The sequence below is a fragment of the Oncorhynchus nerka genome, linkage group LG15, assembly GCF_034236695.1.
Source record: "Oncorhynchus nerka isolate Pitt River linkage group LG15, Oner_Uvic_2.0, whole genome shotgun sequence".
NCBI lineage: Eukaryota > Metazoa > Chordata > Actinopteri > Salmoniformes > Salmonidae > Oncorhynchus > Oncorhynchus nerka.
This window is the reverse complement of record NC_088410.1, coordinates 43,538,351-43,667,449: the sequence shown is the minus strand read 5'-3', so window position 1 is coordinate 43,667,449 and position 129,099 is coordinate 43,538,351. Positions and strand designations below refer to the sequence as shown.

The 129,099-nt window shown below is 43.3% G+C and overlaps 4 protein-coding genes and 1 long non-coding RNA gene across 6 annotated transcripts; 4 read left to right on the top strand and 1 right to left on the bottom strand.

Moving 5' to 3' along the window:
- The first annotated feature begins 1,472 nt into the window (after window positions 1-1,472).
- Window positions 1,473-33,963, top strand: LOC115143598 (neuroendocrine convertase 1-like). Its single transcript, XM_029684099.2, has 14 exons — window positions 1,473-1,835; window positions 3,874-3,978; window positions 4,505-4,627; window positions 9,456-9,602; window positions 10,686-10,762; window positions 15,111-15,199; window positions 19,700-19,872; window positions 20,092-20,304; window positions 20,985-21,085; window positions 21,217-21,450; window positions 23,423-23,580; window positions 31,033-31,166; window positions 31,349-31,510; window positions 32,365-33,963. The coding sequence occupies exons 1-14, from the start codon at window positions 1,647-1,649 to the stop codon at window positions 32,788-32,790; spliced, it is 2,331 nt and encodes a 776-aa protein (XP_029539959.1). The 5' UTR covers window positions 1,473-1,646; the 3' UTR covers window positions 32,791-33,963.
- Window positions 33,964-44,607: 10,644 nt separating this feature from the next.
- LOC115143597 (globoside alpha-1,3-N-acetylgalactosaminyltransferase 1-like) lies at window positions 44,608-55,099 on the top strand. The gene is made up of 3 exons (XM_029684098.2): window positions 44,608-44,900; window positions 48,290-48,352; window positions 48,797-55,099. The coding sequence occupies exons 1-3, from the start codon at window positions 44,867-44,869 to the stop codon at window positions 49,756-49,758; spliced, it is 1,059 nt and encodes a 352-aa protein (XP_029539958.1). The 5' UTR covers window positions 44,608-44,866; the 3' UTR covers window positions 49,759-55,099.
- Window positions 55,100-65,435: 10,336 nt separating this feature from the next.
- Window positions 65,436-90,779, top strand: LOC115142754 (RNA polymerase II elongation factor ELL2-like). 2 transcript variants are annotated; one of them, XM_029682436.2, is made up of 12 exons: window positions 65,436-65,624; window positions 71,006-71,053; window positions 72,050-72,171; window positions 72,384-72,547; window positions 75,455-75,714; window positions 77,278-77,402; window positions 77,541-77,613; window positions 77,856-78,639; window positions 85,095-85,161; window positions 85,354-85,525; window positions 86,125-86,169; window positions 87,860-90,779. In XM_029682436.2, exons 1-12 carry the CDS (start codon window positions 65,451-65,453, stop codon window positions 87,974-87,976), a joined length of 2,151 nt encoding a protein of 716 aa, XP_029538296.1. In that variant the 5' UTR covers window positions 65,436-65,450; the 3' UTR covers window positions 87,977-90,779. The 2 variants fall into 2 exon arrangements, with proteins under 2 accessions (XP_029538296.1, XP_029538295.1); XM_029682435.2 differs by having other exon boundaries at window positions 77,853-78,639.
- An 8,246-nt stretch (window positions 90,780-99,025) lies between these two features.
- On the bottom strand, window positions 99,026-128,574 carry LOC115142752 (rho-related BTB domain-containing protein 3-like). The gene is given in 13 exon segments (XM_065001629.1): window positions 99,026-100,979; window positions 101,826-101,922; window positions 106,051-106,217; window positions 109,036-109,205; window positions 110,371-110,480; window positions 111,205-111,278; window positions 111,281-111,313; window positions 121,615-122,019; window positions 123,946-124,054; window positions 124,280-124,437; window positions 126,281-126,473; window positions 127,306-127,534; window positions 128,045-128,574. Coding segments are annotated over 13 exon segments (1,866 nt in total). The 5' UTR covers window positions 128,047-128,574; the 3' UTR covers window positions 99,026-100,860.
- LOC135560199 (uncharacterized) lies at window positions 103,271-111,370 on the top strand. The gene is made up of 2 exons (XR_010458773.1): window positions 103,271-106,122; window positions 109,024-111,370. It is a non-coding gene; the product is annotated as an uncharacterized LOC135560199 (long non-coding RNA).
- Window positions 128,575-129,099: the final 525 nt, after the last annotated feature.

Here is a 129,099-nt window from a genome sequence, read left to right as displayed (position 1 = left end):
ACTGGAAACACTTATCTCCCTCACTAGCTTTAAGCACCAACTGTCAGAGCATCTTACAGATTCCTGTACATAGCCCACCTATAATTTAGCCCAAACAACTACCTCTTTCCCAACTGTATTTAATTAATTTATTTATTTTGCTCCTTTGCACCCCATTATTTTTATTTCTACTTTGCACATTCTTCCATTGCAAAACTACCATTCCAGTGTTTTACCTGCTATATTGTATTTACTTTGCCACCATGGCCTTTTTTGCCTTTACCTCCCTTCTCTCCTCATTTGCTCACATTGTATATAGACTTGTTTATACTGTATTATTGACTGTATGTTTGTTTTACTCCATGTGTAACTCTGTGTCGTTGTATCTGTCGAACTGCTTTGCTTTATCTTGGCCAGGTCGCAATTGTAAATGAGAACTTGTTCTCAACTTGCCTACCTGGTTAAATAAAGGTGAAATAAAAAATAAAATAAATAAAAAATATGTTGTTATACAGGCTGTTATACACTGAGTATACACAATCCACAATCCATGTCTCAATTGTCTCAAGGCTTAAAAAATCCTTCTTTAACCTGTCTCCTCCCCTTCATCTACACTGATTGTAATGGATTTAACAAGTGACATCAGGCTCCTGATCAAAGCTTCCACCTGGATTCACCTGGTCAGTCTGTCATGAAAAAGCAGGTGTTCTTCAAGTGTTGTATACTGAGTGTATTAAGATGATAATATATGACCTAAATTCAAAGCACACACTAAATGATCTATTTCAATCATCCATGTTTTTCACCGACAATCATTTGCCCATCTGAAACCAATTGCTTGCTTTCACCTTGTCCTCACCCAAAGAGCTGTCCAATGCGGTGGTGCTGAAACAGCGTCTACACTACCGTGACGTGGGCTGCATAAATGCGTCACCACAGTGAGCTCTCCTGGGGGGGGGCGGCAAGTAACAGATACACTTGAAGACAATCGTCAATCTGAGGTTTTTGAAATTAAGTCGTGCCATTATCTTACACATCTCAAACACCCACACAGTATACTGCAATTCTAAAGGAAAATAGTGCATATTCTTGCTCTTGCATTTTCCTTGCACAATAACAACAACAAATCATAGAGATAACGCAATAATAACATAATTATTAAGTTTGGGCGTGCTTCAGGTGATGGTCTGAAGCTAACGTAGTCTATGGTTAGGCTCTGCACAGACATGTTGGGTGCACATACATTACTGTTATAGTAATCTAGTATTAATTCTTATACTCCTGCAAACTTGAATAAAAAAATAGAGGGATATTTTTAGATATAACTTTTCCCTCTGACGCTCTTTCTCCCCAACTGTCTCTCTCGGCACTCGAGCATAGCCCCTATCCCAGGTATAGACTCGTTGACGTCAGAGACCCTTCGTAATTTGACGTGTAAACATTCTCGTCCCCTTCCACGGTTTACTCTCCGCTTGCTTTCCTTGATGGTTCAATAAGGCAATAACGCCGTGACAGGTCCTCTCATTCCCACCCAGCACGTTGAAGGAAAAAAGACACGAACCAAGGGGAACAAACAGAAATTTATTTACTTAATATTACTTACATTTTCGTTTTGAATTGTCTTATATGCTTTCTAAGAGCATCAATCAAGTCGTATTTTCTCTGAGATGGAAATGAGATGTCGCCCAACAACGGTAATGTGCTGTGCTTTTGTGGTTCTGTTCTCCATCGCTCGTTCCGTGGATGCTTCATTCGGGGACAGACAGTACCTCAACGAATGGGCGGTGGAGATTCCGGGAGGACCGGACGCCGCAAGGTCCATCGCCAAAGAACTAGACTACCGACTGGTCCGCCAGGTATGTTAGCGCCACAGCAACGCCCCGAGACCACGTTTATCCTCGAGTAGTATTTGAACTGTGTACTTCTCTCTTTACACTATACAATTAATATGTTAAATTTGGCTCAGGGAATATCCTTGTCTTGGTCTCAGTAGCCTATTCAGCTTTGTTTGATAAATTATTCAGTTGGTTGTATTAATACATAGCTGTTGAAAGCTCATGGAGGGCGCCACGGCAGCCTCGTTGCTGATGTTGTAGCCCGTACAGCAGCATCCTTACTGAACTTCTGCTTCAGCCAAGATTAAAACACTACAACTATAGTGATTGGTGTATTCTGTCAATCATCTTCATTATTCTGGTCAGAGTGAGCAGGGAAATTCAATTGTGTAACCTATGAAATGTCCATGATTGTATTTTTTTACCATCAGTGTATTTCGGTATCACTGTTACTTTATATTAAGTAAATTGATATCATCAATCAAAAACAAATCATTCAGTCTATCAGTGTATTTGGGCAAAATATGGGGATCCAATCCATATTTGAAGACTTATTCTTTTGAACAAGTTCATTTTGTACTGTATACATTAGCCCCCTTCTGTAAATATGTCTATTCGCAATGTTGTAATTCACTGTCTACCTTGTCCAAAACATTAGGCCTGTACACCCACTGATGAGTTCTCTATAGTCCACTCAGAGGAACCTATCTCTCTGACTACACAGGTCAACAACCTATGTTTCCATTCGGCCAGGAGGATGGGTGCCATATCAGCATTATCAATATAATAGGCCTGAACTGTGGCTTAGAATCATTTATAGGTTAGGCCTAAATAATTTATGCAATTTTATTTTCATTTTATTTTCTCCCTTGACCAAAGCACCCTCTAGTGGCCTCATGGGTGGGTGTTTTAAATATTTTTAATAATTTCGTAATGAATAAACTTGTTTTTTTTTAACACAGAAAATCTGGTGTTTCTATGTCAAACGGTTTTGTTATATTTCAGTCTTCTGCGATGTATATAAAGTGTAATATTGGGATGTAAACTCAAAATGCAATACATTTCAACTATATCTGACATGGTACAGGTTTCTTCTTTTTTTTGTGTTAGGCATATGCTTTTGTTTCACACTAGATTTATTTAAGAATACCACGAAACACTCTGTGTGACCCTGATTTAAAAGGTAAACAGTAATATCTGTGATTGATTCATTATTTGCACATTTGCACAATTGGTGTGATATGGTGACAAACACCTGTAGATTCCGTGGGTTCAGCTGTGTTAACCTTTGCTTTCTGAGGAAATTGCTGAACAAAGCCTGCTGTAAATACAGTCAGGTCCGATATTATTTGCACCTTTTATAAAGATGAGCAAAAAAGACTGTATAAAATAAACAATACAAAATACTGAGCTATAAAAAAAAGTGAAAATTATATTATTGTAAATTAATACAATTGCTCAGAAAAATAGATTTTATCAAGTTATATAAAAAAAAATCTCCAAAATATAGGGGTCAGAATCATTGGGAACCTTTACTTTCAAACCTCCAGCCCCCCTTTAAAACATTTTTTTTATTCAACTAGGCAAGTCACTTACTAAATACCTTTTTGCCCCACTGTAGCTCAATATATCGATTATTTATTCTATGCAGTCTTTTTTGTTCATCTTATCAAGGGTGCTAATAATTTGGGACCTGACTGTATAAGTACCAAGGAAACTGGCACGGCTATTGTGGTATCTGCCTTCCAGTCACATAAATATAATAATATAATATCAACATCTACCGACGTTGGAGAACGATCTAAGGTAGCCTAATGATTTAACAAGCTGTTCAAGACATTCAAAGTGAGATGTGTGTAACATGACGCAAGGCGCTTGTATGGCGATGCCAAAGGAAAATGCCCATCCTGGGTGGACAATAAGATTCTATTCTATAATTAAAAAGGATTGCATTAACAATTACATGCAGTCCTCTGTTAGGGGATTGACAGGAAGAGGTTAATGGTGTTACACCACTGCTGTGAGATACTCAACAACCCACCACTCTCCTCGTCTGCAGATTGGGACGCTAGAAAACCATTACTTGTTCAAACACCAGACTCATCCTAGCAGGACGAAACGAAGTGCCGATCACATCACCAAACGCCTGTCTGAGGATGATCGGGTAAACAATCCTGTATCTGTAACATTGTCTGTGGCTGTGTCTGAACTGGTACCCTGTGTCCTATTTAGTGCTCTACTTTTGGCCAGAACACTTGTGCGTGTGCATTAGCAACGTAAACAAAAGGACAGTATGAACATAAGTCATTGACAGATTGTTTTGGCCTATGTGGTCCAGCGGTTATAGCTGCGGAACCCCGGCACGCAAGTATGCCAGAGTCGGCATACGTTTGAATCCAGCCCACTGCCCCTTTGACTTTAGCCTGGGTGCCAGTCTGTTTCTGCTATCATGCCAGCTACTTGTGAGATTGTCATGCCAACGACAATGCCTTGGCTTGACAACGACAATGGAGCAGGCGAAAGCACAAACAGATCTGAGACCGGGCGACTTTGAGTCCTCCTCCCCTCTATCTTCCCATTTCTCCAACTGTACTATCGCTTAAATAAAGCTCAATGAATATGAAATGAATGGGACTGCCCCACCCCTTATAAAAATGTTGATTGATTCTCTCATCTCGTTGGGTGTCTAGGTATCGTGGGCGGAGCAACAGTATGAGAAGCAGCGCAGTAAGCGGGCGTCGCTGGGATCATGCCGGAACTGTCCAGTGGACAAGCTGTTCGATGACCCCATGTGGAACCAGCAGTGGTACCTGGTATGTCCTGAAGAGCCACACATTCCTTTATCTTTCTCATAGGCTAAGTCATACCCAGTTGGTGACATATCAGTTTGGATATTAAGATTGGTCTATTAAGGTTGTTTTTTGGTTGTCTGGTGGTCCATGTGGTATTTTGGTTGTCATTGTGGCTAATAGCTGATGCCACAATGTTAGAATTCAAACCCTACATACACAGCAATCAAAAATGTGTTTTCTAACACTAGGTTGGGTGTTTATGTTATTTATGGTTATTTGGTTCTCATGGTGGCCAATAGCTGGTGCCAGAATTGAAGTCCTACATAAACTGCAGAAAATGTGTTTTCTGACCCGACCATCAGTTCAGATCCAGCTGGTGTCTTCTGCTGCCTTCTGTTTGGCCTGATTCACAAACACAATCCTAGCCTGGTCCCAGATCTGTTTGTGCTGTCTTGCCAATTCCTAATGGTCATAGTCACTAGGTATTGGCAAGACAGCACAAACAGATCTGGGACCAGGCTAACACAATCCCAGAGCCTTCTGAGATTCAGCGCTGGCAGGGATGGACAGCTCCCCAAATGCTGAGTGTGTCACAGTGCGGAGACTTTGCCTTCACAACCCTTTTGGATGTACAGCCATACATATTGTTTAGTGATGAGCTTGCAGGTCTCGTATTAGGGGTTTGAATATATGTTGTGGGATAGTTTATATCACAATTAGCACCTGTCAAAATGAAAGGAAAACTTTATATGTGCGAGGAATACTGTGTGTGTGTGTGTGTGTGTGTGTGTGTGTGTGTGTGTGTGTGTGTGTGTGTGTGTGTGTGTGTGTGTGTGTGTGTGTGTGTGTGTGTGTGTGTGTGTGTGTGTGTGTGTGTGTGTACATGCGTTTCACAGCGAGATAGGATGAGACAAATATCTTCAGCGATCACGCATGAATATGTATAGGAAACTTGAGAAATGTGAGACAATAGGTTTTTACTCTGTGATAAGCAAATGAATTAGTAATCATCCAAAATCCCAGGCAAAGGACCCATTTGTTGAATTGAACATGCTGGCCTGGTAGGCGATTGTAAGGGAAATCAACTTTCTCCCACCTTAATCCAGTGGAACGGAATAGGCCGTCACGCATTAAGGCCCAATTTAGCGGTTATTTTAGCCCATTGAAGCCAAGTGGATGATAGTGTCACAGCTGTGTATTCCCTACCGGATACATTACAGACAGCACATTCACTTTGTCTTGTGTTCAGGATTAACCTACGGTAGTCCAATTGGACTCCTATTCCATGTCATTAGTGATGGATTTCTTTCATCGGTTATGTTTCGATAGCTTCCAATAATAGCATTTTAGCAATTATTGTGAGAGTGGAGAGAGCAGTTTGTAATGGTTGATTCAAAGTACTCTGTCATTTATTAAAAGCATTGGCCGTGTCCAGATACCTTGCGTGTAACGCTCGTCTGAAGAAGAGGAGCGTGGTACGTGTTCATGATCATTTATTCAAACTGAACACTCGAACAAAATAACAAAGTGGAACAAAACAAAACAGTTCTGTCTGGTGCAGAAACACAAAACAGAAAACAACTACCCACAAACCCAGGTGGGAAAAAGGCTACCTAAGAATGATTCTCAATCAGAGACGATAGACAGCTGTCCCTGATTGAGAACCATACCCGGCCAAAACAAAGAAATACAAAAACATAGAAAAAATAACATAGAATGCCCACCCAAATCACACCCTGACCAACCCAAAATAGAGACATAAAAAGCTCTAAGGTCAGGGCGTGACATTGCGTCCTAAATAGTAAGCCATTTGGGTATGCTGAAATAGAACATTTTATAGTATGTAAAATGTCAAAGATTGTGTATGTTTATGTTTAGATGCCAGGATGTCGTACTCATTTCGGCTTTTTATCTAGTGCGAATTCGCTACGTGCTACCGAGGAAGATAATCGTCTTTTCAGACCCACCTGTGTTTGACAACAGGCCTAGCTAATAATCAGCTGATAATCAGACAAGGGGATTGAATACCGAAATGAACGAATGGTGGTAAACAAAGCAATTGCGCATAAGATGACACATTCTCAGTATGGGTGAGCCCACTATGTTGATATGTGTTACTTACTGAGTATATTTTTACTAAACAGTATGTTCTAAGTAGTATGATTAACACATAGTATGTCATTTCAGTAAGTAGTAGGCAAGACATATTTCAGACACAGCCATTAAGTCACTGTTTCAAATGTCTTCATCAGTTTTCCAGTCAACACCTGTTATTTCAAAGATAGGACGTGTGTTGTCTGTCTGTTTACATGCGTCAGTGTGTGTATTTTATCTGCTCTATCCATTTTCCCTGAACTTGATGTTATGAGTCACTCATTGCAGGAAATAAGAAAATAAATCGAGATGGCCCCTTTTTACTTATCTGGGCTGATGATCCTAATTGAATTGGTCATGAAGTGCTCTCATTTACTGTACGCCAGTAAACGGCCATGGCTGACAAACACCTACTCCCGCCCACTCACTTGTGACAGCACTCTGATTGGCCTGGGGTGGCCCTAGGGACTGTCAGTCAGGGACATCGAATAGGCAAGAAGCAACGAGACAATGTCAATGTTTATTTCTTACATTTCTTCTATGACGGCTTTATCTTTAGGAGGGCATCTACTCGACTATAGATCGGCAGATATATAGAAAGAAAGAAAGATAGAAAGAAAACAGTAGTAATAACCAAGAAAATAGAGATGTGAGGGAGTGGTGGGTGGGAGGAGATAGAGGAAGAGAGAGCAGCAATGAGACCGTAGTTATTGAGAGGATAGAGTGATCGTGAGAGGAAGGGAGGGGGAAATGAGTGCGTAGAGAGGTAAAGGGATGGAGGGAGGGATGGAAGAAGAGGACATGGACAAAGGTATGGCTGTACTGATGGACAGCAGAAACGAAGAGAGGTTGAGTTAGGAGCAGAAGGAAGTGAGCGAGAAAGACAAAATTGAGAGAGGGAGGGATGGAGAGAGAGATGTGGAGAGAGGAAAGATGGAGGGAGAGATAGTGACTGCGTGCAGGGAGAGTGTCTCTTTGTGTCCCAGGAGTGGGTGACTGCCTGATAAAGCAATCAAAGGAGTGACTCATAATAGATTGAGATTCCTAGCTCCGTCATGGGCTGTGTGTGTACGTGTCTGTGTGTGTGTGTGTGTGTGTGTGTGTGTGTGTGTGTGTGTGTGTGTGTGTGTGTGTGTGTGTGTGTGTGTGTGTGTGTGTGTGCGTATCATGCGTGCATGCATGCTGATCTCAGGTCTCAGTTTGTGCACGTAAGCGCATGTGAATGCCGATGTGTTTGTTTACCGCAAGTGTCCATTCTAAATGTATGCTTGTGCGTGCGAGCTGGGCTGTTTGGAGACAACAGGTTATGTGCCAGTCAATAGATGAGTCATCCAATAAGATACCAAGACAGAAGAGCTACAGAAGCCATCAATAGGACTGCACAGCTTGATTTCTGATATCTCCGATATGCTGCCACATTCATACATTTTATCATATATGTCATATATTTCACTGTTTTGTCAACCGTCCCTGTAGCATAAACGTATGGTGTGGCATCTGTGTGGATGGATGAATAGGATGGTTTTAAAGATCATTTTAAACAGAGACAGTCTCCCACAACCACCCTGATCCCTTCACTTCCTCCAGTAACCAGAGGGAAACAGAGAAAGGGGGAGCTAAAGAGGAGAGAGAGAGAGAGAGAGAGGGTAGATGGGCGAGAGAGAGAGAATCATTGGGGAGGAAATGGAGCAGGGGAGAGAGAGAGAGAAACAGAAAGACAGGGTCCAAAAGAGAGCGCAAGAGACGGGATTGAGAGGGAGCAAGAGGAGAAGAGAAAAAGAAGGCGAGAGAGAGAGAGAGAAAGGAGAAAAGGAGAAAGGAGAAAAAAGAGCGAGAGAGAGTGGCGTTCCGCAGTGTCTGTGCATAATGCGGAAGCAGAGCAGCTCCAAAATGTTCCTAGTCTTTTTTTTGTCCTGTCTCCTGCTCTGAATCATCCCATCTGCCCTCAGGGAGGACTGCTGCTAGCACGGCACTGCTGTACTCTTACTCCCCACTGATTAGCCAATTAACACTAGTTGGGCGCCCCACACATATACACACTCATTACATGCATTAAAGGGACCACTGATTATTAGATAGAGGATTGGTAGAGGTGACAGAGGCTTAGCCTTGCACTATGACACATAATCATGACATATTATCATTTTATTACACATCGCAAGATTCACAACCTTAGCACGGTCTTCATTGAACCACGTATATAAATAATTTAGTTCTGGGCTGAAATATTAGTCTGAACACTCTACATAACAAGGTTTTCTACCGTAAGCAGTCAAGAGAGCCAGGACAAAGCAACATATTAATAATGAATTGCTAAAGGTCCATGTGGGACATGACTGTCTCCATTAGCGAAGATGGAGATAGTGTAGCCCGACGGCCGTCTTAGGTTGACCTTTCTCCATTCTTTTCTTAATACTTGATTTTCACAGAGGCAATTTAGGTGAAGTACCTCATTCCTTAATTGTTAGAATGCCTTTTTTTCCAGTTTCAGTATAGGTGTGCTACTTCCTGTATGTAAATTCTGTGCCAATGTCATGCGTATGTCAATGAGCTTATAAACTCTATGAACACTGTATATATGCTTTAGGAATAGGGTTCAATAGTTCAACAATTGTCATGAAAACCTCTCTCTCTCCTTCTCTTCCAGCTTATATGACCTTAATGTATGCTTTAATGCTATATGTACTGTATACATGATTTAATTACAAATAACGTAAACTACTCTCTCCTCCTCCTCCTGTGTCGGCCATTCCAGCAAGACACTCGGGCGTCGTCCTCCCTGCCCAAGCTGGACCTCCACGTAATTCCCGTGTGGAGGAAAGGGATCACAGGGAAAGGAGTGGTCATCACCGTGCTGGATGACGGTCTGGAGTGGAACCACACCGACATCTACCCCAACTACGTAAGTCCACATTTCCATGGCAACAGAAATCACTAAGGGAGACCGTTCCCATAGCAACATCGGTGACACTTACACAGCCATCCATGAAGCACTAATAAGCAGTAATAAATTGCAATATGATAGGTGGTGATGACGGTTGTAAGCGTGCATAGATTATGGAATGGAATTATTATGGAATTATTATGGTCCTGGATTATTTTTTTGTGGTTGTGTTGACAGGAACTACAGTATAGGTGGCTTGGAGGCAAACAGTTCTTTCTCTATGAGACACAAGGGATTGTGAGACAGCCCTAGGGTCTTTCTAGAGAGGCAGAGAGAGAGAGAGAGAGAGAGAGAGAGAGAGAGAGAGAGAGAGAGAGAGAGAGAGAGAGAGGAAGTATGACAACAAGGCTGACTATAATTAGCGCGACTGTGATTAATCAAAGGGACTTAATCAAGCGAGACGCTTATCCATCTTCACTCAAAGTCTCAAAGCAGACCTGTTTCAGTGATTCTGATGCAGTGTAGGTATAAAGGTGCAGCCTGACCTCAGAGCCATACGAAACATACTATACACATTTTCCTGCATCGCCAAGACTTATGATATGTACTAATCGTGTAGTTACTTTAGACAGAAACAAAAGTAGGGTGGTAGGTCCGGGGAGGATGGGTGGGGGCGTATACCTCGAACCGACTAGCGATCCAAAGGTTGCATCGAGTCGCACAGGGGACAACTGTGGCATTTTAGGTAACCCGTTTCCTAAACCTTTTCGTGTTTCTTCGTTAATAAATAGAAGAATGTCTTCACATCACGCTGCGCCTTGGTCTCCTCCATTCAACGAACGTGACAGTAGCAATAAACCTTTCAGACGAAGACATATTGACAAATGTTTCGACATTCCCCTTTCTCAAAAATAATGGCTTTGTTTCAGCCCTAAATAATTTCCTACCTCGTCCTCTTGTCTGGTGTTCAACCATCCATGTAATTTACATGTCCCTCTCAGTGACAGGTCCCCGGTGCGGTCACCTAAGTGGGTTAAGTGGGTTGACAGATTGGGTTCTGGAGCGTATGGTGATTTTCCCTTCTCTCTCTTTCTTCTCCAGGACGCAGCAGCCAGCTACGATTTCAATGACAACGACCCTGACCCCTTCCCCAGATACGACTCCACCAATGAGAACAAGTAAAGTGTCTATTTATTTTAGGGATATGCCTGCTATCATGTTTTTGTTGTTGTGAGAAGCGTGTAGCATTTTTCACACACATTTGTCTCTTTTCAAATCCTCACTTGTATATTCATTATTTACATGCATTGGCATATTACTTATGTGGGCTATGTAGCATAGTAGCCAATAAAAATGATCTTGACATCCAGTATTAATGGAAAGTACATGTTCCTCATTGTTCGGGTCCCATGCAGTCTGGTGACCACTATAAAACCCATGTAATCCTGTTCCTAGTTACAGCATCCTCACTGTCGATTACACAACTAGATAAGAAGGGGAGCAGCCAGCTATCCTGCTAGACACACACAGGTCACACTCGCTGGAAATGGGCATATCTGGCACACACAGATGGAGCTGTTGATGTAACAACAGTTATATATATATATATATATATATATTTTTTTTTTTTCTCGCAGATTCCCAAGGAATTTATATATTTACCATTTTTCTACATTTAACGTAAAATACAGTATTTATTGTACTACATACAGTGAGTATAGAAAGTATAGAAAACACATAAAATCAGACGTTTTTCGGCTTTATTTACACACAGTAACCCACAATATCCAAAACATAAAAACTCTGAAAACGAATTACAATGAAGACAGTAAAATACCGTATTTGGATAAGTGAACACCCCCCTGAGTTAATACTTGGTGGAACCACCTTTTGCTTTAATTACAGCCATGGGTCTCTTTGAATATGTCTCTACTAACTTTGCCCACCTAGACTGTGCAACATTTGCCTACTCTTCCTTGCAGAATTCTTCAAGCTCGGTCAAATTGCATGGTCACCGCTCAAGGACTGCACTCTTCAAGTCATTCCACAGAGTCTCGATGGGATTTAGGTTGGGGCTCTGACTAAGCCACTCAAGGACATTCACCTTCTTGTCTTTCAGCCACTGTATGGTTGCTTTGGAGGTGTGTGCTTTGGGTCATTGTCATGTTGAAACGTGAACCATCTTCCCGTTGTCAACGTCCTGGCAGAGGGCTGCAGGCTCTCCTCAAGAATTTGTCTGAATTTTGCACTATCCATTTTCTCTTCTATCCTGACAAGTGCTCCAGTCCTTGCTGAAGAGGTCTTGGAATTTGTGATTTTTGGAAAAGCTCAAACAAGACTTGATGTGGCTTTTTTTGAGGAGTCTTTTTTTTCTTGCCACCCTCCCATAGAGGCCAGATGTGTGGAGCGCATGTGATATTGTGGTCACATGCACACATTGACCAGTCTTTGCCATTAAGGCCTGAAGCTCCTTCAAAGTCGCCATTGGCTTCTTGGTAGCCTCTCTGATCAGTCTCCTCCTTGCCCGGTCATCCAGTTTGGAGGGACAGTCTGATCTATGCAGGGTCTGGGTGGTGCCATACTCCCTTCTACTTCTTAATAATGGTATTAACTGTGCTCCGAGGGATAGACAAAGCCTTTGAAATCTTTTAATATCCATCCCCTGACTTGTGCCTTTCCACAACTTTATCTCATACATCTTTCCACCCAGAGTGGATTATTTGCTTTGAATTGCACTACTAAGCAGTAGAGTCCTCTGTGAACAACTGCTTTTAATCTGACCTAATACAAATCAGTACAATTGATCACAGATGGATGCCAATTAGCTTGATTTGTGATCTGGAAGGTGGTCGGTTATGCCTCAGAAAGTTTGCAATTGCAATTGTAAGGAGGGGTATTCACTTATCCAAATAGGTTATTTTACAGTTTTTTCAAATTTGATAAGTTTTCATTTCAGGCTGTAAGGCAACAAAAGGTGAACATTTTGAAAGGGGGTGGTGATTTTCTATACCCACTGGACATGCCCATAAGATTGTAGCCTGGGAGCCATATATGTTGTACTGTAGGTTAGTGTTTGAGTCAGTAAAATTAGTGCCAGAATGACATTCAGACTGGAAAGATTTAGTTGATAGCCCATCTCCCATTGTGCTTGTTAGCATTAGCTTGTGGTAGATCCCATAGATGTAGAATTACAGAATTACAGATAGTAGAATTATATTAGTTATATGCCTATGCGTACAGTGGCTTGCGAAAGTAATCATCCCCTTGGCATTTTTCCTATTTTGTTGCCTTACAACATGGAATTAAAATATATTTTGGGGGGTTTGTATGATTTGATTAACACAACATGCCTACCACTTTGAAGATGCAAAATGTTTTTTCTTGTGAAACAAACAAGAAATAAGACAAAAATATGGAGAGCTTGAGCATGCATAACTATTCACCCCTCCAAAGTTAATACTTTGTAGAGCCACCATTTGCAGACATTATAGCTGCAAGTCTCTTGGGGTATGTCTCTATAAGATTGGCACATCTAGCCACTGGAATATTTGCCCATTATTTAAGGCAAAACTGCTCCAGCTCCTTCAAGTTGGATGGGTTCCGCTGGTGTACAGCAATCTTTAAGTCATACCACAAATTCTCAATTGGATTGAGGTCTGGGCTTTGACTATGCCATTCCAAGACATTTAAATGTTTCCGCTTAAACCACTCAAGTGTTGCTTTAGTAGTATTCTTAGGGTCATTGTCCTGCTGGAAGGTGAACCTCTGTCCCAGTCTCAAATCTCTGGAAGACTGAAACAGGTTTCCCTCAAGAATTTCCCTGTATTTAGTGCCATCATTCCTTCAATTCTGACCAGTTTCCCAGTCCCTGCCGATGAAAAACATACCCACAGCATGATCCTGCCACCACCATGCTTCACTGTGGGGATGAAGTTCTCGGGGTGATGAGAGGTGTTGGGTTTGCAACAGACATAGCATTCTCCTTAATGGCCAAAAAGCCCAATTGTAGTTTCATCTGACCAGAGTTCCTTCTTCCATATGTTTGGGGAGTCTCCCACATGCCTTTTGGGGAACATCAAACGTGTTTGCTTATTTTCTTCTTTAAGCAATACATTTTTTTCTGGCCACTCTTCCGTAAAGCCCAGCTCTGTGGAGTGTATGGCTTAAAGTGGTCATATGGACAGATACTCCAATTTTCGCTTTGCAGCTCCTTCAGGGTTATCTTTGGTCTCTTTGTTGCCTCTTTGATTAATGCCCTCCTTGCCTAGTCTGTGAGTTTTGGTGGGCGGCCCTCTCTTGGCAGGTTTGTTGTGGTGCCATAGTCTTTCCATTTTTTATATAATGGATTTAATGGTGCTCCGTGGGATGTTCAAAGTTTCTGATATTTTCTTATAACCCAACCCTGATCTACTCCACAATTTTGTCATGGTGTCGCTTGCTTGGTGGTGCCCCTTGCTTAGTGGTGTTGCAGACTCTGAGGCCTTTCAGAACTGGTATATATATATATATCATATATATCAGATCATGTGACACTTAGATTGCACACAGGTGGACTTTATTTAATTAATTATGTGACTTCTGAAGGTAATTGGTTGCACCAGATCTTATTTAGGGGCTTCATAGCAAAGGGGGTGAATACATATGCACGCACCAGTTATTTTTTTCACTTCACTTCACCAATTTGGACTATTTTGTGTATGTCCATTTTATAAAATCCAAATAAAAATCCATTTAAATTACAGGTTGTAATGCAACAAAATAGGAAAAATGCCAAGGGGGATGAATACTTTTGCAAGGCACTGTATAAGCCAACCATAGCAACTCAAAGCAGTCCATTTGACCAAAATGCCACATCGTCGAAATCTCTCTTTCTCTCTTTCTCTCTCTCTTTCTCTCTCTCTCTCCTCTCTCTCTCTCTCTTTCTTTCTTTCTGGGCCTTTGTCTCACAGACAATACCTGTACATGATGACTCACTCTAAGCCAGCTGTGAGGGTTACACAAACACACACTCAGCCCCACTTCCCACCCCTGTTAGTGCACTCTTTTGTTGTCAATGTGCTCTGATCACACACTGTATAATTTAGACTCCAGCAGTAGGCTGTTTATTGTCTCCTATAGGCATGCCCGAATGACATGAAACCAAAGGGCCTTCCATTTTTGGTTGACAAGATTCTCCCTCAATATCAATATTTTCTATGGCAAGCACATCATTAAATGAAGAATCTTACATAACCACATTGAAACGAATTGAGGGACACTGGCTCTCTCTTTCAAGAGGTTTTATGATGGATCCAATCTGTTTTTGAGATGTTTACGTTTACTGTAAGCAATACTGACATATACTATAAACCAGTTTGTAAAGGTTCCAGATCAGACTTGTTTATTCTGAATTCACTGCTACATGTATATGAAATTAGAACTCAGAATATTAGAAATGAGAATTGTGTCAGTTAGTGGGCCAGTTTGTAAAGAAAAAAGCAGTTAAGTATAGTTGTAAGTGTGTGTTCTGTTTCTGTATGTACTCAGGCATGGAACCAGGTGTGCCGGTGAGATCGCCATGCAGGCAGATAACAATAAATGTGGAGTTGGGGTGGCGTACAACTCCAAGGTTGGAGGTAAGAGATGTAGCTAGCAACGTGCATGCCCTACCCACCTGATGATCTTTCTTTTTCTATTTCTGTGTTTGAGGGCTGCAAAATCCCCTTTTCACTTAAATATGCCTAGATGAATTGCTTGAATTTGACTCTGGAGACTCCTTCCCACTCTAGCTTGTGTCACTCGTTTGTTCATGTTAATGTCACTACCGTTGTAATGACGTGTCAAACACTCCAATAATGGCGGAAATGGGCTCAATGGAAAAACATTGGCTTTCCGTTGCACCTATAAGAATGTTAATGCTTCGTCAGGATTTAACACGCCGTCTCAACACTTACATCACAACAAAGAGAAGAAAGATAACTTTATTTTGATGTGTGATTTTTTTTGTACAATTGATAAAAATGCATGATTTAATGTAGTTGAAATGATTATAAATGAGATGTGCTGAAATGAAAGCAACTTAAGAAAAAGAACACTCAGATTATAGTGATATTATGTCTAATCTCACAAAAAAAGGTATAGTACAGTATGTACAGATAGGTGTTATCTAGAGCCAAGCGTTTTGATTTTAAATCGTGTGGCTATCCTTCTCTTATGCAAGAGAACATGACAACGACAGTAGTGAATTAATCATTAATGAGGAAGTCTAGACAGCACAGGTGAGCACAGGTAGGCCTAGACAGAGCCTGTTTTTGGTGGTTGCAGGCAACTTGCAGCCCTTTATATTAATTTATTAATGTATGCAAATACACCCAGTGTATATATGCAAATGAGGCAGATATAATTCTCTTTATTTTATCCCAAAGTATTACAAAGATACCTGATATACTAAGAAAGAAAATATATATGACTGCATAATAATATTTTTGTGGGACATTTTACAATAAATTGAATACCTGAACTCCCACCAAAATGCCTCAATTTATTTATTACAGAACAATCTTTTATGTACTATAATTCAGTCAATATCTGAGTGATTTGTGTGTGTGTGTGTGTGTGTGTGTGTGTGTGTGTGTGTGTGTGTGTGTGTGTGTGTGTGTGTGTGTGTGTGTGTGTGTGTGTGTGTGTGTGCCTGTGCCTGATTATCAAACGTGTCCCGGAGGTCGAGGGGCACCCAAATAGCATATGTGTAGAATTGCATGAAATATGCTTTAAAACTGCTACATTTTATCTCTGCCCCATGGCAAAAAGTGTAGAATTGCAGGAAATTTGTTTTAAAACTGCGACATTTTCTCTTAACCTCATGAAAAATGTGCAGAAAAGCATTGTGAAACTACACATTTTTCTTTCTGTATATATAAAAAAAATGGGGGGGTGGTGGGGCCCCTCAGAGGTTGGTGCTCCAGGGCTCCAAATGCTGTAGTCCGGCCCTGTGCGTGCTGGTTTGTGGGACCCAGACAACAGCTGGAAGATGTCCTGGTGGTGGCCTATTTTTTTGAGCGGATGATTACGCAATACCACTTAACCAAATGACTGAGCAACAATTGGGCATCTGTTCCTCAGGGGGCTAAAACATAGCCACAGAGGAGGCAGTTCATATATAATATTAAAAATAAATAAATAATAAATAATAAATTGCTCTCTCTTCGTCCGCCCACGTGTTCTCGCACACCCCGAGAGCTTCTGGTCAGCGGGGTGGTGGCACCGGGATCCTCATCTCTCCCAAGTGGTCATTCTCTCTTTCTCCCCTTACCCATCTGTCTATCGCCTCCTTTGAATTCCATGCTGTCACAGTTACCAGCCCTTTCAAGCTTAACATCCTTATCATTTATCGCCCTCCAGGTTCCCTCGGAGAGTTCATCAATGAGCTTGATGCCTTGATAAGCTCCTTTCCTGAGGACGGCTCACCTCTCACAGTTCTGGGCGACTTTAACCTCCCCACGTCTACCTTTGACTCATTCCTCTCTGCCTCCTTCTTTCCACTCCTCTCCTCTTTTGACCTCACCCACTCACCTTCCCCCTCTACTCACAAGGCAGGCAATACGCTCGACCTCATCTTTACTAGATGCTGTTCTTCCACTAACCTCACTGCAACTCCCCTCCAAGTCTCCGACCACTACCTTGTATCCTTTTCCCTCTTGCTCTCATCCAACACTTCCCACACTGCCCCTACTCGGATGGTATCGCGCCGTCCCAATCTTCGCTCTCTCTCCCCCGCTACTCTCTCCTCTTCCATCCTATCATCTCTTCCCTCTGCTCAAACCTTCTCCAACCTATCTCCTGATTCTGCCTCCTCAACCCTCCTCTCCTCCCTTTCTGCATCCCTTGATTCTCTATGTCCACTATCCTCCAGGCCGGCTCGGTCCTCCCCTCCTGCTCCGTGGCTCGACGAATCATTGCGAGCTCACAGAACAGGGCTCCGGGCAGCCGAGCGGAAATGGAGGAAAACTCGCCTCCCTGCGGACCTGGCATCCTTTCACTCCCTCCTCTCTACATTTTCCTCTTCTGTCTCTGCTGCTAAAGCCACTTTCTACCACTCTAAATTCCAAGCATCTGCCTCTAACCCTAGGAAGCTCTTTGCCACCTTCTCCTCCCTCCTGAATCCTCCTCCCCCTCCCCCCTCCTCCCTCTCTGCAGATGACTTCGTCAACCATTTTGAAAAGAAGGTCGACGACATCCGATCCTCGTTTGCTAAGTCAAACGACACCGCTGGTTCTGCTCACACTGCCCTACCCTGTGCTCTGACCTCTTTCTCCCCTCTCTCTCCAGATGAAATCTCGCGTCTTGTGACGGCCGGCCGCCCAACAACCTGCCCGCTTGACCCTATTCCCTCCTCTCTTCTCCAGACCATTTCCGGAGACCTTCTCCCTTACCTCACCTCGCTCATCAACTCATCCCTGACCGCTGGCTACGTCCCTTCTGTCTTCAAGAGAGCGAGAGTTGCACCCCTTCTGAAAAAACCTACACTCGATCCCTCCGATGTCAACAACTACAGACCAGTATCCCTTCTTTCTTTTCTCTCCAAAACTCTCGAACGTGCCGTCCTTGGCCAGCTCTCCCGCTATCTCTCTCAGAATGACCTTCTTGATCCAAATCAGTCAGGTTTCAAGACTAGTCATTCAACTGAGACTGCTCTTCTCTGTATCACGGAGGCCCTCCGCACTGCTAAAGCTAACTCTCTCTCCTCTGCTCTCATCCTTCTAGACCTATCGGCTGCCTTCGATACTGTGAACCATCAGATCCTCCTCTCCACCCTCTCCGAGTTGGGCATCTCCGCGCGGCCCACGCTTGGATTGCGTCCTACCTGACAGGTCGCTCCTACCAGGTGGCGTGGCGAGAATCTGTCTCCTCACCACGCGCTCTCACCACTGGCGTCCCCCAGGGCTCTGTTCTAGGCCCTCTCCTATTCTCGCTATACACCAAGTCACTTGGCTCTGTCATAACCTCACATGGTCTCTCCTATCATTGCTATGCAGACGACACACAATTAATCTTCTCCTTTCCCCCTTCTGATGACCAGGTGGCGAATCGCATCTCTGTCTGGCAGACATATCAGTGTGGATGACGGATCACCACCTCAAGCTGAATCTCGGCAAGACGGAGCTGCTCTTCCTCCCGGGGAAGGACTGCCCGTTCCATGATCTCGCCATCACGGTTGACAACTCCATTGTGTCCTCCTCCCAGAGCGCTAAGAACCTTGGCGTGATCCTGGACAACACCCTGTCGTTCTCAACTAACATCAAGGCGGTGGCCCGTTCTTGTAGGTTCATGCTCTACAACATCCGCAGAGTACGACCCTGCCTCACACAGGAAGCAGCGCAGGTCCTAATCCAGGCACTTGTCATCTCCCGTCTGGATTACTGCAACTCGCTGTTGGCTGGGCTCCCTGCCTGTGCCATTAAACCCTACAACTCATCCAGAACGCCGCAGCCCATCTGGTGTTCAACCTTCCCAAGTTCTCTCACGTCACCCCGCTCCTCCGCTCTCTCCACTGGCTTCCAGTTGAAGCTCGCATCCGCTACAAGACCATGGTGCTTGCCTACGGAGCTGTGAGGGGAACGGCACCTCAGTACCTCCAGGCTCTGATCAGGCCCTACACCCAAACAAGGGCACTGCGTTCATCCACCTCTGGCCTGCTCGCCTCCCTACCACTGAGGAAGTACAGTTCCCGCGCAGCCCAGTCAAAACTGTTCGCTGCTCTGGCCCCCCAATGGTGGAACAAACTCCCTCACGACGCCAGGACAGCGGAGTCAATCACCACCTTCCGGAGACACCTGAAACCCCACCTCTTTCAGGAATACCTAGGGTAGGATAAAGTAATCCTTCTCACCCCCCTTAAAAGATTTAGATGCACTATTGTAAAGTGGCTGTTCCACTGGATGTCTTAAGGTGAACGCTCCAATTTGTAAGTCGCTCTGGATAAGAGCGTCTGCTAAATGACTTAAATGTAAAATGTAAATGTAAAAAAGCTATTTGGGGGCACAAGACCACTCTACTTTCGAAGTATGACTTAAAACACTTCAACTACAATTAAAAACAACTAGTTGCTGACGATTTTCATCATGTTGACCCTGTAGGGATCCGCATGTTGGACGGTATCGTGACGGACGCCATCGAGGCCAGTTCTATTGGCTTCAACCCAGACCATGTGGACATCTACAGTGCCAGCTGGGGACCCAACGACGATGGCAAGACGGTGGAGGGCCCCGGTCGCCTGGCGTCAAAAGCCTTTGAGTACGGCATCCAGAAGGTAACATACCACAGTCCTCTCTTTTTTACCCCCTCAGAAAACATATTCATTGTAAAAATGTACTCAAATGATTATTTACCCACAAAGCAGTCAAAACAAACTGAAATCCAAACAAATGGCCCATCTAAATACATTGAAATTGGATTAAAAGTGAAGATAGAAAAGGGACCTAGGCTAAAGGCTACTAAAAACAAACTTAACACTAACTCCTCCCATCAGGGCCGCGGCGGGAAGGGCTCCATCTTTGTGTGGGCATCGGGGAACGGGGGCCGTCAGGGGGACAACTGTGACTGTGACGGCTACACGGACAGCATCTACACCATATCCATCAGCAGTGCCTCCCAGCAGGGCCTGTCTCCCTGGTACGCTGAGAAGTGCTCCTCCACCCTGGCCACCGCTTACAGCAGTGGAGACTACACCGACCAGAGAATAGTGAGTTAAAGTGAACACACCACACCACTGGATAGTGGAGACTACACCGACCAGAGAATAGTGAGTTAAAGTGAACACACCACACCACTGGATAGTGGAGACTACACCGACCAGAGAATAGTGAGTTAAAGTGAACACACCACACCACTGGATAGTGGAGACTACACCGACCAGAGAATAGTGAGTTAAAGTGAACACACCACACCACTGGATAGTGGAGACTACACCGACCAGAGAATAGTGAGTTAAAGTGAACACACCACACCACTGGATAGTGGAGACTACACCGACCAGAGAATAGTGAGTTAAAGTGAACACACCACACCACTGGATAGTGGAGACTACACCGACCAGAGAATAGTGAGTTAAAGTGAACACACCACACCACTGGATAGTGGAGACTACACCGACCAGAGAATAGTGAGTTAAAGTGAACACACCACACCACTGGATAGTGGAGACTACACCGACCAGAGAATAGTGAGTTAAAGTGAACACACCACACCACTGGATAGTGGAGACTACACCGACCAGAGAATAGTGAGTTAAAGTGAACACACCACACCACTGGATAGTGGAGATTGGTATTGTGCTACATTTTGTTATGGTACATTGCGTTTTTAACATGACTTTTCTTTACTGTACCTGTGGTTTCTTTGTTTACTTCTGTGTCCCTGCAGACCAGTGCTGATTTGCATAACGAATGCACCGAGACGCACACGGGAACCTCCGCCTCCGCCCCACTGGCTGCTGGGATATTTGCCCTGTCGCTGGAACAGAAGTGAGGCAACAATCTTGACTTAAAAAATGTCAATGGAATATGTGTTTAGGACTCCCTGTCATAATGAAATGTGTGTGCAAGACTTCCTATCTGATTTCTTATTTGTCCATCCCCACTAACCCCTCCCCCAGCCCTGAGCTAACATGGAGGGATCTGCAGCACTTGGTGGTGTGGACTTCTGAGTTCGACCCGCTAGCCAACAATCCCGGCTGGAAGAGGAACGGGGCGGGCCTGATGGTCAACAGTCGTTTTGGATTTGGCCTGCTCAACGCTAAGGCCCTGGTGGACCTGGCCGACCCGGCCACCTGGAAACACGTCCCCGAGAAGAAGCAGTGCATCGTCAGGGACGACTCCTTCCAGCCCAGGTACAAATACACTGCACTAGTCTAGTAGATCAGAAACATCTAATCCTCCTGACATAACATACATGTTGTATTGTTCACTTCAGACTAATTCTGGTGGGCAAGCAAACTTGTAGTGTACCAGTAATTCCTTTATGGACAGAGTCCCGTGTCCTAAGATGTCCCTGTGTTTTGGCTCTTCTATTGACGCAGATCAAGAGCTCTTTGATAAGACACTATCTCTACTTTTGACTAGTTTCCCATATGGAACAATATGTCAACAGTAAAATGAAAGCTAGAGGTTTGTGTTTGCTCAAGTGTGTTTTTGTGTATTTCATGTTTATGTGTATGTGCGTACGTGCACATGGTCCGTATTGGTAGGAAAGCTGGGATTCCGGCTTAGATTTCTGTAACGGAGGGCTCAAAAAATCTTTGGAGCAATCTTTCATTTGTTAAATCACTTTAGGTTTTTAGGCTTTAGGATAAGCTAAGGCTAGCTGCTAATATTGCTATGTCAACATTTATCTCCAGACTAAATCTGTTCCCGGAGGAAGGGATTTTTTTTTTATCTGAGCAGATGTTTTGTTTACCTTCCTTTTGGATTAACTGCCTCAGGACATGTAGTGCACTAACTACAATAGGTTAGCCACCAAGGCTAGGCTACATCATCTAAATTACCTTCATCTTAAAGGATAGGTTTGGTATTTTAGAGCTTACGGTTATACGGTTCCTTACCCTGGCATTAGTTTACAGGCCAGGAGAGATTGTATTTCATGGTTAGGATTTTCTTATGCAGCCACTACTAGCCTCTGCTAACCCCAAAAAATCTATGGGAGAGATGAGGACATCTGCACAATGTTAAACATTTAAACGCCAAATCAACTGAAATCACCTCAATGATTTGGTCACCTTTACATCACTTAAAGGTCCAATGCAGCCCTTTTTATCTCAATATCAAATCCTTTCTGGGTAACAATTAAGTACCTTACTGTGATTGTTTTCAATTAAAAAGTTCAAAAATAAACAAAAATAGCTTCTTAGCAAAGAGAAATTTATCAAGCAAGAATGTGGGGAGGGGGAAACTGCAAACTAGCTGTTATTGTCAAGGAGGTTTGGAACTCTCTTTCTTATTGGTCTATTAACTAATTTATCACCTGGTGATGTCACCAGGCAGGCCAAAACTCCATCCCACCAAAGGGCAATATCATAACTTTCACAATTTCACAGTATTATTCCAACCTCAGTGTGGAAATATATATAAAGCATAGGAAATCATATCTTTTAATGCACTGGGACTTTAAATGAATAATCTGTAACTATCTTTTGGTATTTGTTTCATTGGCCCACTGTTGATACAGTCCCGAAATGTTTTGCATGTCAGCAATCAAGTTATCAATAAATAGGACTTTCAAAAAATGGAATGTAACTTGCCATATCATCACGATGATGCGCTTTGCGTTTTAACATGTTAAAATATGTTTTTTGAAAGTACTATATAATCTACAAAAATGACATGAAACGGTTTCCCAATCTGGCCCATTGATTTGTGGTTAGTGAATAAAACGTTAGTAATGGCTGTTTAAAGAATTCCCTGGCCCGTAGACTACTGTCAGTATGAGGGACCATATAACTGTCAATTCTAAAATACCAAATGCATCCTTTAAGTTTGCTATCATCTCTAGCTAATGATGATGTCCCTATGCCAGGCAGCTTGGGTTAAGCGACTCAGTGGCATTGACACCCAGTTTCCCCTTTACCTAGGCCATCATGATCATGCCATCTCAGCATCTCAGGAGGATTTAAGACTCCACTTGTGTCATTGCTCACTGGTCTGCAGCCCCCTTCCTCCAGTCCTGTATGCCAGCTTGTTGTGTTTGACTGTATTTGTTAATATATAAATAATGACCATTATATGTTAAGCTAAAGGTTTGGTATGTTGTGCTGTGCTGTGCTGCAACCACAGTACTGATTTCTCCGTGCTGTGTCTTTCTGCCAGGGCATTGAAAGCAGCAGGGGAGATCACCATTGAGATCCCCACCAAGGCCTGTGCCGGCCAGAACAACGCTGTCCTCTCACTGGAGCATGTGCAAGTGGAGGCCAGCATCGAGTACACCAGGCGAGGAGACCTACACATCAAACTCACTTCCCCATCAGGTTCGTTAGACACACGTACATGCACGCGTGCACACACAAAATCTATATGTATACAGTACCTGTCAAAAGTTTGGACACACCTGTTCATTCAAGGGTTTTTCTTTATTTTTTAAACTTTTTTCTACATTGTAGAAAAATAATGAAGATATCAAAACTATGAAATAACACATTTGCAACCATGTAGTAACCAAAAAAGTGTTATTCAAATCAAAATATATTTTATATTTGAGTTTCTTCACAGTAGCCACCCTTTGCCTTGATGACAGCTTTGCACACTCTTGGCATTCTCTCAAACAGCTTCACCTGGAATTATTTTCTAACAGTCTTGTTAGAAAAGCATTCCAGGTGAAGGAGTTCCCACATATGCTGAGCACTTGTTGGCTGATTACAGCGTATCGTTGCAGAATTCTGTGGTAGCCATGCTGGTTAAGTGTGCCTTGAATTCTAAATAAATCACAGACAGTGTCACCAGCAAAGCACACCCACACCTCCTCCTCCGTGCTTCACGGTGGGAACCACACATAAGGAGATCACCTAATCTGCGTCTCACAAAGACACAGGAATTGGAACCAAAATATCTCCAATTTAGACTCATCAGACCAAAGGACATATTTCCACTGGTCTAATGTCCATTGATCGTGTTTCTTGGCCCAAGTAAGTCTCTTTGCAGCAATTCGACCATGAAGGCCTGATTCACCCAGTCTTATCTGAACAGTAGATGTTGTGGTGTGTCTTTTACTTGAACTCTGTGAAGCATTTATTTGGGCTGCAATTTCTGAGGCTGATAACTGTAATGAACTTATCCTCTGCTGCAGAGGTAACTCTGGGTCTTCCTTTCCTGTGGCAGTCCTCATGAGCCAGTTTCATCATAGCGCTTGAGGTTTTTTGTGACTGCACTTGGAGAAACTTTCAAAGTCTTAAAGTAATGATGGACTGTAATTTCTCTTTGCTTATTTGAGCTGTCCTTGCCATAATATGGACTAGGTCTTTTACCAAATAGGGCTATCTTCTGTATACGTTGTCAAAACACAACTGATTTGCTCAAACATTAATTAAGAAGGAAAAAAATTCCACAAATTTACTTTTAACAAGGCACAAGGCCTGTTAATTGAAATACATTCCAGGTGACGACCTCATGAAGTTGGTTGAGAAAAAGCTAAGAGTGTGCAAAGCTGTCATCAAGGCAAAGGGTGGCTACTTTGAAGAATCTCAAATATAAAACTTTTTATTTTATTTGTTTAACACTTTTTTGGTTACTACATGATCCCATATGTGTTATTTAATTGTTTTGATGTTTTCACTATTATTCTAAAATGTAGAAAATAGTAAAAAATAAAGAAAACCCCTGGAAAAAACCCTGGGTTGTCCAAACGTTTTACTGGTACTGTATATATATATATATATATATATATATATATATATAAAGCTCTGGAAAAAAATAAGAGACCACTCCAAAATAATCAGTTTCTCTGGTTTACTATTTATATGTACAGTTGAAGTCGGAAGTTTACATACACTTAGGTTGGAGTCATGAAAACTCGTTTTTCAACCACCTCCACAAATTTCTTGTTAACAAACGATAGTTTTGGGAAGTCGGTTAGGACATCTACTTTGTGCATGACACAAGTAATTTTTCCAACAATTGTTTACAGACAGATTATTTCACTTATAATTCACTGTATCACAATTCCAGTGGGTCAGAGGTTTGAATACATTAAGTTGACTGTGCCTTTAAACAGCTTGGAAAATTCCATAAAATTATGTCATGGCTTTAGAAGCTTCTGATTGGCTAATTGACATCATTTGAGTCAATTGGAGGTGTACCTGTGGATGTATTTCAAGGCCTACCTTCAAACTCAGTGCCTCTTTGCTTGAAATCATGGGAAAATCAAAAGAAATCAGCCAAGACCTCAGAAAAAAATGTGTAGACCTCCACGAGCCTGGTTCAGCCTTGGGATCAATTTCCAAACACCTGATGGTACCATGTTCATCTGTACAAACAATAGTACGCAAGTATAAACACCATGGGACCACACAGCTGTCCTACTGCTCAGAAAGGAGACACGTTCTGTCTCCTAGAGGTGAACGTACTTTGGTGCAAAAAGTGCAAATCAATCCCAGAACAACAGCAAAGGACCTTGTGAAAATGCTGGAGGAAACAGGTACAAAAGTATCTATATCCACAGTAAAACGAGTCCTATATTGACATAACCTGATAGGCCACTCAGCAAGGAAGAAGCCATAAAAAAGGCAGACTACGGTTTGCAACTGCACATGGGGACAAAGATCTTACTTTTTGGATAAATGTCCTCTGGTCTGATGAAATAAAAATAGAACTGTTTGGCCATAATGACCATCGTTATGTTTGGAGGAAAAAGGGGGAGGCTTGCAAGCCAAAGAACACCATCCCAACTGTGAAGAACTGGGGTGGCAGCATCATGTTGTGGGGGTGCTTTGATGCAGGAGGGACTGGTGCACTTCACAAAGACAAATCTGCCTGATACCAGCCTTGCTGAGCACCCCCAGATCATTACCGATCCTCCACCAAATTTCACGTGGGTGAAATTAATCCAAATCCTTATTAATCTGAAACACAATACCCCATAATGACAAAGCGAAAACAGGTTTATAGACATTTTTGCAAATGTATAAAAATATATATTTAAAAAATACTTCATTTTCATAAGTATTCATACCCTTTGCTATGAGACTCAAAATTGAGCTCAGGTGCATCCTGTTTCCATTGAACATCCTTGAGATGTTTCTACAACTTGATTTACCACCTGTGGTAAATTCAATTGATTGAACATGATTTTGAAAGGCACACACCTGTCTATATAAGGTTCCACACTTGACGGTGCATGTCAGACCAAAAACCAAGCCATGAGTTTGAAGAAATTGGTCCGAGACACCAAGACAGGATTATGTCTAGGCACAGATCTGGGAAGGGTACCAAAACAATTATGCAGCATTGAAGGTCCCCAAGAAAACAGTGACTGCATCCATTCTTAAATGGAACAAGTTTGGAACCACTAAGACTTTTACTAGAGCTGGCCGCCCGGCCAAACGGAGCAATCGGGGGAGAAGGGCCTTGGTCAGGGAGGTGACCAAGAACCCGATGGTCACTCTGACAGAGCCTCAGAGTTCCTCTGTGGAGATGGTTGTCCTTCTGGAAGGTTCTCCCATCTCTGCCTCAATCCACCAAACACGCCTTTATGGTAGAGTATCCAGATGGAAGCCACTCCTCAGTAAAAGACACATGACAGCCAGCTTGGAGTTTGCCAAAAGGCACCTAAAGGACTCCAGATTCTCTGGTCTGATGAAACCAAGATTGAACTCTCTGGCCTGAATGCTAAGCGTCACGTCTGGAGGAACCTTGGCACAATCCCTACGGTGAAGCATGGTGGTAACAGCATCATGTTGTGTGGATGTATTTCAGCGTTAGGGATTGAGAGACTAGTCAGGATTGAGAGAAAGATGAAGGGAGCAAAGTACAGAGAGATCCTTGAGGAAAACCTGCTCCAGAGCGCTCAGGACATGAGACTGGGGCGAAGGTTCACCTTGCAACAGGACAACAGGATTAACTTCCGGCACCGACAGAGATGGCCACCTCGCTTCGCATTCCTAGGAAACTATGCAGTATTTTGTTTTTTTACGTGTTATTTCTTACATTGGTACACAAGGTAATCTTAGGTTTTATTACATACAGTCGGGAGGAACTACTGGATATAAGAGCAACGTCAACGTACCATCATTACGACCAGGAATACGACTTTCCCGAAGCGGATCCTGTGTTTTGCCTTCCACCCAGGACAATGGATCGGATCCCAGCCGGCGAACCAAAACAACGATGCCGTAAAAGGGGCAGACGAAGCGGTCTTCTGGTCAGGCTCCGGAGACGGGCACATCGCACAACGCTCCCGAGCATACTACTCGCCAATGTCCAGTCTCTTGACAACAAGGTTGATGAAATCCGAACAAGGGTAGCATTCCAGAGAGACATAAGAGACTGTAACGTTCTTTGCTTCACGGAAACATGGCTCACTCAAGACACGCTATCGGAGTTGGTACAGCCAGCTGGTTTCTTCACTTATCGTGCCGACAGACACAAGCATCTTTCTGGTAAGAACAGGGGGGGGGTGTATGCCTTATGATTAACGAGTCGTGGTGTGATCATAACAACATACAGGAACTCAAGTCCTTCTGTTCACCTGACTTAGAATTCCTCACAATCAACTGTCGACCGCATTATCTACCAAGAGAATTCTCTTCGATTATAATCACAGCCGCATATATTCCCCCCAAGCAGACACATCGATGGCCCTGAACTGACTTCATTTGACTCTATGTAAACTGGAAACCACATATCCTGAGGCTGCATTCATTGTAGCTGGGGATTTTAACAAGGCTAATCTGAAAACAAGACTCCCTAAATTCTATCAGCATATCGATTGTGCTACCAGGGTTGGTAAAACCATGGATCATTGTTATTCTAACTTCCGCGACGCATATAAGGCCCTCCTGCGCCCTCCTTTCGGAAAGCTGACCACGACTCCATTTGGTTGCTTCCAGCCTATAGATAGAGACTAAAACAGGAAGCTCCCGCGCTCAGGTCTGTTCAACGCTGGCCCGACCAATCTGATTCCACGCTCAAGATTTCTTCGATCACGTGGACTGGGATATGTTCCGCATTGCGTCAAACAACAACATTGATGAATAAGCTGATTCGGTGAGCGAGTTTATTAGCAAATGCATCGGTGATGTCGTACCCACAGCAACTATTAAAACCTACCCAAACCAGACACCGTGGATTGATGGCAGCATTCGCACGAAACTGAAAGCGCGAACCACTGCTTTTAACCAGAGCAAGGTGACCGGAAACATGACCGAATACAAACAGTGTAGCTATTCCCTCCGTAGGGCAATCAAACAAACTAAGCGTCAGTATAGAGACAAAGTAGAGTCGCAATTCAACGGCTCAGACACACGAGATATGTGGCAGGGTCTACAGTCAATCACGGATTACAAAAAGAAAGCCAGCCCCGTCGCGGACCAGGATGTCTTGCTCCCAGACAGACTAAACAACTTCTTTGCTTGCTTTGAGAACAATACATTGCCACTGACACGGCCCGCTACCAAAACCTGCGGACTCTCCTTCACTGCAGCCGATGTGAGTAAAACATTTAAACGTGTTAACCCTGGCAAGGCTGCATGCCCAGACGGCATCCCCAGCCACGTCCTCAGAGCATGCGCAGACCAGCTGGCTGATGTGTTTACGGACATATTCAATCAATCCTTATCCCAGTCTGCTGTTCCCACATGCTTCAAGAGGGCCACCATTGTTCCTGTTCCCAAGAAAGCTAAGGTAACTGAGCTAAACGACTACCGCCCCGTAGCACTCACTTCCGTCATCATGAAGTTCTTTGAGAGACTAGTCAAGGACCACATCACCTCCTACCTGACACCATAGACCCACTCCAATTTGCCACAGACGACGCAATCGTAACCACACTGCACACTGCCCTAATCCATCTGGACAAGAGGAATACCTATGTGACAATGCTGTTCATCGACTACAGCTCAGTATTTAACACCATAGTACCCTCCAAACTCGTCATCAAGCTCGAGACCCTGGGTCTCAACCCCGCCCTGTGCAACTGGGTCCTGGACTTCCTGATGGTGAGGGTAGGTGGTGAGGGTAGGTAACAACATCTCCACCCCGCTGATCCTCAACACTGGGGCCCCACAAGGGTGCATTATGATCCCTCTCCTGTACTCCCTGTTCACCCACGACTGCATGGCCATGGACGCCTCCAACTCAATCATCAAGTTTGCAGACGACACTACAGTGGTAGGCTTGATTACCAACAACGACGAGACAGCCTACAGGGAGGTGAGGTCCCTCGGAGTGTGGTGTCAGGAAAATAACCTCACACTCAACATCAACAAAACAAAAGGAGATGATTGTGTACTTCAGGAAACAGCAGAGGGAGCACCCCCCTATCCACATCGACGGGACAGTAGTGGAGAGGGTAGTAAGTTTTAAGTTCCTCGGTGTACACATCACGGACAAACTGAATTGGTCCACACAGACAGCGTGGTGAAGAAACCTCAGGAGGCTGAAGAAATTTGGCTTGTCACCAAAAGCACTCACAAACTTTTACAGATGCACAATCAAGAGCATCCTGTCGGGCTGTATCACCGCCTGGTACGGCAACTGCTCCGCCCACAACCGTAAGGCTCTCCAGAGGGCCATGAGGTCTGCACAACGCATCACCGGGGGCAAGCTACCTGCCCTCCAGGACACCTACACCACCCGATGTCACAGGAAGGCCATAAAGATCATCAAGGACAACAACCACCCGAGCCACTGCCTGTTCACCCCGCTATCATCCAGAAGGCGAGGTCAGTACAGGTGCCGAGAAACTGAAAAACAGCTTCTACTAACATTGAGTGGCTGCTGCCAACATCCTGACTCAACTCCAGCTAGGAAAATTGATGTAAAAAATGTATCAGTAGCCACTTTAAACAATGCCACTTAATATAATGTTTACATACCCTACACTAGTCATCTCATATGTATATACTGTACTCTATACCATCTACTGCATCTTGCCATCTTTATGTAATACATGTATTACTAGCCATTTTAAACAATGCCACTTTTTTATGTTTACATACCCTGTATTACTCATCTCATACGTATATACTGTACTATACCATCTACTGCATCTTGCCAATGCCGTTCTGTACCATCACTCATTCATATATCTTTATGTACATATTCTTCATCCCTTTACACTTGTGTGTATAAGGTAGACTCGCATTAACATCTGCTAACCATGTGTATGTGACAAATAAAATGTGATTTGATTTGATTTGACAACGGCCCTAAGCAAACTGCTAAGACAACACAGGAGTGGCTTCGAGACAAGTCTCTGAATGTCCTTGAGTGGCCCAGCCAGAGCCTGGAGTTGAACCCAATCGAACATCTCTGGAGAGACCTGAAAATAGCGATGCTCCCCATCCAACCTGACAGAGGTTGAGAGGATCTGCAAAGAATAATGGGATAAACTCCCCAAAATATAGGCGTGACAGCTTGTAGCATCATACCCAAGAAGACTCGAGGCTGTAATTGTTGCCAAAATGTGCTTCAACAAAGTATTGAGTAAAGGGTCTGAATACTTATGTAAATGTGAGCAATTTTATTTGAATTTTTAATACATTTGCAAAAATAAAAAATAAAACATGTTTTTGCTTTGTCATTATGGGGAATTGTGTGTAGATTGATGAGGGGAAAAAACTATTTAATCCATTTTAGAAAAAGGCTGTATTGTAACAAAATGTGGAAAAATTCAAGGGGTCTGAATACTTTCCGAATGCCCTGTATATAGGTAAATCTGAAAACTGGAGTTAAACAACTCTATATTGTACATTATTTTCTCCCATTAGGCACCAGCACAGTCCTGCTGGCGGAGAGAGAGAGGGACACGTCATCTAACGGCTTTAGGAACTGGGACTTCATGTCAGTTCACACATGGGGAGAGGACCCCACTGGCACCTGGACCCTTAAGATCACTGACACAGTGAGTCCCAGGGCTGGAGAACACTTTGGCTGTTTCACAAGTTTCATATATTTTAAGGGATATTTCCAATCCAGTATTTTCCAACAAATTTCGAACCACATAGAAAATGTAGCTGGTAATTGCATCAACATGTTGTCTAAACAGGGTGATTTTTACACTCTTTTTCAATTTCCCTCTGTCAGTCGGGGCGAATGGAGAACGAAGGTCAGATCCTAAGCTGGAAGCTTATCCTCCACGGCACGTCAGAAAAGCCTGAGCACATGAAGAAACCCAGAGTGTACGTCCCCTACAACGCTGTCCAGAATGACCGTAGAGGAGTGGAGCACATGGATGACATGATAGAGGTGAGCTTGATAATTAAAGTGGCAATTCACTTCTTTTTAACCTCCTATTCATTATCTCCAGAAGCATACCAGTTTCTACATACAGCAGCATACCACCCTGCAGCCCACTGCTGGCTTGCTTCTGAAGCTAAGCAGGATTGGTCCTGGTCAGTCCCTGGATGGGAGACCAGGTGCTGCTGGAAGTGGTGTTGGAGGGCCAGTAGGGGGCACCCTTTTCTCTGGTCCCCAAAAATATCCAAATGCCCCAGGGCAGTGATTGAGGACATTACCCTGTGTATGTTGCCATCTTTCGGATGGGATGTTAAACAGGTGTCCTGACTGGTCACTAAAGATCCCATGCCACTTATTTGTAAGAGTAGGAGTGTTTACCCCAGCGTCCTGGCTACATTTCCAATCTGGTCTTCATACTGTACCATTATGGCCACCTAATCATCTCCAGCTTACAATTGGCTCATTCATCCCCTCCTTTCCCCTGTAACTATTTCCCAGGTTGTTGCTGTAAATGAGAATGTGTTCTCAATCAACTTACCTGGTAAAATAAGGGATAAATACAGTATGTATGTATGTATGTATGTATGTATGTATGTATGTATGTATGTATGTATGTATGTATGTATGTATGTATGTATGTATGTATGTATGTATGTATGTATGTATGTATGTATGCATGCATGCATGCATGCATGCATGCATGCATGCATTGTCTGTTGACTGACCAGAAATTGAATTCTGTGTGGCTTACTGACCTTATCCACTGAAAAAGTGCAGAACTGAGGAGTTAAATCAACTCCTAGGTAGAAGCTACCTCTAAACCATTTTCTGAAGTTCTGTTCGTCCTTCTCCCTGTCATATAGGAGCTGCCCACCCAGGCTGAGGTTCACCCACCACAGAAGACCCAGCCCCCTCCTCCTGCCACCCCTGAGAGGAAGGAGACAAGACCCTCCTCCTTTCCCCCCTCCCTGGCCCTTCTGCGTCTCCTCCAGACGGCCTTCAACAGACAGACCCCAGCCGCCCTGTCCCAGTCCCCAGCCAAGGCCTCTAGCTGGGGAGAGCAGCACACGGGCAGGGACCCCTCCCTTCCATGGAGAGCAGGCCCTCATGTCGCTCCACAGAAGCTGTACCAGGCCCTGGACAGGATCAACCAGTACCAGCAGGGTGGGCAGGACAACAGCCTGTATAGCGACTACAGCGACGGCTTTTATAGCACCAAGCCCTACAGACACAGAGATGACCGACTGCTCCAGGCGCTCTTTGACATGCTCTCTGACGACAGGCAGTGAGGAGGGAGGATATGGGAGGAGAGTGGGTAAGGCAAGGGCGGAACTCCAGTCCTGCAGTGTGTGTTGGCTTTTGTTCTAGCTTAACAGATCCGGCCCCCGAATCCCAACTTGAGTCGAGTTAGGATTCGGGGCCAAATGAACACACCCGATTTAACCAAACACGGTCTACATTGAAGACCTCCTTCGTTGACTACCGGTAGGTGAATCAGGTGTGTAAGTGCTGGGCTAGAGTCTGCACAGCCCTGCCATTCTCCTTGGTCAAGATTGGCCACCCATGGGGTAAGGGGTGAGAGAGAAAGTGTGAGGAGGTGGGAGCTGGGCATGGAAGGAGGGAGGGGGAGAGTGAACACCAGATAGAAACTCTTCCAGCCAACTGTGATGTTGTTTTTCCAAAACGCTACTTTTCTTTCCTTGCAGCATTCTAGCCTGTCTGTCTGTAGTTTTGTCTTTCATTCTGTACAGTTAGTTTTAAGTCGGTTGCATCTCAATACCCACAAGTGGCTTCCTTTCCTCCTCCTCCTTCCTTTCCTCCTCCTCCCCCCTCCTCCTGATGTATTGAAGTCTAGCTAACCCATAGACCATAGATCTCTGTCATATTGCTTCAGTCTTTTCAGATCAATATGCAGGAAGGAAAGGAGACAAGGAAAGGGAACCCCTGTAGCGTATTTAAATTAATCTGTGGTTGCATTCCACCCCTCCTCCAGCCATCTATCCAATAGTCTTCAAGTGACAGTTAACATCAAAGTCAACGTTCAGCCGATGTTTTCAGCCCTCAAAAGTGGTCTGATGTCAGGATGTGTCCAGGCCCCACGACATCTGTTTTGTAGACCCAGCTGTAATCCCTCAACTCCAAATTAATGAAAAACATAGCCACTGCGCTGCTAAATGCATATAGGGGAAATGCTGCTCTATTTGACACCTTTACCTGTCAGTCGTATTGAAAGTAAGGAGACAAGAGAAGGAGACAGAGATGAGGAAAGGATGTTTTTAAGACTTTTGGGACACAGCCCTATTCTCCCTTCACGGCACTACCTGCTTGAGCATGCTATGTACAATACCTTTAGAATTTCAAGTTCATAATTGTATTATGACTGACACTATTATCTATATATTATACAAAGACAATGAATGTAATGTTGTTTTTACACTGAACAAAAATATAAGCGCATCATGCAAAAAAATGATTCACTGAGTTACAGTTCATATAAGTAAATCAGTCAATTGAAATAAATTCCTTAGGCCCTAATCTATGGATTTCACATGACTGGAAATACAGATATGCATCGGTTGGTCATAGATACATTTAAAATAGGTAGGGGCGTGGATCAGAAATCCAGTCAGTATCTGGTGTGACCACCATTTACCTCATGCAGCGCGACACATCTCCTTCGTATAGAGTTGATCAGGCTGCTGATTGTGGCCTGTGGAATGTTGTCCCGATTCTCTTCAATGGCTGTGCTAAATTGCTGGATATTGGCGGGAACTGGAACACGCTGTCGTACACTTCGATACAGAGCATCCCAAACATGCTCATGGGTGACATGTCTGGTGAGTATGCAGGCCATGAAGGAACTGGGACATGTTCAGCTTCCATCTGTGTACAGATCCCTGCGACATGGGGCTATGCATTATCATGCTGAAATATGAAGTGTTGGCAGCTGATGAATGGCATGACATGACAGTGGGCCTCAGCATCTCGTCATGGTATCTCTGCATTCAAATTGCCAATCGATAAAATGCAATTGTGTTCGTCGTCCGTAGCGTATGCCTGCCCACACCGTAACCCCACTGCCACCACGAGGCACTCTGTTCACTAGGTTGACATCAGCAAACCGCTCACCCACACGGCACCATACATGCTGTCTGCCATCTGCTTTGCACAGTTAAAACCAGCATTAATCTGTGAAGAGCATACTTCTCCAGCGTGCCAGTGGCCATCGAAGGTGAGCATTTGCTCACTGAAGTCGGTTACAACGCCAAACTGCAGTCAGGTCAAGACACTAGTGAGGATGATGGGCACACAGATGAGCTTCCCTGAGACTGTTTCTGACAGTTTGTGCAGAAATGTCTTTGGTTGTGCAAACCCACAGTTTCATCAGCTGTCCGGGCGGCTGGTCTCAGACAATCTCGCAGGTGAAGATGTGGAGGTCCTGGTCTGGCGTGGTTAAATGTGGTCTGCGGTTGTGATGCTGGTTGGACGTACTGCCAAATTCGCTAAAACGACGTTGGAGCTTATGGTAAAGAAATTAACATTACATTCTCTGGAAACAGCTCTGGTGGACAATCCTGCAGTTAGCATGCCAATTGCATGCTCCCTCAAAACTTGAGAAATCTATGGCATTGTGTTGTGTGACAACTGCACATTTTAGAGGGGACTTTTATTGTCCCCAGCAGAAGGTGCACCTGTGTAATGATCATGCTGTTTAATCAGCTTCTTGATATGCCTCACCGGTGAGATGGATGGATTATCTTGGAAAAGGAGAAAGGCTCACTAACAGGGATGTAAAAAAAAATGTGTGCACAAAACTTGAGAGAAATAAGCTTTTTGTGCGTATGGAAAATGTCTGGGATCATATATTTCAGCTCATGAAACATGGGACCAACAATATATGTTGCGTTTGTGTTTTTGTTCAGTATAAATATACTTGACCTCTAAACTAACCACCTCTCTAAACTCCAAATATGAAATCTGTATTTAATATTTATATTTTGACATATTTATTTTGACATATATTTGTTTTTTTGCAAGAGTAGACGTACTCACTGTGCTACTGTATCTCAGCCCCAAATCCTGATTTGGGGAATGTACTTTTGAGGTATATTCACAATTTCAATTTAGGAGTCCGATACTTTATTATGCATAAAAAAATGCAGTCCCCTTACTGTTTTTCAAACTGAAAACTCTTTTATGCTGTTCTATTGAGAAAAAATGTGTAGTAAAGTTCACTTCTTTGCGATTTTCTTTTATAATAGAAAAAAAAGAAAGAACAAGAAATGGGGACAATAAATTACCAAGAACCAATTGGTTGAGTAATTCTTCTGGAGGTTATTCGACCCTCGAGATCTATAGATATAATGAATATGATTAAAGCTTTTGCAAATTGGTCATGTTGAAACCATTTGAATAATTATTTAAACTGACAATATAAAATAACTCTAAAAGGAAACATTTCAAATATATATCTATATATACAGTAGAACTATATACATATATATATACTACACATGTTGTGTAATTTGATTTATTTTAGATTCAAAGTACAACGCTGCATTAAATGAAATATTTTTCTAGAAATTGATCAGTTTATAAAAAATGATATACGTATATATAAATCCCTTAATTCATTCCGTTTATATTACAAGTGGTTTTAGTTGACATTTTCAGTTAAATTCTAGGTTTAAATTAAAACAAAATAAATGGAATTATGAATAGAAATGAACATTGCCAAACTGTTGTGCTGCCGAAGAAAAATAGCTTTTCTGTGTTTGGGTGATTGTAAAACAGGCTTGGATGTCGTTGCTTCATTTACAAACTCATGTTGACACAACTACCTAGTTACATGCAACGCATTGGATATCTTCATTTCTACATTTCTACTCTTTGGTATTAGTGGACCTATCATCATTCAATCCAAGTATACTTTAGTAAACTGTATACTGGTAATACTTTAATGTAGGCGCTTTACACTAAAAGACTATAACTAATTTATAAGCTATATATTATACCTTCATATGCCGGTGAGGCTCTCAACTGCAGGTCGGTAGATGTCACTGCATATCTTATGTCAACTTGCGGTTGTTAGTCTTAGCTGACATTTACACGTATAAATGCTTATGTAGTGCTTATGACAGTGTAATGAACTGCTATGAATGTGATGTTTCCCTATGTATGTAGAGCCCCATACATTACAGTGTTAAGTAGCCCCTATTTTCTGTGGTATTGGCTCTAGCCCTGCTCTCTGCCAAACAAGGTGAAAGATTGAGACGACAGATGAAGAACAGTTTACATGCATCCTATAATTATACATCTTTCAATGTAGCCAGTGTTGTTCTAATGTTTGTTTATATTTTGGATTTAAAATCGATGCTTCTGTCCAAAATTGTTTACAAAAGCTGAAATATTCTGTATGGATGTACAAAATTAGATTTATCGTAATAAACTGCAAAGTGACTTTGTGAGTGTGTCTGAGTTGTTGGGATTGTGACTGATCTGCCACTTGAGTTCATATAGACATTTCAGTTCATATGGACATCTGAGTTCATCGACATTTCAGTTCATATAGACATTTCTGTTCATGTGGACATTTCAATTCATATAGCGTAGACATTTCAGGTCATATTACCTTTCCAAACAAGCTATTGTTTCTTCTGGCCTTGCTGAGAACATTTTGAGTTCCATCACTGATTAATTGCTGTGAATATAGATATTGGAATAGAACAAATATGTGCAATGGCTGGGGGTTCCTGAGGACTAGGTTGGCCTATGTCATACTTTGTCATTTGAAATTCCTAGTCATGTCATATGCCAATTTCATGTTAAATACCACCACCTTGTGGCTAAAAACACAACAGTACACAATGGGGGGATAAACAGTGAACACTAAACCATTGGGAGAAATCTGCCAAAAATGAATAGCTACCCTTTTTCAACGCAGCCAACCAGTATATTACAGTTCCAACACAACTGGACGGGTGAAAGCAGACTCCTAGCACCACATCACTTCCACCTATCCTGTATTTTCAGATTGGTACAGTAGATGAGAGATGGGTGCAAAAAGTAATAGCCTTTTTGTACTTTTCAAAACATGAATTAATTTATACACGTTTTTACAAAGTAACTTGAAGTAATGTTCAACCTATAGGCACTGAACAATAAACAAACACATTACTCATCAATCCTTAACTGTAGAGATACAGTATGTCTGTGCACTTGAAAAAAAAAGTAGAAATGTTGTGGGATAAATACGGTGTAGTTCTCCTTGTTTAACTTCTTATGGCAGGGGGCAGTATTGAGTAGCTTTGATGAATAAGGTGCCCAGAGGTGCCCAGAGTAAACTGCCTGCTACTTAGTCCCAGTTGCTAATATATGCATATTATTAGTATATTTGGATAGACAACACTCTGAAGTTTGTGAAACTGTTTGAATGATGTCTGTGAGTATAACAGAACTCATATGGCAGGCAAAAACATGAGAAAAAATCCAACCAGGAAGTGGGAAATATGAGGTTGGTCGTTTTCAACTCATTCCCTATTGAAGATATTGGTCATGTTGCACTTCCTACGGCTTCCACTAGATGTCAACAGTCTTCAGAACCTTGTTTGATGCTTCTACTGTGAAGTGGGGGCGAATGAGAGGGGAATGAGTCAGAGGTTTGCCAGAATGCCTTGAGCTCGTTCACGTGAGAGTTAGCTCGTGTTCCATTGCTTTTCTACAGACAAAGGAATTCTCCGGTTGAAACATTATTGAAGATTCATGTTAAAAACATCCTTAAGATTGATTCTATACATCATTCGACATGTTTCTACGGACTGTAACGGAACGTTTGGACTTTTCGTTTTGGACGTTTTCGTGCTCGTGTGCCATGAAATTGGATTACTGGGCTGAACGCGCTAACAACAAGGAGGAATTTGGACATAAATGATGGACATTATCGAACAGAGAAACAAACATATGTGCAACAGAGGGTTCTGGATGAGAATGGTGCCTACTCACCTGGGGTGACGCCAGAGTGCCCTGTCTGGTACCTCGATTCCCAGAGGAATCAACCCGGCACCGACCAGCAGTGTGACCTCTGCGACCACATATGGTGCACGAGCGGGAACCCCCTCCGGTCTGCCTGCGTTCCGTCCCTCCCAGCTCCATGGGTATCGGAGAGTGTGTGCAGGAGGATGGAACAACCAGACCCCGATCTGGACGTCTGCCAGCAGGTTGTCAGGCCGGATGGACAGGTCTACCAGCTGGTCGAAGGTGAAGGTGGTGTCTCTGCAGGCCAGCTCCCAACAGACGTCCCCGCGTAGACTACAGCGGTAATGGTCGATCAGGGCCCTGTTGCTCCATCCAGCGCCGGCAGCCAGGGTCCTAAACTCCAGCGCAAACTCCTGGGCGCTCCTCGTCTCCTGCCTTAGATGGTAGAGGCGCTCACCCGCCGCTCTGCCCTCGGGTGGGTGGTCGAATACTGCCCGGAAACTGCAGGTGAACTCCTCAAATTGGTCCAAATCTGCATCTCCCCTCCACATACAGCGCTGACCCACTCCAAGGCTTTCCCGGTGAGGCACGAGACGAGGGCGAAACTCTTCTCACGGTCCGATGGAGCTGGGTGGACCATGGCAAGGTACAGGCTTAGTTTGAGGAGGAAACACTGGCAGCCGGCAGCATATCTGTCGTACCCCTGTGGCATGGATAGATGGATCCTGCTGGGTTCAGGCGGGAAAGGAGCACTCAGAGGAGACCCCGGTTCTGCTGGTGGAGGCGCTGGAAAAACTCCCTGTGTCTCCCAGCGGTCCATATTCTGGACAACGCGATCCATGGCGGCGCTCAGATTGTAAAACATCTCTGTATGTTTCATGACGCGCTCCTCCACCTCCATGGACGGGGTACCTTCTCCTGCTGACTTCATGTAGGGTCAGAGATTCTGTCAGAGTCATGTATAGGTGGCAGGGAAGTCAGGCGCAGGAGAATCAAACTTGTGGAATGGAGTTGTTTAATAACTTGAAAACAAACATTACTCCAAAACCAATAAATAAAACAAAGTGGGTACGAGGACCCGTCGCGCACCAATACAAACAACACGAATACTGAACAACAATCTCTGACAAAGACATGAGGGAAAACAGAGGTTTAAACACAACAGGTAATGAATGGGATTGAAACCAGGTGTGTAGGAAGACAAGACAAAACCAATGGAAAATTAAAAATGGATCAATGATGGCTAGAAGACCGGTGACGTCGACTGCCGAGCACCGCCTGAACAAGGGGAGGCATCGACTTCGGCAGAAGTCGTGACACTCATCCATGTGCACCTTGTCAGTAACAACCACATCATCAACATTAAGGGACATGTGCAGCTGTGAGGAGGATGGTTTATTCTCCAGGTCTTTCATCGTTTTCCAGAACTTCTTAGGGTTAAACCCACAGAGCAAGAACTGCTCCTTAAAGTAACTATAGCTTTAGCCTTTCGCATTGGCGACCCATCCTGACCCCCACCTGTTTTGAGACCCACATTTTTAGCAACAAAAAAATATATAAGTATCATTGAGATAATAAAGCAAACATAGTCTATTTTATGTTTTCTTGAGTAAGGTTTCTCCAAAATGCAGGTCTTCCAGCCTAGCTCAGTGCTTTCTGTTGTGGTGGGGAAAGCCAGTAGAAAATACGGAGCGTTGCGCCGTGATTGGCTCAGTGTTCTGTCACTCATGGGGACACTACGTCACCGCCAAGTCTAAGGGTAGAGCTACAAAATTCTATCCCCATGGATGCTGCCTGAGTTACATTAGAAGTGCCCATCCAAGAAGGCTAAAGGTCATTGGCCATAGAAAAAATTATGTCAAATCACATTATATGTACAGTAGCTTTGATTGGACTGATCATGTCAACATCATACTTTCAAAATCTTAGCTAGCAGTCATCATCATGAATCAAGTTGAGAATCTACTGGCAAATCCTTTTTAATCCTTGTCATATGAAGAGAAATAATGAAGAGAAATTATAGATACAACGTATTGGTGCTAATCACCCATTGGACATAAACATTACAGAACAAGTTGGAAATCGCAAATTCAACAATGAGTGGTTTGGCAGGAATCAGTGACAGCGGTTAACTGCAAGAATTGCAAAGCAATCACTAGCCTGCTATTCAGTGGAGTGGCTATGAGGACCCAAATCTCGGATTAAGGGTCTCTGTTCCAAGTTTAAAATGATAAACACTCAACATTGGTCATGCTGTTGTCATACCCTGATCTGTTTCACCTGTCTTTGTGAGTGTCTCCACCCATCTTCCCCATTACTCCCAGTGTATTTATTCCTGTGTTCTCTGTTTGTCTGTTGCCAGTTTGTCTTGTCTTGTCAAGCTTACCAGCGTGATTTTCCAAGCTCCTGTTTTTTCTTAGTCTCTGTTTTTTCTAGTGCTCCCGGTTTGGACCTTTTGCCTGCCCTGATACTAAGCCCGCCTGTCTGACTATTCAGCCTGCCCTGACCTCGAGCCTGCCTGCCGCCCTGCACCGTTTGGACTCTGACCTGGTTTATGAACTTGTGCTTGTCCTCGACCTGCCTCTTGCCTGCCCCTTGTTGTTTAATAAATATCAGAGACTCAAACTATCTGCCTCGTGTGTCTGCATCTGGGTCTCACCCTGTGTCGTTATAGCTGTCAATGAAGCATGATTTGTGCCTCGCTCAAAACAACAGTTAATTCGGAAATGCGAAAACTGGACTTTGGGAATAAACGAGCTCTGAAAATAAGTTTTGCACGGTCATCCTTCTCGGAATTGTAAATTTGGGCTCTTTCTAGAGGTACGACCTGAAGATCAATGACATCATCATGATCAAACCTTGTTTTTTAAGTTCCAAGTTGTTTTGAATGCACCATAAATACAGAGAATGCCAGACTTTCATGACAAAATTTGCCCACAAAGGACCACAGCACCACCTTCTAATTCTAGTGAGCACAGCACAAGGTGAGTCCAAAAATGTATTGTATGCTGCTGCATAAATGATGTAATATACCAGGTAGATATGTATATCGTAACTAAGAAAGTAATACTAAGTTTATGTTGTGTAGAAAGATAGTTAGTAGCCCATGTGCCTCAGCCTAATAATTTGGTCTATTTACCCCTCTCAATTTCACCTACTGTTCTGACTTGGTGGTGCACATGTAGCCTATAACCTGTTTTAGAGAAATGTAATCATCAAATATTGTAAGAGCTTTCATTGTCTGCTTATATACCCCCTTTATTTATCCTATGGTTCTGACTTGGTGTACAAGAAGAATACTGTAAGAACGGCCCATGTTCTGAATTCTGTCGCTGTACATTTCAAAAGTGCTAAACAAATAGTTATATTGACTATGTCCGTCCTAGCTGGCTAATTAATGTCTTAATTGAAATTACGTCCCCTTATGCCATAGTTTGTACATCTCAATTGTCACTAGAAACCACATTTGTTTAAGCAAGTAGGCCATATCAACTACAGTCTGTTTTTTTAAAGGCAGTAAATGAGGCTGAATGAACTGTTTCGCTGCCAGACAAGGCTCTGCTGATAGCCAGGTGTAGCAGTGGTAAGATGTCAGGACTGCTGTTGGAACAGCTTTATGTATAGGCCCTAACAGTTTATGGCCACTGTTAGTCACAGTTTTAGGGCAATTAATTTATGGTTTATTGTTGTGTTGTGCAGTGGCTTTGCTGGCATGTATCCCACTTTATTTATTGTTTGCCCCACCAAGATTTACATGTTAAAATCGCCACTGGCCTTTCGGACAGCCTGAGTGCACTTATTCTCCTTTGCCTGAAATATAGCCAGTCAGCATGAGTATGTGTGTGCCGAGCTTTTCGCCAAATGGAATTCTTGAGGTGGAGTAACTCTGCCTGATCACGGTCGAACCAGGGGCTGAACCTGTTTTTAATTATTTTTTTCTTTATGGGGCGTGTTTGTTAACAATACCACTGAAAATGCCAAACCGAAGGTCCAAGCGTATTCGACAGAGGGGATCAAGCTTATTCTATACCAATTTACAGAGGCCAGGTCATGAAGGAAGGCTTGTTGATTCATCTCTGGAGAGACCTGAAAATAGCTGTGCAGCACCGCTCCCCATCCAACCTGACAGAGCTTGAGAGGATCTGCAGAGAAGAATGGGAGAAACTCCCCAAATACAGGTGTGCCAAGCTTGTAGCGTCCTAAACAAGAAGACTTGAGGCTGTAATCACTGAAAAAGGGGCTTCAACAAAGTACTGAGTAAAGGGTCTGAATAACTATGTAAATGTGATATTTACGTTAGTTTTTTGTTTTGTTTTTGGCAAAGATTCCTAAAAACCTGTTTTTGCTTTGTCATTATGGGGTATTGTGTGTAGATTGATGAAGGAAAAAATAAACAATTTAATCCAATATAGAATAAGGCTGTAATGTAACAAAATGTGTAAAAAGTCAATGGGTCTGAATACTTTCCGAATGCACTGTACCTGTTTAGCTGAAATGACAGCGGAGAACTGACATTAGGCAGAAATATTAGGCAGATGGAAAGTATGAGGTGATGTTCAACCGTATTGGTAACATTGAGGAGAGTCTACCGGTACTTCCATAACCTGGTTGAGGAACGTACACTGTACAGTAAAGATGGTGATGAAATTGTTGAAATAATATTACCCAGTTATACATTTTCATTGCTGACATCCTCCACTTGTTTATCGCTCTCTTCCAATAGGTTGTCCTTCTCTGCCAGTCTGTGGTTCCTGGCTTCTAGTTTAATGTATTTTTTTCCTGCAGTAGGACTCTAAAGTTATCTACTTGGTTGTTCTTGTCCTGCAGGTCCTTCCCCAGTGCCTCCAGTTGTCTCTTACTTTTCTCCACCTCTTTAATAGTGTTTTCCAGTAGTCTCCCATTCTCTCTCACTTGCTTGGTCATATCATCCAGTTGCGTGTCTTTCTCCTGAAGGTATTTGATGTCCTCATTCAGAAGCTTTGTGTTTTTTTCTAGGCTGCCCTCTGTGGCCGTAAAGATGCTTCGTTTTTTTTCTAGGCTGCCCTCTGTGGCCGTAAAGATGCTTTGTGTTTTTTTCTAGGCTGCCCTCTGTGGCCGTAAATATGCTTTGTGGTTTTTTTCTAGGCTGCCCTCTGTGGCCATAAAGATGCATTTTCTAACGTTTGTGTAATTTCAGCCAGTAGTTTTGAAAGAGGTGTTCACTAGCCAAAACGGGTCCCTGTTTTTTGTATACTATGTCATCCAATTCTGTACTCCATCATCCATTTTGTGTGATATGTTACGAATTTTGCAATTTGTGTGATATGTACAAATCCAATTTGTGCAATACATTACGAATTTGTTGAGCTTAAGATTCTGGCGTGCATCTTTAAATTATTTCTCTCCTCCACAGTTGTGTTCTTCTCTTTTAGCTTCTCTTCAGATTCACTCGATGCCTTCCTCTTCTCCTCAAGTCTGTCGTTGTCTTCTTATTTCTGGCAGCCTGTCTGTCTCATTTAGTTCTTCTTCCAACTTCATCTTTGAGGGAGAGCAATGAGAATCTTTAGATTTCTATTGATCACTGATAATTGTGATGACCATCTTCATGTTATAAAAAGGATTAACCTGACACTATGATGTAAAACAGAAAGGCTTTCTTGATCCTCCATTATCCAAGATGGAAAACCATGAATAATAATAACAAGAGAGAATGTATGCGTTATTATTATTATTATGAAATTACCATATGTCACATTATCCAATCAATTGGCATAAGTAATGGCACATTCTTTTGAATTTCAGGAAATTAACTTGAACTGCAACACAATCTGGCTTAGGGCCCCCAAAAGGCTAGATCTCTGCAGCTCACTGGAATTCAGACAGGCAAACCTCAGGTTACTAGCCCACCTCTCTTATCTTAAGACTACCACAACCTTTATGCATTTGTTTTCTTGTAAAGAATTAAATGAAGGCCTCATGTTGTATCATTTGAAAGCACCCTCCACTCTAATTTCCCCTCTTCCACTCCTTCTCGTCTGCTTTCTCTCCATATCTTATTTCCAAACTCATCCCATCTGCCCAGATTCCCAAAACATCTGGTTGCTTTGGGCATGCTCCAGATGAGAAGCCTCCAGAATCCTGAAGCGGAAAGAGTGAAAAGAGAGGGGGAGAAAAGAAAGAGGAGGAAAGACAAGGGACTGGGATATGAGAGAGGAAAACAACGGAGAAAGACGACTGAGAAAGACAATATTGATATCTTAAAAAGTGCTAGACGTAGAGAAAGATATATATATATATATATATATATGTATATATATATAGAGAGAGAGAGACAGAATAGGAGTATCCTGGCAGCTATCCAGGCCTCAGCCCAAAGCCAGGTCCTGCTGCCGCTTCTTGTCTGTCCAGAACATGGTGCTGTTCCCACTCTGCAAACTGCTCTCAGGTCAGTCCAACTTATCCATCAAGGCACCTTCACTTCTTCTTTTCATCTCTCTCTCCCCCTCTCTCTCTCCTTATTTCTCTCTATACCTCACTTTCCCCTCTCTGTGAATCCTCACATCGCAGGCAATTGGTAAACAGGTCATGGTTTTTCCAATTGCGAAATGGAGGAGAGTGAGAGATGTTTTTTTGGTTCATGTTTTAACCTCATACTGTTCTATCCGAAGCAATCAACCTGTTCAGTAGAAATAGAAGAAACAGAAGAAAACGCTGCAAAACAGAGTGAAACAGGAAACCCAAAAAGAAACACTTGTTTTCATTTTCTATTGCCAAAGTGTTTCTACTGTGTCCCCTAATGAACACAATCCTGGTGTCCTGATTTTATATTTTGGATCTAACACAGTTGTTTCATAGATACGATCTTGGTAGCTCACTGACTACAAGACTTTCAGGACACGATGGTAGGCCTACATGAAGCAGGATCATTTAGAAAGTAGCCTTGGGTGACACAGCCTACAAATTCTGTAATGATACCGAGAGAGACTTTCACTACTAAAAGAATTGCAAGTTGTCACGGTTCCAAAGTGTAAGTGCATTCTTCTCATTCCCAACCTGGACTTGTAACATTTCTTCCCTCATCAATGCTTCATTTTCAGAGCCACTGAGACATTTGTAAGCTGTGTACATAAAGGCCCAATGCAGCTGTTTTTATCTCAATATCAAATCATTTCCACGTAACAATTAAGTACCTTACTCTAAAATAAGAAAAATTGCTTTTTAGCAAAGAGAAAATAACCATTTCTTAAACAATAATTTTGCTAGGACTGTCTGAGAGTGTTCTGAGCAGGGAGGGGAAAACTGAAAACTAGCTGTTAATGGCAGAGAGTTTTGGAACTATCTTCTATCTTCTTCTACGTGTTTCTACATATGCATCGCTTGCTGTTTGGGGTTTTAGGCTGGGTTTCTGTATAGCACTTTGTGACATTGGCTGATGTAAAAGGGGCTTTATAAATACATTTGATTGAATGATTGATTATTGGTCTATTAACTAATTTACTGCCAGGTGATGTCACCAGGCTGCATTTTCAGGTAGGCTGTTCAAACAACTGTTACACTAAAAGGGCATAATCATAATTTTCGCAACTTCACAGTATTATTCCAAGCTCATAGTGTGGGAATGTATATAAAACACATTTTTGACTGCACTGGGCCTGTAGCCCTTTCCTGCAGCGAAATTACCAAATCGCCATCTAGTGGCCTCATGGGTGGAATGTTATTAATATTGTTCATCATTTCATAACTAATCAACATTATTTCAAAAACCTGCTTAAAATCTGGTGTTTCTATATAAAATGTTTTTGTTATATTTCAGTCTTCTGTGATCTATATACAGTTGAAGTCAGAAGTTTACATACACCTTAGCCAAATACATTTAAACTCAGTTTTTCACAATTCCTGACATTTAAGTAAAAATTCCCTGTCTTAGGTCAGTTAGGATCACCACTTTATTTTAAGAATGTGAAATGTCAGAATAATAGTAGGGCCATTCGCAGTGGGTCAGAAGTTTACATACACTCAATTAGTATTTGATAGCATTGCCTTTAAATTGTTTAACTTGGGTCAAACATTTTGGGTAGCCTTCTACAAGCTTCCCACAAGAAGTTGTGTGAATTTTGGCCCATTCCTCCTGACAGAGCTGGTGTAACTGAGTCAGGTTTGTAGGCCTCCTTGCTCGCACATGCTTTTTCAGTTCTGCCCACAAATATTCTATGGGATTGAGGTCAGGGCTTTGCGATGGCCACTCCAATACCTTGACTTTGTTGTCCTTAAGCCATTTTGCCACAACTTTGTAAGTATGTTTGGGGTCAATGTCTATTTGGAAGACCCTTTTGTGACCAAGCTTTAACTTCCTGAATGATGTCTTGAGATGTTGCTTCAATACATAATTTTCCTTGTTAATGATGCCATCTATTTTGTGAAGTGCACCAGTCCATCCTGCAGCAAAGCACCCCAACAACATGATGCTGCCACCCCTGTGCTTCACAGTTGGGATGGTGTTCTTCGGCTTGCAAGCATCCCCCTTTTTCCTCTGAACATAACAATGGTCATTATGGCCAAACAGTTCTATTTTTGTTTCATCAGACCAGAGGACATTTCTCCAAAAAGTAAGATCTTTGTCCCCATGTGCAGTTGCAAACCGTAGTCTGGCTTTTTTATGGCGGTTTTGGAGCAGTGGCTTCTTCCTTGCTGAACGGCCTTTCAGGTTATGTCGATATAGGTCCCGTTTTATTTTTGAATCTGTTTCCTCCAGCATCATCACAAGGTCCTTTGCTGTTGTTCTGGGATTGATTTACACTTCTCACACCAAATTACGTTCATCTCTAGGAGAACGCATCTCCTTCCTGAGCGGTATGACGGCTGCGTGGTCACATGGTGTTTATACTTGCATACTATTGTTTGTACAGATGAATGTGGTACCTTCAGGTGTTTGGAAATTGCTCCCAAGGATGAACCAGACTTCTGGAGGTCTAAAAAAAAATTCTAAGGTCTTGGCTAATTTCTTTTGATTTTCCCATGATGTCAAGCAAAGAGGCATCGAGTTTGAAGGTAGGCCTTGAAATACATCCACAGGTACACCTCCAATTGACTCAAATTATGTCCATTAGCCTATCAGAAGCTTCTAAAGCCATGACATCATTTTCTGGAATTTTCCAAGCTGTTTAAAGGCACAGTCAACTTAGTGTATGGTAACTTCTGACCCACTGGAATTGTGATACAGTGAATTTTAAGTGAAATAATCTGTCTGTAAACAATTGTTGGAAAAATTACTTGTATCAGGCACAAAGTAGATGTCTTAACCGACTTGCCAAAACTATAGTTTGTTAACAAGAAATTTGTGGAGTGATTGAAAAACAAGTTTTATGACTCCAACCTAAGTGTATGTAAACTTCTGACTTCAACTGTAAAGTATAGTGTACAAAAATTGAATACATTTCAACTCTATATCTGACACGGTATAGGTGTTTTCTTTTTTTTAAGCCCATAACCATGTGTGTGAAGTGTATACTTTTGTTTCAAAATAGATTTGTTTAAGACTACCAAGAAGCACTCTGTGTGACCCTGACTTAGCCCACTTCAGTAAATAAGACAGGAATGTATGTTCTCAATCACTTTGACTCAAAAGGGCCACAGATCCATTACTGTGTATTCTAGGCTGATGGAACCAGTGTGGTAATTTTGTTTTGTGTGTGTGTGTGTGTGTGTGTGTGTGTGTGTGTGTGTGTGTGTGTGTGTGTGTGTGTGTGTGTGTGTGTGTGTGTGTGTGCGTGCGTGTCCGTACACACCAGCCCCAGGTCAGTTAACCAGTAGGCTATGTTGTGTTATATCCAACAGGGTCAGTCAGAGTGACCAAGAAGCAGCTGGTCCTGTACTGTCTGCTCCTATCTCTGCTCGTATGTAAGTGTTACATCAGTATTTGTTCTCTCGTCACATTCTGTGCTCAGGAAGTGGAGAACGCTTTTGTTTTTGTCAGGGTACCTTTCGTGCTGTAACCTCACTTGCCCTGAGTGGTGTCTAAAAGTAGTTCCCTTCATTTCAGCCATTTTCAGCAGTCTGCTAAGAAAATACGATACTGACAAACAATTCGGTGACACGTCTTTCCAAACATTCTGTGGTAATATGGACAGATGAAGATAATTAAGACCAACTCAATACATTCTAAACTTCATTAGAAAAGTGCACTGCTCCTATTGCTTCACATTGTAATAGAACCACTCACACTAAATATTTGATTTGTTCCTATCGTATAGTTGATGTGTTTCTATGTAATTCATCTGTAAAAGTGAATAAATTGCACGTTATGAACATGGTTGACAAATTGTTGACTTTTTTTCTCCTCAGACTTTTTAAGATGGAGGAGAACAGTGCTCAAGGTGGACACGCACCCTCTTCCTCTTTCTCTGGAGGCGGAATCAGGAAGTGTGGTCAGAGACATAGTGGTGGGCAGTGTGGAGGAACAGCAACAGCGCCTCCCGCTGGAGACATCCTGGGGCGCTCCTCTGGTGTGGGGCGACTCTGACGGCTCAGCGTGGCGGAGGGCCGAGTTTGCCCACCGCAGTGTCCGCACAGGCCTGCTGACGCTCGCCGTGGGGCCCTACGGCCACTTCCTACGCCGCTTCCTCTCCTCGGCCGAGCTCTACTTCCTGCCCGGTAACACCGTGGTCTACTACGTCCTTACGGACAGCCCTCGCGCCCTGGATCCCCCGACCCCGCTGGGCCCTGGCAGAGAGCTGAGGGTGGTCCCTGTGGCAGAGATGCCCGGCTGGGAGCGTCTGGCCCAGGGCCGCATGGCCCTGCTGGCGGCTGCCATTAAAGAGCCGGTTAGGCACGAGGTGGAGTACGTCTTCTGCATGGACGTGGACCAGGAGCTGGTGGCCCCGGTGGGAACTGAGATCCTGGGGGAGCTGGTGGCCGCGCTGCACCCGGAGCTCTACGGCATGCCCCGCCACACCTTCCCGTACGAGCACGAGCCCGCCTCGCTGGCGCACGTGGAGGAGGACGAGGGCGACTACTACTACACGTCGGAGCTGTACGGGGGTCTGTGCGCTGATGTGTACGCCATGGCCCAGGCCTGCTCCCAGCTCATCCTCCAGGACCAGGAAAAGGGGCTGAGTGCTCGTGGACTGGAGGAGAGCTACCTCAACCGCTACCTGATCAACCGCAGGCCCACCTGTGTCCTCTCGCCCGAGTACAGCTGGTGGGACTCAGCCCTGGCCGCCGACGTACCCACAAGAAGAGTGGTGTCCCTGGGGAGGCAGTGTGACTCCCTGGAGCCACAAAAGAGACAGGAGCAGGACTGCTGAGAGGGTTATTTCTTTGCTTTGTCATAGAATTAGAACGACCATAAAATGTAGACAAATTCAAAAAGCAATTTTAAGGCAAACACAAGGATCCCTTGGAATCTGTTGATGTGTCAGTAAATAAACTAATGGCAGCAGACCCATTGGAGTGAATACTGTGTGTGTGTGTGTGTGTGTGTGTGTGTGTGTGTGTGTGTGTGTGTGTGTGTGTGTGTGTGCGTGCGTGCGTGCGTGCGTGCGTGCGTGCGTGTGTGTGTGTGTGCGTGTGTGTGTTTTTGCAGTCTATCTCTTCTGCACCAGACAAAAAATGAATTAACCTGTCTCTTTAGACACAGGCCTATACCATTAATGTCAGCTTGGAGATATGACTCCAAAGGCTTTTGTGGTTTCCAATAAGAATCAACATTGTAAGTGCCCACTTTCACTGCACTAGCCAATCATTAACTGGTGGAGCTGCCGTTTCAAGGTCTTTAAATACACAGCAGTGGGATGCTGCTTCCCCACGTGCCATGTTGGCCTTTGTGTTCAGGGCTGTGTGTGTGCAGAACTAGAGGACGCTAGGCAAAGTTTTCCCATTGTCAATATAATAAGTATCCTCTTTCTTATACTGCTTACGAAAATGTTTGTTCCCCAACCGGTCGTTTACAGCACATTCGGTCCTGGGTGAAATATGCATTCGGCATATCAATATAATTAATGATAGGTGCTTAGGAAGAAACATGAGAATACTGAAAATTCCACAAAAAAGACCCGCTATAACTCACCAACTTTTTAAACGCACAAATGTTTCAATATCTTCCTCAGGTGAAGAGAAGCTTAGCGATATCCATCTCATAAGACACCCATTCTTAGTTTTATGTATTTAATAAAATTGTACTTTTTTAGGTTCTTTAACATGTTCTGGCATTACGCTCTCTCTCTGTTTCTCTCTCGCGCTCTCTCTCCTCCCATTCTTGCATGCTACTACTCTTCAATGGGAAGGCTAACACAGGCAGATGGCTTTTTCCCACTGCCAAAAGTGGCTGTCTCCAGGGCCAAATCGCCACGTGTAGTCATTCTTCAGTTTTTACTGTCTCACAGTCCCAGTGAACTCTTAACAGTCTTGGTCACGCTTCCACAGTAACACTTCCTTTTGATAGAACACATCTGTAGAGGTTCAAACTATCCAAAATATCCACAAACAAGTTTTTGGATATTTATGTCATTTGCATAGCTGTTAGCTTAAAGGGCAACTTCGCCACTTTTCAACCTCATATTCATTATCTCCAGCACCAAACCAGTGTCTACATATGTGAAAACTTTGCATTTCTACATTTTGTAGAAAAAAATATAAATGTTAAAAAGTTCTACCCAGTGACATCATCAAAAGTTTTTTTTAAATGTACACCTGATCTTCAAACACTATGAGATTGTGATGTGGGCAGCAAGAAGATACGCTCTCTCTGGCTAGAAAATTGTTCCAGGTTTGGAAAATCACTGTTTTTCTTACTTTTAATCCTACCATGTGAAGTCACAGAGAAGCATTTTTTTAGGCCCTTTCTTCTAATATTTTTGACCACAGATCATAGAAACGCACTGTTTTCACATGTATGTAGACATTGCTTTGGAGCTGGAGATAATGAATATGAGGTTGAAAAGTGGCGGAGTTGCCCTTTAATTGTCACAACTATGCATCCTCATCTTTAGTGCAAGTTAACAGAAAAGCAAGCTCAAACTTCAAATAAACCACTACGTTTCATATTTATACACCGATATTAACTTTAAACACTGATAAAAGGAATAAGTGATTTTCTCATGCTACTTGAAGAATGCTAACAGAGGTCCTACCTCTTCTTTTGAACTCAATCATTTTAAGCTGTTGCTTAGTAAACAAACACCCAAATGTAGGATCACTGACTCTCTGGGTCCATAGCAGACTTTCATGTGTTTCAATAAGAGTTCAACATTATTATTATTATTTTTACCTTTATTTGACTAGGCAAGTCAGTTAATAACAACTTCTTATTTACAATGACTGCCTAGGAAAAGTGGGTCAACTAACTAACTGGTGATGCCTCGTCGCAATTGGTTATTCCCTATCATTTCCTACAATGTCAATGAGCATCATCACAATTTTTCATTTGCGGTACCTCAAAATGTTGTGATTACCAGCTGAGATAAACTTTTATGAGTTTGTCTGGGCTGTGTCTTAAACCTTTTACTGCAGTGGGCTAAAGCAGGGTCACACAGAGTGTTTCTTGGTATTCTTAAACAAATCTACTTTGAAACAAAAGTATACACACATGGTTAAAAAAGAAGACACATGTACCATGTCAGATATATATGGTTGAAATGTACTCAATTTTGAGTTTGCATCCCAATATAACATTTTAGATATAGTACCAGTCAAAAGTTTGGACACACCTACTCATTCATTTATTTTTACTATCTTCTACATTGTAGAATAATAGTGGAGGCATCAAAACTATGAAATAACATATGTGGAATCATGTAATAACCAAAGAAGTGTTAAACAAATGAAAATATATTTGACATTTGAGATTCTTCAAAGTAGCCCACCTTTCCCTTGATGACAGCTTTGCACACTCTTGGCATTCTCTCAACCAGCTTCAACTGGAATGCTTTTTGAGGGAGTTCCCACATATGCTGAGCACTTGTTGGCTGCTTTTCCTTCACTTTGTTGTCCAACTCATCCCAAACCATCTCAATTGGGTTTCGGTCGGATTATGACCTGGCCAAGAGTCTGAACAATCTGGAGGGCCACAATTTTAGAATAAGCCAGAATTAGTGTTTCACTTAAACTTTTCTGGGGTGCGGCTTATCAAGTGGATTTCTTCCAAATGCTATTTCTAACTCAAATTTAGATTTGTGATAAAAAATCAATATCCTACAATTGACCTAAATACTGGGGCATAACACATTCATTAACAGGGCCTCTGAGTATTGGCAAAGGAGAAAGAGCATCTTTATCTCTTTGTGTACTGATTAGAGGCTTTAGGGGCAGTCCAGTGAGCATGTGCTGTTGATTATCACCGATGAGGGAGCCTGTCCAAATAGCACGCTGATTAATGATTTACTTTTTTTCTTGTCGTTCAAAATAGATTCAGAGGTGGGAGGAGAGTCTGAGTGCCAGACAGGCAGAGTGTGTATTGCAAAATGAATGGAACTTATAAGAAGTGAGTTCTTGTACAATATGCATATGGAGATAGGCCAGAACCTGTGTATCTCAGGGATGTACATTTCCCCGCTGTCAAGAATCCCTGTGCTGAACCTTACCTACGGGTATTCACAATGCAATGTGATATAAGCCTAATGAATCCAAAGAAGCCATTTTGGAATAAAAATGGACACTTTAAGGCTTTACAGTGCCTTCAGAAAGTATTCACACCCCTTTGACTTTGTCCACATTTTGTTTTTAACCTACATGACAGAGTGAAAAGAAGAACGCCTGTACAGAATAACAAATATTCCAAAACATGCATTCTGTTCGCAATAAGGCACTGAAGTAAAATTGCAAAAAATGTGGCTCAGATATTAACTTTATGTCCTGAATACATTGCGTTATGTTTGGGGCAAATCCAACACAACACATCACTGAGTCCCACTATTCGTATTTTCAAGCATGGTGGTGGCTGCATCATGTATGGGTATGTTTGTCATCAGCAAGGACCATATCGTTTTTTGGGGGATAAAAATAAACTAATAGTGCTAAGCAAGGCCAAATTCAAGAGGAAAAACCTGGTTCACTCTGCTTTCCAAAAGACACTGGGAGACAAACTGTCACACCCTGACCTTAGATTCTCTGTTTTCTATATATTTTGGTTAGGTCAGGGTGTGACTAGGGTGGGTACTCTAGTTGTTGTATGTCTAGGGTTTTTGTCATCTAGGGTTTTTGTATGTCTATGTTGGCCTGATATGGTTCCCAATCAGAGACAGCTGTTTATCGTTGTCTCTGATTGGGGATCATATTTAGGTAGCTATTTTCCCCATTGTTAGTTGTGGGATCTTGTCTATGTTTAGTTGCCTGTCAGCACTATTTTGTATAGCTTCACGTTTCGTTTGTTATATTTAGTTGGTTTGTTCGGGATTCATTTATTAAAAGAATATGTACGCATACAACGCTGCGTCTTGGTCCGATCCTTTCAACGAATGTGACACAAACTCACCTTTGAGCAGGACAACAACCTAAAACACAAGGCCAAATATGCACTGGAGTTTCTTACCAAGACGACATTGAATATTCCTGAGTGGCCTAGTTACAGTTTTGACTTAAATCGGCTTGAAAATCTATGGCAAGACTTGAAAATGGCTGTTTAGCAATGATCAACAACCAACTTGACAGAGCTTGAATATTTTTTTAACGAATAATGTGCAAATATTGTACAATTCAGGTGTGGAAAGCTCTTACATGCTGCCAACTCCGCTCGCGTCGCATTCGCGAGCGTTGCAAAATAAAGTTACACCTACATGTTATTTAATCATTGCACCCACACTGCTCGCACGTGCCAACGAGCGTCTGTGTTGCCAAGCGCTAAAATAGAAGTCAGTTATATTTGTGACGCTGAACGCGGTGCAAATCCTGCCTCTCCCTTCTCATTGGTTTATAGAAGCAGATAACCAATGAGGAGCTGGCACATGGGTATACCCACGTGGGTGATTGAAAGATTAACTGAGGTCGGTCGGTCGTGGTAATAGACCTTATTATGCGTGCGGTTTGAGCATGGTGTTACAGACTTACCCAGAAAGACTCACAGCTGTAATTGCTGCCAAAGGGGCTTTACAAAGTATTGACTCAGGGTGTGAATACTTATGTAAATGAGATATTATGTAAATGAGATTCAATCAAATGGCTACCCTGTCACGTCCTGACCTTAGTTCCTTTTTTATGTCTGTTTTAGCTTGGTCAGGGCGTGAGAGTTGGGGTGGGCATTCAATGTTTTTGTTCTATGTTTTGTATTTCTGCTTTTGGCCTGGTATGGTTCCCAATCAGAGGCAGCTGTCAATCGTTGTCTCTGATTGAGAACCATACTTAGGTAGCCTGTGTTCCCACTATGATTTGTGGGTAGTTGTTTTCTGTTTAGTGTATGTCACCTTACATAAGGAACTGTTTTGTTTCTTCCATTCACTTTGTTATTTTGTTTCGTGTGTTCACTGCTAATAAAGTAACATGGACACGTACACGCTGCGTATTGGTCCGATCCTTCATACTCGTCGTCAGACGACGAAGAGATCCGTTACATACCCAGACTATTTGCAATGCCCCACTCCCCTCTTTTATACTGCTGCTACTCTCTGTTGTTATCATCTATGCATAGTCACTTTAATAACTCTACCTACATGTACATATTACCTAAACTAACCGGTGCCCCCGCACATTGACTCTGTACCAGTACCCCCCTATATATAGTCTGGCTATTGTTATTTTACTACTGCTCTTTAATTACTTGATACTTTATTTCTTATTCTTATCCGTATTTTTTAAACTGCATTGTTGGTTAGGGGCTAGTAAGTAAGCATTTCACTGTATGGTCTGCACTGGTTGTATTCGGCGCATGTGACTAATAAAATTTGATTTGATTTTTATTTGAATTACGGCTGTAACACAACAAGACTTGGAATAAGTCAAGGGGTATGAATACTTTCTGAAGGTACTGTAGGTAAATGTCATGATCAATTTCACTTTAAAATCAGCCTAAACAAAGGGAGGTGTACTCAGTACTCAATCTAATGTGTTTCTTTGTTTAACATTATGCAAATGTAAATAAATAGGGCCCAAAGTGACTTTCTTCAGTGACACAGGTCTTAAGACCCTGTGTAGTGGATGCTTTAGGATATGTTATTGATATGTTAAGTGAATTAGCCCAATCACATCCGTTGCGCTTTATGTGCCCAGCAGGGTGCCTGGCTTGAATAGGAGCACAGTCTTGAGGACCTCTTCTGTCACCCCACTCAGTACTGACAACCTCAAACAATGAGCACTTGTGTCAACAAAGAGGAGGCATGCTACAGAGGAAATGTCATCATATGAGATGACATGATTCTGTGAAGAAATCTCACTGTTATTATGCAGTAATTCCTGTAAAACGACGATGACAATATGTCATCAGGGTACGTTGACTGGTTTATCAAGGTCCGGATGACTGTTTCAGGTGTGTGTTTGTGTTAGAGAACGACAATATGTATTTTTTTAGGACCGATATCGATTTTGGGGGGTCAACTAGGCCAATGGCTGATATTTTTGGCAGATATTCAATATAATTACATTTGAAACTGTTGACGACAAAATCTATTCAGTGAAAATGGGTCCAACGTAACGTCATGATTTGTGATCACTGATGCTTATGAAACTAGTATTTTTTTGTCATTTTCCATGATCGGGAAAATGTCATTTTTTGGGGCTGATCAGAACGCATCTCTGCTAACAGAACAAAATTAGAAATTAGAAACAAATCAATTGGCTAGTTCAGCTATCTGTCAAGACACGGTGTTGTAACTTAACTTGATCCTACTGTTTTCGATTGGATAGAGCGAGGCTGTAACTCCTGTCCCTTTCAAATCTCTCATATCGCTTGCTGCCATTTACTGCTACTATGAGAACTCCTGTAGCTCAATGGTGATGAAATTAGTTACCAAGCCATAAATGTGGATAATATGTAACAAGGAGAGCGAGGGTATGCCTCTGAATGCCTCAAATCTGCTCATAGTTTGAGAAGTGAACGCAAATCAAATTGTATTAGTCGCGCACCCATACATACGAAACAGGAACACATGCTCTTTCCATGAGATAATCTGACCAGGTGAAAACTATGATCCCTTACTGATGTCACTTGTTAAATTAACTTCAATCAGTGTAGATGAAGAGAGGAGACAAATTAACTAAGGATTTTTAAGCCATTCATGTGTGCCATTCAGAGGGTGAATGGGCAAGGCAAAATATTTTTCACCTTTATTTAACCAGGTAGGCAAGTTGAGAACAAGTTCTCATTTACAATTGCGACCTGGCCAAGATAAAGCAAAGCAGTTCGACAGATACAACGACACAGAGTTACACATGGAGTAAAACAAACATACAGTCAATAATACAGTATAAACAAGTCTATATACAATGTGAGCCAATGAGGTGAGAAGGGAGGTAAAGGCAAAAAAGGCCATGGTGGCAAAGTAAATACAATATAGCAAGTAAAACACTGGAATGGTAGTTTTGCAATGGAAGAATGTGCAAAGTAGAAATAAAAATAATGGGGTGCAAAGGAGCAAAATAAATAAATAAATTAAATACAGTTGGGAAAGAGGTAGTTGTTTGGGCTAAATTATAGGTGGGCTATGTACAGGTCCAGTAATCTGTGAGCTTCTCTGACAGTTGGTGCTTAAAGCTAGTGAGGGAGATAAGTGTTTCCAGTTTCAGAGATTTTTGTAGTTCCTTCCAGTCATTGGCAGCAGAGAACTGGAAGGAGAGGCGGCCAAAGAAAGAATTGGTTTTGGGGGTGACTAGAGAGATATACCTGCTGGAGCGTGTGCTACAGGTGGGAGATGCTATGGTGACCAGCGAGCTGAGATAAGGGGGGACTTTACCTAGCAGGGTCTTGTAGATGACATGGAGCCAGTGGGTTTGGCGACGAGTATGAAGCGAGGGCCAGCCAACAAGAGCGTACAGGTCACAATGGTGGGTAGTATATGGGGCTTTGGTGACAAAATGGATTGCACTGTGATAGACTGCATCCAATTTGTTGAGTAGGGTATTGGAGGCTATTTTGTAAATGACATCACCAAAGTCGAGGATTGGTAGGATGGTCAGTTTTACAAGGGTATGTTTGGCAGCATGAGTGAAGGATGCTTTGTTGCGAAATAGGAAGCCAATTCTAGATTTAACTTTGGATTGGAGATGTTTGATATGGGTCTGGAAGGAGAGTTTACAGTCTAACCAGACACCTAAGTATTTGTAGTTGTCCACGTATTCTAAGTCAGAGCCGTCCAGAGTAGTGATGTTGGACAGGCGGGTAGGTGCAGGTAGCGATCGGTTGAAGAGCATGCATTTAGTTTTACTTGTATTTAAGAGCAATTGGAGGCCACGGAAGGAGAGTTGTATGGCATTGAAGCTTGCCTGGAGGGTTGTTAACACAGTGTCCAAAGAAGGGCCGGAAGTATACAGAATGGTGTCGTCTGCGTAGAGGTGGATCAGAGATTCACCAGCAGCAAGAGCGACATCATTGATGTATACAGAGAAGAGAGTCAGTCCAAGAATTTAACCCTGTGGCACCCCCATAGAGACTGCCAGAGGTCCGGACAGCAGACCCTCCGATTTGACACACTGAACTCTATCAGAGAAGTAGTTGGTGAACCAGGCGAGGAAATCATTTGAGAAACCAAGGCTGTCGAGTCTGTCGATGAGGATGTGGTGATTGACAGAGTCGAAAGCCTTGGCCAGATCAATGAATACGGCTGCACAGTAATGTTTCTTATCGATGGCGGTTAAGATATCGTTTAGGACCTTGAGCGTGGCTGAGGTGCACCCATGACCAGCTCTGAAACCAGATTGCATAGCAGAGAAGGTATGGTGAGATTCGAAATGGTCGGTAATCTGTTTGTTGACTTGGCTTTCGAAGACCTTAGAAAGGCATGGTAGGATAGATATAGGTCTGTAGCAGTTTGGGTCAAGAGTGTCCCCCCCTTTGAAGAGGGGGATGACTGCAGCTGCTTTCCAATCTTTGGGAATCTCAGACGACACGAAAGAGAGGTTGAACAGGCTAGTAATAGGGGTGGCAACAATTTCGGCAGATAATTTTAGAAAGAAAGGGTCCAGATTGTCTAGCCCGGCTGATTTGTAGGGGTCCAGATTTTGCAGCTCTTTCAGAACATCAGCTGAATGGATTTGGGAGAAGGAGAAATGGGGAAGGCTTGGGCGAGTTGCTGTTGGGGGTGCAGTGCTGTTGACCGGGGTAGGAGTAGCCAGGTGGAAAGCATGGCCAGCCGTAGAAAAATGCTTATTGAAATTCTCAATTATGGTGGATTTATCAGTGGTGACAGTGTTTCCTATCTTCAGTGCAGTGGGCAGTTGGGAGGAGGTGTTCTTATTCTCCATGGACTTTACAGTGTCCCAGAACTTTTTTGAGTTAGTGTTGCAGGAAGCAAATCTCTGCTTGAAAAAGCTAGCCTTGGCTTTTCTAACTGCCTGTGTATAATGGTTTCTAGCTTCCCTGAACAGCTGCATATCACGGGGGCTGTTCGATGCTAATGCAGAACGCCATAGGATGTTTTTGTGTTGGTTAAGGGCAGTCAGGTCTGGGGAGAACCAAGGGCTATATCTGTTCCTGGTTTAAGTGCCTTTGAACTGGGTCTGTATGGAAGTAGGTGCCAGGCACACCGGTTTGAGGCTGTCAAGAACTGCAACTCTGCTCTGTTTTTCATGCTCAACAGTCGTATCAAGAATGGGCCACCATCCAAAGCACATCATGCACTACTAGACACAACTGTGAGAAGCAATGGAGTCAACGTGGCCCAGCATCCCTGTGGAACGCTTTTGAAACCTTGTAGAGTTCATGCCCGATGTATTGAGGCTGTTCTGAGGGCAAACGTGGGTGCAACTCAATATTAGGAAGGTTTTCCTAATGTTTTGTACACTCAGTGTATTTTGCAGATGTTATGCTTCTGTTTCTAGCTCCAACAGTGCAGTAGTACCTAACAATACAACACAATACACACAAATTTAAAGACAGGAATGAAGAAATATTTAGAACAAGCAATGTCAAGAGTCCTGAATATAAATACATCCATTATGTATATGAATAGAAAATGTGTATACAGCAGTAGTTATACAGGATGAGCCTGGACTAAAATACAGTTTATACATATGAAGTGGGTAAAACAGTATGTAAACATTATTAAAGTGACCAGTGTTCAATGACTATGTACAGTGCATTCGGAAAGTATTCAGACGTCTTGACTTTTTCCACATTTTGTTACGTTACAGCATTATTTAAAAAATCTACACTGCTCAAAAAAATAAAGGGAACACTAAAATAACACATCCTAGATCTGAATGAATGAAATATTCTTATTAAATACTTTTTTATTTACATAGTTGAATGTGCTGACAATACAATCACACACAAATTATCAATGGAAATCAAATTTATCAACCCATGGAGGTCTGGATTTGGAGTCACACTCAAAATTAAAGTGGAACACCACACTACAGGCTGATCCAACTTTGATGTAATGTCCTTAAAACAAGTCCAAATGAGGCTCAGTAGTGTGTGTGGCCTCCACGTGCCTGTATGACCTCCCTACAACGCCTGGGCATGCTCCTGATGAGGTGGCGGATGGTCTCCTGAGGGATCTCCTCCCAGACCTGGACTAAAGCATCCGCCAACTCCTGGACAGTCTGTGGTGCAACGTGGCGTTGGTGGATGGAGCGAGACATGATGTCCCAGATGTGCTCAATTGGATTCAGGTCTGGGGAACGGGCGGGCCAGTCCATAGCATCAATGCCTTCCTCTTTCAGGAACTGCTGACACACTCCAGCCACATGAGGTCTAGCATTGTCTTGCATTAGGAGGAACCCAGGGCCAACAGCACCAGCATATGGTCTCACAAGGGATTTGAGAATCTCATCTCGGTACCTAATGGCAGTCAGGCTACCTCTGGCGAGCACATGGAGGGCTGTGCGGCCCCCCGAAGAAATGCCACCCCACACCATGACTGACCCACCGCCAAACTGGTCATGCTGGAGGATGTTGCAGGCAGCAGAACGTTCTCCACGGCGTCTCTAGACTCTGTCACGTCTGTCACATGTGCTCAGTGTGAACTTGCTTTCATCTGTGAAGAGCACAGGGCGCCAGTGGCGAATTTGCCAATCTTGGGGTTCTCTGGCAAATGCCCAACGTCCTGCACGGCGTTGGGCTGTAAGCACAACCCCCACCTGTGGACGTCGGGCCCTCATACCACCCGCATGGAGTCTGTTTCTGACCGTTTGAGCAGACACATGCACATTTGTGGCCTGCTGGAGGTCATTTTGCAGGGCTCTGGCAGTGCTCCTCCTGCTCCTCCTTGCACAAAGGCAGAGGTAGCGGTCCTGCTGCTGGGTAGTTGCCCTCCTACGGCCTCCTCCACGTCTCCTGATGTACTGGCCTGTCTCCTGGTAGCGCCTCCATGCTCTGGACACTACGCTGACAGACACAGCAAACCTTCTTGCCACAGCTCGCATTGATGTGCTATCCTGGATGAGCTGCACTACCTGGGCCACTTGTGTGGGTTGTAGACTCCGTCTCATGCTACCACTAGAGTGAAAGCAACGCCAGCATTCAAAAGTGACCAAAACATCAGCCAGGAAGCATAGGAACTGAGAAGTGGTCTGTGGTCACCGCCTGTAGAACCACTCCTTTATTGGGGGTGTCTTGCTAATTGCCTATAATGTCCACCTGTTGTCTATTCCATTTGCACAACAGCTTTTGAAAGTTATTGTCAATCAGTGTTGCTTCCTAAGTGGACAGTGTGATTTCACAGAAGTGTGATTGACTTGGAGTTACATTGTGTTGTTTAAGTGTTCCCTTTATTTTTTTGAGCAGTGTATATATATAATATTTAACATTTATTTAACTAGGAAAGTCAGTTAAGAACAAATTCTTATTTACAATGACGGCCTACCCCGGACAAACCCTCCCCTAACCCTGATGACGCTGAGCCAATTGTGCGCCGCCCTATGGGACTCCCGATCATGGCCGCTTGTGATACAGCCCGGGATTGAACCAGCGTCTGTAGCGAAAACAGGTTTTTAGACATTTAAGCAAATTCATTCAAATTCATAAACAGAAACACTTTATTTACATTAGTATTCAGACCCTTTGCTATGAAACTTGAAATTGAGCTCAGGTGCATCCTGTTTCCATTGATCATCCTTGAGATGTTTCTACAACTTCATTGGAGTCCACATGGGGTAAATTCAATTGATTGCGCATGATTTGGAAAGGCACACACCTTTCAATATAAGGTCCCACAGTTGACAGTGCATGTCAGAGCAAAAACCAAGCCATCAGGTCGAAGGAATTGTCCGTGACAGGATGGTGTCAAGGCACAGATCCGGGGAAGGGTATCAAAGAATTTCTGCAGCGTTGAAGGTCCCCAAGAACACAGTGGCCTCCATCATTCTTAAATGGAAGAAGTTTGGAACCATTAAGACTCTACCTAGAGCTGTCCGCCCGGCCAAACTGAGCAATCGGGGGAGAAGTGCCTTGATCAGGGAGGTGACCAAGAACCCGATGGTCACTCTGACAAAGCTCCAGAGTTCCTCTGTGGAGATGATACAGTAGAACCTTCCAGAAGGACAACCATCTCTGCAGCACTCCACCAATCAGGCCTTTATGGTAGAGTGGCCAGACGGAAGCCACTCCTCATTAAAAGGCACATGACAGCCCACTTAGAGTTTGCAAAAAGGCACCTAAAGACTCTCAGACCATGAGAAACAAGATGTTTTGGTCTGATGAAGCCAAGATTGAACTATTCGGCCTGAATGCCATGTGTCACGTCTGGAGGAAACTTGGCATTTAAATGTTTTATTTATTTATTTAACCGGGTAAGCCAGTTGAGAACAAGTTCTCATTTACAACTGCGACCTGGCATCATCCCTATGGTGAAGCATGGTGGTGGCAGCATCATGCTGTGGGGATGTTTTTCAGTGGCAGGGACTGGGAGACTAGTCAGGATCGAGGGAAAGCTGAATGGAGCAAAGTACAGAGAGATATTTGATGAAAACCTGCTCCAGAGCACTCAGGACCTCAGGCTGGGGCAAAAGTTCACCTTCCAACAGGACAATGACCCTAAGCACACAACCAAGACAACACAGGAGTGGCTTCGGGACAAGCCTCTGAATGTCCTTGAGTGGCTCAGCCAGAGCCTGGACTTGAACCCGATTGAACATCTGTGGAGACACCTGAAAATAGCTGTGCAGCAACGATCCCCATCCAACCTGACAGAGGTTGAGAGGATCTGCAGAGAAGAATGGGAGAAACTCCCCAAATACAGGTGTGACAAGTTTGTAGCGTCATACCCAATAAGACTCGAGGCTGTATTCGCTGCGAAAGGTGCAAAGTATTGAGTAAAGGGTCTTTATACTTATGTAAATGTGATATTTCATGTGTTACCATTTCTAAAAACCTTTTTCTTTGTTATTATGGGGTATTGTGTGTAGATTTATGAGGGGGGAAAACAATTTAATCAACTTTAGATTAAGGTTGTAACGTAACAAAATGTGGAAAAATTCACGGGGTCTGAATACTTTCCGAATGCACTGTACATAGGGCAGCAGTCTCAGGTGCAATGTAGAGTACAGGATGGTAGCCGGCTAGTAACAGTGACTATGTTCAGGGCAGGGTACTGGGCGGAGGCCGGCAAGTGGTGACTATTTAACAGTCTAATGGCCAGTAGATAGAAGCTGTTTTTCAGTCTGTCACAATTTTGATGCACCTGTACTGTCTCCTCCTTCTGGATGGTAGCAGGGTGAACAGGCCATGGCCTGGATGGCTGAAGTCCTTGATAATTTTCTTGGCCTTCCTGTGACACCGGGTGCTGTAGAGGTCCTGGAGGGAAGGCAGAGTGATGTGTTGGACAGACCGCACCACCCTCTGGAGAACCCTGCAGTTGCGGACAGTGCTGTTGCAGTACCAGGCGGTGACACAGCCCGATAGGATGCCCTGAATGGTGCATCTGTAAAAGCCAAGTGAGGTTGAAGATGCACTGTTGTGACTTCTTCACCGCACTGTCTGTTTGGGTGGACCATTTCAGCTTGTCAGTGATGTGCATGCCGGGGAACTTGAAGCTTTTCACCCTCGACACTGCAGCCCCATCCATGTGGATAGGGACGTGCTCTCTCTGCTCTCCTGAAGTCCACGATCAGCTCCTTCATTTTGTTGACATTGAGTGATAAGGTTATTTTCCTGGCACCACTCTGCCAGGGCCTTCACCTCCTCCATGTAGGCTGTCTCGTTGCTGTTGGTAATCAGGCCTACCACTGTTGTCATCTGGAAACTAGTTGAGTTGGAGAAGTGCGTGGCCACACAGTCAGCACACATACACACGCTGATCTACAGCTTTCTTTGTCCATAAACATGCAGAAAGATTCTTAGGTATCTAAACCTATCGCCAACCTTTATTTAGGAATTTTAAAACACTTATTTTCCTATTATGACAGTCATCTAATCCGACTATCAACTGTCAATTTAAGGATACGATTCTCGCTGGTCAGATCAGCACACCAGTAAATAGCTAACGTTACACCGCAAGTCAGATGTCTTGTTGCCAAAAATGGTGCTTGTTCAAAATGATAACTAGCTAACGTTAGCTAGCTACGTTGGTTATTATCTCCTATCTGATATCTTAGCACCATGTTTATCTAGCCAGCTAGCTAGTATACTAGCTAATATAGCTAGCTAGCTAACACCACAGATGAAAGGGTTAGGTATTGTAATCTTTGCTAACAGGTTACATAGCTAGCTTATGTATTGCATTTATATCATGTGTGTGTGTTAAAGAACAGGCACGTCAACACAAGGCTTATTAATATTTGCAACAGGTGTTAAATTTTGGTCACTGTGTCAATTCCTCCATTTCTCAATACCGCACCTTTCTGTTGAAAAATTAGCTAGCTCGTTGCTTCTGCTGATTTTCCCAGCTAGACATTCCTCTGCCTTGTGCAGTGCTCATGGCTCAGGTGGTGAGTGGCGGCTGGCATAGCAGCAGTTTTGCTATGTAGCGGGACTATCGGCAAAACCGATAGAGAAGGGCCAATAGACTAGAAAAAGTCAATATCGGCCTGATATAATCGGCCCGGCCGATTATCGGTCATTCTCTAGTGTGTGTGTCTGTGTGTGTGTGAGAGATTGACTAAACTGACAGGATGGGTGTGGTGGACAGGCTACAGTAATCTGCTGGATTCACACAGGCTTTCCCACACCCTGGCTGACGCTACACCACACCAAAACATGCTGCATAATCAACCTTCAGTGAGGACTGACTGGGTGAGATAGTGCAGGTGTGTACACACAAGGAGACTTGTGCTTTAATGCCCTTTTGAGTTCACTCCCCTACTATTTTCAAGCATGATAAAAAAAAAGTGCATTATAGAACAGTGGTTCTCAACCTGGGGTAGCCTACATGTACCCCTGGAGGTACTTGGCCTATCCACAGAGGGTACTGGTAAAATGTATGTGGGGGTACTCCAGACAGAGCAAAATGTGTAAACAAAAAAGGTTGAGACAACTGGGTTCCCTTCAAGATATATTAATTGTGAGATCATCTGAATTGTCAGTGAAAAGCAAACAAAAATAATAGATGTCAAAGTAATCCCTGTAAGTATGACTTTATAGAGTAAAAAAATGTCAGCAATAAAACGTTGTTCGTTGTACCATGTCAGCACACATACATTTCTACTGATAGCAGTGAAGGTTGTTCTGTTGTTAAGCATAATGACATGACTGATAAAAATTCAAAGTATTACATAGCTATATGACATAATAGTGGACAGAACACATCTGATTCGATCCGATCACCTTTCAAATAGTTCTACAATTACGAACTGTACTAGCATTCATATACTGAGGGAGAGAAGTCTGTGAGGGAGCAAAAAAAAGTCAACCCAATCAGACGAAAAAATCTAGAACAAGTGGAAGTCCCTCCCTTGAATTTTAGCGAGGTAGAGCTGCTATATGCTCGGACGTCAGAGGGACGATGGTGGAGGGCTGGTAAAGATGGCGGCGCTCTCCGAGGATGGGAGGTATGGACTGAATTGTGGCCGACGGAATGCCGATCGAGTCACCGTATTGCACGTAAAATTGACAGAGACAGCTTTCAGAGCAATAGAGAGCCACCAAACCTGTAAGGTAAGTTGAATGAATGTTTTATAGCTTACGTTATACGAGGCTATCAAAACTGGTGAACAAACTGCCACGCACAGCCAGTTTGAGCTAACGTTAGCTGTCTAGAGCTACATTATCCCCGGCCAAGTCAGTTTTATTCTACTTCAAGTACTTTGGTGAAATAGATGAATATTTGGATGGCAGTTTCGCGTGACATCTTTCGCTAACGATCATTTACCGTATGTTGAGGAGGATTGGCACTGCAGTCAGTATTTGGGCGTTTGGATATGTGTTAAAGAGTTTAACATTACAAGTTTAGCTAGCTAACGTTAGTTATCTGGGGGCTATGAGTGACAAACGTCCTACCTATAAAGAAGTTGGCAGACGTAAACTGAATTTCTGACAATAGTCAAACGTTAGACAGCCAATCTAGTTGAGAAAAAAATATTATCGGATAACGTTAAACGTTACCTAGCAAAATGGCTAGCTACTAAAAAAGTAGCTGAAGTGACATTACTCAAATTACAAAATAAATTGGCTAATGTTGAAAGTAGTCAGATAGTTGTCAACCGTTTGTGTTTATTTAGCCACTATCACCGACTGTTACCATACCATTATAGGGAGTTCAAATCATTTCTCAATATTTAAAAAAATATACCTTACATTTTCACGCCACTATGGTCGATATTTTCTTACGTGTATTTTACCACTTACATTTATCTCCCCCCAAAAAATCACCTTTTATTCACAAATTATCAAATTCACTCCATTGGCATTGTCACTTCCTTTAATCCGCATCAAAATGTTGGTTTTATACCCCCCCAAAATTGGAATGGCAGTAGGCTACACCATATGACATAACTTTACTGTTTTGGCCATAGACCTATCCAGTTGCTCTTGCATTCCACACTGAAAGTTCGTCCATTTTTTTACGGCGCGTTATGTTCATGACTAAACTCTCGATTTAAATGTGAATGTTATTTTCTCTAGCTATCTTCCCAGGCGAGTAACTTTACGACAAATGTTGCTAATCTTTGTAAGTACACAGTCATGTAGCCTAGGATATGTTGTCGGTTGACTGCGATTTGTTATGAAAACGTTACAGCTAGGCCCATTTTTAATATTGATCGGATTATTTGCTGTTTTCCTCAAAATACTATTCACTCGATGACGATTTCTGGTGTTTTCTCGCATTTTACTTGTAATCTGGTGTTCTCCCTTAAAGCTACAGTACTGTACTTTACACAACTTTCAAAATCCCAACATCGCTGAGCCTCTAAATGGGGTCCCGGCTAGAAGGGATCCAGCTTTTGTCAAATTAGCGTCAAATGTTATTTTTCTGTGCATTTTAGCTAACCTTAACCCTTTTCTAACCTTAACCTCATTCGCCTAACCCTTTGCGATAATTATCCTAACATGCTGCGTAAATTCTCATAACCTGCTACGAAAAGTAAAATCTACGTTAATTTGACAGAAGCTAGATCCCATCTAGCCATGACACTAGCAGTCACTGACTCTTTCCTTTTTAGTTTTACCAGCATAGTGGTTGGTGCGCACACTAAACGATGTGGCATACATAGTACGTGGGTCACACACACTAAGATTCTTAGCGTGAAGACCACGTTGTCTCGTGAAAACAAGTATGTGATTTAGATAGAACAAGCTGTGGCTCAAAGCAGACATTTTCAGTCAGGCATTCACACTTGCCATACAGAGTTTAAATATTTAGCCAATAGCCTACATTTTTCATTGAATCCCATTGCTTGTGAACTTCAGAGCTTTAACGATTTGGCTTTGGTTTTGTCGAAAACCAGATTCCAGATACATTCAGGGTGATGCGATACCATAGAATTAGGAATAAATAGTAATTTAATAGAATTTCTATGTGTGATACAACATCTCACTGGCTTCCTTTCTGGCAAGCTCTCATTGGCAATTGCTGATCACCCTTCTCAAAATATGTCGTTGCATATCTCACTGCAACAGAATTGCAGATTTAGTGCTGATAAAAAATTGCTGTAGCAGAGGCCTATTATGTCTGGGCCCTTACAGATGCTGTTAGGGAACCAACCTGTAGGGACTAGAGGTCGACCGATTAATTAGGGCCGATTTCAAGTTTTCTTAACAATCGGAAATCTGTATTTTTGGACACATTTTTTATATATATATATATATATATATATATATACACCTTTATTTAACTATGCAAGTCAGTTAAGAACACATTCTTATTTTCAATGACGGCCTAGGAACGGTGGGTAAACTGCCTTGTTCAGGGGCAGAACGACTGTTTTTTTTTTTACCTTGTCAGCTCGGGGATTAGTTTTTGCAACCTTCCGGTTACTAGGCCAATGCTCTAACCACCTGCCTTACATTGCACTCCACAAGGAGCCTGCGTGGCAGGCTGACGACCTGTTACGTGAGGGCAGCAAGAAGCCAAGGTAAGTTGCTAGCTAGCATTAAACTTATAAAAAACAATCAATCTTCACATAATCACTAGTTAACTACACATGGTTGATATCACTAGTTTATCTAGCGTGTCCTGCGTTGCATATAATTGATGCGGTGCCTGTTAATTTCTCATCGAATCACAGCCTACTTCGCCAAACGGGTGATGATTTAGCACTGTCGTTGCACCAAACCTAACCATAAACATCAATGCCTTTCTTTAAAATCAATACACGAGTATATATTTTTAAACCTGCATATTTAGTTAATATTGCCTGCTAACATGAATTTCTTATAATTATGGAAATTATGTCACTTCTCTTGCGTTCCGTGCAAGCAGTATATGCAGCAGTTTGGGCCGCCTGGCTCGTTGCGAACTGTGTGAAGTCCATTTATTCCTAACAAAGACCGTAATTAATTTTCCAGAATTGTACATAATTATGACATAACATTGAAGGTTGTACAATGTAACAGCCATATTTAGACTTGGCGCCACCCGTTAGATAAAATACGGAACGGTTCTGTATTTCACTGAAAGAATAAACGTTTTGTTTTCGAAATGATAGTTTCCGGATTCGACCATATTAATGACCAAAGGCTCATATTTCTGTGTTGTGTTATAATTAAGTTTATGATTTGATATTTGATAGAGCAGTCTGACTGAACGATGGTAGGCAGCAGCAGGCTCGTACGCATTCATTCAAACAGCACTTTCCTGTGTTTTGCCAGCAGGTCTTTAGCAATGCTTCAAGCGTTGAGCTGTTTATGACTTCAAGCCTATCAACTCCCAAGAATAGGCTGGTGTAACCGATGTGAAATGGCTAGCTAGTATCGGTGTTAAAAAATCATAATCGGTAAACCTCTAGTAGGGACCAAATAAACTAACATGTTAATCCGATGGCCGTACAACCTGTATTATCTGGATGCACTTCAGAGATGCAGTAAACGGCCTCACACGGGCCTCAGGTGCCTGTGATCAACTGAGGCCAGGAGCCCTGGGAAGTTCAATGGACTGTCAACAACAGTTACATAATTCCAGCAACAAGCTAGTCGGACTTGGTGTAGCATATGTTCAGGGCCTAGTTAATAAAATAAAAAAATCCAGATCAAAATGATTTCATTTGAAATTGAGAAACAGGCGCAGTTACAAGCCTGCTAGAGATAGCGGCAGGCAGATAAAAAAAAATGTCCACAGTCGTAGTATAGATAAAGCCTGAGCTGGAATGGGAAGCTAGCTTTAGAAAACGCTGAGTAGATCTAGCTTGTTTCGTAGTTAGTATAGCCCTCTGGAGTAGGCTAATTAAAGTCTGGGGTTGAAAGGGTGTCAGGCGGTGCTATGGGAAGGAAGGTGCCTTGGTGAATAGGCGCTTAGGACAAGCCAATCAAAGTTAGAAAATTAACAGGATCGCGTCACTGTATCTGACAGAACACACAAATACGTGATAGGCCTAGCAGACATCACACAAGTGTTTTGTATTCTATTGCCTGTTTTTATATCTAAATGGTTTCTGACTAGACCTACTTGCTGCAAAGTATATTGCCGTAGGGAGATAATGAAACCTCTATACTAAAATCTATTCCAAGTCCTAGTAGTTAGCCTAGGCCTATATTCTGATGACCCAACAACCTTATTGGAAGTATAACAGTAGGCCTTGTATGCTGCAATGACCAGCCTACCATCTCTTGCTGACTGAGCAGCCAAAACTGCCTGCTTTTTGTTTCTTTCTCTCTCTCTGATTTGTGTGGGGGCTGAACTATATCTACTGGAGTGGGAAAGCTGCCTAGCCCTGGCACTGTGTGGTGGCATGAAATGTGATCAGGAGTGTGTATGTGTGGACTGGATGGTCTGGGAGTGTGTGTTGGGGGATGGGTGAAATGCTGTGGCTGGTTCTACAAACTTCTGTAGAGGAAACTGTGCCGAATTCAGCATTCAGACCAAATGCAAGAGAACACTGTTTACTTTACAGAACTTTACTCATCATGGGCTAATGGACTGTAGCTAGTTAGTTTGGTGTGTGTGAAATGAACTGCACTTTTTTTTAGTGTAAACTATCACTTACCTATTGTTTGAGGACATATCAAAATAAAATGGTGATACATGTTTGTTAGGAAACGGCTGAATGATGGGAGTATGGCAACGAGTTTTCTTAGAAACCCAGAAATAAAACCTTGTTTATTTGAGACTAGGCTTTAGCCTACTCTAAAGATATTTATGCTGAAGAGCCACAAATATACGCTAACTCATGAATTTTGTGTGGCTTAGGCTGTGTGTTATTGGGATTTTGTTGTTTAGAATTGATGTTGTGAGCTCAGAAAATGGTTTGTGGCCTGTAAGCCCTGCCCAGGAAACAAACTTTGGGAAATGTTCGTATGGTCTATCCCTGTGCAAGTTTACTTACCCTAATCATTTTCGGTGTACACTGTTAAGGGAAAGTTGCTGGAGGGAAGTTCCTGAAGTTTCAAAACAGCCAGTGAAGAACCTATTCTGCAGTGCCGATGTTTCCTCATGGTGCCACCATTATATGCAACCTGCTGATGTAATTGGAATACATGTGATTTACTATCATAATCTGACATAAATTCCATTTGCTAAATTCTGAGGAAAAGCTGATATTCCTGACCACTTTGTTTGAGATGCCTATGATTTAGGCGAGTGGAGTTGCTAATTCCTGCTCTTAATTCCTACTTTTACTCGTCACAAATGTATGAAACTATAAACATGCTAGCTATAGCACATCAGTAGGATAGTAGTAACAGAATACCCTAATTTTGTCACCAGTAGTAACAGAATAGCCTAATTTTGTCACTAAATTAGAAAACGCTTTGGGTGTTTTTCTCAACCACAGCTCAGTGATACTCCAATTGTAACAGAGATTTTCCATCATAATCAGTCAAATGTCAATCTCGCAGTCAACACTTGCGTTGAAGATGTCCAATCCCTGTCCTCTCTTTTTCAGAATGTACCGTCCTCGCGGCCAACAATACAATTCAAGGGACTCCAAGGGGTAAGTATGTTCACACGTAAAATCTTCATTTTGACTACAGTACTACGGACCAACCCTGTGGCTGGTAGACTGAGTTTTGTAGATCAACCATGAAAGGTTGAATAAGTTAACATTTGAGTGCTGAAAATGATGACCAATGTTGTTGAAGACCCAATGATTGTCTTGGTTTCAGTGAAATGTGAATTTGTTCAGCTACGAGGTGTGGTGGCTTGTTGCCTGACACTTCATACCCCTCTGAAAGCATCCGGTTAACCCCTGACTACCCTGGCTGTGCACTATAAAGAGTTTAACTCTCCAATGTCCCAAGATCTATAAATACTGCTCTAACAGTCTGCAACTGGGCCCAGAGCACAGGGACCAGACTAAGGTTACAAAATTTCCATAAATTCCCTGGTTTTCCCAATATCTAATTTTTGTGGATTCCCAGCATCAGGGGGGAGAAAGCAGTAAATCTGGAAACCTCCAACCAGGATTTTAGAAAAACCAGGGAATTTATTGAAATTTCCCAGAATGTAGCAACCCTAGTCTGGTACCTGTGCTTTGGGCCCAGCTGCAGACTGTCAACACACACACTACCAGCAACTTAGACCTCAAAGATCTGCCTGTCATGCAAACTCGCATTCATTAATCTGAGATCCCATAGCTCAGATCAGTCTATATTGACAGAGGCAATACACACACATCACTGTAAAGGGATAATGTTACAAGACCATGAGAAATGAGGCCCACTTGAAGTGTTTTTACAGATGGTTCGCTATTTGCCATGACTGACTCTCACATTCAAATATGAGCGAAATCTCTTCCCAGCCCGACGCTATAGCAGTAGAGCAAAATTAATCCCAATTTCACACCCCATTCAGAATGATTGAGTACCTCCATTCAATTCCTCACTAATGCATACATCTTGAGGGCAAAGAGAGGCCTTCCTGGTTTTCTGTGGTAAAACATTTTTACAATTAATTTTCTTTAATTTTCCTTTTTATGTGAACCTCACAGCGCATTAAGATCCCAAGGACTGACTCTCTGGATGGCTCTCAGAACTTTGACTTCTATCTGTCCAATGTGGGCAAGGACAACCCTCAGGGAAGCTTTGAGTGCATCCAACAATATGTGTCCAGGTAAGCACCCTCTGGAACTAAACTGAGCATGCGCCAGTGCTCGCTACTGAAGACCCAACATAAACTTGTTCGTTAACTGGAATGCATGTCACTCTGGTGTCAGAATTTGACCATGTCATTGAGCCTTGTTAATGAGGAATTGGTTTAATTGAATTGGGTCCAAGGTGAGAAACCCTGTGCTGTATGACTGAAATTCCCCCCATCCTTTCCAGCTCAGGGACCCCCCACCTGGTGTCCTTGGGGACGGTTCAGGACAAAGTCACGGTGTGTGCCACCAACGACTCCTACCAGGTGACCCGGGAGCGCATGGCGCAGGCCGAGGAGGACAGTCGCAAACGGGGGACCAAGGTCCTTAAGCCTGTGGGCCAGTTCAGAGGCAAGTTCCATGCACTAATCTACCCCCAACAGTAGTATTCTCACAGGCCGGGTCCCACTACTCCAAAATGGCTTTGTTTTCCTAACCTCTCTTTTTGAACCACTGATTCTCTTAAGAACTAGCTTGGTCAAAAGCAATGGAACTTAAAGCCCACTTTTCCATCGTTTGTACCTGACTAAGCCCTTTGGGTTCAGTCTATTAGTGGTTACAAAAGGCGAGGGAAGGAGGCTATTTATGAATATTGAGACGGTCTGCCAACACAGCCAAATCTGGGTTAAAGTTGCACTCTAAGTAGTGCTTATTTAACAACCCTGGCCTACAGCCCCACTCTCCCAACACACACACACACACACACCTGTAAACCAATTGTCTTGCCTTTTCTAATACGCTGCAACTAGATTGAGGTTGGGCAAGTGGAAAAGTAAAAGCTAATCTAATTTGGCCCCTCACTCTGTCACAATCTCCCGTCCTGTCTGGCCGGTGGAGATATGATGGAGATTGAGAGTGTGCAATGTAACAATCTGATTTAACTGGTCATGCCAAATCTGCCTCTGCTGACCTGGGACTCAGTTCTCCCACAGCAGAGAACCATATACTGGGCTTCACTGGCAAATCATTTCTTATCTAGCCCCGAACTGCTACAGAGGTTTTGGTGTCGCAGAAATGGCCCTTTTTGTTACCAGTTATAGAACTCTAAAATATGTTCCCCATAGATGTCTTTATATGTGATATATTCTAGTATAAATCTGTCTTGTTCTCACATGGGTGGGGCTCTAAATCCGTGATGACCGAATCACGGAATCCAGAAATGACAGAATTCAACTCATATATAGCTTCTAAATATATTAAACTTATTCAAATTTGTATTAATTTGCCCAAGATTATAAGACATGAACAAAATGCATAAGTGATTTGTATTTTCCTTCATCTTTCTCAAGAGGAAACCGTGTGGACATTCCCCTCTGTGTGTGTGAGCATTTGTATAACACTTTGTGTCGCTGTTAGCGATTATGCTAATGACAACCGTTTCCCAGTAGCTGGAAATGCTTTCTCAAAAACCTCAATTAAACGTTGCCTACAAAGTAGTCGCTCTACCAGGCAGAATGATATCATGATTATTTGCATCAATCCAGTGGTGATTTGTTTAGCAAACTGCAATCACGTGTGTGCTACAGAAACACCTCTAACCAAGCAAGTCTCTTGCTGGTGCACACTTGAATAAAAGGATATCTACGCCCCCAAAATAATTATGTTGGACTTAAAACACCTAAATCTATAATAAAAACAAGGGCGGCAGGTAGCCTAGTGGTTAGAGCGTTGGGCCAGTAACCGTAAGGTTGCTCGATCAAATCCCTGAGCGGACAATGTAAAAAAATCAGTCGTTCTGCCCCAAGGCCGTCATTGTAAATAAGAATTTGTTCTTATCTGACTTAAATTAAACTAATTGTGATTTTTTTTTTTGAGAGCAAAAACATGAACAAATCTGAAACCTGTAAAAACAAAATGGAGGAATCAATTTAATTTTGGGGAAAAAACTGAGTAGGGCAAAGCATTTAACAGATTTTATAGGGCCCTAGTGGAGGGGAGGGGGGGGGGGGTGGGGTCAGGGCTTACCAGTAGAAATAAACTAACAGTTATCCACATATAAATTGGTATTGTCTGTCTAACAAAATTCAACAGTAAGCACATTCTTATCTTTGGTGGGAGGTTTATTCTAATGCCTCTTAACGTCAATCTTGAACTATAGTTGACTGCAGGAATCCCTGAAATCTGCTTTACTCGTCGTGGCTCTGAACTTGAAGTCCCACCCACTCAGAAACTTAGTCAGTTAAACCCTCTTTCCCTTGGGAATTCATTTGCATACAATGGCTCAGATGGAAACTGAGAGAGGAGCAGAGGAAAGGGGTGGAGTTTGGGCATGTAACAGCTGGCTCAATAGAAGCACCCTATTAACATTAGCAAAAATGAGCCCTAACCTGCATTTTATCTTGTTTGTTTAGGGTATGTCAGTTAGGTATATTGGTCTGGGACCCTATACAGTGTTTGTCATAAATAAGAGCCTATTTACTTGATGTCATTCAGAGTTTAGTACACTAAACTAAACACATGCATATCATGGCAGAAACCATGTAATTCTGTTAGGAAACCAACAGACTTGCTGTGTTGTCTTGCAGTCCTTTATCTCTCACTGTATAGACTCACTAGGCTGGTCAAATGCTTGCAGACACAACTCATACCTGCCTCAGTCTCACCAGGCTGAGACAGCAAAAATGTGTGTGGTTTGTGTGCTTAGAGATCTCTCGCATGTCTATCAGCATTTGCCCAGACGAAGGGACTAGGGGGCAGACGAGGGTACAAGTTTCTCTCTAACCTTAATCTCTTAAAGAGCTTTAGGTTTTCATGATCACTGAGAACAGTATGAAGAGATGTCAAGGCATCCTGACTAAGCAGAAGACTAATGAGCTGGGGGCCAGATTCTATGTAGGCTCTTAATGACATTTACATTGGGAACTCAGTCTCTTCAAATCAGGCTTGTATGATTCAACTCGTACTAGTAGTGCACGGTTAGTTCAAATTCAATCCACATACATTTCCGAACACAAAATGGTTGCCTAATGACTTTGACCCTCTAGGGTTCCAAGTGTCTGCTGGCTTTTGTCCTTATCTTTCAGTCAGTATCCAATAACCCTATAACATTGTTGTCATGTTGATAAAAAATGTCATTGTGGGATTGACAGCAAGTGACTTAGCTGCAAGTTAGCGAGTTAGTCATTTATGCTGTAAACTCAATTCTGAGGTATTAGCAAGAAAACATTTTAATTGGTCCATTTTAAGCATAAGAGCAACCAAAAACAGATCAAATAAATACATTTCTCGTCTATGCCTTCCTCACCCCTCTAACATCAGGTAAGAAAGTCCAGATCCGCAAGCCAGCGCCGTCAGGCTCCGAACCAGTTGCGGAGCGCAAACGCTCCACCCCCATCAACCCAGCCAACACCATCCGCAAGTGCCTTGCCAACAACCCGGTGTCCCAGCGGCCCTACCGCGACCGCCTCGTCCACCTGCTGGCTCTGCGCTCTTACAAGAAGCTGGAGCTACTGGCCAGGTTGCAACGGGACGGGGTCAGCCAGAAGGACCGCAGCTCTCTGGGGAGCACCCTGCAACAAGTAAGGCTAGTGCCCTGCAACAAGTAACCAAGAGGGTGCAGGATAGTGTTTCATAGGTAGTTTTTGATGAAACCGGGGGGAGAAGGGGCCAACAAATCTAGAGCCTTCCCCGAAACTGGTAGGGGAACACATTAGCGCTGATAATCTTTTTTATAATCACGTTTAAAAAATAATAATAATAATTACATGCAATATGTGGGTTGAACACACAGAATAAAATAATAAAAGTCCCATAAATGGTAGCGACTGCCCATTACATTATCACTTAAATAAGTTGTTGTAATTATTACATACATTATTATTTGATTACTATTTCATTCCAAGTCATTTCTATAGAGCTGCTGCCTACGCTGTCCGGCAAAATCATTATTTGAGAAGTTCTTCAACGTAAATAAGGGATGCTTTTATGACTGCTGAATATCAGCTATCAATCACTTGCAGTAGATCATGTATTTTCAGGTAGAGATACCTTGCGAAGCAACTGCTCTCGAGTTAATATTGATCACACGTTCTTCTTTAACTTGTAGATGTAAAAGAAACACAAACTGGGAAAGTACGAGCACAATGGATTATGGTCATTGTAGTTAGTTTAGCACAGAAAACATGGTGATTATGTTCACTATTGGCCTTTTGGAAACTACAACTCCCTACTACATCGCACCGCTCGGGCTTGATCTTATTTCTAGAGAAACTGCGCAATGTGCACATTGAGCTCACAGAAAAAAACCTAACAATGACATTCTAATCGTTGAACCGATGTCGGTCAATTAGTTTTAAAAACCGATGTCTGTTAATCGCTCAGCACTAGAACACATAGATAAGATGGTTAGAGCTTGAATAAATAATACGTGGATATATAAAGTGATTCCTAAATATGCACTTAAGTTCATAGATATTTTAAAGTATGAGTAACTGGTAGCACTGTGTATGAGAAGACACATGTCCCGGTTTGCCCCTAGGAATCTTCACCCTTCTGAAGCATTAGACCACAGAATGCAAATCACAGAGGACCTGTTCCCTGGAGTACAAAGACCTTCATTCACCACTACTGAACATAGCACACAGCAAGAATGAAGCAGCTATACATTAAAGCCATTAGTCGTACACACACAGACAATGTGTGTGTGTACACACACACACAGACCGCATGAACCACATATTTTATAGATAACATACTCAAACTGGTTTATTTGCCTAAAGCAAATGAGTTGTCTGACTACAATGCTGACAACCCCCATGCTTGGGCTACATAAAACACAACACACAGACTCGCTTAGGAATTTGCATAAAGTTGTGATGGAGAATGCAGAGACACTGAGTTTGGGGATGAAATGCTAATTAAATGCACTGACTTCATACCCAGGTTGACGCAAGTAGGGCAGGGACCAACAAAAGTCTTTAACCCTTAGGATTTGTTTGACTCAAGTAAAGAGGCAAAAATATTACCAGCGGTTGTATTTGTTGCTTTTAATGATCCCAAATTATTGGGCAGCACTTTTTTGAAAAGGAACGACTACAAAATTAGACGCTGCTGATCTTGTTCGCGTGTCTGTTTGTCCGCAGGTGGCCAACCTGAACCCCAAAGATAACTCTTACTCTCTGAAGGACTTTGTGTACCGCGATGTGCAGAGGGACTGGCCGGGCTACTCCGAGGATGACCGCGTTCAGGTCAACGGGATCTTGGTTCGGTAGGTCACAACGCATTTGTCTGAATGTTTTTGCGACGTTGCACCCCCCTGAACAGGCCCCTCCATTTTATTGCGAACGGGACTCCGTGTAGCGGCGGCTTATGGTCAGTTGACCCTCTCGTCTCCTCTTTCTCTCAGGAAACTGGGCCTTCCCACTGAGACACTTTCCTCCAGCAGTCCTCTTAAAGACGGCCTCCCGGCTTCCCCACAGGTAACCCCTCAACAGTACACCCTGCTGGACACAAACACTTTCAGTTTTACTCGCACAAACCAATGCAGAGCGAACAGACAAGCCGAGCCAAACTAAATGACCAGTTCTCTCCTGTAAAGACACATTTTTATCTTAAACCTATGCAATGAATTGTTTGCTAAGATAAAAGAAAACATTGGTCCTTTATCACTCATTCACCGTAGAAATCCTTGTTTGATGGTTTGGTTATGGTCTTTTAGCAGAAGTGCCAGCCCGAGTTGCCGGTTCACTTCACCGACCCCCTGATGCCGAAGAAGCCCCGCATCTCCCATGTCACCAGCCAAGGGCCCCCTGCCGCCCCAACCCCCATCCCCACCTCGTCCTCTAGAGAGCGCCGCGCCCCCCCGAAGGAGGACGACAGCCACCACAGCGCTGCTGCCACCACCAACACAAAGCGCTCGTCTCTCCCAGCCAGTACCACCACCACTGCTGGCCCGCCCCTCAACCACCACCACCTTCCCCCTCCTTCCCAGCTCCAGGTTTCTCAACGCCCTCCCCCGTCGCATCAGTCTGGCCCGGGCTCCAACTCCAACTCGCCCAGCACGCCCGAGGGCCGTGGCACCCAGGACCTGCCCCTGGACCAGAGCTCCACCTGCCTGGAACCCCCCTCACCGATAACCACCTCCAGCCCCCCGAGCAGGACCACTGACCGTTATGGCCCCTGCATGCCGCCACCAGCCAGCTCCAGTCCCCAAAGCCACCCAGCCCTCACCATCTCTTCATCCTCCTCATCCTCTACCATTATCCCCCCTCCCTCGCCAAGCAGTAGCAAGAAGTCCAAGAAAAAGTCAAAGAAGCACAAAGAGAAGGACCGCGAGAAGGAGAGGCACAAGGATGTGCGAAGCAGTAAAGGCGATGGCCCTGGTGTCAGCCCCCGAGGGGTGCCGGTTGTGGACGCTCAGAGGCCCAGGAAGAGACACCGCGACAAGGCGGAGGAGAGACAAACGCCAGTCATCCCCGCCAAGAGCCCAGTCTGCCTGGACGAAGGTAGTCTGCCTTAATGTCTTGGTTTGGTTTCATGGTTAAAAGGGAAAAGTGTGCTTGCTTATTAGCGTGCATGGCCCAATTCCCAAAGGTTTCATTTTCAAGTGACGTAGTGGTTGCTTTCAAACCTCGGGAGGGGGGAAAAAAATAACACTGCAATAAGTGTGTGTATGCTTTGAACATGATGGCATGCTTGCATTGCCTTGTGTGAGTTGGAGCATGTATGTATGTTTTATTTATTTCACCTTTATTTAACCAGGTAGGCTAGTTGAGTACAAGTTCTCAGTTGCAACTGCGACCTGGCCAAGATAAAGCACAGCAGTTCGACACATACAACAACAGTTACACATGGAATAAGCAAACATACAGTAGAAAAGTATATACAGTATGTGCAAATGATGTAGGATAAGGGAGGTAAGGCAATAGATAAGGGAGGTAAGGCAATAAATGGCCATGGTGGCAAAGTAATTACAATATAGCAATTAAACACGAATGGTAGATGTGCAGAAGATGAATGTGCAAGTTGAGATACTGAGGTGCAAAGGAGCAAAATAAATAAATACAGTATGGGCATGAGGTAGTTGGACGGGCTATGTACAGGTGCAATGATCTGTGAGCTGCTCTGACTGGTGCTTAAAGCTAGTGAGGGAGATACGAGTCTCCAGCCTCAGTGTTTTTTTTCAGTTCGTTCCAGTCATTGGCGGCAGAGAACTGGAAGGAGAGTCGGCCAAAGGAAGACTTTGCTTTGGGGGTGACCAGTGAGATATACCTGCTGGAGCGCATGTTACGGGTGGGTGCTGCTATGGTGACCAGTGAACTGAGATAAGGCGGGGCATTACTTAGCAGAGACTTGTAGATGACCTGGAGCCAGTGGGTTTGGCGACGAGTATGAAGCGAGGGCCAGCTAACGAGAGTGTACAGGTCGCAGTGGTGGGTAGTATATGGGGCTTCAATGACAAAACGGCTGGCACTGTGATAGACTGCATCCAATTTGTTGAGTAGAGTGTTGGAGGCTATTTTGTAAATGACATCGACGAGGATCAGTAGGATGGTCAGTTTTACGAGGGTGAAGGATGCTTTGTTGCAAAATAGGAAGCCGATTCTAGATTTATTTTTGGATTGGAGATGCTTAATGTGAGTCTGGAAGGAGAGTTTACAGTCTAACCAGACACCCAGGTATTTGTAGTTGTCCACATATTCTAAGTCGGAACCGTCCAGAGCAGTGATGCTGGACAGGCGGAAGGGTGCGGGCAGTGATTGCTTGAAGAGCATGCATTTCGTTTTACTTGCATTTAAGAGCAGTTGGAGGCCAAGGAAGGAGAGATGTATGGCATTGAAGCTCATTTGGAGGTTAATTAAGGCTGAGATCCCGCTAATGGGATCGATATGACAACAGCCAGTGAAAGTGCAGGGCGCTAAATTCAAAACCGAAATCTCATAATTAAAATTCTTCAAACATACAAGTATTTTACACCATTTTAAAGATGCACTTCTTGTTAATCCCACCATTGTGTCCGATCGCAAGTAGGCTTGACGGCAAAAGCACCACAAACGATTGTTAGGCGAGTGCCTATTCACATAAAAACACAGCCATTTTTCCAGCCAAAAGCAGAAATAGAGAAATTAATCACTAACCTTTGATCTTCATCAGATGACACTCATTGGACTTCATGTTACACAATACATGAATGTTTTGTTTGATAAAGTTAATATTTATATCCAAAAATCTGTGTATATATTGGCGCGTTATGTTCAGTAGTTCCAAAAACATCCAGTGAGCCACATCAATTTACCGAAATACTCATCATAAATGTTGATGAAAATACAAGCCGTATACATGGAACTTTAGATAAACTTCTCCTTAATGCAACCGATGTCAGATTTAAACAAAACTTTGCCGAAAAAGCAAACCATGCAATAATCTGAGTACAGCGCTCAGAGACCAAAACAAGCCAAACAGATATCCGCCATGTTGTGTAGTCAACAGAAGTCAGAAATACCATTATAAATATTCACTTACCTTTGATCTTCATCAGAATGAACTCCCAGGAATCCGTTCCACAATAAATGTTTTGTTCGATAAAGTTTACCATTTATGTCCAAATACCTCCTTTTTGTTAGCTCGTACAGCACAGTAATCCAAATTCATGACGCATGAGCAGACAGTCAAAAAGTTCCGTTAGTCTGTAGAAACATGTCAAACGATGTATAGAATCAATCTTTAGGATGTTTTTAACATAACTCTTCAATAATGTTCCAACCGGAGAATTCCTTTGTCTGTAGAAATGCAATGGAACAGAGCTCGCTCTCACGTGAACGAGGGTCACTAGCTTGTGGCTCTCTGGCAGACCCTGACTCATTCCCCCCTCCTTCACAGTAGAAGCATCAAACAAGGTTCTGGAGACTGTTGACATCTAGTGGAAGCCTTATGAAGTGGGATATTGGTCATATTGCACTTCCTATCTTCAATAGGAAATTAGTTGAAAAACTACAAACCTCATATTTCCCACTTCCTGGTTGGATTTTTTTCTCAGGTTTTTGCCTGCCATATGAGTTCTGTTATACTCAGACATCATTCAAACAGTTTTAGAAACTTCAGTGTTTTCTATCCAAATATACTAATAATATGCATATATTAGCAACTGGGACTAAGTAGCATGCAGTTTACTCTGGGCACCTCTGGGAACCTTATTCATCCAAGCTACTCAATACTGCCCCCAGCCATAAGAAGTTAACACAGTGTCCAAAGAAGGGCCAGAGGTATTCAGAATGGTGTAATCTGCATAGAGGTGGATCAGAGAATCACCAGCAGCAAGAGCGACATCATTGATGTATACAGAGAAAAGAGTCGAAGAATTGAACCCTGTGGCACCCCCATAGAGATTGCCAGAGGTCCGGACAACAGGCCCTCCGATTTGACACACTGAACTCAATCAGAGAAGTAGTTGGTGAACCAGGCGAGGCAGTCATTTGAGAAACCATGGTTGTTGAGTCTGCCGATAAGAATGTGGTGATTGACAGAGTCGAAAGCCTTGGCCAGGTTGTGAATACAGCTGCACAGTAATGTCTCTTATCGATGGCGGTTATGATATCGTTTAGGACCTTGAGCGTGGCTGAGGTGCACCCATGACCAGCTCTGAAACCAGATTGCGTAGCGGAGAAGGTACGATGGGATTCGAAATGGTCGGTAATCTGTTTAACTTTGCTTTCGAAGACCTTAGAAAGGCAGGGTAGGATATAGGTCTGTAGCCGTTTGGGTCTAGAGTGTCTCCCTCTTTGAAGAGGGGGATGACCGCGGCAGCTTTCCAATCTTTGGGAATCTCAGATGATACGAAAGAGGTTGAACAGGGGTTGCAACAATTTCGGCAGATCATTTTAGAAAAAGAGGGTCCAGATTGTCTAGCCTGGCTGATTTTGTAGGGGTCCAGATTTTGCATCTCTTTCAGAACATCAGCTATGTGGATTTGGGTCAAGGAGAAATGGGGAGGCTTGGGCGAGTTGCTGTGGGGGGTGGAGGGCTGTTGATCGGGGTAGCCAGGTGGAAAGCTGTAGAAAAATGCTTATTGAAATTCTCAATCATAGTGGATTTGTCGGTAGACAGTGTTTCCTATCCTCAGTGCAGTGGGCAGCTGGGATGAGGTGCTCTTATTCTCCATGGACTTTAGTGTCCCAGAACCTTTTTGAGTTTGTGCTACAGGATGCAAATTTCTGCTTGAAAAAGCTAGCCTTAGCTTTCCTAACTGCCTGTGTATATTGGATCGTAACTTCCCTGAAAAGTTGCATATCACAGGGGCTATTCGATGCTAATGCAGTACGCCAATGGATATTTTTGTGCTGGTCAAGGGCAGTCGGGTCTGGAGATAACCAAGGGATATCTGTTCCTGGTTCTACAATTTTTGAACGGGGCATGCTTATTTAAGACATTGAGGAAGGCACTTTTTAAAGAATAACAAGGTATCCTCTACTGCCAGGATGAGGTCAATATCCTTCCAGGATTCCTGGGCCAGGTTGGTTAGACAGTGTTTTAGGCAGCGTTTGACAGTGATTGAGGGGTGGTCATTTGACTGCAGACCCATTACGGATGCAGGCAGTGATCGCTGAGATCTTGGTTGAAAAAGGCAGAGGTGTATTTGGAGGGCAAGTTGGTTAGGATGATATCTATGAGGGTGCCCATGTTTACGGAATTGATCATTTGTGTGAGATTGGGGGCATCAAGCTTAGATTGTAGGATGTCCGGGGTGTTAAGCATGTCCCAGTTTACGTCACCTAGCAGCACGAGCTCTGAAGATGGATGGGGGGGGCAATCAATTCACATATGGTGTCCAGGGCAGAGGGTGGTCTATAGCAAGCGGCAACGGTGAGGGACTTGTTTCTGGAAAGGTAGATTTTTTTTATAAGCTCAAATTGTTTGGGTACATAGCCATAGTTCTGTCTTACTATCCAGTTATCTCTGCAGTAGATTGCAACACCGCCCCCTTTGGCAGTTCTATCTTGTCGGAAAATGTCAGTTAGGGATGGAAATGTCAGGGTTTTTGGTGTTCTTCCTAAGCTCAGACATGGCCAGGACATCCGGGTTGACAGAGTGTGCTAAAGCAGTGAATAAAACAAACTTAGGGAGGAGGCTTCTAATGTTAACATGCATAAAACCAAGGCTTTTATGGTTACAGAAGTCAACAATTGGGAGCACTTGGGGAGTAGGAGTGGAGCTAGGCACTGCAGGGCCTGTATTAACCTCTACATCACCAGAGGAGGAGTAGGATAAGGGTACGGCTAAAGGCTATCAGAACTGGTAGTACGTTCGGAACAGAGTTAAAGGAGCAGGTTTCTGGGCGCGATAGAATAGATTCAAGGCATAATGTACAGACGAAGGTATGGTAGGATGTGAGTACATTGGAGGTAAACCTAGGCGTTATGTAATGAGGAGAGAGAGATTGTCTCTAGAGACGTTTAAACCAGGTGATGTCACCGCATATGTGGGAGGTGGAACTAAGTGGTTGGTTAAGGCATATTGAGCCGGGCTAGAGGCTCTACAGTGAAATAAGACGATCACTAACCAGGACAGTAATGGACAAGGCATATTGATATTAGAGAGAGGCATGCGTAGCTGGGTGATCATAGGGGTCCAGCGAGTGGTTGGGCTGGCCGGAGACACGGCGATTCAGACAGCTAGCAGGCCGGGACTAGCAATCTAGCAGAAGGGCCTTAGAGGGATGTCTCGACGGAGGAAAGTCTGTTTTAGCTTCCGCGTGCAGTGACGTCGATGGATTAGTAGTGTTCCGAGTAGCAGAGGGGTCCAAGTCCAATTGGCAAAATAGGTATAGTGGCCCAAGAAATTGGCCGATGGCTCTATTCAGCTAACAGTCCAATATGCTCGAGACAGCAGGCGGGCTGTGGCTAGCAGATGGGCATTCAGTTGACGTTGCGTTGTTGGGGCCAGTTGAATACCCCCTCAAGCTGATTGCGTCGTAGTCTAGTCGTGAAGGATTGTCGGGGTTCCATGCCCCGTACCGGCAGTAGAAGGGGTCCGGGTATTGTAGCCCAGGAGGGCCTATAGGATGGGCTAGCTTCAGGCTAATTGGTGCTTGATTTCGGATAGATGATTAGCCAGGAGTAGTCACTCGGATAGCAGCTAGCTATCTGCGATGATCAGGGTGAAAAGGTCCAGAGCTTGCGGTAGGAATCTGGGGATATGGAGAGAAAATAGGTCTGGTATGCTCTGGTTTGAGTCGCGTTGTTCAAACTGGTGAGAGCTTTTCGAGCTAAAGGTTAGCTGATGACCGCTAGCAGTGGTTTAGACATGGATAGTGTGTGTGCTATTCAATATTAGGAAAATGTTCTTAATGTTTTGTACATTTGTTTGTGTGTATATGTGAATTAACGTAGTCAAAAGTTTTGTATTTCGTCCCATATTCCTAGCACGCAATGATTACATCAAGCTTGTGACTCTACAGACTTGTTGGATGTATTTGCAGTTTGTTTTGGTTGTTTCAGATTATGTTGTGCCCAATATGAAAATGGTAAATAATGTATTGTCATTTTGTCACTTTAATTGTAAATTAATAGAATGTTTCTAAACACTTCTACGTTAATGTGGATGTAACCATGATTACTGATAATCCTGAATGAATTGTGAATGAGTGAGAAAGTTGGAGGCACAAAGATCATACCCACAAGACATTAACTTTACCAATAACGGGGGAGGTTAGCATTTATTCGGGGTCTGATATTTAGTAGGTAGTACTTATTATATTTAGTGTCTGATATTAAGGTGGTCAAAGAATGACCTGCCCTGAACAGCAGACTCAGAAATCAGTCCATTTGACTCTTTGTTCTGCCTCTAACAACTGTTTCAATACCAGTACTTTTGAATGGCTCATAAGTTTAAGGCTACCACTAGTGAAGAGAGCTGTTTGGCTGTCAGTTCGTTATGGAGTATAATTGTCTTTGCTGTTCCCCAGACACTAAAGAGAGGCCAGTCCACTCGTCAGACCTATCCTCCACCACTGTGATGCCAGATTACATAAGGTCAGTACTACCCCCTTTTTACTTAATACTCTTTATTCCTATGTGGGACATAAGGCTTCCACAGAAGAGCACCACTGCTACCAATCATCAGCCTTTCGGGGGATGGTATCTCCTTTTTTTACCCCTCTCAATTACACATGAAGGACCCTGTGTGTCTCCTTGTCGCTGACCTGTGCTGCTGTCCCCCTACAGTAAGTACACGGCAGTGGTGTCTATGGACCAGAGGCAGACCTACAAGGACGAATTCAACGCCGAGTATGAGGAGTACCGCGTCCTGCATACCCGTGTGGAGAACATCACCCGCCGCTTCCACCATCTAGACACCGAGTCCAGGAGGCTGCCTCCCGGCACCAAAGAGTACCAGGTCAGATTATAACAAGCTACACCACAATACAAGGAGAAAATATTACAAACTTCACCACCAGATCAAATTATAATAAACTACACCAAAGAGTACCAGGCCAGATTCTACCAAACTTCACCACCGAGTAATGCTGCATTCATGTGCTCGTCGGAAATGCAAAACGTCCCAATAAGAAGTCCGACATGATTGTGTTCCAAGTGCTTTTGAAGTCAGAAGACAATTGTTCTACCAATTTGATTTTAGCTAGCTAGATAAGATGGCTAACATTGCTAATAATTAAGTTAGCTAGCTTGCATTGACAATATGGTCAAACTAGCTACATCTTTTTGTTGAAAAGGTGGAAGGTCAGTGGTGAAACATCGCAACTCTGGTAGCAATATTTTCTTTTGAGTTTCCCACTAGTAATTGCTACTTGGAGGGTCGTTAAAGTGAAACGTCAGTCGGAATTGCCGGTAACTCTGACAGCACCATTAGTACCAGGTCTAAATATAACAAACTACACGAGTACCAGGTCAGATTTTTTGTTTTGTTTTTAATGTATGGGAAAACGTCAACACATTTTGCTCATGTAACTGTAAGCATTGTTTGTACTTTTTCAGGAAGTACATGAAGAAGTGTTGCAGGAGTACAATAAAATGAGACAAGTAAGTAAAACAAATGCAGTATACACTGAAAAATATATAAATGCAACATGCAACAATTTCTAAGATTTTACTGATTGAAAGCTAATAAGGAAATTTGGAATAAATTCATTAGGACCTGGTCTGTGGACTTCACATGACTGGGAATACAGAAATGCATCTGATCACAGATGCCTTTTAAAAATATAGATGTGATTTCAATGGATGTGCGAAGTTGCTGGATGTTGACAGGAACTGGAACACGCTGTCGTACACGTCAATCCAGAGCGTCCCAAACATGCCCAATGGGTGACATGTCTGGTGAGTATACAAGCCATGGAAGAACTGGGACATTTTCAGCTTTGTGTACAGATCCTTGCGTCTTGGGGCCGTGCATTATCATGCTGAAACATCAGGTGATGGCGGTGGATAAATGGCACGACAATGAGCCTCAGGATCTTGTCACGGTATCTCTGCATTCAAATTGCCATTGATAAAATGCAATTGTGTTCGTTGTCCGTATCTTATGCCTGCTCATACATAACCTCACCGCCACCATGGGGCACTCTGTTCACGACGTTGACATCAGCGAACTGCTCGCCCACACCGCCATCTGCCCGGTACGGTTGAAACCGGGATTCATCTGTGAAGAGCACACTTCTCCAGTGTGCCAGTTGCCATCAAAAGTGAGTATTTGCCCACTGAAGTCTGTTACTATGTTGAACTGCAGTCATGTCAAGACCCTGTTGAGAACGACAAGTACACTGATGAGCTCCCTGAGAACGTTTCTGACAGTTTGTGCAGAAATTCTTTGGTTGTGCAAACCCCCAGTTTCATCAGCTGTCCAAGTGGCTGGTCTCAGACGATCCCGCAGGTGAAGATGCTGGATGTGGAGGTCCTGGACTTGCGTGGGTACATGTGGTCTGCGGTTGTGAGGCCGGTTGGATATACTACCAAATTCTCTAAAATGGAGGCGGCTTATGGTAGAGAAATGAACATTCAATTATCTGGCAACAGCTCCCTCAACTTGAGACATCTGTGGTGTTCTGACAACTGCACATTTTTTGTGGCCTTTTTATTGCTCCCAGCACAAGGTGCACATGTGTAATGATCATGGTGTTTAATCAGCTTCTTGATATGCCACACCTGTCAGATTATCTTGGCAAAGGAGACATGCTCACCAAAAGGGATGTGAAATAAATTTGCATATGGAACATTTCATGAGCTGAAATAAAAGATCACAAACATGGGACCAACACTTTTTACATGACACTAATCGCTAGCTATATAGCACCAGTGCTCCACGAGTCATAACCAGTTGTGGAAGGAAGACTTGAAACTTGTTTACAGCCAAAGGGTTGGCTAGCTATCTGGCTTACTCGCTGTGCATTAGTTAGTTTATGTGACCAGTGCTAATTGCTAGCAAACTACTAATGACTCTAGCTTGTTAGTGTCACAAAAATGGGTGAACCAAGGGTTAATATTAGTGGGAACTTTTTAACATTACCTAGGTTGATTTGCTTGGCTGAGTCAGCGCAGGGCGGCCGCCAACAAAAGCAAGCATTCTGTACACTTCAAGGCACTGCGTTATCAACCAAACACAGCGTTGGAACTTTGAACAGTCAAATAAAAGTAAATAAACACAAACCTTTTAAATGGCTTTCTCATGTAACATATTATGGAGTCTCTAATTTCTTTGTCTGTCACCCTGCAGCACAGCCCCAACTACCAGGTGGAGAAGCAGCGCTGCGAGTACCTGCACAACAAGCTGGCCCACATCAAGCGCCTCATCGCTGACTTTGACCAGCGCAGGGCCCAGTCCTGGCGCTAGAGCACCAGCTTCAAGACCACAGTGTTGAGGTGGTTTAAGGGGTGGGCAGAGCAAGGGGAGTCCAACTGGCTTTTTTATTTATTCAGACCCTCTGCCACCGCTTCCTTCCTTTACCCTTTCTTTCTACCTTTTGATTCCACAGGCTGCAGGAGGCTACAGTACACCATCTTAAAATTCTTATTCACTGCCCCCCCTCCCCCTACCTTTTCTCGTATTGGTTTCTCCTGGACCACCTCTCTATTACTACAACACTGGTCTAGAGGAAGGGATCTACATGTGAGGGGGTGGTAGGGCAAAAATACTTAACGCTTCTTACCTTTTGAAGGACTTATCCCTAAAAATGAACAACAAAAATTAAACTTATTTTTGAAAGCAGAGAAAATATTATACTTACACTTGTATTTAAGTAAATAAAGAGGGAGATCTATTTATTTTGGACTGTTATGGAGGAGCGGTCCACAGATGATTTATTGTTTAAAAAGTTTATATTTTCCAAAAGCAATGCAAAAAAACATGGGCCTTATGTGTTTGACTTTATGAAGCCATTTTGCACGTGAGAGGAGATCCCATGCTGCATCCCAGTGGTCCAAAGTGGCTCATTTTCATTGTAAAGTAGGGGGCTCAAGGAAAGGAATCCACTTGAGCAATTGAGATGTAACACCAATGTGTGTGTGCATGGGTTATAAATGGCTTATAATGGGGGTGGGATGGGTAAATGAGGAGTATCCGTCCCCTGACAGCAGGGGCGTGCTACCCTGAGCACCACCAGTGTTTCTGCCCTCAGTGCAAAAGGGTGCCTTAACGTGTTTAGTTTACACTGCAATGTCGAGTCGCTGAGACTTCTAGGGTCCCCAAGGCAACACGGGGGAACTACAACCACCTGGCTACAGGTCACACAGACCAGTGTGTGTGTGTTTCGGGGGGGGGACAGTAAAGAATATGTCTGAGGTTAGGTGGTACCTTTTTGAGAGGTGAGGGAGTATCAAGAGGGGCTACAAAGGTCAGGGTGGTTTGTGTGTGCGTGAGTGTGACCTGTGTATGGGTGGGCGCCAATGTAAAACGGGGGGGGTGGGGAATTAACGGGTTGGGGCGAAAACGCAAGTGGGGAAAGAAAAAAGTAAAAAAAAGCTGCTTTAGTCTTTGTTTGAAGAGCCAGAGCCCTCAGGATCAACCTGGCTAAAGTTACATGTTCTTAATTGGGAGGCTGTTCTAGAGTAGCAAATCTCTAGGACTACAGCGTTGCCTCGCCAGCTTATTTAAAGGAAAACAGGCTGTGTTCTGTTTGACGAGAAAAAGAAGAAAAAAAAGAATGCATCCACCTGAAGACAAATCTGTATTACGATGAAAAATGTATTATTTTCTTCTCGATTCCAGTTTTGGCAGTGCAGCAGAACTATGGAAGAACGACGATTTAGCGTTTCTGTTTTAGGTTTTTGAATTAAACTCATGCTGATTTAGTTTGATGGATGGGTTATGAAAATCAACTTTTGAGTCTTTATTTCATGATCTCGTTAATTAACATGCTCCTTTGAGCTCAAGGGAAACATTATGTTTACAAACCTGTGTTAGAATGTTTGCCCAAAAATGTACTGTTCTGGTATTCCAGTGGGGCATCTACCTACCAGTTGTCACACTGATACCAGAGACAGGATATGAAATGTATTCCCTGGAAAATTGCTTTTTTTGGGGGATGGAGATATTCTAATACTTCTTCATTTGAACTTTTTTTCTGTTTCTGGGGGGTGGGGGGTATAAAAAAATTATAATTATATATAATTGTAAGAAACTGAAGATGCAAACTTGCTGCAGTATGGTGTAATGTAAGTCTGTGATAGAGCTCATATCAACTGTCGTGAAATGATTGGGGCTTCCTTTGAATGGGCCAGTCTCTGCAGCAGACCGACTCTTTCCAGAGGTAGTGTCACTTTTTAAAACAGGAGCTTGGCTCTCTCCAGTCACAAAAGCCAACTATATTTCAGTGTTGCTGTATTTCAATTTAATAGTCAAACTCTATATAAGGACCATGAGTTCAACATGCTTAAGAGGGATTTGTAGATGTGAAAAATACTTATTTGCAGATCCTGAATAATTGTGACACTCGTGAGTCCCAAGAGGAGTACTGAAGTACAGGGTCCATTCCCAGGATAGTGGGTACATGGTCGGAGCCTCACTCAAATAACTTGTGTGATGGGCTGCTTTTATTTTATTTTTTCCCCTTTTCCCAGAACTATTGCATTCGTTTCCCAGAATTTGTGAGTCACCCAAGGTTGACCCAATAGCCAAAATGTACGCTAGGCTGCACACAACTCCCAAGGTCTAGTCCATCTCACTGCCCCCCCTCCTTCCTCCTTTTTAAAGACAGCTCTGTAACATAGCTGCATTGCTGCTAAGCCCCACTCCCTTCCAGCCCCTCTGAAGCAGTAAGCCACTCTGCTAATCGCTAATCGTTCTCATACTGCGGCTCAGGGAGAGGCTGTCCTCGCCGCGACCCCGCAGGTTAATGCCTAGCTAAAGGAGCGTCAGCCAGGAGATGGGTCAGAGGACATTTAGCGGGGTCTTAACATGGCAGGCCGCTAAGTGACTCATCAGCACTGCGGGAAGCAAGGAAGGAGGGCTGAGAGCGCAAGAGTAGAGGAGTTGTTTTTGTTATGTTGGGGGAGGAGGGGTCAAGTGTTAATGCGAAAGGGCAAACAAGTGTTAAACACCATTTCAAAACTGTATGAATTGTGAAGGACTGGTAAACCTGCCCACCTGACAATGCATTAAATCAGTACAATAAAAGCCAACTTGGTTCTACATTGAACGTTGTGGAGTGTTTCTTTATTTACATTTCTTTTTGCATGCCATCCATTTCTTTCCCATGTGAAATGACTACTGTCCTCCAACAGGTCCCATGTTATGGTCAATAAGTTGTGTATTGACATGGATACATATTAGTGTCATGTACCCCCAGCACAATGTAAAGTGCCATATAAATGCAACCCATTGTTAAGAAGGTGGGTTGGATGCTTTAATGTTGATAGATTATTGCGGCTAACAAGACTTCACATGTCTCACCATGATTGGTGTGAAAATCAAGCTGTTGAATGATTCTTCCGTCAGTATGGCCTCTGAGCCGATAGGAACTTAGACAGTTGCAAACTGGGAAGATGCTCCATCTTTGTAAAGGTATCCAGATCCGGGACTAGTGCGCACATGGAAAAGTCATTTGTTTGAACAGTCGCAAACAAGTTGGATTGTACCGGGAAGCTCTTGGCAATGTTGTGGTCTGGGGGGGGGGGGGGGGAGAGAGACTAGCAGAGCTGGTCTAAGTTTGAATGGACAAATGCACATTTCCTTCCAAGTGTCAGTGACTACAATAATATTTCAACACCTGCATGTGCCTGCAATTTTATACATTCCAGGGCAGACGGTACTTTTTCCATTTTATAATTAAATGTTAACTATTGTAAGAAGTGGTTTGGTGAACCATGTGACGAGTAATCTTGCCTGAAAACAAGCTGTCTCCTTGAGCAAATGCCTACAGGCTTTAGCCAGTCACATTGGTGCAGTGACTTGGATTCAGTCAGTTGATTCAGAGAGCAAGTGGTTGAAGAAGGGTGAAGTGAAGCAAAGGTAGTTTGGTTCGCCACACTCTGGACACGTAACCTTGCCTGAGGACTTCGGTTCGCTTCCCCCAAACAAAGTCTTGTGCAAACCCCAATCGCTTGCACTGGCAGCAGCCCTGCTCTTAACACCTGAATCAACTAATCACGGTCCTGATGATCGCTCAATGTTAACTCATGTTGCTGCTTTGCAAGGAAAATGAAGGATATATCTTAATTTGGCCGCTCAAAGTAGTATTTGGTTTGAATCCAAGATTACGGCATTCAGTCCTCCATGACCTGAGATGCCCCATATTTGTCAGGATGTCATCAATGCAACAGTATCTGAGATCTCTGCAAATGTGATTAGGGAATACCGCATTGAAAGACCATCTGGGGAAGAACAAGTGTTGTCGTCCTGTTATCCGATAGGGTCTGGCATCCGTGTGGCTCCATAATCGATGGCAGCTACTCCTCTGCAGAGGAATTTTCCTTCTTGGGTTTGGTTTTCTTTTGGATGACCTGATTTGTGTCCATGACCCAAGCCGTGTTCTTTTGAGATTAAATATTTTATGAAAAATGGGTGTAGAACCGCTTTAGTATTGCAGATTGTAGCTTCCATCAATGTAATTATCTGCATCATTTCCAATCCCCCATATTTTGTGTGTGTCTGTGTGTATATCAAATCAAATGTATTTATATAGTCCTTCGTACATCAGCTGATATCTCAAAGTGCTGTACAGAAACCCAGCCTAAAACCCCAAACAGCAAGTAATGCAGGTGTAGAAGCACGGTGGCTAGGAAAAACTCCCTAGAAAGGCCAAAACCAAGGAAGAAACCTAGAGCGGAACCAGGCTATGAGGGGTGGCCAGTCCTCTTCTGGCTGTGCCGGGTGGAGATTATAACAGAACATGGCCAAGATGTTCAAATGTTCATAAATTACCAGCATGGTCAAATAATAATAATGGTTATTATGGTCAAATAATAACTGTGTATATACAGTACCAGTTAAAAGTTTGGACACACCTATTCATTTCAGTGTTTTCTTTGTTTACCATGTTCTACATTGTAGACATCAAACTATGAAATAACACATGGAATCATGTAGTAACCAAAAAAGTGATAAAATATATTTTAGATTCTTCAAAGTAGCCACCCTTTGCCTTGACAGCTTTGCACACTCTTGGCATTCTCTCAGCCAGCTTTATGAGGAATGCTTTTCCAACAGTCTTGAAGGAGTTCTCACATGTGCTGAGCCCTTGTTGGCTGCTTCTCCTTCACTCTGCGGTCCAACTCATCCCAAACCATCTCAATTGGGTTTAGGTCAGGTGATTATGGAGGCCAGGTCATCTGATGCAGCACTCCATCACTCTCCTTCTTGGTCAAATAGCCCTTACACAGCCTGGAGGTGTGTTGGGTCATTGTCCTGTTAAAAAACAAATAATAGTCCCACTAAGCGCAAACCAGATGGGATCGCTGCAGAATGTGGTGAGACATGTGAAGTCTTGTAGCCATGCTGGTTAAGTGTGCCTTGAATTCTAAATAAATCACAGACAGTGTCACCAGCAAAGCACCCCCACCTCCATGCTTCACGGTGGGAAGGGTTGGGTTCATTTCAAACCACTGTAAGGCTGTACAGTACAATATGAATGTCCAATACACACAGTTAAGAACAAATTCTTATTTTCAATGACAGCTTAGGAACAGTGGGTTAACTGCCTGTTCAGGGGCAGAACGACAGATTTGTACCTTGTCAGCTCGGGGGTTTGAACTTGCAACCTTCCGGTTACTAGTCCAACGCTCTAACCACTAGGCTACGCTGCCGCCCCTGGTCATTGGTACACAATCTAAAGGTAAGGCTTTGCAGTCCAATATGAATGACTGGTGAGTTTAATGTGTCAATGTGGTTCCTTTTATAGTCCTGCAATAAGAGCTATGAAGCTGGTATTTGTGTAAACTCTTTGGAATTGTAATCTGTGGGTGTCACTGAGTAGGCACATACGCAATTCCATGGGTGCAGGTAAGGCAGTACATAGCCCAAAGTGGGATTAAAGGAGTCTAATGTTACCCGTTATAGTCCAAGGACCTTACATGGACCTTACATTTTAAAGGCTCTGGAAGTCAAAAACAAAATTTGCTCTGGAAGCCAAAACAGTCAAATACTCCACCTAAACATGAATCGATTCTCAATTGCTTGGGTCATCCAATGGTTCTAGAAACATAAATATATCTACTTTCATATTGTATCAAAATAATTTCACAAATGCAAAATACACATTTACTGTATGTACACTGTTTTAACACAGTTGCAGCCAACAGTATTTTTCAGTGACAACCCTTTTGTGGCGTCCGTCTTCCGATTACACACAGGTGTTAGAAGCTAATTGCTAATTAAGAGAGGTCGTTGAATGTAACATGAAGATATGGCCGTGTGGGAACCCTAACCCTTTAAAAGGTGTGTATCAATTGAACTTTTTATTTGTGGAATGATTTCTCGCTGACATGAAAGATAAGGTCATTATGCTTTCAAAACTGTACTGCAAGCGAATACGAGTTAATGTTCAGCGTTGGGGCTCTTAACAACACTCCCCCGTACAGAAGACGTCTTCGTTCGATGACTCTTATGTGTAATGTCATGGAACTGAGAGTCATGATCAAGTGCTAGGGCTTGGCTGTACAGTGCATATACAGCTCTGGAAAAAAATTAAGAGACCACTGCAACATGATCAGTTTCTCTGGTTTTACTATTTATCGGTATGTGTTTGGGTAAAATTAACATTTTTGTTTTATTCTATAAACTACTGACAACATTCCTCCCAAATTCCAAATAAATATATTTTCAATTAGAGCATGTTGCTTGATTCATGCATCCTTCACAAAGACATACTCACCAAATTTGACAGTGGGTGCGAGACACTGTGGCTTGTAGGCCTCTCCAGGTCTCGCACCCACTGTGAAATTTGGTAGAGGATCGGTGATGATCTGGTGGTGCTTCAGCAAGGCCGGTATCGAGCAGATTTGTCTTTGTGAAGGACGCATGAATCAAGCCACGTACAAGGTTGTCCTGGAAGAAAACTTGGTTCCTTCTGCTCTGACAATGTTCCCCAACTCTGAGGATTGTTTTTTCCACAAAGACAATGCTCCATGCCACACAGTCAGGCCAATCAAGGTGTGGATGGAGGACCGCCAGATCAAGACCCTGTCATGGCCAGTCCAATCTCCAGACCTGAACCGCATTGAAAGAGGAAGATCAATGGTCACAAGCCATCAAACAAAGCCGAGCTGCTTTAATTTTTGCACCGGGAGTGGCATAAAGTCACCCAACATCAATGTGAAAGACTGGAGGAGAGCATGACAAGACGCATTAAAGCTGTGATTGAAAATAAATCAAATCAATCGAATGTATTTATAAAGCCCTTTTTACATCAGCCGATGACACAAAGTGCTATACAGAAACCCAGCCTAAAACCCCAAACAGCAATCAATGCAGATGTAGAAGCACGGTGGCTAGGAAAAACACCCTAGAAAGGCAGGAACCTAGGAAGAAACCTAGAGAGGAACCAGGCTCTGAGGGGTGGCCTCATCTGGCTGTGCTGGGTGGAGATTATAACAGTACGGGACAAGGTAGCACGTCCGGTGAACAGGTCAGGGTTCCATAGCCGCAGGCAGAACAGTTAATACTGGAGCAGCAGCAGGTGGACTGGGGACAGCAGGTGGAATTTGGGAGAAATGTTGTCAGTAGTTTATAGAATAAAACAAAAACGTTAATTTTACCAAACACACACCTATAAATAGTAAAACCAGAGAAACTGATATTTGCAGTGGCCTCTATTTTTTTTTCCCAGAGCTGTATGTATGCCCCCAATACATTTATGCAGTCTAATACATTCACAGTGGGACTGTTTATTGAAACATGCATTAATTTTTGTATTTATTTTAATTTCTAACATTGTTAAACATTATCTAGTCCAAATATGGCATTATTCCACTATATGTGTCCGTTTTGATCAGTTTCAATAGGGGCACTTTTATTTTGAAGGCAAACCGAATATGCCACAATTGTGGCTATCTTCACACATGTCCTAACGATTTATTAACACGCCTCCTCTGACACAATACGGAAGTAGACTGCTCATCAAAACAATAATCGCGCCGAGCTGTTCATATCAAATTTGCAAGCCAATATTTTTTGTCTTTCAACTAACGCTAGAATGGCACAGGAATTTGTCGAAACTAAACTTAGAGGAGACAAAGTTACAATATTTCTCAAACCATCGTGCCCGTATTGCGTTACGGCCAAAGAGGTATTGACAAAGTACAAATTCAAAGCTGGGCATTTAGAATTTATTGACATCACTGGACGGAGCGATATGAGTAGTTTACAGGACTACTTTTTGGAGATAACTGGAGCTCGGACGGTGAGTGTCTTCATTCGAGTATTGCCAGTATTTCAATTCGTTATTCCTTTGTTGTTGTGATTAGTACAACACTGCATGTAACTTTGTATCCAGACAATTGGGCGCGATCTCAAAGATGGCTGTCGTTCAATTGATGATTTTTGAGAACAAAGAGTGCTTTTCGGTGAAGGAGTTCATAACGAGCGTAATATCTCGACGTCTCATTTTTTTGTATAGCAAAATACATACCGTAGTTTAAAAAAATATGCGGACTATTGTAACGTTACATGATACATTTGTTTGTGTTATTTCCCGTTCAAAAAAAACTAATGACGTCAATGATTTTCAGGTAGGAAAGTTGGAGCTCTCGAAAGAGGCCCTAGTTAACGAGTTGGAATTCCGAGTTGGATGACCGTTCAAATCGATTTTTCCCAGTCTGAGCTCGTTTTTTCCCGAGTTCCCAGTTGTTCTGAACGCGGCATAACAGTTCGATCGTCCATCGCAATGACTCAGCAATCTATGAACGCTGATTGGCTTGAAACTCATCACATGTGAATGTATTCCGCTATTCATTTACTATCCTTATTAATGGATTTAAGTAAAAGTGAGTCACCCAGTAAAGTCCTACTAGAGTAAAAGTCTAAAAGTATTTGGTTTTAAATATACTTAAGTATCAAAGTGTGGTGCATGGAAAACAACCACTCACTCAATGTCAACAAAACAAAGGAGATGATCGTGGACTTCCTACATAAAAGGGACCGCAGTGGAGAAGGTGGAAAGCTTCAAGTTCCTTGCCGTACAGATCACTGGGACCCAGAAGCTGTTTTTCAGTCTCTCTCTCAAGGCCATCAGACTGTTAAAGCCATCACTAGCACATTAGAGGCTGCTGCCTATAGACAGACTAGAAATCACTGGCCACTTTAAGGAATGGAACGCTAGTCACTTTAATAATGTTCACATATCTGGCATTACTCATCTCACATCTATATATACTGTATTCTATACTATTCTACAGTATCTTAGTCCGTTCCGCTCTGACATTGCTCATACATGTATATCGTCTTAATTCATTCCTACTTAGATGTGTGTGTATTGGGTATATGTTGTGTAATTTGTTAGATATTACTGCACTGTCGGAGCTGGAAGCACATGCATTTCACTACACCTGCAATACCATCTGCTAATCACGTGTATGTGACCAATAAGATTTGATTTGAAAGTAAAAAATAATTTCAAATTCCTTATATTAAGCAAACCAGACGGCACCATTTTCTTGTTTTTAAAAATGTACGGATAGCCAGGGGTACAACTCCAACCCTCAGACATAATTTACAGATAGCCAGGGGTACAACTCCAACCCTCAGACATAATTTACAGATAGCCAGGGGTACAACTCCAACCCTCAGACATAATTTACAGATAGCCAGGGGTACAACTCCAACCCTCAGACATAATTTACAGATAGCCAGGGGTACAACTCCAACCCTCAGACATAATTTACAAAAAGCATGTGTTTAGTGCGTCTGCCAGATCAGAGGCAGAAAGAGATGACCAGGGATGTTCTCTTGATAAGTGTGTGAATTAGACCATTTTCCTGACCTGCTAAGCATTCAAAATGTAATGAGTACTTTTGGGTGTCAGGGAATGTATGGAGTAAAAAGTACACATTTTCTTTAAGAATGTAGAGAAGTATAAAGTTGTCAAATATAAATAGTACAGTGTGTGTGTGTGTGTGTGTAGGTCCCGCGGGTGTTCATCGGTGAGGAGTGTGTGGGAGGGGGCAGTGACGTGGCAGATCTGGACGAAAGTGGGAAACTGGAGGGGATGCTGCAGTCCATTGGTGCGCTGCAGTGACACTGCCCCAGGTATGTACACACATGAAAGGGAGTGAGGCAGAGGGAGGCACAAGGCAGGGTATTAGAGTTTGTAATGTAGAGAGGGAAGTTGTAGAGAGTGAGGGGTGGGGGAGTAATGTGGCTCTTCAGCAAGCCTCCAGACTGGGAGAAGCTGAGGTGGTGTTTCAGGAGGCTAGAGAACAGATAGCTCAGGGGCCAGAGAACCACGCCACCTGCTGGCCAAACGGATCCTCCACAGCCACCTTGGGACACATGTAACTAAGTATTTGTTCTTAACTGACTTGACTAGTTAAATAAAAACAACATATAGCCTAAGGACCTAGATTTAAATAATATTTCTGTCCATTTAGGGGACCCGTTTTGACTTATGAATGACCCCAGAGGCAAAGGTCATAAGTCATAAGCTTCCACCAAGGTACAGAGAGTGGGAGCTATTCTCCTCCAGAAACAGACTAAAGAGTGTATGGATTAGATTGTTGTTAGCCTCAATTCAGCCTTCCCTTTCAGAGCAAATGTGAGATTACGGAATCTGGCAACACAAGATTAAATTGACGTTTGCGGTGCATGCTGCATTTTAGCTTGTTAACAAGGTAGAGGGGAGCGAACTGTGAAACGAAAGCATTTTTACCCGCAGCAAGGTATCCCTCAACCTCTCTGCTAGAGATCCCAAAATACAGTATGTCTCAATACACCAGTTGGCCTGTTAGTCACAACTTATGTTGTTGGCAACATTGATACAACTCGGGGGGGGGGGGGGGGGGGGGGCATAAATGCACGTTACTCACACCAACATGTGACTTACTCTCCGTCACACGCACGTGGATGAGGTGAAATTGAAAATGTTAAGATTGCGCAAGGTTGATTAATTTAGAGCTTATGCAGAGCCGTTAACTACTCTAACATTTTCAACATAAGGGGCCATGAGTAATAAAGAGCCATACACCCACAAAAAGCATAGCAATGCAAGTAATTTGCTTATGTGTTTTGTGGTTTGAGGTTGAAATTGCTTCAGATCATATTGTGTGTGTATAAATGTATGTAGTTTAAATTCAAGCCAAAAGCAACCAAGCTTCAGACTAACCTTCAACACATGACATGCTGTATGTGAATATGTATGTGCATTATTAATGCACACTAAGCAGTAACACACACACACGTGACAGAAGACCTCTCGTACCGAGCAGATGCATGTCAACGATTCAGTAGGCGACGTGTTCTTCTAAAACATGTCTTTATTCCCAGTGACTCAGAGGTCACAACTATTACTGTACACGGCCATCCCCTGTGGCTAGAGGGCCACGAAACTAAACACCCCGCACCCTCTAGTCTCCACATGCTGGGTGCATTACGCAGTTAGCTCTACTCCAGATGTTTAAAAAAACATAGAACACCCCCTGGTACAGACAGTACACATTACAAAAATAGTCGCAGCACTGTCAAATTATAATCTCGTGGCAAAAATGAGGTCAAACCAGAGGTGTTGTTTGGTTATGGTTTCAATGAACAGATCAAATCATTTGTTCACCACAGAAGGTGTGTATGTGGTGATTTAAGTCTCCAGGTGCCCCAATGCTGTTAACTCTTAAGAGGATTTAGCATTGCAGAATAACCCAATAAGACAGCCATGTAGGACCATTATGTACTCACAGTTATGTTGGCCTAGTCCCAGATCAATTCCTATAGCCCTAGGCACTTCTTGATGACCCATTACAGACATAAAAGAAGGGGACATTAAGTTGTATGTAGGGTGTAGCCAATAACTGTATATATTGAATGGACAAAGCCATCGATCCCGTGACACCATTCATTCCTATGTGAATACTCAATAGCGCATTGAATCCAAATTAAGTCGGTTAAGATGGTGTCTCATGGTGACATATGCACTGTTTCAGCTACTCCAGGAAGTGATGTTGCAGGCTAGCTAAGTGCTGCCCCCTCTCATTGAGTACCTCAAGTTGAAGGCTGACCAGGGTACCGCAGGCCGCCAATATTAGCAACTCAATTGTCCTTAACTTCTGTGTGCGATTTTGAAAATAATCAGTTCAAGGACATCTGGTATATTAGAAGCATTTAACATTTTTTTTTTTCAACACAAAGATTGCCATTTTTCCATTTACTCTAATGGGGGATCCTGTTTCCTGCTACCAATGCCTGCAGTACCATGGTCAACCTTGAACTTTCATGGCTTCAATGAGAAGGGTGTAGCGCCTTGGGTTGATTTGGGACTGTAGGATTCTGTGTCAAGTATAGATTAGATACAGACATCCTCTATAGACACACAATCCCGGGTCACGTTCATTAGACAGACTCCCAAACGTTTTGGATACATTTCAGCATGTTCCTTTGAATGTTTCCGGGCACATTTTATCAATTCTCTGCTAAAAACCAAAATGTTCTCTCTCCTGTGTGGAGATGGCAAAGAGGATCACTGTCCATTTGCCATGGAAAGGGCCATTTTTATACCGTTATTCATTGGGCTACAGATACAGTCCTCCATGAACAGATAATGGTGGCTTTCCAGGTCATCTTTTTTGCATGTGCACAATGCCTGGAGAAGGATTTACATATCAGAAACCACATTAGTATGATATAGAAAACGTATGAGCTATGCAGCCAGCGCGACTGCAAAAGGGACGAACATGGCCATTATTGAATTTTTTACGCCCTGGTTTCCAGTGGTATTCAGCTGTCATTTGAAATTCTCCCTGGTTAAGTAAATCAGTCATTTTGTCCTGGGGACACAGTCACGTGTTGGTCCTCGGGGACCGGAGTGCGTCAGTCTTTTGTCACCTCCCGTAGACGTCGCCTTTCGACCAGGCCACTTCGACCTTTCAGCTCTGTGCTTAACCCTCTGGGTTTCCTCCCGAGCTGGTTAGCTTTCTGTCCCTCTTTTTCACTGTCCATTTGAGGCAGATGACTCAATTATGTTCTGTTCTGTTTTTAATGCCTTCTCTCAACTCCTCTCCCCCTCCTTTCTCTCGCCCCACACCTTCCTCTTCTCCTCTCTGCCTCTCACTACTTCTCCAGGGTGTGGCGGCGGGTGGGTGTCACATGACGAGGCAGCGGGACTTCTTGAGTTTGCGTCGGCGCTGCTGGTACTCGCTCAGTTCTTGAAGGTAACCTCGGGAAGGCCAGCGCAGTCTCTCAACCTGTTCCCGCTCCTCCTCTGTCAACCAAGACAACAACAAAAAACAAGGTTGCCATGACGATGTCACCCCGCTCTCTCACACACATGGATGCGCGCGTACGCACACAGTGCCAGTATTTATTTTTATCCGTCATTGCCTAAACCAACATTTCTATGAAGCCATCAAGCCACATGCATGCTCTGCCTGAAACACTTGTTTACACCCAAGAGCTGGACCAATGTGAATAATATATAGTACTATTTAGTCTTTGTATCGTGTATCACTTCACTTGTGCCCTTAAAGATCCGTCCATTTGACCTTAAATATGCACTGGTGTACGATGACATTGTTAATGGAAATAAACCTGTTGTAGATGCAACTAAACCTTCCCTGTGTGCTTATTAACCCGTGTGGGCTTTATAAAATGTGTCATAATCTGGGATGAAGTGGCTTGACGAGCGTCAAGAAAGGTAAACGCTAACAATGCTAATTTAGCGTCATAGGTGTGCAAGCTCTATTTAGAAAATGTAAAAGGTGTGTAAATGTTTTTTACATGCTATGACAATCTACTACATCCTCAATCAGAACTGCTTATTTGACCTGTAGTATGTTCCCTTTCAGAATTCATATGTCCCCTACTTAATTTGTGCTGTCAAAACTAACATTATGCCTAAATGGATTACACTTCACTACTTCCCTTTAACATACGGTCTACATAAAGCTGTCAGTAAAATGTCATTCGCTTTCACAACAGCTGGCATCGGTTTTAGCTCATGGTGACTCGCACGTGTCCATTTCCTTAGTTGGACATAGCATGGATTTTGCAACACCAGTCACACTTAGTGAGTTTGAGTTATCAATGTGTCTTGTGTCGGATCTCTCACCCGAGAGCTCCAGGAAGTCGGGCTTGTGACTGAAGATTAGGTAGTTATTGGCTATGAAGTGGAGGAGCCATACGTACAGCTGCTCTGCGTTGTGGCACTGCGAGAGAGAGAAAGAGGTAGAAGGAGAGAGGGGAGGAGTCAGCTATTTGAGCAAAGATCTATTGTGTAACTGTTGAAGATTTAGAATATATGGGGCGGAATAAATTAACACCAGCAATGACTTCCACACGGAAAATGACATTTTCCAACCCTGTGCATGTGCAATGTGCATGCATGCATATTCTCTGCTTTCCCTGCCTCCAGTGTTTTTAAACCAATGACCAGAAAGAACTGGATAGGTGACAGCACATTGGTGGGTTAATCCTTCACAGCGTTCGGTACAAGTTATTTCCTTAACCAAATCCTCTCAGGTTTGTGGTAAGGATCATTAATAAAACTACAATTATTTAATCATACATTATTTATTTTTTGTCACTGAATATTAGAAACATTGAAACATCAAGGGGTGCATCATCTGAATAGTCTGAAGTGACTTCCTTGTCTTCTCTCACTCTATACCTCCACTGAGTGGAACGCAATGTGGTGGATGCTACTGAAGATAAGCTATTTTGTGTCAGAACACACACACTCTTGCTGAATCCAAAATCCTTCCCCTAGGCTTCTTACTTCTGTAAATTCACCCTGACCATATTAAACAGATGTAGGGTATGTTACTTACATTTGTACCTCTATTTGCTATGACGTGTTACATTACCAATAAAATAATGCTTACGATTACTTAACAAAAAGTAGGGCGGGTTGGCATATAACATGATCGTCTAGCAACCCAAAGGTTGCATGGTCGTGTCGGGGACGACTAGCATTTTAGCTAACCCTTCCACTTAACCTTTATTCTACTAACCTGCAATGTACATTCTCCTAACCTGCTGGGTGCTAACGACATCCAATTTGTGTGATATTGTATAACGTATGATACTATACGTCCTCCAATTCGTATGATATTGTACGACCCGGGTATGGCGTATCAAATTCTATTAGTCACATGGGACGAATACAACAGCTGTAGTAGACCTTTCAGTGAAATGCTTACTTGCGAGCCGCCACCCAACAATGCAGTTTACAAAATATGGATAAGAATAAGAAATAAAAGTAACAAGTAATTAAAGAGTAGCAGTAAAATAACAATAGCGAGACTATATACAAGGGGGTACCGGTACGGAGTCCATGTGTGGGGGCACCGGTTAGTTGAGGTAATATGTACATGTAGGTAGAGTTATTAATGTGACTATGCATAATGATAACAGCTGAGAGTAGCAGCGGTGTAAAAGAGAGAAGGGGAGGGGGGGCAATGCAAATAGTCTGGGTAGCCATTTCATTAGATGTTCAGGAGTCTTATGGCTTGGGGGTAGAAGCTGTTTAGAAGCCTCTTGGCCCTAGACTTGGCACTCCGGTCCAGCTTGCCGTGCGGTAGCAGAGAGAATGGTCTATGACTAGGGTGGCTAGAGTCTTTGACAATTGTTAGGGCCTTTGTCTGACACCGCCTGGTATTGAGTTCCTGGATGGCAGGAAGCTTGGCCCCAGTGATGGCTGAGCAGTTGCCATACCAGGCAGTGATGCAACTGGTCAGGATGCTCTCGATGGTGCAGCTGTAGAACCTTTTGAGGATCCATGCCAAATCTTTTCAGTCTCCTGAGAGGGAATAGGTTTTGTTGTGCCCTCTTCACGATGGTCTTGGTGTGCTGACCTCCCTAAAGGCTGTCTTGTCGTTGATCAGGCCTAGCCATGACCAGCATTTCAAAGCACTTCATTGCTACAGATGTAAGTGCTACAGGTCGGTAGTCATTTAGGCAGGTTACCTCGGTGTTCTTGGGCACAGGCACTATGGTGGTCTGCTTAAAACATGTTGGTATTACAGACTCGGACAGGGAGAGGTTGAAAATGTCAGTGAAGACACTTGCCAGATGGTCAGCGCATGCTCGCAGTACATGTCCTGGTAATCCATCTGACCCTGCAGCCTTGTGAATGTTGACCTGTTTAAAGGTCTTACTCACATCGGCTGCGGAGAACGTGATCACAGTCTTCCGGAACAGCTGATGCTCTCATGCACGTTTCAGTGTTATTTGCCTCGAAGCGAGCATAGAAGTAGTTTAGCTCGTCTTGTAGGCTCGTGTCACTGGGCAGCTCTCGGCTGTGCTTCCCTTTGTAGTCTGTAATGGTTTGCAAGCCCTGCCATATCCGACGAGCATCAGAGCCGGTGTAGTACAATTAGATCTTAGTCCTGTATTGACACTTTGCCTGTTTGAAGGTTCGTCAGAGGGCATAGCGGGATTTCTTATAAGCTTCTGGGTTAAGAGTCCCGCTCCTTTGAAAGTGTCAGCTCTAGCCTTTAGCTCAGTTTGGATGTTGCCTGTAATCCACGGCTTATGGTATGTATGTACGGTCACTGTGGGGACAATGTCATTGATGCACTTATTGATGAAGCCAATGACAGATGTGGTGTACTCCTCAATGCCATTGGAGGAATCCCAAAACATATTCCAGTCTGCTAGCAAAACAGTCCTGTTGCTTAGCATCTGCTTCATCTGACCACTTTTTTTTATTGATCTAGTCACTGGTGCTTCCTGCTTTAATGTTTACTTGTAAGCATGAATCAGGAGGACAGAATTATGGTCAGATTTGCAAAATGGAGGGCGAGAGAGAGCTTTGTATTTGGAGTAAAGGTGGTGCAGAATTATTTTTCCTCGGTTTGCATATTTAACATGCTGATAGAAATTTGGTAAAACTGAGAAGTTTCCCTACAATAAAGTCCCAGGCTACTAGGAGCGCCGCCTCTGGGTAGGCGTTTTCTTGTTTGCTTATGGCGGAATACAGCTTATTCAATGCTGTCTTAGTGCCAGCCTCCGTCTGTGGTGGTATGTAAACAGCTACGAAAAATACAGAAACTCTCTAGGTAGATAGTGTGGTCTACAGCTTATCGTGAGATACTCTACCTCAGGCGAGCAATAGCTTGAGACCTCCTTAGATATTGTGCACCAGCTGTTATTTACAAAAATACATAGTCCGTCGCCCCTTGTCTTACCAGACGCCGCCATATTACCAGCCAGCTGTATGTTGATAGTGTTATCGTTCAGCCATGACTCCGTGAAACATAAGATATTACCGTTGGTAGATTCATCTTCCCGCTTAGGTCATCTGTTTTATTCTCCAAAGATTGCACATTTGCTAGCAGAATGGAAGGAAGTGGAGGTTTATTCGATCGCCTATGAATTCTCAGAAGGCAGTCCGCCCTCTGGACCCTTTTTCTCCACCTCCTTTTCACCCAAATCACGGGGATCTGGGCCTGTTCCCGAGAAAGCAGTATATCATTTGCGTCAGACTCGTTAAAAGGAAAAAAAGGATTTTGCCAGTCCGTGGTGAGTAAGTCTAGAAGTTATTTTCGATCATAAGAGACATAAGCGGAACACTATGTACAAAATAAGTTTAAAAAATAAGTTGCAAATAAACGAACAAAAAAACACCATCAGTTGGGGACACGTAAAACGTCAGCCTTCTTCTACGGCGCCATTGTTACAGTAGTATGATACTGTAACGAGCCTGGGTTTATAAGCGCGGATATTGACTCTAGCGCTAGAGCATGCTTTTGGGGCACAGTCGATGGCGCGCTGGACTTCGGGCTAGAAGGTCGAGGGTTTGAGACCTGCTCCCTGCCTGTTTCATTACATTGGTGTCAGAAGTGATCGGACCTTGCATCCACGACAGTGCGTGTGCTTGGCCAATGGAGTGCGTTCATATAAGACAGAGTCGTAAGCTAGCATGAGGACGCGCTCTTTGAAAGGAGGGAGTAGTGTAACAACCCTGGGTTTATAAGCGCGGATATCGACTCTGCCGCTTGAGCATGTTTTTTGGGGCACAGTCGATAGCGCGCCGGACTTCGGGCTAGAAGGTTGAGGGTTTGAGACCTGCTCCCTGCCTGTTTCATTACAATACTATATTTCCTCCAATTCGAATGATGATGTATGACCACTATTCCATTTGTAACATATCATACTAAAAGGAGGGGTACAAATAAACTTCCCAAATCCTATTGATTTCCCTGAGACCATGTTGGTAGATTTTAAAGAATCAAACGCGTATGAGAATCTTCACTATATTGCTCACACCTATCAAACGTTTCAGATCTACAGGAGTACCAAGATGAAATGGAGAATATCTTTCACACACCTACCTTAGCCCTACGGAGAAGCCGGATCACACTGATGCCGGTTGATGCCAGCTCTCGGCTAGGCATGCTCTGGAGGTAGGCGCACACACACACCTCACACAGGTGCTGCAGGCGCTTCACCTGGTACATCTCTGCACAGACCAGCACGGCCATGGCCTGCAACACACTGGCTGGACACACATACATAGACACCGTCAAACATACTGGAGCCTCATTTAGAAAATCATGCACGGATTTGATCGTAAATTGTGGTTGAAATCCATGCCATTGTTGGGATTTATAAACCGTACACAGACCGCAGCAAATGTCTCCTTTTGCTGTACTGTCAATCATATCACATTACACACAGCTGTGAAAAATAAACCAACGACCAGATAACTCACACTCACTCGCTCACCCTCCAAACAAATCGGGCATTACAGTACTATTTATCATATCGTACTAGGGTCAGTGTCCACTCCAATTTCTTTTGATGTCCCCCCAGCCTGTCAATTTTTTGGGGAGCTGACAGTCAAATCCATTTAGGCCATAAGAGATACTATTTATACCATCTGAGCATGTAAATCCACCGTGAATCATGTCACAGCCTCTACTGAGCAGCACTGAGGACCCGGACAGTGGCGTACCGCAGTTTTGCGGGGCCCCTTCAAGGTCTGAGCTAGGGATGTAATGGTACACGTATTCGTACCGAACCGTTTGGTATGGAGACCTCTGTTCGGTCCGCACTGTGAACCTGACTGAATACATAAAAATATATATTTAAAATATAAAATCGCTAGGCCTATAGGCTTGAGTAAATCTGAAATAAGAAAACATCAATGTTATCAAAATTCTCATCTTAATTGGAGCATTTCAATCTATCCTTTTGTCGCAGCTGGGAGCTAGTTCTGTACAATGGCAAGTGGTGGGGTCGGAGGAGAATTCTCCATAATTTAAATCTCTAGTTTGGGAACATTTGCACTTCCCAGTAGATTACAACAGTGATGGACAGAGCGAGTATGTCGACAATGCTCAATGAGTATAGCCTATGCAGCTGCCATCACCGCAAACATGTTGACACATTTACGCCTACTTCAGCCCATGTTTCTTATTAACAGAGCAAGACAGAAACACACAAAAGCAACACAACTTTGTCTCCCCTCTGCATTTAAGCAGCCCTTTGCAGCGGATTCTGACCGGGCCAAAGAAATTACTAGAGCGATAGGTATGTTTATAGCTGCGGACAGAGGCGCAACTTTGGCTTTAGAAGTGTGTGTGGGGGGGATTTTATATATATATATTTTTTATCCAGTCGGCTAAACACTCCAAACAGCCTACCCGACCTCTTGGAGGCGTCCGCATGGTCCTAAAGCACACCGTTGCCATGTTTTGTATCACATTCCAATGACAAAACTGGGGGGACAAAAATGCAATTTCAGAATGTGGGGGGGATATGCCCATCCCCAGTGAAAGTTGCCCCCCTGGCCATGAATATGCGCCCATTCTCAGTGGTTGAGAAGAATAGGGGGTTTCAGCACCTCGTGAAAGTGCTCGAGCCACATTATGAACGTGGCTCTCTCGCACCCATTTCAGCAAACTGGGAGTACCCGCTCTATATAAGCAAACTAAAGCAAAATGTTGTCAATGAATTGGCCAATGCACCCCGTGTTTTGCGTAATACAGATGGATGGTCCTCCAGGGCTACAGAGAGCTACTTAATAGTGATAGCCCATCACATTACCCCGGAGTAGGAAATGTGAAGTACCATGCCTCAGACACGCCCTCTTTGTGAGAGTCACATATTTTTCTCTTTGTAAGATAACATTATACAACATATAAGCCATGGTTACACATTGATTTCACAAGCATATTTCACTTTACTTTAGTGTTGTTCATGAGTAATCGTGTTTTCATTTAAGAAAATACAATGTGTTGGTATTCCTGATTGTGCCCTCATCATTATGACTCATGATCATACAGTATATGGAAACATGAATACCAACACTTAATATATTCTTAAATTAACAAATATTTACTGCAGTAACTGTTGGCATTTCATTTTCCCACTGTACCGAAACCAACCCAAACTGGGTTTGGTGAGCTGTTACACCCCTAGTCTGAGCTAAAGCTCATTTCCTGCAATTCTACACATATTGCCATGGGACTTAAAAAAAGAATGTGCAGTTTTATAGCTAATCTCATGCTATTCTACACAATGAGGCTGAGAGAATATAGAATTTTTACAGCTAATTTCCTGTTATTCTAGGGAATCAGCTGCTCATAATAAGGACCTTAATTGGCTGAATACTGAGTGTTATACAGTTCCCGCTCAGCCCAGTCAAAACTGTTCGCTGCTCTGGCCCCCCAATGGTGGAACAAACTCCCTCACGACGCCAGGACAGCGGAGTCAATCACCACCTTCCGGAGACACCTGAAACCCCACCTCTTTAAGGAATACCTAGGATAGGATAAAGTAATCCTTCTCTATTGTAAAGTGGCTGTTCCACTGGATGTCATAAGGTGAAAGCACCAATTTGTAAGTCGCTCTGGATAAGAGCGTCTGCTAAATGACTTAAATGTAAATGTAATGTAAATGTTATGCCACGTTTAGATGAGGGACACACAAAAAAAACGTCATACCAGTCGGTATAGCGGAACAAGAAAGCAAGAAAGAGGGTGAATGCAAAAGCAAGCCAGCACGATGGTATGCTTTGCTATGGTGATTTCAGTAACTAACAGGGCAAATCAACATTGAAATATCTGAACTCTGGCGACAAGTCCCGTCTACCATTGTGCTTTTATTGAAAACAATGACATCCGGGTTTGCCGTCTACCTCGTACCATCTAAACGCAGCATAAGTTAGAACAAGGTTGGAACAATAGTTCTCCAGAATGATGGTTTGGCCACCCCTGGTCTCAAGGCCATGTCTAGCCCTAACCCATGTTTACCCGGAGTGGGACCTTTACAAAGTGCCTGTTTTTGCTCCTGCCCTGCAGCAGTGGACCCACCAGGACAGCAGGTGTCAGTGTAGAGGTACTCCAGGAAGGAGAGGAAGGTGTCAGAGGAGACTCCGTGGATGGGCACCACCCGACTCCGTGCCTCCGCGTACTTCCCGCTGAACATGGCCGCCATGACATCGCAGCGAGCCACCAGGACCGCCCGGTGAGCTGGTAACACACTCCCTGAAACACAGTCTATTTTTAAATATAATCTGGGTGATTCGAGCCCTGAATGCTGATTGCCCTGAATCAGACCATATACCAAAGGTATGACCAATTTATTTTTAATTACATTGGTAACCAGTTTATAATAGTAATAAGGCACCTTGGGGGTTTGTGGTATATGGCCAATATACCACAGCTAGGGGCTGTGTCCAGGCACTCTGCGATGTGTCGTGCTAAGAACAGCCCTTAGCCGTGGTATATTGGCCATACACCACACCCCCCCCCCCGGACCTTATTGCTTGAATGTAGTCCTTATTTTACCAGGTTACTTTGCTGAGAACACATTCTCTATGCCAGCAAGGCCTTGGGGAAGAGTTGAGGAGGAGCGGGGTTGAATGATGGTTCAGGTGAAGAGAGAGCGCTTTCGGTAACGTGTTGCTAATCACACTCTTGACATGCCTCTATTGTAAGGGGAAGGTTTTTAGCCTCTTCATAATACAGTGGAGGATAATAGCGAAAGATATTCACTGTATTTTGTAATTTTCTTGAAAGAAACAGACAAGCCTCTACAGCTTCACATCTACCGAATGATCTGCTCATGTACTGTCTCCGAACGGGTCGTTTAAATTAACCCAGAGCTTATGACAGCTATAAAGCATGACATAATGGTTGTCTTGACAGGCATTGTGTCACTTATGACAGCCCTCTATAGCTGGGTGCAGCGCAGGTGAAGAACATGCTGCAAAGTGGATACATTTTGAAGTGTCGGGCATATTTAAAAAATATATATATTTCATTACATGGGTTATTGTAGATGATTGCTTATGAACTTGGAATCACCCTGCGAGAGAGTTTGTCATAAAAACGATGTACTGTTTCTGCAGCAAAGTCATTTATAAAATTGTAGACATAATATAACATCTGTAAACATAATATTAGGGTGTCTGTAGTATTACTAAGCTCTTATAAACAAAACAGAAGAATTGTACAAAATCTGGCATGAATGTCTAAAGCACTGCGACTATTGTATATCAAGTGTCATACAAGGCACCCTAAATATGTTGATGGCATTTTTTCTCTGGTGCAATAATGAAATGGACTGACTACCTGAGGGCCCTCAGTGAAGAAATCAGTTAATCATGTGTAATAGCAAAAAGTTTACTTTGTGTGTGTGTGTACTTGCCTTGCACCATGAAGATGACATCAGAGTAGAGGGGAGAGTTGAAGAGGTTGACCAGAGACTGAGGACCAAGCTGGGCGGGCCGAGCGTTAGGCGTATCCCTGGAGCCCTACACACACACACACACACACACACACAGCGTGGGTTATGTCTGAGGATTCCACCACTGTTGGTATTTACTACCATGAGTGCCATTCATTCTGAGCTTCCATCTCCACCACCCACCCGTGGCATAGAAATAGCCTGTCTACACGCCTGCCTCAGCAGTGGCCAACTCCACTGTCCCTGCCCTCCCTGCCAAGACCGCCTCAATGGAGCTGGCTAATGCTGAAACAGACTGGCAGGCAGGCTCGCTTCCAGAGCAGTCTGCATATCAAACCCATTGGCTTCATTATGCTGCAGTGATATAACATCGCTCGCATTGTGCCAGAGCCTGCTGGTTTAGAGTACACAAATCATTGACTTTCAACTGCTTAGTCAATCCTGTAGATGGATTGGAACCAAGCGTATGACTTGTATTGAGAAATGATACATGTAAATGATGAGTGCAAAAGTGGCACTTCACTTCTGATGGAATTGAAATAGAAGGAACTCAAGCCTGGTCACCAGATCGAATTATGAGCCTGCATGTCACATGTCTCCTGATGTTAAGGCAGCCCACATCCCATTCCCTTTGCTCAATCTGAGAGTAAACATTATCCCAATTCAATCAATTAGTGCACTGCTAGTACACTGCTTTTGATCAAAACCACATGTATTGTGTTATATGGGGGAATAGGGTATCACAGGGTGTATTGTTTTGCATGTGCGAGTCCATGTTAACCATGGGTCACCTTGTCTCTGCCCATGAAGGAGCGGACGCGGTCCATGAGTTGAGCCACGGCCAGAGAGTTCTTCAGCTTCTCCCCACGGCCTCCTGGAGGTGCTCCCACTCCCACGCCCCTGGGTCACACCAGAACCACAGGCACACAAATAACATATATACCACAGCAACAGACAGACTAATTTAAAATATATAAACACTCATACCGTATAGAGTGCCTTCGGAAAGTATTCAGACCCCTTTTTTCCACATTCTGTTACGTTACAGACTTATTCTAAAATGGAATAAATACATTTCTCACACCAATCTACTCACAATACTCCATATTGACAAAGCAAAAAAACTGCATTTTAGACATTTTTGCATTTATTTAAAAAATGTAAAAACTTTATTTACATAGGTATTCAGACCATTTGCTTTGAGACTCAAAAGTGAGCACATGTGCATCCTGTTTCCATTGATTATCCTTGAGACTTTTCTACAACTTGATTGGAGTACACCTATGGTAAATTCAATTGATTGGACATGATTTGGAAAAGCACACCCCTGTCTAAATAAGGTCCCACAGTTGACGGTACATGTCAGAGCAAAAACCAAGCCATGAGGTCAGGAATTGTCTGTAGAGCTCCGAGACAGGATTGTGTCGAGGCACAGATCTGGGGGAGGGTACCAAAAAACATCTGCAGCATTCAAGGTCCCCAAGATCACAGTAGCCTCCATCATTCTTAAATTCAAGAAGTGTGGTACCACCAAGACTCTTCCTAGAGCTGGCTGCCTGGCCAAACTGAGCAATCGGGAGAGAAGGGCCTTGGTCAAGGAGGTGACCAAGTACCTGATGGTCACTGACAGAGCTCCAGAGTTCCTCTGTCTATATGGGAGAACCTTCCAGAAGGACATTCATCTCTGCAGCACCCCACCAATCATGCCTTTATGGTAGAGTGGCCAGGCGGAAGCCACTCCTCAGTAAAAGGCACAGCCCGCTTGTAGTTTGCCAAAAGGCACCTAAAGGACTCTCAAGTTTGATGAAACCAAGATTGAATTATTTGGCCTGAATGCCAAGTGTCACTTCTGGTGGAAACTGATCCATACGGTGAAGCATTGTGGTGGCAGCATCATGCTGTGGGGATATTTTTCAGCGGCAGGGACTGGGAGACTAGTTAGGATCGAGGGAAAGATGAACGGAACAAAGTACAGAGATCCTTGATGAAACCTGATCCAAAGTGCTCAGGACCTCAAACTGGGGCGAATATTCACCTTCCATCAAGACAATGATCCTAAACACACAGCCAAGACAACACAGGAGTGGCTTCGGGACAAGTCTCTGAATGTCCTTGAACGGCCAAGCCAGAGCCCGGACATGAACCCGATCGAACATCTCTGGACAGACCTGAAAAGAGCTGTGCAGCGATGCTCCCCATCCAACCTGACAGAGCTTGAGAGGATTTGCAGAGAAGAATGGGAGAAACTCCCCAAATACTGGTGTGCCAAGCTCGTAGCGTCATACCCAAGAAGCCTCGAGGCTGTAATCGCTGCCAAACGTGCTTCAACACAGTACTGAGTAATGGGTCTGAATACTTATGTAAATGTGATATTTAAGTTGTTTTTTAATGCAAAAATGTCTAAAAAACAGTTTTTGCTTTGTCATTATGGGGTATTGTGTGTATATTGATGACAACAAAACGATTTAAATGTCGAAAAAGTCAAGGGGTCTGAATACTTTCCAAATGCACTGTATATCATAGAAACACTATAATACTTATATATACAGTGGGGCAAAAAAAGTATTTAGTCAGCCACCAATTGTGCATGTTCCCCCACTTAAAAATATGAGAGAGGCCTGTAATTTTCATCATAGGTACACTTCAACTATGACAGACAAAATGAGAAGAAAGAAAATCAGATTGTAGGATTTTTTATACATTTATTTGCAAATTATGGTGGAAAATAAGTATTTGGTCAACAACAAAAGTTTCTCAATTATTTGTTATATACCCTTTGTTGGCAATGACAGAGGTCAAACGTTTTCTGTAAGTCTTTCACAAGGTTTTCACACACTGTTGCTGGTATTTTGGCTCATTCCTCCATGCAGATCCCCTCTAGAGCAGTGATGTTTTGGGGCTGTTGCTGGGAAACACGGACTTTCAACTTCCTCCAAAGATTTTCTATGGGGTTGAGATCTGGAGACTGGCTAGGCCACTCCAGGACCTTGAAATGCTTCTTACGAAGCCACTCCTTCGTTGCCCGGGTGGTGTGTTTAGGATCATTGTCATGCTGAAAGACCCAGCCACGTTTCATCTTCAATGCCCTTGCTGATGGAAGGAGGTTTTCATTCAAAATCTCACGATACATGGCCCCATTCATTCTTTCCTTTACACGGATCAGTCGTCCTGGTCCCTTTGCAGAAAAACAGCCCCAAAGCATGATGTTTCCACCCCCATGCTTCACAGTAGGTATGGTGTTCTTTGAATGCAACTCAGCATTCTTTGTCCTCCAAACACGACGAGTTGAGTTTTTACCAAAAAGTTATATTTTGGTTTAATCTGACCATATGACATTCTCTTAATCTTCTTCTGGATCATCCAAATGCTCTCTAGCAAACTTCAGACGGGCCTGGACATGTACTGGCTTAAGCAGGGGGACACGTCTGGCACTGCAGGATTTGAGTCCCTGGCGGCGTAGTGTGTTACTGATGGTAGGCTTTGTTACTTTGGTCCCAGCTCTCTGCAGGTCATTCACTAGGCCCCCCCGTGTGGTTCTGGGATTTTTGCTCACCGTTCTTGTGATCCTTTTGACCCCACGGGGTGAGATCTTGCGTGGAGCCCCAGATCGAGGGAGATTATCAGTGGTCTTCTATGTCTTCCATTTCCTAATAATTGCTCCCACAGTTGATGTCTTCAAACCAAGCTGCTTACCTATTGCAGATTCAGTCTTCCCAGTCTGGTGCAGGTCTACAAATTTGTTTCTGGTGTCCTTTGACAGGTCTTTGGTCTTGGCCATAGTGGAGTTTGGAGTGTGACTGTTTGAGGTTGTGGACAGGTGTCTTTTATACTGATAACAAGTTCAAACAGGTGCCATTAATACAGGTAACGAGTGGATGACAGAGGAGCCTCTTAAAGAAGAAGTTACAGGTCTGTGAGAGCCAGACATCTTGCTTGTTTGTAGGTGACCAAATACTTATTTTCCACCATAATTTGCAAATTAATTAATTAAAATCCTACAATGTGATTTTCTGGATTTTTTTTTCTCATTTTGTCATAGTTGAAGTGTACCTATGATGAACATTACAGGCCTCTCTCATCTTTTTAAGTGGGAGAACTTGCACAATTGGTGGCTGACTAAATACTTTTTTGCCCCACTGTAAGATTAATGAGCCAAATCTCTTTTTCGTCCACTTTCATATTAAAAAAGATCCACCTAAAATTGCGAATAATTCCCAACTATTTGCACATTCAGATCAACATTTTTGTTAATATCATACCTTTTGAGTTCTTTGTCCATGACAGAAAATATTTCACCACCCCATTCCTTTTTCCACACAACTTCATCTAAGGATGTAGAGTGTGTTTCCTGTAAACAGTATGTGTTATATTCCTTTTCTTTTAGCCAGGTAAAGACTGATCTTTTTTTATAATCTGCTAAACCATTAAAATTATAACTGGCTATACTTACTTCACCCCTTACCATAACTAGATACTATTCTCAGTCTAAATTGGCCATAATTAGTGCTCGTAAAGTTACTGCCGTCAGAGGTATTATGACGGTCAAAACTAGATCTTTCAAATGTCTGATATTTAAAATTTTAAAAATAGGTTCTAGCAATATATGTAGCGGTTTTGTTTTAATCAAAAATAACAAACCGGGTGTTTTCCAGCATACAGTGTTCAGCTGCGCACTCCGATGACGTGTGACGACAATGAGGGAGTTAATTTGTGGAATTTAGTTCCTTCTTAATGCGTTTGAGAAAAAACTGCTCAAATAAGCAAAGAGAAACGACAGTACTTTAAGACATGAAGGTCAGTCAATGCGGAACATTTCAAGAACTTTTAAAGTATCTTCACGTGCAGTCGCAAACACCATCAAGCGCTATGATGAAACTGGCTCTCATGAGGACCGCCACAGGAATGGAAGACCCAGAGTTACCTCTGCTGCAGAGGACACGTTTATTAGAGTTACCAGCCTCATAAATTGCAGCCCAAATAAATGCTTCACAGACTTCAAGTAACAGACATATCTCAACATCAACTGTTCAGAGGAGACTGTGTGAATCAGGCCTTCATGGTTGAATTGCTGCAAAAAACACTACTAAAGGACACAAATAAGAAGAAGAGACTTGATTGGGCCAAGAAACACGAGCAATTGATATTAGACCGGTGGAAATTTGTATTTTGGTCTGGAGTCCAAATTGGAGATTTGTGTGGGTGAACGGGTGATCTCCGCATGCGTTTTTCCCACTGTAAAGCATGGAGGAGGAGGTGTTATGGATGGTGTGTAGGTGCTTTGCTGGTGACACTGTCTGTGATTTATTTAAACTTCAAGGCACACTTAACCAGCATAGCTACCACAGCATTCCGCAGTGATACACCATCCAATCTGGTTTGGGCTTAGTGGGACTATAATTGATTTTTCAACAGATCAATGACCCAACACACCTCCAGGCTGTGTGAGAGTGATGGAGTGCTGCATCAGATGACATGGTCTCCACAATCCCCCGACCTCAACCAAATTGAGATGGTTTGGGATGAGTCGGACCGCAGAGTGAAGGAAAAGCAGCCAACAAGTGCAAGGCATATGTGGGAACTCCTTCAAGACTGTTGGAAAATCATTCCAGGTGAAGCTGGTTGAGAGAATGCCAATAGTGTGCAAAGCTGTCATCAAGGCAAAGGGTGGCTATTTGAAGAATCTTAAATATAAAATATACACTGCTCAAAAAACACTAAAAACACTAAAATAACACATCCTAGATCTGAATGAATGAAATATTCTTATTAAATACTTTTTTCTTTACATGGTTGAATGTGCTGACAACAAAATCACACAAAAATGATCAATGGGAATCAAATTTATCAACCCATGGAGGTCTGGATTTGGAGTCACACTCAAAATTAAAGTGGAACACCACACTACAGGCTGATCCAACTTTGATCTAATGTCCTTAAAACAAGTCAAAAGGAGGCTCAGTAGTGTGTGTGGCCTCCATGTGCCTGTATGACCTCCCTACAATGCCTGGGCATGCTCCTGATGAGGTGGCGGATGGTCTCCTGAGGGATCTCCTCCCAGACCTGGACTAAAGCATCCGCCAACTCCTGGACAGTCTGTGGTGCAACGTGGCATTGGTGGATGGAGTGAGACATGATGTCCCAGATGTGCTCAATTGGATTCAGGTCTGGGGAACGGGCGGGCCAGTCCATAGCATCAATGCCTTCCTCTTGCAGGAACTGCTGACACACTCCAGCCACATGAGGTCTAGCATTGTCTTGCATTAGGAGGAACCCAGGGCCAACCGCACCAGCATATGGTCTCACAAGGGGTCTGAGGATCTCATCTCGGTACCTAATGGCAGTCAGGCTACCTCTGGCGAGCACATGGAGGGCTGTGCGGCCCCCCAAAGAAATGCCACCCCACACCATGACTGACCCACCGCCAAACCGGTCATGCTGGAGGATGTTGCAGGCAGCAGAACGTTCTCCACGGCGTCTCCAGACTCTGTCACGTCTGTCACATGTGCTCAGTGTGAACCTGCTTTCATCTGTGAAGAGCACAGGGCGCCAGTGGCAAATTTGCCAATCTTGGTGTTCTCTGGCAAATGCCAAACGTCCTGCACGGTGTTGGGCTGTAAAGCACAACCCCCACCTGTGGACGTCAGGCCCTCATACCACCCTCATAGAGTCTGTTTCTGACCGTTTGAGCAGACACATGCACATTTGTGGCCTGCTGGAGGTCATTTTGCAGGGCTCTGGCAATGCTCCTCCTTGCACAAAGGCGGAGGTAGCGGTCCTGCTGCTGGGTTGTTGCCCTCCTACGGCCTCCTCCACACCTCCTGATGTACTGGCCTGTCTCCTTGTAGCGCCTTCATGCTCTGGACACTACGCTGACAGACACAGCAAACCTTCTTGCCACAGCTCGCATTGATGGTCCATCCTGGATGAGCTGCACTACCTGAGCCACTTGTGTGGGTTGTAGACTCCGTCTCATGCTACCACTAGAGTGAAAGCACCGCCAGCATTCAAAAGTGACCAAAACATCAGCCAGGAAGCATAGGAACGGAGAAGTGGTCTGTGGTCACCACCTGCAGAACCACTCCTTTATTGGGGGTGTCTTGCTAATTGCCTATAATTTACACCTGTTGTCTATTCCATTTGCACAACAGCATGTGAAATTTATTGTCAATCAGTGTTGCTTCCTAAGTGGACAGTTTGATTTCACAGAAGTGTGATTGACTTGGAATTACATTGTGTTGTTTAAGTGTTCCCTTTATTTTTTTGAGCAGTGTATTTTGATTTGTTTAACACTTTTTTGGTTACTACATGATTCCATATGTGTTATTTCATAGTTTTGATGTCTTCACTATTATTCTACAACATAGTACAAATAAAGAAAAACCCTTGAATGAGTAGGTGTTCTAAAACTTTTGACCAGTAGTGTATACAGTGCCTTGCGAAAGTATTCGGCCCCCTTGAACTTTGCGAACTTTTGCCACATTTCAGACTTCAAACATAAAGATATAAAACTGTATTTTTTGTGAAGAATCAACAACAAGTGGGACACAATCATGAAGTGGAACGACATTTATTGGATATTTCAAACGTTTTTAACAAATCAAAAACTGAAACATTGGACGTGCAAAATTATTCAGCCCCCTTAAGTTAATACTTTGTAGCGCCACCTTTTGCTGCGATTACAGCTGTAAGTCGCTTGGGGTATGTCTCTATCAGTTTTGCACATCGAGAGACTGAAATTTTTTCCCATTCCTCCTTGCAAAACAGCTCGAGCTCAGTGAGGTTGGATAGAGAGCATTTGTGAACAGCAGTTTTCAGTTCTTTCCACAGATTCTCGATTGGATTCAGGTCTGGACTTTGACTTGGCCATTCTAACACCTGGATATGTTTATTTTTGAACCATTCCATTGTAGATTTTGCTTTATGTTTTGGATCATTGTCTTGTTGGAAGACAAATCTCCGTCCCAGTCTCAGGTCTTTTGCAGACTCCATCAGGTTTTCTTCCAGAATGGTCCTGTATTTGGCTCCATCCATCTTCCCATCAATTTTAACCATCTTCCCTGTCCCTGCTGAAGAAAAGCAGGCCCAAACCATGATGCTGCCACCACCATGTTGAGGTCCAGAAGGCGTATTTTCTTCTGTTGAAGACATTCTGTTGTTGATTTACTTCTCTGTTTCGGGTCGTTGTCCTGTTGCATCACCCAACGTCTGTTGAGCTTCAATTGGCAGACAGATAGCCTTACATTCTCCTGCAAAATGTCTTGATAAACTCGGGAATTCATTTTTCTGTAGATGATAGCATGCTGTCCAGGCCCTGAGGCAGCAAAGCAGCCTCAAATCATGATGCTCCCTCCCCCATACTTTTGAGTTGGGATGAGGTTTTGATGTTGATGTGCTGTGCCTTTTTATCTCCACACATAGTGTTGTGTGTTCCTTTTAAACAACTCAACTTTAGCTTAATCTGTCCACAGAATATTTTGCCAGTAGCGCTGTGGAACATCCTGGTTCTCATTTGCTAACTTCAGACGTGCAGCAATGTTTTTTTTGGACAACAGTGGCTTCTTCCATGGTGTCCTCCAATAAACACTATTCTTGTTTAGTGTTTTACGTGTCGTAGACTCGTCAAGAGATGTTAGCATGTTCCAGAAATTTCTATAGCTGACACTAGGATTCTTCTAAACTTCATTGAGCATTCTGCGCTGTGCTCTTGCAGTCATCTTTACAGGATGGCCACTCCTAGGGAGAGTAGCAACAGTGCTGAATTTTCTCCATTTATAGACAATTTGTCTTATCGTGGACTGATGAACATTAAGGCTTTTAGAGATACTTTTGTAACCCTTTCCAGCTTTATGCAAGTCAATAATTATTAATCGTAGGTCTTCTGAGATCTCTTTTGTTCAAGGCATGGTTTACATCAGGCAATGCTTCTTGTGAATAGCAAACTCAAATTTTGTGAGTATTTTTATAGGGCAGCTCTAACCAACCATCTCCAAACTCGTCTCATTGATTGGACTCCTGGGTAGCTGACTCCTGACTCCAATTAGCTTTTGGAGAAGTCATTAGCCTAGGGGTTCACATACTTTTTCTAACCTACACTGTGAATGTTTAAATTATAAATTCAATATAGACAAGAAAAATACTTTGTGTGTTATTAGTTTAAGCACATTGTGTTTGTCTATTGTGACTTAGATGAAGACCAGATCAAATTTGATGACCAATTTATGCAGAAATCCAGGTAATTGCAAAGGGTTCACATACTTTTTCCTGACACTGTATACCACAAAAACAGACACTCATATACAGTATTGAGTCTGTATACAAAACATTAAGAACACCTGCTCTTTCCATGACAGACTGACCAGGTGAAAGCCATGATCCCTTATTGATGTCACTTGTTAAATCCACTTCAATCGGTGTAGATGAAGGGGAGGAGACAGGTTAAAGAAGATTGAGACAATTGAGACATGGATTGTGCATGTGTGCCATTCAGAGGGTGAATGGGCAAGACAAAAGATTTAAGTGCCTTCAAACGGGGTACAGTAGTAGGTGCCAGGTGCACCGGTTTGTGTCAAGAACTGCAATACTGCTGGATTTTTCACACAACAGTTTTCCGTGTGTCTCATGAATGGTCCACTACCCAAAGAACATCCAGTCAACTTGACACAAGTGTGAGAAGCATTGGAGTCAACATGGGCCAGCATCCCTGTGGAACGCTTGACACCTTGTAGAGTACACGGCCCGACAAATTGGGGGGGAAGGGTGTAACTCAATATTAGGAAGCTGTTCCTAATGTTTGGTATACTCAGTGTATAAACACTATAATACTCATACCACGGAAACAGATATACCCTAATACTAATATATAGGCTACCACAGAAAAACTAATACATATGCTACCACATAAATCTGCATAAAGAAAATATGCTAATTTCCCCACCAGTGGAGTGTTTTCACCAACTGACTTGTTTACGGATAAAAATCAGTGTGCGATGACGTAGTGCAGACAAAATGTACTTTTTCGCTTACATTTTCATCTACCGAATACAAATCTAAATTGCAATATGTTTCCATCGCATTTTCAACTCTACCGATGGTTTTGTCACAAAAACTGTTGCGTTAAATAGCATATGGGCCTATTCTAGTCTTGACATATGCATTCTAGACAACAGCTCGCAGATACAGTGCGGGTAGGCTGTGCGGGTAGTCTAAATGATGAGATTATTATGGATAAGAGCGAGAATATTTATTTGTCAAATGGCAGTCAAGCTTCGATCATCATGTCACCAGAATGAAATTGTACCGAAACTTCCATCACTCGCATAAAAACTGTGGTTGGAAACATGGTTATTGACTCAAATATAAACAACTTTGTGTACTCTCTCTCATATAACATAATATTGTAGGAACACCAATGCAAATACGAAAAGATCCACAGAGTCACACTCATAACTACATCACAGTGGCCTACTTTTCAGAAAGTACCTGTGAGAAAGAAAAACCATTGACCGTGAGTTAGTATCCCAAGGAATAGGCAGGAAAACTCTTTCAATTAGCATATTCCTTGAAATCATCAAACAACAGTCCTTCAGGCAGCCTTGAAGGTGGAAGGGGTGGGTGGAGTATTCCTTCATATATGAAGGCAAACAGACCATTGCAGCAGGAGGAGGTGAGTTATAGGGGTATTAGCTCATCACTTTTTATGGAGGTACTTTAGCTGATACAAGGATTAATTTAAACACCCAGCGCAGGGTAATATCCCACAAACACCTCATTCAGGAGATTAATTCCAAGCTGTGACATAAAGCTTTCTCGCTGAAAATCAACCGCTGAAATTTCCTCCAAGACAACGGTAGGTCGACTCAAGGAAAAGGTTAATTGGTTAGTTTGGTTCACAATGCAGGTTAAATGGAGGGTAAAATCATCTTAATTAAACACTGATGATCTTTATGTGGTACCATGACTAAGCACAGCCAACACACACACACACACCATGGAGACTACGGATAGAGTCATAGCAGGATGTTTCATACAGTGATGGGAAATTATCCACTGCAAATGATTGCACCTACCAAAGCAGACATTAGCTCACTTAGCTAAAGCTTCGCTCTCTAGTGCTGATCCACATGCTTAAAGCACTTGGCACTTAAACTAACTTTGACATTTAAGCTTGTTTCAAAACAACAGAACTTAAACCAGTAGTTTACCTCGGTAGAGGAACATGAGTGTCTCCCATAGACACAGGCACAGCAGTGGGTCCTTCACCACCAGGCGCGATAGCCGTCCAGCCAGATGCCCGTCGGGCCGCGACCCGTCCTCCATGCCCAGGCCCCCATCCCAGGTGGAGAGCAGCGATGGGGGGCCACCATCCCCCCGGCCATCCCCCCGGCAGGCGCAGCGCGATATGGGCCTCTCCCTGGCCTTGGGGCCCAGCAGCAGCTGTCTGAAATAGGGACTGACAGCACAGAGCACAGCGGCGTGCCCCCAGCCCAGTTCCTTGCCAGAGTCCCCAGAGTAGAAGGCCACGTCGGCGAACTGGCCGCCACGCTCCAGCAGCCACTGTAGGTCCTTAGAGAAGCTGGACTCCTCCACTCGGATGGGGGGAAGACGCGCTGAAGGGATGGAGTGAGAGATGGGTACAGGAAAGGGGGAGTCGTGGGAGAAAAGGGAAGAGAGGAGATGAGATGTTGGAATGAGAGAGGAGAGTGAAAGCACAGAGGGAAAAGGGGAGGAGTAAGTGTCAACATTGTTACGCATGTGGCTCGGATGGAATAAAAATGGGGAAGGTTAGCGAGAGAGAGATCAAGAGAAAGAAACAGACAGAAAATGGATGGAGGGGAGAAGGTTGAAAGAGGGGGCGAAAGAATAAAGGATTGATGAGAAAAAAAAGAGGGAGAACAGAAAGATGATCAGACAGTTAGCTTAGGGAGTTGGGCGTGGGAACGAGGGATGAGGGAAAAGCAGAGAATATTAAGTAAAAGGTAAACAGAGCGAGAGAGTGTGAAGGTATGTAAATCACTGTTCTATTATAAACCTATTTATGCTTAATCCATGCTGTACCCCTGTGCACCTCATCACTTTTTTATGGCCACTCTGTTTTAGCCTGGTATACAGGCAAGGCTGTCCAGGAATCAATGCACTTCATATTTCATGGACTGTGCACTATAACGAGAGAAAGTTAAGTAGTTGGACGGGCACCAGCCAAGCCAGCCCACCCACGCACCCACTTTGGCAGTGTTGCTCTTATCTGTCAATCACCAGGCCAAAGTTCATCAGACATAGCAAAATGGAAGGCTGCTATATTCAGTACGTTTACAGTAGCTTAGCCATGTGTTCGTATTTTTATTTTAGATTTTTTTTTGTAATTTCTGCCCCCTTTTTCTCCCCAATTACGTGATTACGATCTTATTTCATCGCTGCAACTCCCCAACAGGCTCAGGAGAGTCGAAGGTCGAGTCATGACCCGCCAAGCCGTATCTCTTAACACCCGCTCGCTTAAACCGGAAGCCAGCTGCACCAATGTGTTGGAGGAAACACTGTTCAACTGACGACCAAAATCCGCCTGCAGGCGCCCAGCCCGTCACAAGGAGTCGCTAGAGTGCGATGAGCCAAGTAAAGCACCCCGGTCAAACCCTCCCTTAACCTGGACGGCGCTGGGCCAATTGTGCACCACCCTATGGGACTCCTGGTCACGGCCGGCTTAGCCGTGTGTTCTATTTCTGTGTCCATGAACACAGATAGGTGTCAAATTTGTAATAGCACATTTACAGGAATAAAGAATAAAATAATAAACACTATAGGGTGAAGGGCTGACTAAACAGATGATTCGACACTTTGATAAAGCAATGAAAGTCTATATTCTATATTTAGTAAAGGAAGAAAATGGTCCACTAACTGTTTGCTACACAGAAATGCTATCTTCTATTGAAGTGACAACGTTTCAACAATGTTTCAACCAACATGATATGATCTTCGTCACTTGAGTATTGTAGTACTATCACTAAGCTTCACTAACTGTTCTTTAGGATCAGCAAACGGTGAGTCTGTATTCATTTTCATTGCTTTATTTGTCTCCTGTGGCATGTTTGGATGTGTGCAATTACTCTCTTTTCATAATTCAAAATGAAGTCCATGAGCCCAAAATAGCCCTGGCGTTCTCATCTCAGATCTCACAGACTTTGGATCCATGCAATAATAAATCCCCAAAAGTAATTAATCTACTATACTGGAGCAATTGTCGAAGAAATCTTAACACTATTCCACTAATCTTGTCACAAATAGCACACTATTCCACTAATCTGTGTCTGCTATCGATTTAGTTCAAACTCAAACGGTTGGCTGATTTAAAAATGTTAAATATAATTTAAGTTAACAATAATATGTAGTAGCATGTTAACAACAACAGCAGCATGTGCAGAGAGAACAAGAAAGGGTTGAGAATTAAACCCTGAGGAACACCACAAGTAAAGTTGATACCATACAAAGACGCATATAAATTATTTAAAGAGGCTTCTCATCTTGCAATGCCAATCTCTCACCTGGCTGTTCCAGATGAGGGGGGTGGGGCTCATTCAGCTTGTTGCTCCGCCTCTTCTCCGGCCTCTCTTTGGCCTTCTGCTTCAAACACTGAATCATGAAGTACTCCAGCTGAAAACATACACAAAACGCACGCTTGTTAGAATAAACCCACACACACCAATAAAACATTTTAATCACATAGCAGCCGGTCCCCATTCTTATCTTCACTAGTACAATGGCCAATAATTTGCCATCTGCATCATCGATGATGATTGATAACATAGAACACTCCAATCATATATCACACCATCAAACAATATAATCTGTTCATAACTGGCTGATGCCGACACTCACCACGCTGCCAAAGTAGCGACCCACAAAGACATGGTTCAGAGAGGGCAGCTCCAGGTAAGTGGCCCCCAGGTCCCTAGAGAGCTGCAGGCCCTCACTATGGGGGACACAGCTGCTCCAGTCTGATGCACACAGGGGGCACGTGCAGGGGGGCCCCTCATCTGGACAGTGAGGGGACAGAGAAGAAGTGAGTGAGACAGGACAACATTTACCTCCTCTAAACGCACACCTGCAAAAAATAGATATTACCCATAGAACTTCCAGCAGAACATATCAAGATTTTCTTTTATCCATCAAAGATATAACCACATACTGAAATTCAGACAGATTTACAATGCATGCACAGAGGCACACCGTGCATGCGCATACTGTAGCCTACATGCAGAGAGACAGTCAGCGTGTGAGAATATGAAGAGAAATGGAGGGAGGAGTAAAGAGATACAGAAACAGCATAAAAGCAGAGAAGGAGCCAGAGAGAGAGACAGAAAGAGTGAGGCGGTCTGCTCAGTGCCAAATGCAAGGGATAAATCACTCTGCTAATAAAACTACAGGCATAGAGTGAAAGCCAGACACTGTCTGTGGTGTGTGTGTGCGTGTACAGTATGTGACGTGTCCTGCAATGATTCTGCCCTAGGTGGTCTCCTAAACCAAGGCAACAGGAAACACAGCTGTCATTCTCCACATTCATTAGGGGATAGTTTTAGCATAGACAATAAAAGCAGTGACAAAACAACACAAAAACATAGTGTCAGGTCCACCACTATCCCACAAGGTCCCTCTCTCACCACCAAAGAGTTATCAAATACTATTATCATCTTGCAATGAAGCTCTGGCAAGATCTAAAAGAATCTCACTGTGCTAAAAAGTAACCCATCATGAATGTCCTGGATTTGTTTATACCGCTGAAATGAAAATGACTTATGGTCACGCATATAGACATTAAAGTGGGCTTGATGGTTAATACTTTGCTAGTTTAATACCACCGACCTGGGCAATGCTACATTTACATTTAAGTCATTTAGCAGACGCTCTTATCCAGAGCGACTTACAAATTGGTGCGTTCACCTTAAGACATCCAGTGGAACAGCCACTTTACAATAGTGCATCTAAATCTTTTAAGGGGGGTGAGAAGGATTACTTTATCCTATCCTAGGTATTCCTGAAAGAGGTGGGGTTTCAGGTGTCTCCGGAAGGTGGTGATTGACTCCGCTGTCCTGGCTATGTGTGTACATGTGTGTACATGCTATGTGTGTACATGTGCTACATGTCACACTGTACCACCAAAATGTACTGTGGTTCTTTGTGTATGTGTGTGTGTGTGTCAGGCTTTGGACTTTGCCTACTTCTTTCTTGCACCAAATTATGCTTGGTTTGTTTGTTGTTTTAGCCACAAAGACATTACTTAGAGACAAAATCCTGGGGCCTGTTTGAGATTGAATCATAAGATGAGCATCATGCTCTTAACTGAGAGGACAGGGAACAGACAAATCCACTCCTTCAGCAATTTTCCCTGCTCCGAGAGTATGTAATGTAGCAATCGTTTGGTAAGCCATATTTGTCAAATTTGCAAATATAAAGATCAATTAATTAAGACTATTTCAAAAGACTCAAAATTCTGTGATTTTTGGATGATATTAGTTTGGGTTTATTGGATCGTAAAAACAGTGTTGAGTCAAATGTCATAAACATGGTTGGATGTCATAACCTTTTATGAATGGTGTGAGGCCACATAACCGATCATTGTCAATATTTCTATACTCTAAGTGCTATGAGGCAACCACTGACTGCAACGTAATGTAAGACTGCCTAGCAAAACTTCACCACTTGACTCATGATACAAAATATCATCCTTATTTAGCCAGGCAGGTCCATTAAGATTTGTATTTTATTTAAGATCATGACCTGGCATGTGGTAAGTGCATGGTAATACAGCACAAGAAGACACAACATGTCCCAACAGGACAAAATGGTGTTGTGGTCAAGGATAGACCAATGGGATCTCACCGTTTAGGCGTGCGCCCACAGCAACCAAAATGACGGGCACGCCCCAGTGACGTAGTAGGGGGCGGAGTCTAGGGGCATATCCGTTGCGCACCTGCTGGAAGGCCATCTTGTCGTTGATCGAGTACTTGATGACCAGGATGTCAGCCTGTTCTAGAACGCTCCGCACACTGGCCCAGTCACTGTCCAACAGATCCTGTCCACACACAGAGTACATACACACATTTTAAATACTTTATTTGAATCCACAAATCACATTACAGTCGAGGATTCAAACATTTTACAGGACACGGATATATTTTTCTCCAAACTGCTAGGCTGCCCATGACAGCTGACACAGAGCAGTACTTTGCTAGCTGCTTTGCCTTTGTCCTATGCAGTCCTGCAATCTGAAGGCCACGTACTGTCATGCACGAGACCCCTAAATATCTGCACTACAAGTTGCACTGATAACCAAGGCTGTTTAAGTGTGACACAAGGCGCTGGTGTTTTTAGTATCAACATTATAGGGCCCATTTCCCAGATCCAGTTTAAGCCCCACTCCCCCTAAAAAAATAACTGTTAATTGCGACTTGTAATCAGTCTCCATCAGACCTGAGAAGAAGTGGTCAGATTTGTTCCACTGCCCTTGCTGAAAACAGTTTCGGAATTCAAAATGCATGTGCATCTCAAGAGCGCTCCTCACACTCAAGGAGGCCAGGTAAACAAACACAAACAGTGGCTGGAAGAGTGACTCACTCCTTTATAACGACAATATTCATCTGACCATACAAATGCATTTTTCCCTGCCTGCTTATTGGTCTGGCTTGGCCCCTGATAACCTACATCTGTCTCCACTAATGAAATCTATTCTGAAAGGTAAAAGATTAGCCACCGTTGGGTGAAGACAAAGCTCAGGAAAGTAGACTAACAGGGAAATGCTTACTTTAGGGCCCTTCCCAACAATGTAGCGAAAAACATTTTGAAATAATATAAAAATAATCACTCACCCCAACATCTCCAGAGCCAAAACACACACACACACTTACCCAGCTAGGGCAGTCCTGCACCACCACAGTGACGTCTCCAAAAACGTGGGACGTGTACTCCATGAAGGCCGGGTTGGACAGGCTGCTCTCCTCAGGCCCTCCGGCCATGGCGCCGTGGCCCAAATAACTCCACAGCAGGCCCCCCTGGAGCTGGCCCTGACCCATGGCCTCTTCTCCTGGCCCCACTCCCCCGGGGCACTCACTGCCCAGCGCAACAATATGAATGGACCTGTAAGTAAAGCACACCAGATGGGGGGGACACAGTCAGGGTCAGACCCATTAGGAACCAGACAAGCAGAGATGGGCTGACAGATATGGTGTGCTGCCTGGTACACTATGGGGGTAGGTAGGGTGAATGTGATGTGTCTCTCAAATGCAGTGTGGGATGCTGCAAAGGAGGGAATTAGGGGGAAGTCAGGTGAACGTGTCTCTAATACTGCGCCTGTGAGAGATGCAACAAGGAGGGAATTTAGAGCCTTTTCCTCTTATTATACATGTCTATCACGGAGACACTGCATCAGGTTGTGTCATTGAGCGAATGACACCGATAGGCGTTGCTCTGTCGGATTTGTTTAGATTTAAAAAACAATTGAGAATTTAATTATTATTATGCAATTATCCCATTCATAGCCCATTATTGGCAAAAACATGCGTGGTACAAGCACACAGTAGAAACGCGGGAGGAAAGTAGACTACCCTGTCTTTTGCATCAATTCATGAGGTGCAGACAGCAACTTACATGGTCACCACGGGTTTCTGCTGGTCAATGCCTTGAACACGTTCTCCCACCGTGCGTTTTCACATGGGTCCGCAGTGAGAGGCTTTTCCGCAATGAGTCCCGAGTATGGGGACGTTAATCCCTCATATCGGTGACTCGCTCCCCGCGACCGTGGTTGAAGAGTTTCACAATCCCGTGTATTTCCTTCTCGTTGTTCATTCATAAAGCAAAACCTCTTACAGTTTACGGTAATGTAAAGGAATGTAAACACTACTGGTTGGATCCAGCCGGCGCCGTGGACTACCACTGCGCTAAAAAATAAACAAGTTGTCAATAGCTAAAAAATATTTTTTTAAATAAACGACGCGGAGAAACCAGCACCTCAATATTCCTGGCACTCATGCCACCGCGTATCCAATGAAAATTGACGTCGCTGTATAAAACAAAGTCCACTGGACAGAGGAAGAAAAGTGGGGAGGTAATGCACGGAGAGAGCGAGAGAGACTGGGATAGAGCAACAGACCGTGTTGATGGAGAGTGGACGCGCCTGACTCAGCAGCAAACAATACACGCGGGCGCGCACGCCAACAGCAGTACACATCTACAGCCACAAAATGACGCGCAGCACAAATTGCTATTGTTATGTCCTTACCTCATTAGGCGGACCTCTCCACACACCCACTGTGTTTTCTCCGGACTGCGAAAAAAAATCTGCCCGTTGGTTAACCTAATCTTATTTATTCTCATTATTCCAGCTCCCATTATTAATTAATGCAAGGGATGGAGTTTCCCAACATGGTCTTAGATTAGCATTATTCAGTGGCTGTGAACACAAATACATTCCAATAAAATGTAATTAGGCCGGATAATCTTTCAAACATGGAACATCGACAAAAGTGACAAACACGGCTCTATTCTTACTGTAGGCTATTTGACCGCTCCAACATTGTGTCTCTCAGGATCATGTATAACGAATAAGCCTAATTTACACCTGCATTGTTTGCTGTTTGGGGTTTTAGGCTGGGTTTCTGTACAGCACTTTGAGATATCAGCTGATGTACGAAGGGCTATATAAA

Excerpts from the sequence above, each read along its gene's own strand:
- LOC115142754 (XM_029682435.2), top strand. The coding sequence starts at position 65,451 with ATGCTCGGACGTCAGAGGGACGATGGTGGAGGGCTGGTAAAGATGGCG. Across the intron at positions 78,640-85,094 it reads CCCAGTCTGCCTGGACGAAG|ACACTAAAGAGAGGCCAGTC; the intron begins GTAGTCTGCCTT and ends GCTGTTCCCCAG. Across the intron at positions 85,162-85,353 it reads GTGATGCCAGATTACATAAG|TAAGTACACGGCAGTGGTGT; the intron begins GTCAGTACTACC and ends GTCCCCCTACAG.
- LOC115143598 (XM_029684099.2), top strand. The coding sequence starts at position 1,647 with ATGGAAATGAGATGTCGCCCAACAACGGTAATGTGCTGTGCTTTTGTG. Across the intron at positions 10,763-15,110 it reads GACTCCACCAATGAGAACAA|GCATGGAACCAGGTGTGCCG; the intron begins GTAAAGTGTCTA and ends GTATGTACTCAG. Across the intron at positions 20,305-20,984 it reads ACTACACCGACCAGAGAATA|ACCAGTGCTGATTTGCATAA; the intron begins GTGAGTTAAAGT and ends GTGTCCCTGCAG.
- LOC115143597 (XM_029684098.2), top strand. The coding sequence starts at position 44,867 with ATGGTGCTGTTCCCACTCTGCAAACTGCTCTCAG. Across the intron at positions 44,901-48,289 it reads ACTCTGCAAACTGCTCTCAG|GGTCAGTCAGAGTGACCAAG; the intron begins GTCAGTCCAACT and ends TATATCCAACAG. Across the intron at positions 48,353-48,796 it reads GCTCCTATCTCTGCTCGTAT|ACTTTTTAAGATGGAGGAGA; the intron begins GTAAGTGTTACA and ends TTTTCTCCTCAG.